At 42.1% G+C, this 144179-nt stretch overlaps 1 protein-coding gene and 3 long non-coding RNA genes across 7 annotated transcripts; 2 read left to right on the forward strand and 2 right to left on the reverse strand.

Moving 5' to 3' along the window:
• Window positions 1-11325: 11325 nt before the first annotated feature.
• ATL2 (atlastin GTPase 2) lies at window positions 11326-67627 on the reverse strand. Of its 3 annotated transcripts, XM_078444785.2 has the most exons (14): window positions 67462-67627; window positions 42519-42763; window positions 27267-27401; window positions 25853-25957; window positions 22391-22441; window positions 22040-22096; window positions 20495-20587; window positions 17846-17984; window positions 16928-17055; window positions 15830-15886; window positions 14696-14767; window positions 13645-14076; window positions 12125-12139; window positions 11326-12029 (listed from the first exon to the last, which is right to left on the reverse strand). In XM_078444785.2, exons 1-14 carry the CDS (start codon window positions 67577-67579, stop codon window positions 11922-11924), a joined length of 1755 nt encoding a protein of 584 aa, XP_078300911.1. In that variant the 5' UTR covers window positions 67580-67627; the 3' UTR covers window positions 11326-11921. The 3 variants fall into 3 exon arrangements, with proteins under 3 accessions (XP_078300911.1, XP_078300912.1, XP_078300913.1); XM_078444786.2 differs by lacking the exon at window positions 12125-12139 and having other exon boundaries at window positions 11326-11538; window positions 67462-67626; XM_078444787.1 differs by lacking the exon at window positions 42519-42763 and having other exon boundaries at window positions 67462-67574.
• A 7399-nt stretch (window positions 67628-75026) lies between these two features.
• Window positions 75027-80125, forward strand: LOC144615826 (uncharacterized). Its single transcript, XR_013554436.2, has 3 exons — window positions 75027-76109; window positions 77150-77305; window positions 79393-80125. It is a non-coding gene; the product is annotated as an uncharacterized LOC144615826 (long non-coding RNA).
• A 13391-nt stretch (window positions 80126-93516) lies between these two features.
• Window positions 93517-101775, reverse strand: LOC132677593 (uncharacterized). 2 transcript variants are annotated; one of them, XR_009609335.3, is made up of 5 exons: window positions 101496-101775; window positions 100362-100505; window positions 98485-98637; window positions 94821-95040; window positions 93517-93809 (listed from the first exon to the last, which is right to left on the reverse strand). It is a non-coding gene; the product is annotated as an uncharacterized LOC132677593 (long non-coding RNA). The 2 variants fall into 2 exon arrangements; XR_014137362.1 differs by lacking the exon at window positions 94821-95040.
• Window positions 101776-128281: 26506 nt separating this feature from the next.
• On the forward strand, window positions 128282-129028 carry LOC132691529 (uncharacterized). The gene is made up of 2 exons (XR_009615840.2): window positions 128282-128638; window positions 128729-129028. It is a non-coding gene; the product is annotated as an uncharacterized LOC132691529 (long non-coding RNA).
• The last annotated feature ends 15151 nt before the right edge of the window (window positions 129029-144179 follow it).

Below are 144179 nucleotides of genomic sequence, written 5' to 3' on the forward strand. Positions count from 1 at the left end.
TATACACGTATATATATATATATAGTTTTTTGGGTTTTTTTAAGTGTTTACAGGGCACCTCGGTGGCTCAGTCAGTTGACAGTCTGACTCTCGATTTTGGCTCAGGTCCTGATCTCGCGGTTCATGGGATCTTGTTCATGGGATTGGCCCCACATGATCTGCTTGGGATTCTCTCTCCCTCTCTCTCTGCCCCTCCCCTGCTCGCACTCTCTGTCTCTCTCTCTCAAAATAAATAAACATTTTTAAAAGACCTTTTAAAAGAAGTGTTTACAGACAGTTCAAGTAGTTAATATTGTGTTCTGACTCAACCAGGCACTCTCCGAAGAGCTAGAAACATGGCAGTTGGACAAAGAGAATCCCTAACCTTTAGAAGCTAACATACTACTATAGGAAGACCTATTAATACGCAAACAAATAAGACATCAGGTACTGAGGAGAAAATACTAGAATAGGGTCAAGCAATGGCGCTCCTGAGATAACAGTGGTTAGGAGGTGCCTCTGAGAAGGTAAGTAATATTTGGGTTGAGATCTGAAGGATGAGAAGGGAGATCTGGTGAAAGAATGTTCCTGTGGAATAAACAAGCATCGAAGCCCTGAGATGGTCTTCGTGTGATTAAGGGTAGAGTCACTTCTGTGGCGGGAGCACAGTGAAATGAGGAAAAAGATGAACTCACAGAGATATGCAAGGGCCAGCTTCTCTGCCATGGTAAGGAGCCAGAGATTTATTTCAGCAGCAAGGGGAACTCCCTGGAGAATGAAACAGCAAAGTACGATTGATTCTCTCTTTAGAGTAAGAGTGGTTCCGACCACTTTGGGGAGAACAGACGGTAAGAAGGTGAACAGACCAGTTTGAGCCAAAGAGGGAGGACAGTGTATGACTAGAGTTGGAGCAGGGGAGCTGGAGAGAAGAAATCAGATTGAAGATATGTTCTGAAACAGAACCAATGGGCCTAGGATAGGTTGAATGTGGAGATGACAGAAAGGGTAGAATCGAAGAGAACTCATACATAGATGTTGACTGAGACAGAACACTTCCGAGTGTACTAGGTTGGCGTGGGGAGAGAATCAGTAGTTCCACTCTTGGCATAAATTGACACGGACATACAAATGGAGGTGTGGTGTAGTTCAGTACAGAGTGCGGGTGGGAGATACAGATGTAACAGTCACCAGTGTAAAGATGGTGGTTATGGGATCCAGCAAAAGACACTGAATAGGAGACTGACGAGTGTGGTAAGAGGAATAATCATGAACGCGTTTCAATGAGGGTGTAGTCAACTATATCAACTATATCGACTGCTACTGAGAGACTCTGATATTAGATTGACTGTTAGCTTCAAAGATGTCTTTTGTAATGTTAATCAGAACTGTCCCCATAAACTGGTGGAGACAAGCCAGCTTGGAGTCAGTTCAGGTAAGAAAATAGAGGCAGTCTGTGTATATAAATCTTTCAGAAAATTTTGCTGTATAGAAAAAAAAAAGGGACTGTAGCTAGAAGGGAAAGGACAGGATAAGGGAAAGGTTTTGTTTGTTTGTTTGTTTTGCTTTTTTGAAGTTGGGTGATATTAAGGAGTGTCTGGAAAGCCCAAAGAAATGATGCAGTAGCAGAGAATTTGATGATACAGAGAGACGCAAAGAAAAAGGATATTTGCAGGATCAAAGTCCTCAAGAAAATGGATTCCAGAGCACATAGAAAAGAGTAGACCTCAGATATGAACAGGGACACCATCCATTGTGTAACAGAGAGAAATACAGAATCATCTGGGCACATTTAGAGTCACGCTCATAGATCATTCGTGGCAAGATAAAATTATTGTCTTCTTGTATGGCTTTTTCTCTGTGGGATGTAAGGTGAAGTCAGCAGAGCAGAAGTAGAGGAGAGAAAGGATTTTAATAATCTGAGGAGCAAGAAGGTATAAAATAGCCCCTCAATTTACCAGAGAAGTGTGGTCAGGTTGTTGGGCAGGACCGAGTACCCATTTCAGATCTGCGGTAATGCAGTTTAAGGAACATTAGCCATCAGCCTTCTGTTATCTCCTCCAGCAATATTCAGCTGCTAGAGTAGAGGTACAGGTGCCACAAAGGGGCGAAGGACGTGTATGAAGGAATGCGTGTAGTGCTGGGCCACTGCATCCATGGAGACTGAGAAGGGGGTGACACGGGATGACATGTATGGAAAGCAGGGCCAAAGGAGGAGAGAGATTTGAAAGGATCAGAGAATGTCTTGAAAGGGAATCCGAGAAAGGCTGACGAGTGATTGCTGTCAAAATTCTAGATTTGGGAGGTGGGGAATTCTACAGTGGGAGGCTATGACTTATGAACGGCTGGAGATGGAGGGGGAGGAGATATCCTGAGAACTGAAAACAATTGTGGGATGGGTGGAGTCACGTATCGGAGGTGAGGTTGCCAAGAATGCCCACAAAAGGGGACAGCGCCAGCGTAGTGGGTAGGTTGCCCATGGTACGTTGGGGTGACGAGTGGAAAATTCTGACAACTGTGAAGAAGCTGTTTCGTTTGTTGTTGTTCAACAGAGAAGATTTGAAGTCAGCCGTGGACTGCAAGGACAGGGAACTTTAGGACCTGAAGATCACAGGGTGTGGGGAACACCAGCCTCGAGCAGGCTGCGCGGCAGACATCGAGCTGGGGAGTGGAAAAGGAAACCAGGTTTCAGTTCTGGAGAGACGTGAAGAGAAAACACACACAGAGATAACGTTTTTGGCGAATTCGCTAATAACAGACCCTGGATTACACAGAGTGCGAAGAAAGAGGCAGGAAGGCAGGGAAGGGTAAGGTTGGGGTAAGAGCACGTGGTGGTTCTCCGTCCTACCTGCACAACAAAACCACCTGGGGGAGGGAACTTTTAGGACAAGGGGTCACAAGCTCCAGGGGTGTGGTGATCCTGATACACAGAGCTGAGAACCACTGGCTCAAGTGATATGTGAAGCAACGTGAAGAGAAATGACTTCATTTTCTGATGTCCAATGGGGGAGACGCGTAGTGAGGCCTGATGGGGTTGGCCCTGGAGCCACTGGCGCTGGGACCGTAGTCTCAGGTACCGCTGGGGAAGACGTAAGTTGCTACGAGACTTCTAGAGGGCAGGGATTTTCTAATTCCAGGAGTTTATGCCCATCTCCTGGTTACTAGCAGAGAGCGGGACAAGATTGCAGGTACAAGGTCATCCATGGCTGTGTTATTAACACACCGAACATGAAAATGTCAAAATATGCAATGTTACAAAACTAGATAAAGCGTAACAAAAATAAAATGTAGCCATTAAAAAAATAACTTAGAATATGATCTACTCTCATGAAAAACGACTCATGATATATTAAATGGAGAATGCAGTTTCAAAAAGGCGTTACATAGAGCACGGTACCAAATGAAACGGGACGGACTTTGACACACTAACACGGATAACAGACTGGAAGGCCTTAAAAAAGGTATCGGTGTTCATCTCTGACAAGTTCAAAGTACTTCATATTTTCAAAATCTCTTGCACACATTTTTTTACTGATGGGGAAAAAAAGATTTTTGGGGAGCGGGGGCAGATTGTTTAAAGAAATGGGTTTAGGGGCGCCTGGGTGGCTCAGTCGGTTAGGCGTCCGACTTCAGCTCAGGTCACGATCTCGCGGTCCGTGAGTTCGAGCCCCGCGTCGGGCTCTGGGCTGATGGCTCGGAGCCTGGAGCCTGCTTCCGATTCTGTGTCTCCCTCTCTCTCTGCCCCTCCCCTGCTCATGCTATGTCTCTCTCTGTCTCAAAAATAAACGTTTAAAAAAAAAAAAAAAGAAATGGGTTTACAAGCAGTTCCAATTCCTACTGTTTACAAGTGGAATTTGCTCTGTCTGGCCCAACCTGTTCCTAGTGGCAGGAACAAGACATGGGCTTCGTAGTATTAAGAAAAACTATCCCCAACTTGGAAATAAAGCGTAAGACAGTACAGCATGTCCTTGCAAATTCATACAGGGGCATTGTTTAACATACCTGCCAAGGGTATTTCTTAATGTTGGGCAGTGGTTCTCAAAATGTAATCCAAAGACCCCTGGGAGTCCCCAGCATGCACTTTGGGGATTCTAGAAGGTCCTCCTTTTCCAACTGCATAACCATGTGAGGCCAGATTTTCTTCATATACTTCAACCAAAACAACATATTGTAACATATGAATGTGGAGGCTGATATGAGAATCCAGCTGTCCTCTAAGCCAGTTAAAGTGTTCTATTTGCAAACATGTAAAAGAATGCCTATACACACACACACACACACACACACACACACACACACACATACATATATATATGGAGCTATTTTTCATATATATATATATATATATGGAGCTATTTTTATTTATTTTCATTAAAAAATGTTAACTTATGATGGGTTTAATTTATTTTTAAATTAATAAATATTTAAGCTTTTGTTTTAATTTGCAAAGTAAATATTGACAGACCATTTGGGGTCCTTTAAGCCTATAAAGGGGTCCTAAGACCACAAAGTCTGAGACTCGCTGATCTTTGCTACTTACTCTGAGGAGCTCATATCCCTCGGCATACTGGTTTCCAAACCCTTCCCGGTGGCCTACATAACTCCCGTTGCTCCAATGCTTTGAACCAGCTTCGCCACCTTAACGATTTCCTCATTAAGGAGGCATATCAATTTGACAAAAATTCATTATGTACCTGTATGAGTCATGTCTGATTTTCTGAAGATTATACTTTGATAGATGTAATCTCTCTGCTGATTTATGGACATTGGGGGATTTACCCCTGGGGCTCTTTTCCTTGCATTCAAAAGCAGATGAAAAAACAAACAACACTATGAAAAGTCTCATCAATCTCGAATATTTCCCTAATGAAATAAGAAGACCGCAATGATAGCAGTATCAAGCTTGTTACCCAAGGAAAGTATCTTAAAAGAGAGATTCAGTCCAAAGCCCGCGAGGCACAGTGGCAATGCTGAAAGAAGGGCTGAGGTAAAGAATGGGTCTGTAACTTGGGAGAGATGAGATCCACCTTCCTATGGGAGAGGAGTACACTTTCCACCTCTGGTCAACATGTCCTTCTCTACTTCTCCACCAGCCTCTCAGCTAAACAACCGAATACAAGAACATCATTTCACGTCTCTGCAGAAAGCTTTCCTAGTCAGTATAAAAACTGCAGGAGAGATCTATAATCCAACTACTCCTCTAACATGACACTGCTCTAATACCGGATCTTAAGCTTCAGTAGGCATCAGAATTATCTAAGAAGCCTATTAGAAATACAGATTTAAATTCATTACCCACTGTGTGAGGGGGGTCAGGGGTGCGTACACGAAACAGGCACTCCAGGCAATTCTGATTAAGAAAATAAATAAAACCATACTTTGAGAAACTACCTTAAGGCTATTAAAACTGCCGCTTAACTGATGTCTTCCAAGTCTCGAAGAGTGGTTCGGGCATCCTCAACATCTAACCGCCAAGTCCGCCCACGTGGGCCCTCGGCAATCTTGACCGTCTGTGTTTACAGTTCTCTCCCGGGGCCACATCCACCGTTCCCACACCCGCCTCACCTGCACTGGAGCCCGGCTGTGTTCCTCCTTGTTGATCTTTTTTCCACTTCCTTCCTCTGCCCGTGGAGGACGATGCGTGCTTCTCGTTGTGATAAGGTGGGCAAGTACTTGGCTCTCTGGACTCTAAAGCCAGGCCCGGCTTCCGATCCCGGAGCGCACCCCCTTGGTAAACACAGACAACGTCTTTGAGACTCAAGAGGACTCCTCTATCAAAACGAAGGATGGGGCGCCAGGGTGACTGTCAGTCGGGCATCCGACTCTTGATTTTGGCCCAGGTCAGGATCTCAACTCCTGAGATCGAGCCCCACGGTCTTGAGATGGAGCCCTATTTCGGCTCTGAACTGGGTGTGGGCCTACTCGGGATTCTTTCGTTCCCTCTCTCTGCCCCACCCCTGCCATGAAGGTAAAGAGGACCCACCCCAAAGTCATTACCCCAGCACTGGCGGTATTTAGATGTTAAATGTATTAGTTTGGGGGTTTTTGGATTTTTCATTTGGTTGGTTGATTTTTTGGTTTTGGGTTTTGTTGTTGCTGTTTAGCCTCTTGTAAGGGCTTCAGTCCTCCCAGGAATCCTAAGCGTTCTAAGCAACATCAACATTCTTAGAGAGACACGATAAATGTAAGAACAACTCTTAACTCCTTACTGCACAGGCTTGTGAACCAAATTTTGGAACAACTTAAAAGAGCAGATACTTAAGATGCATCAGATCAAATCAGTATAACTAAAGTTCTAAAGATAATCCAGATCTGTTAAGGGTAGACTACACTCACCCTACGCCAAAATTATTTTACCAGGTATTTTTTAGTTAATAATCATGTTCCTTAGCATTTTGAAGCCAAGAGGAGAAAACACATGGATATTTAGGAGTCCACAGTTGCCAAACGACAACCTGGTTCATTTACAGTAGATGGTACAAGTATGGGAGGTGAGCGGAGGGGATGAAGTGGACCAGTCCAACGCATGTTAAAATATTCCATGCAAGGGGCGCCTGGGTGGCTCAGTAGGTTAAGTGTCCGACTTCGGCTCAGGTCACGATCTCGCGGTCCGTGAGTTCGAGCCCTGTGTCGGGCTCTGTGCTGACCGCTCAGAGCCTGGAGCCTATTTCAGATTCTGTGTCTCCCTCTCTCTTACCCTCCCCCGTTCATGCTCTGTCTCTCTCTGTCTCAAAAATAAATAAATGTTAAAAAATAAATAAATAAATAAATAAAATAAAATATTCCGTGCATTTGCCATGCACAAGAATAGTGGATAATGTGAAAGATTAAAGAATGCATAAAGTATCGATTTATTCTTTCCAAGGAGCTTAAACTAGTTGGGGACTTACTGACACTGCATTTTTTTATAGACAAGATAGCAATGACCATCACCTTCCAAGATTTATCCTGTTTGTCTCTTCAGGAAGCAGAAGGTATAAAATTAAAAGTAGGTAGGATTGGGAAGATAGATGCATTTTTCTCGAACATCATCCCCATAAAAAGGATTCAAAATAGGTTCTCACCCCATCCTGAGAGCAACCCTGAGGGATAGGCATTCTCTCCATTTTATAGACAAAGCAGCCGAGGCGAGGCTGTTCCAAAGCGCTTACCCAAATTCACAAGTGGAAAGCAGGGGTGCTGGGGTCAAAGTTTTAACTCCAAGATCTAGCTCCTCTTCCTGGAATTGAAAGGCAAGTATTCTTCCAAGTTTTTTTGGTAGTCTTCATGTTTTGTGACTGGGAAGTATACACGAAGGCCCAAATGAGCCCTTCCCCCCCCCCCCAAAAAAAGTTAGTGATGGCCAAGCTTCAGGAAGTAGTTTATCTGACTCCTGGCCAAACGAAGGCAGCACGTGGAGCCTTAGAACAAGAAAAATTGAGAGTGCACATTTTCTATTCTTGTATGTGCTTCCCAGACACCCTTCACATGTTCTTATTGGGTTCTCTCACCAATCCTGTGGTGGGGAGAACGCGTAAAAAATAAGAAAGCCACAGCAGCAATCCAAGGTCTGATGTTCTCTCCTCAAAACCCCTTCGACCCTCAGAAGAATCAAAGCAATCATGTGAGCACTAAAGAATTACTTAGTGGCTTAGGAAAATGTGTTCTAAGGGCGCAGAAAACCATATACGGGGTCATTCTATTTTTGTGTAAAATAAAAATCAAGAGTATACTTTATGCACCTACAGATGTGTCGATAAGCATGGGGATGATTTCAATAGCACACCCAGGAAGTTACCTTTGAGGTGCACAATCAAAAGAACAGGAAAATTTCACTTCTTGCTTCGTGTCTTTTAAGAGTAATATTATAGGTGATTTCCACCTTGTTTCAATATAATAAAATCATGTTTTCTCCACCTTTTGGTGCTTCACAGAATGCCACCAAGACAGAGCTTTCTTCTTGAGTTAGGAACATTACTCTCTGGGTCTGAAACTTCTGAAGGATTGAAACCCTGGAGGCGTGTGCTAGCATCCCGGTTTGCAAGCCTGAGGTGCCCCCAGACGCTTTTGTGATAACGTGGTTTCCTAGCTTCCTCACAGGACTGTTGGATGAAAAGTGCGAACATACGTGGAAGTGCTTCACTGGGTTATACAAAGGCTGTGACCCCCTCTTCTTAACCTGCTTGCATTTATCTTTGGGCACTTTTGACCTGGCCAACTGCTAGCTTTGGCTCCAAAGAAGCCACAAAGTCACAAATCTAAAAGAACATACAGGACTTGTTCAGTTGCACTGAAGGATGTCAAGGGTAGATCAGTTCCTCAACCTAAACTCCGGCAAAAACCCCAAACTTGAAAGGGGATAAATCCCTAGGATCTAAGACTTGGGTGGAGAAAAGTAGCAATTCTCTCTCCTGCTTGGTTCAGCTCTACTTTAGCTTTGTTTGCCCAGGAGCCCACTGGAAGGCTCCCCAAAGTTCTGTGACAGAGGCTCCAGACTGAATGAATCCAAGACAGCCAGCCATTTGGTTAGCAAACCCTGCGAGACTGGTAAGCGCCGGCTGCCAGCCGCACAGCTGACAGCTCTCTAGGCTGATTTTTATCATCATCCCGCAACTGTGATGGGAATGGTAACACTTAGGCGCACAGGTTGATTCTGATCAAAGTTTGGGAATTCAGACCACGAATGAAGCCTAATAGCGTGGAGATCAGACACAAGCAACCCCCGTTAGCAGATACACGGCCGATCAAAGAGCCAGTTCCCGCAAGTGCTTTAAAAAACTTTGTGAAGGGCCATTTCGAATATCTATACAGGGCACCACTAACAGCAGCACCGCCGTGTTTTCTGACCCTTGACGGTATATATTTTTAACAGGTTTTTAACCAAGTTAAGGACAAACCTTTTCTTTTTTGATCCCATAATAATGAAACAACGTAACTGACACCAACAGCACTCCCATCTCCAGCAAGATGAAGCCCCTGGTCTGTCCCATTCCGGAAATAAAACAACTAAAGCGAGTCCAGGTCGGAGTTTGCTGAAAACACAACGCTCACCAGCGAAACACTGCTATTCAAGTTCACAGATAGAGTATGTTCAGGCAAGTGAGGATGACCGACCGGCTAGCTATCTTCAGGAGAAATGTGTAAGGCAGACTCGGTAGGTTGTAAACGACCGTCCGTTCCACAAAATTACTTGGGTCTTAACCAGGAAATCACTTGTCATTATTTTTTAAAAACCTACCTTATTACGTGGGTTACTACAAAATTGTACCACAGAAAACATACTAACACCCAAGTTATTTCAGCCAATAGCTTTGTATTTGTCTTTAATCCCTTTTATTGCTCCTTAATAGTGATTTTCACAGTCTTCCAGCTGACACCGAAGTGTTTTTTCTTGGAATCCTTTATAGAATTGTATCTTCTTTGTGGAAAACACATTCTCCAACAAGAAAAACTAACAAATCCATGGTGTAGATTTCACAACTCTTTTTGTTTTGTTTTGTTTAAGTGAATTTGTGTGCCTTTAATTTCAGAAGAATTGCTATTATACAACAAACCTTTTATTTTTTTTCATTCATAAAAACAGTCCACAGCATTCATAAAACAGGATGTTAGAAGAAATAAAAAGACTTTTCAGGTGGATTCATTATGTTTTAAGAAGAACAGATGAGTCAGTAGCAATTTAATACAGATGGAAACAAATACAAGCCATATAAAATCAGGATTTGAAAAGGGGCGGTGGGGGGAGATATATCAACCAAAGTAAATTTAGAGCTTTCAGGCATGCAACTCAACATCTGAATTTTCTTCACTTAACAACCAAAATAGGTACTTTAATAGGTGTTTATAAAGAAGGCTACAAAAGAATGGCAAAAATGTTAGCCTTACATGTAACAAGAAAGAAAAGAAAGAAAGGAAGGAAGGAAGGAAGGAAGGAAGGAAGGAAGGAAGGAAAGAAAGAAAGAAAGAAAGAAAGAAAGAAAGAAAGGAGGGAGGGAAGGGGAGGGAAGGGAAGGGAAGGGAAGGGAAGGGAGGAAGGAAGGAAGGAAGGAAGGAAGGAAGGAAGGAAGGAAAAAAAGAGAAAGGGAGAGAGAGAGAAAGAGGGAGAAAAGAAATGAACAAATCCCCAGCTACACCTAGGCTAATCACAGTTCAGTTTTCCCTAACAGAGACAGACAAAAGTGAGTTTTACAAGCTTAGCTTTGGGTACAATACCTTAGAGCTCTCACTTGGGTGTTTCCTGCTCATGCTCTTTTCAGTATAAACAAATACGGTTTATGTAATGGAATACATACTTGAAGGATTCCTTAAAAAAGAATCACAAGTTTCATTTTATATATACAACAAATTTTTAATTATGTACTGAAAATAAATTACAGGAAATAACTTTAAAATGCAACAGAGGACAAAGCCACGATAAACATTCCCATTGAATTCCCTTGGGGGGGTGGGGGGGGAGACTGCAGTGCTCAAGGAAGATAAATATCACAAATATATCAAAAACTTCAAATTGTCTATGCATTCACACACTGACATGAGCCACAAACATTCCTTCACAGGGACTGCACTTAGCCTACCACAGAACCAGATTTTGCCATAAACTACAAAACTTTTAATACAAAATCGTATTTATATATTTATAATTCATATACATGCCCTATCTGTGGTTTTAGAAAATAAAAGCTACACACTGTACAGACACTCTGAACTCATAGCTGTAGGCAACATTTTTGGATGGAATTTCTCCCCCAATAAAATTAATGGCATATTTTATGTACACGAAGGCTAAACTGAATAAAGACAGTTCAGTTTCCCAGATATGCATCTCCTTTTAGGGCAGGTTTATAAATTTAAAAAGGCAAGACAAATGTACACCTCAGAATCACTTTCTTAGCTACAAGAGTTGTCATGTAATTTCTGTGAGACTTCTGACACATGCATTTATGTAATACTGGTATTGAAGGCAGTAAAGCAATATATACTTTTAATGTAGTGGCTCAATAAAGGCTTCATTGTCATTCCGATCTGATTCTTGATACAGTGATTCATAACTTCACTAGAAATTAAAATTTCAATGGGACACTGGTGTTAAAGAGACTCTAAATAGATTTCTTAAAAGATTTCCCTGAAATATCCTTTTACATAAGACAAATTTCATTAACATTAGATTAAGTAAAAAGGAAAAAAAAAAAAAAAAAAAAGAAAAGAAGAAAGAAAGAAAGAAACATGGCACAAATGTGCATGATAAACTAATGCTCCTCAGCCAATCTCCATGTCTTAGGAGCCAAGAACAGAATGCTTAAAACCAACAAACAATTTTCACACTCTGTGGCAGCCATCTGTGAAGCCAGTTATACTAAACTACTTCTACAGTTGATTGTAAACTTTGGTTTATTTTTATTTGAGTTCTCATTGTACAGCAAGCATGAAAAAAAGGGAGAGTGGAGTCCATGAGGAGATGAACTGTCAGTCTGTCTTTAATCTGGCATGATGAGACACCTGGTCAGTCAGGCCTGCTTTGATAGAGTTTGTGACAGACTGCCTTATGTTTTCCTCCATCAAATTATCACCCAGGGGCTTCAATACCTGTGGTATGAGAGATGTGCAAAACAAATAAAAACATGAGGTAAAAAAAGAGGTACATAGAAAAATAGATATAAAAATTCAATCCAAAGCAATGAAGAAAATAACCAGGAATGTGGGAAATAAAAAAGATGCTTCTCCCCAAAAAAGCTATGAGGCTACAAATAATGCAGTTAGACATCTTATAATGCAACAAAAATTACTTTCCTCCTACTCAAACCATTTACAATTCCTATGAGATGGACGTGCGATTCCATACCCTCTATGCAGCATCAAATCTGGTAAGTATACAGCATTTATGCAGACCGGCCCAGACGGTCCTGCTTATTGTCCTACATGTTTAAGGGTGAACAACTTCAGATAGAGAAAAAAGTTAAAAATACTGTCTAATTTTTCTTCTTGTTATTGTTGGATGACAGTCTCTGTCGCTGTGCTGATGAAAGAGCACGACGGACCATTCGACGTCTAGTAACTTCAAACAGTTTGGAAAACACCTAAAACATGGAGTGACTCGTTAGGACAATGACTCAGAGCGCCTTGAAGTTAAAGCGTTTAAGACTACAAGAATCTGCGACTGTGAGTTTCTCACCTTCCTGGGACTCCTCTGAAGCAAAAGAAAAGAGAAATGCAAGAAGATTTAGGCAAGGTTTGTTGACACAGCACACATCTTCTCTGACTAGTGATCAACCTACCTCAACTACGCTGGTAATTTTACACACTTTAGACTCTTCCACTTAATTGTTTTGTAATAATGGCACCTCTAAAGTCCTAGAATCAGTGCTACCGGAGCATGATATAGGAGGATGACTGGTTTTCAAATGGAGACATCGCACAATGATTAAAATTCATGCTGCAGAAAATTAGTGATGGTCCGCAATTTTAAAGTAGAGAATTTTTTTTAAAAAGCGAGGCTGCAATAGCTTTTAATCCATCCTCTATTAGAAGATATCAAAGGAATATCAAGAGTGAAGTTTTTTTTTTTTAAAATGAAGGGTTAAATTTAACAAATATCCAAACACGAGCTTCCAAATCAGATCCAAATTTCTCTAAAGAATAAATACAAAATCCAAACTAATATGGCGGGTCACTTCATAAAATAATGACACTGTTACAAGAAAAGTCAATGCCCAATCAACCTTCATCAAAAAATGATTTACTTCTTCCGTCTTTAAATTTAAAGGCAAAACCAACACGGACCTGCATGTCCTAGACCTCCAAATAAGCCCAATACTTCTTATGCCCAGAAGTGGTATCTGAAAATGCCTATTCTGCTGTCCATCAATACTAACTGCAGCTTTCATTCTGATCCTTGACATGATGCTCAAGTATTTCACGATGATCATTTTAATGACAACATCCTTGAACGGAATTTTCTGAACCTGGGGAATTCCAGCACACAGGTGGACATTCAACATGGCTTCCCTTAGTAGATTCTTGTCAGGCCCGACTTTGAATTCTGGTTTGAGGTAAAAGATTATGATTTGAATTCTGGTTGAAGTCAAAGATTATGATTAAGAGAAGCTGGTTCTCTGTGGCGCTTTGTTTTGTTCATTAGTGTTTCCATAGTACGGACAGCAAACAAAATTCCTTTGGTAAAAGAAATCCCTATCAGGTTGTTCCATCAGTAAATCACCACTATCTTCACGGAAGGCAACAAAGACCTGAATATCAATATTTTCCCTCAAATATAGGCATGAACTGCTTCTTGCCAGGGTTAATAAGACACTTCTTTTGCTTTCTTAAAGCACTGCACTTCCAAATTTCTTTCTTACACTGATTATATTTTCTTTCCTCTAAGAAAAAAGTCCGTAGAGACTCTGGCCCTGCCCATTGTCTGGTATTATCAGGCCTATGACTAAGAATCTATCCAAAGATATTACAGATTTAAGCCAATCAAAGCACACCAAAATTATGACTTTAAGAAAAAAAAAATTACTCAGTTCACACTTTATATTCAGATTACACAACCGTAACCGAACAAAACAGAAAACATCCTTTTGACATTCCTCGTATAAAGGAAAAGGAGGTGTGCAAATACTGCAGGAGAAGGGTAGGGAAATGTCACAGGGATGAGATTAGTCACTGAAAAACCAAAAGATAGATACCAACCTGTTCCCATAGTGTTTCAGCAATCTGATCAATCATTGTTCCAATTTCTCTGAACTCCCCAGAGTATTTTACATATGCCCAAGTACAAAGAGATGTCAGTGCTAACCCCATGACAAGGTTACACAAGACGGCTATAGAGTTTAGGCCAATGAAGCCGGTCAGTCCTGAGATTATGTACATAGCAAACATGACTGCAAACAGTGTGGCCGGGGTACGAGCAGCATAGAAGATGTTTTTGCCATCATTGTGCTTTATCAAGTTTGCATAGGTTTCTTCAATTTCAGCTTCAAGCTGGTCCTGATAACGATGGCAGAATTCATCTCCGCCCATTTTTTTTACTGAACGAAACTGTTTAATCGCCACTTCCTTGAGATCCAGGTGTTTTCGTTCCAGATCTGAAGGTGCAATGTAAGGCTTGTCCCCACCACATACCTGTACAGAAGAGTACAAGACAGATTACTGGCTAGAAACAATTCACACTTAAAAAACATTCCCGGTTCACAGTTTTCAGTCTCAAAAAGTCAAGCCATCTACATGGTTCAGTTTTAAACTTGTTCATAATATCTCGTACGTAATCATAACCTATTTCTTGTATGTTTAATGGACTCGGGTAAAATAAATTCTCCAAGTATGACTAATACCAGTAAAGACAAAAAAAAAAAAAAAAATCTGTACCCGACTTCACAAGACTATGGGCAGAGAGTAGGTAAAAGAGAACACATAAAAAAGGTCCTTTAACGTTCTAGTTAACAAGTTTAGCACAGAAGTTGTCATTGGCCTTAAACTAATATTACATCAGAAGCTGCTAATAAGAGCACTCTGAATCATGCGTCAAAACTATTTTAGTACGATTTACGTAGTAACTTGCCACCTATATTGTGCACTCTAAACATGAGAATTATTTTCTTAGTTATTTCCAGCAGAGATGATGAAGGGGAATCAGTGAATGATGTATTGTGACAGTACGTAAGGAGCACAAATTATTTCAATTATTTAACTGTAAAAATCCTCTGTCTCACTTTAGTGTCAAATGTAAATGTCGCTTACAAACCTGCTCCATACTTTTGCAATAGATCTCTCTTGCTCCTGCTACCGCAGCAAGATTATTAGCTTCAGCTGTTGCCTAGAAAAATAAAACAAGATGTGCCAATTTTATGCAAAAAATACCCAGCGGCTCTATAAATTCTGACTAACACAATAAAGTCTATAGAGTGAACAAGTCTGAAAATGAACCAGAGAAAACATTATCAACTTCCAGTTTTCCTTTCCAATGGAAGGGATATAGTAATGGCTTCTAATGGGACTGCCTGTCTAATTTTGTTTTGCTTAGGTTTGTTAAAATGGGTTTGTAAAAAAAAAGAAAAAATACCACACATGCTCAGGAAATTGTAGAGAATTAGACATACCCTAAGAAGTGTCAAGTCTCCAGATGTATAGAATTAAAAATTACCCATATGCTTGCTCTCTCATATCAGTATGACACAAGAGATTTTTAAATCCACAAAACTGCTTACTACAGGAGTTTTAGAAGAAAATACTATTCAATCCACTATAAAACTGAAAAATTGTCCAAAATAGCAAATCTTAAAAAACATAAACTCGATATGTATCTGAAAGAAATAAAACCTAAATTTGGGTGAAAAATTAACAGTATGAACACAATGAAATTAGTAAAATTTAGTAAGAAGTGACGGACATGAATATTAATTATTCTTGATTTATTAAATTAAGCTGCTTTATCTTTTAAAAAAAATAAACTTAGGTTAAAATAACATTGTCCCCAAAGAACACCTTTTAAAAAAAAGAGAGAGAAAAAAGAAAAAAAAAACAAACCTGTATGTACTAGAAGCAGCTCTAAATCATTAATACCAAGATGAAATAAGCCTTACTAAAAACATTCAATGTCACAGACTCAGAGAAGAGAAGAAGTTTGGTTTAGACAGGCCCTTATTAAGCTATCTCCTGCAAGAGGAAGTTTTCTACACTTCTCTAGCAACTTTATTTTTGATGGCCTATGTGTGCAAGGTCTGCAATCATAGAAAAACTTTAGGACCCATGACCCGTATTGACTTAAATATCTGAAATTCATTTGCGTGCAAAGAAGCATAATCCCACTTCTAGCGTTATCTCTAAACCAAAGGCTCTTCACCTTCAAAAATAAATATACGTACAACACACACACTACCTGAAGCATGGACTTTGGATGTGGAAGTTCCTCTCCTTGATAAATCTTAATGTAAGCCTAAAAATATAAAAGACTCTTTACATTGGCAGGTTAAACAATTTGGCTCTAGATTTCCGAAGGGAAAAAAAAAATCCATTAAATATAAAAATAATTCATACTTTTAAACATATGTTAAATAATATCCTAGAGAGATGTTTCTAAATAGAATTCCAACGTGCATAAAAGTTATATTTAAAAGTAACATATACAATGCCACCCACTTTACGAAAAGGAATCCATAATTCTCCCCTACTGTTACTGTTTTAAATGTTAGACATTTTTACTCAATGTTTCACTTCAATCAAGTTAAATGATATTTCAGTTCAAGAAAAAAATTACCTAATTTGTGCTCTAAGAGTAAGAAGGAAAGATGACAGTTTTTAACAAGTCCATATAGAAATTGTTCATCTCAACTTTCTACTGACTGAATTACTTCACAACTAACCAAAAATGCTATGAAAGTGACCAACTGTCCAATAAATGACCAAAAATATACTCTTAGTTAACTATAGTTTCCCTTCCATCTACCCGTAACTACTATGAATAACTAGAACCCTGATAATGGTCTTGCTCTGGCAAGCAAGCTACCAAGACTAAAGAAGAGCAGAGAGAGAAAAAAAAATCTACAAGTAATTGGATTCAGAAACCAGTTTGATACTTTCAGCTGCTCCTATTAAGTCCTCAAGAACTCAGAGAGAAGGCTCTTTTATGAGAACTCGAGAGGCAGAATGCCACTCCGCATATCCACTGTCCCTCACAAATGAGAGAGTGGCATTACAATTAATTACATGGTGAATGGCTCTTCCTCTCTCCCTACCAGAGCTGGAGGAAACGGAGGATAATCCCATAAACAAAACTACCGTCTAGAACATGCAAGTTGTCTGCTATCATTTTAGATATCCTTAAAAATTGGTACAGCCAATGCAAAGAAGGGAAAATTATAAATTTCACTTTTTTGCTGTAAAATAAAGACAGGAAATTTCTTGTACATACATATGAGTTTTGAGTCAGCTATTTTTCTAACTGAGACCAAGTCATTTAATGTAGCAGTTTTCCTACCTTAAAGTATTCTACAAGATCTCTACAAGTGACTTTAGATCCACTTATCTCTTTTTCTACCAAATTCTCAGGGGCAAGCAGCAATGGAACCAGATTTCGAAGCTCTCGCTTAAAGTCTTCATCAATATCTAATGGAAAGGAAATATAAACCAACATGTTAGTCAAAAGAAGACAGAGTAAAGAAGTCCCCACTGGTAAGAGCTAATAACATTCTGTTTCATGAAATGACAGTATACACGATCTATTCCTCGAGTACATTCATTTAAAAAACCTTATCCAAACACATCGTATCTCCTAGGAAAAAATATACTCTCCCCCTCCGCCCCTGCTCCATTTCCCTCATGCCCCAGTAATTCTTTCAGGTCAAATAATAAATTGTGGACTACCGCAATAAATTCCACATTAGTATTGACTAAACTATCCTTTTCAAAAGGCAAACAATTCATGAAATTATACTAAATTTTAATACTAGATTTTGTTTTCCAGCCATTCTGTAAAAATTTCATTATTCCTCCAGCCTTTTGCCGTCATGCTCAAATCCTAGGACATACTCAAAAAATTACATCATCCCTAAAACAGAGACTTAAATCTGATTACATGAATACGATATATTGATAAAACATTTTACAGACTACAAACAGATGAAATACTGAAATGTTCTCAGCCTTCGGGATTTTTAGGACACCGGTGATGAACAACAGACCACATTATAAAATACGCTAATCCATACACTACAAGTCTACAACAGCCCAATGGAAAGCTAGACAGACCACACAGAGCATTAATATCACCTCATTAACAATGCATCAAAATGTCTTCCGGTAGAAGACAGAAAATTTAAGGAACCATGTATTTTTTTTTAAAACTCTCAGCCTCTAAAAAATAAATTCTGATTTTAGCAAGAATGGGAATTCCCACCTTTCAATCTCCCATCAAAACTAGGATTAGTTGCAACTTTAAGACCAGGATGTGGCAAAAGGAAGCAACCAAGATTTGAGAAACAATTGTGAATGTGCTTCCTTACATTCTGTAGCTCTTCATGTTGATTTTGTTTTACCTGAGGGCAGAAGGAGACAGCGTAAAGGCACAAACAAGGAAAAAAAGTTCTCAAGAAAACACACACACTCACAAGTGTGCACACTTAACTCAGATGCTACTCCAGATGGGTATTTTTTGACAATATAAAATTTTACTGAAGATGCATTTCTGACCCCTTTAGTAAGACCCCACCCACTTTTGTCTTAAAACTAGAAAAGATGTTTTTTCCCATGTTAAATATAAAAAAATACAAATACACAAATAACTAATCAGAATATCCAACACCAGACTAACAAGTAGTGGCTGTGGTGTACAAACCAGTAAATAAATGAAGGATTTGCCTTTAAAGTATTTATAACAGCAAAGAGAAAAAACAAAGTACTAATTTGCTAATAAAAAGGTTAGCCCTTGAGCAAGATAACAGCTCAAGTGAAAAAGCTCCAATAAAGTCCAAAGAACCTCTGAAACTTACTGGAATTTCAGTACTTACTCCACATGATTATTTATGATTGATGCTAGTTACCAGTGTTTTGGGAAGAAAGACTGCTATGTATTTTCTGGAAGAAAATCCTAAACTTAGACTTTTATTTAATTTATTTGTTTGTTCTTAATGTTTATTTTGAGAGAGCAAGTGCATGCAAATGGGGGGGGGGGAGGGCAGAGAGACAGACAGAGAGAGAGACAGAGAGAGAGAGAGAGAGAAAGAGAGAGAGAGAATGAGAATCCCAAGCAGCCTCCGCACTGTCAGCGCAGAGCTAAACACAGGGCTGCATCAAACCATAAGATCATGACCTGAGCAGAAATCAAGAGTCGAGCCACCCAGCCCCTCAAACTTCGATTTTTTTTAGTAGCTACTTATCCCAATATAACTCATATACTCACTCAGACTCTTCTCAAACACCGTTTAAAAAAAAAAAAAAATGCACCATTTATAACTGACAAAACCTGGAAACTACCTAAATCTCCATCAAGAGTAGAATGAAGAAACTGTTGTCTATTCATGTAATGGAATACCGCATAGCAATGAGAATAAATGAACGAAACTACATGCAACAATATCTCAGAAACATACTATTAAGCAAAAGAAGCTAGACACAAAAGAATACATGTTGTATGTGATTCCTTTCATAAAAAGTACACACAGCACCTGTCAGGTCAGGACAGTACCAGAGGGCTTGGGGGTTAGTGGATGAAAATGGGTGCTGTTACACACCTATGTTCAGTTTGTATAAATTCATCATCATCTGAGCAGTTTCCTGTATCATGTCAATGAGATTAAAAAAAAAAAAATCTTGTCTTTGAAGTACATGATTCTGAGTTGCTAACATGCCTGATGTGCTTTGTGTTAATTTCTTCTGAACAAACCAGAGAAAACTCTGACAGCTGAAATTATCTCTGACAACAGGGTCTAGAAATGCCTTCTAAAAAGCCCAAAAATGAGGAATTGGCTTAATCTCATTTTAGTGATAAGAAAATTATATTATACTCCAAGTTTTTGAATGTGGTTGAGAAACTAAATGCATCATCCTAAAAGGAAATAAAATTTTATTAACCAAAAAAAGATGACCCTTCTACTTATGAATTTATGGGATTTTCATGTATTCTTTGTGTATGTGAGTAGGTGAGTAGTATCTGACCTGAGGTTTTCCCCAAGTACTTCCAGGGGAGGGTAACTTTAGGAAGAAAGGATCATGTTGGTGAGGCTATTCTTTAGGAATGGACTTGGTGTAGCATATTGCATGGGCCAGGAGTCCGGATATTTGGGTGCTAGTCCCAGTTATCAACAATTAATTAAGCGACGAAAGGTACGTCACTGTTTTGGGTTCCAGTTAGAAGGGTGAGGGCACCTGGGTGGCTCAGTCAGTTGAGCATCTGACTTGATTTCAACTCAGGTCATGATCCCAGGGTGGTAGGACCAAGCCCCATGTCAGGCTCCGTGATGAGCATGGAGCCTGCTTAAGATTCTCTCTCTCTTCCCTTCTCCCCCTCTCCCCCTCTCCCCAGCTTGTGCACACTCTCTCAAAATAAAAAAAAATAATTTAAAAAAATTTTTAAATAGATGATGTTTAAGATCCCTCTTCTAGCTCTATATGCTGTCAATCTAGGATAGTGACATCTCTTTGGAGAGAGGGTCTCACATCATCTGTGTTCAATATATGCATACTATATTATCCAGGCTGTCCCAAATGTTCAGAAGCTCAGCTGGGCCAGAAAGAGACACACATGCAATCTAAGTAAATTCAAAAAGTTAGTCTCCTTCAAATTTTTATATTTTGAGTACTGATTTACAGTTGGTTCTAAAGAGAAATACTTGTTCCTTAATTTCTATCCAAGGGCATTGGCCTCTTTGGCAGAAATACGACCAATTTACTTTTCATCCATTCTGTATGGAGCCACCTGGGCTAACCTGGGACACACGATTTATGCCAAAGACATTGAGAGACTGGAAGTCTAAGCAGTAGTCCAGACAGCCCGCTCCTTCATCTGGCTGGGTGCTTATGCTCTCCTCACTGGGAAATGGGGGCTTACCTGCAATCTCTTTTCAAGGAATTGTTTTCCACCTTCCAAACCATATGAATGTTCATAAGGATAACTCCAATCTCGAATCAAAAACATTAATGTCTATAGAAAGAAAACAGTGGAAATCATTTCTTACAAGATTTTACAAGAAAATCACTACTTTAACAATTTAACAATCACTCCCCTAAGAATTCCTTATCAAAAGTTATAGTAACCAAATGGTTAATACTGCTCATAGTGATAGCAAGGGCTTCCCTCAGTCAACAACACTCCCAGCCCCTATACCAAGCAACTGCCTCCATCTGAGAACTTCATGGTATGTAAAGAAAGAGCCACCACAAGCAATAATACAGGGTCTTAAAAAATGAACAAAAGGCCTAACAGGGCATACAGATCATAATTTTAAATCAAGGTTGTATAACTAAAAGACCAACTAATCTAATTTTAGACTAAATTTTTTACTCACATGTGCTTAGGATTCTCAATCTCAGCCCCTAAGTATTTGGACCAGTTCTTAGTTGTGCGTGGCTGGATGCTGAACAGCATTTCTGGCCTTCACGCACTATGCCAGTAGCATTAACCTCCCTTCAAAAACTGTGACAACCAGAAATGTCTCCAGACATTAGCAAAATTATCCCAGGTCAAAAAAAACTGATATAGGCCAAATGGAGTATATGTATCCATATACACAAAAAAGCCATAAGCTGCCCAGATATTTCATAAAAGTGATCACTTGAGCCAGACAAGACTGAGGCAGAATCAATGTAAACCCACCAACACTTGAGAATCACCAGCAATGCTGTCACACAGAAAGAATTTCAGAGACTGATGAGCAAACAGGGTGGAGTCATTCCCACCTCCTATAACACAACCGACTAAATAGTACTAAACGTCAACTTATAAATTACACTTACTTCAAAAAAGAAACTATCTGAAATTAACTTTGTTTTTGTTTTTGTTTTTTTAAATCTCTGTCATGACAGGACTCCACAGAAGCAAGCATAACATATGCTTCTCAAATAACGCCACCCAGGTTAATTTCTGACTTAATACTCCGTACCTGACATTTTAAAGGAATAAAAAACATATGGAGATTGAAGAGGTGGAGGGAGGGGACAGGTCTAATAAATTCTGGAACTTTTCTACATGAAACCAAAATAAAGAATAACAGGACTAACCTCAACTTGTAATATACCACAAAAAACAAAAACCAAAAAAAAAAACAGTAATATTATTCTGTAATAGTTTACCATGTATAAAAGAAATTTACATGACTGTCTAAAGTTTAGGAATTAAATAATCTCTAAGAGAAAACACTAACCATTTAATCTAAGTATTAAGGATCAAACTATATTCATTAGTTCTATTTCCTATTCTGTGAGCCTACTGCTGATCAGGTGGTAATGACATTAGTTTCAACTCCACTGAATCTGCTGCTAAAAATGAATTTTTTGTAATATCCTCTTACCTTTTAAGTATCTTCAGACTTAAAAGACAGGTGGCTTGATAGCTATTTATAGGTAAGTTTTTACAAAGGATAAAATGCTTATTTACCTGAAATGGTTTCTGGTAGATTTCTTCCATCGCAAGTCTGCCGTACTCTGTAAATAACTATTAAAGCAAGTTATTTAAAATAACACCCCCAAAGAGATTGAAAGAAGGTATCTGTAAAGCCTTTCTGTATCAGACATCAGAGCCTTTAAAATCATTTGAAAGTTAAGCACTTAATTTTCTAACAGACTGGGCATACATTAAAATTTCTTCTAGTTAAGAAGTCATACGTCAATTTAAACTCATATAATATTCAATCTTCTTATACTAAAATGGGCTTCCAGATGGAAAGTCACGATTAAACACGAATTATATTTTCAATTCTTTGGCACACATTCTTTGAGAAATACATACTTGCAAGTGTTGAAGATCATCTTCTTGAATATTCTGAGACAAATTATATACCTGTTAAAACAAAATAATCTTTTTATTCTTTTTTTTTTTTTTAATACCCAGCTGTTTCTAACTTTACTTGCAGAAATGGAGGTTATTTTATAACCTTAGCACAAATGAATCATTTAGCCATTAGCTTAACCAGTGGCACATGAAAAGGATTTTCTCTTTTTTCCTAACAGGATAAACATTAAGGGGGAAGCAGCGGTAGGAAATTAGGTAAAAATCATGAATACACACATAAGGGACCTAGAAAGTGGCAGACATTTTTAAAAGTATGTCACGTAATAAGGTTTTTTTTCCTCCTTTTCAGTTTCTTTAATGTTATAACATAATCATTTTTTTAATAGAGTGAAGATTGCTTTCACAATTCTTTTTTTTTTTTTAATGTTTTTTATTTTTGAGAGAGAGAGAGCATGAGCAGGGGAGATGCAGAGAGGAGAGGTAGACAGAGGATCCAAAGTAGGCTCCATGCTGACAGCACAGAGCCTGACGCGGGGCTCGAACTCATGAACCGTGAGATCATGACCTGAGCCAAAATTGGCCGCCCAACTGACTGAGCCACCCAGACGCCCCCCACAATTATTTTTCTAAGTCAATGAATATGAGGGGCATAATTCTACAAAGATATTTTCCTCCCTGGTATAATCATAGTGTGAGTGAGTGAGTGTATTTTATAGTTTATATGTAGTTTATATTTGTTTATATATTTATATATTCATGTATTCATTTATATATTCACGTATTTATATATTATATTTACATATAGTTTATATATATAGTTTATAGCTTACATAAGTAGTTCATAGTTATTTGGTGGGTGTCTCAACTACCACAAACTCTAATATGGCTCTTTTTTTTTTTTTTTACTTTAAGTAAATCGTTTGTCTAAATAACTTAAAAAATGAAAATTTTACCAGCCTGTAGTAGCTGAACAAATAACAGTAGGTGGCACTCTTTCCCTTTCTAGAATTTTTTAGGAGGCTCTCCAAGGCACAGAGCCCAGAGCTGAAGGTATAAGTAGTGTCAAGGAAGGGAAACTGGAGAAAAGACTGTATTTGAAAAAAAGGTCCAATCCTTCTGAGTCAGGTTAAAAAGTGACATAGGTCATCACAGGAGAAAAGCGGGTGTCCACAGATGTCACCTCTGCTGAAAGACAACTTATGTCTAAGAAAACAGGGTTACTCCAAAGACAGAACAATTTGTTCTAAGGGCAAATGAGTGATAATCTAGCTGAATCACTCAGAGGTCAAGAATATAAACAGCCAAAATAGGCCAGCAAACCTAAAATGACATTCTCAGCTGACTAACTCCAAACATGGTACTTAAAAAGTAATTAATGACTGAGATGATTATACTGGAGCCAAACTTACAATCTAAAAACATGACCAACCTATTCTTACCCATAGGGCCTTAGCTTTTAGAAAACAGGTTGAGATACTTTCATTGTCAAGGCCAGGTTGCAAACAGCAAAGAGAAAAGAGGATCTGTTTACCTTAGATCATTAGTACTTAGCACATGGACTCTTAATAGATGCTCAATAATCATTTGTTGAAAGAATAAATGACAAGAGGATTTGTCATTTATTTATCAACCAGATAACTTATGTAAGGAAAAGAAATGTAGTCTCAAAGAGGAAGAAAACAATAATAAAAATAATTTTAACCTTTGTTATTTATTGTTTACAAAGCACTTTCTTATGCATTATCTCATTTAGATCTTATTTCTACCTCCACACAACAATCACAGCTAAGATGGATAAAATCCTCATTTTACAGATAAGAAAGTGGCTGAGTGGCTCTAAGTGGTTATCCAAAACCAGGCCTCCTACTATCATAAGGTTGAATATATAAACAAGAGAACACCAAGGTACAAGCTTCAGAACAGAGAATTCCCTTATATTATATTTTAAGGTAAGCTACAGAGCCAGCTAATTCGAGGGGCACAAAGATTGGCTTCTGCCTGCCTCAAGGAAATGGCAGTTGTGCCACCTCGTAGGATTAAAAAAGAAAAAAAAGAAAAAAAGTAGAACAAAATGGAGAAAAGATACTCTAAGGGCTCCCCCCAAAGTATCATTTAATTGGTAGTAAGAGAGCTCCCAGCCCTATAATAAACAGAAGCCAAGCTGAAAAGTACTCCTTTTTTATATCAGAATAACATCCCAAATCCCCTTCCATTCTGACAGCTATTTCAAATTGAAGAAGGAAGGAAATGGGAACTTACAGAGACCAGACATATGTTCTGAATATTACCAGAAAAGAAAACCAGAAAGCATTACAAAAATTCCAAGACACTGTGACAGAATCACTTATGATCTACCATCAGTAAGAAACCTCTGTTATCTCAGAAGGAGCACATATTTCTAATATTTGCATATACACTTCTGGATACATCATCACCAGCTAGGGCTAACCACCTTACTCAATAATTCATTTTTCAGTCAGAGAAGCATCGACCACAGATGATCTCACAAAGAGACAATAAAGATACAAAATGACATGTGGTGGTTTAATTCAGTCCATCAGTCTAAATTATACAGAAAAGAGATGGCCTAGCTTGAAGAGGCAAGAACTTGATACAATACCAAACACAATTAGAATATAGAGTAAGTGAAAACCAGAAGGGATTTTATTACCCCTTTCTAAATTAAACGGGTCCTATAAGTCCTTAGTGTATCAGAGAAACATCACATACATTTCCTAAGTTAAATATGAATTAATTCTTATGCCTCTATCACCATTAGTTCAAATAATCAAGTACTAGTTGTCATACATGTTAAGAAAAAAACTAAGTTTAATTACTTGGGTTTTTTTTTTTTAGTTGGTTAGCCAAAATATAAAAGACATGTTGTACACCTTACTGTATCTGGGAACCACATGACTGAATTCAATTAAAAATAACATGCAATAGCTTTTCCTTTAAAAAAAAAAAAAAAAGGCATAGATGCTATGATGAAAAACCAAAGGGCCTGGATCTTGGTTTATTACTTCCTACATAACCAAAGTATGAAATTTCACATTGTGAGCCAAAACAGTAAGCGTGAAATGTACATGACCAATGAGAAATGTAAATAACTCTGACTTTAACCCTTTTTTCTCGGGGGGGGGGGGGGGGGGGGGGGCCACCTGATTAAGCAGCCGACTTCGGCTCAGGTAATGATCTTATGGTTTGTGAGTTTGAGTCCCACATCGGGCTCTATGCAGACAGCTCAGAGCCTGGAGCCTGCTTCAAATTGTGTCCTCCTCCCTCTCTCCCTGCCCCTCCCCCGCTCACACTCTGTCTCTCTCTCTCAAAAACATTTTTTAATGTTTATTTAAAAAAAATTTTTTTAATCTTTTTTTCTCCAATGAAAAGGCATTTTGAGAAAAAGCAAAGGTATTAGGACTATCTGACCCAATCATAGCACAGCACTTCATGTCTCACCTGGACCGAGCTAGTCATGGTGCTCAGAGCGAATACCGTTGCGCAGTCTTTGATAGTTGACTGGCTATCAAAGGCACCCTGGGTATCCATTAGCAGCACAGCCACCTAGGAATTTAAAAGTTTAAAATACTAAGTAAAACACTCATCAGTAATGACTATTAAAACCAAATTTAAAATGATAAATGTCGTTTATAGCAGTATTATCAGCAATAGCCAAACTATAGAAAGAACCCAAATATCCATCAACTGATGAATAAAGATGTGTGTACACACTAGAATATTACTCAGCCATCAAAAAGAATGAAATCTTGCCATTTGCAATGATGTGGATGGAGCTACAGTGTATTATGCTAAGCAAAAAAAGAGAAAGACAACTAACTTATGATTTCACTCATATGTGGAACTTAAACAGAAGAAAGGAACATAGAAGAAGGGGGGAAGAAGAGAGGGAGGCAAACTATAAGAGATTCTTAACCATAGAGAACAAACTGAGGGTTGATGGAAGGGAGGTGGGCAGGGGGATGGGCTAAACGGGTGATGGGTATTGAGGGCACTTGTTGGAGTGCCTGGGTGGCTCAGTCAGTTGAGCATCTAACTTTGGCTCATGTCATAAGCCGGTTCATGAGTTTGAGCCCGACATCAGGCTCACTACTGTTAGCACAGAGCCCACTTTGGATCTTCTGTCCCCCTCCCTCTCTCCCCCTCCCCTGCTTATGTTCTCTCACAAAAATAAAAACAAACTAAAACCAAATAAAATTTAAAAAAAAAAAAGGAGGGCTGGGGCACCTGGGTGGCTCAGTTGGTTAAGCATCCAATTCTCAGTTTCAGCTCAGGTCATGATCTTACAGTTCATGAGTTTAAGCCCCACATTAGGCTCCACACTGACAGACAGAGCCTGCTTGGGATTCTCTCTCTCCCTCTCTCTCTCTGCCCCTCCCCTACTCTCTCTCTCTCTGCCCCTCCCCTACTCTCTCTCTCTCTCTCTCTCTCTCTCTCTCTCTCTCTCTCTCAAAACAAATAAATAAACTTAAAACTAAGGGAAAAAAAGGAGAGCACTTGTGATGAGCACTGGGTGTTGTATGTAAGTGAGGAATCACTGAATTCTACTCCTGAAACCAGTATTATACTATATGTTAACTAACTAGAATTTAAATAAAAATTTGAAACGAAACCAAACAAAACCCAAAGAGACAAATAAAAAAATATATAAGAAAATAAAATAATGTCAAAATCAGCAATTAAGTCAAGAAAAGTACGCTACATCTCACACATTTTGACATAATCCATATATGTTATGTTAAAGTTATCAGACATTAATAGCTCTGTGTTGTTTTGATCTTTAGTATGAGAAAACAGTTCAAAAAAGAATATGGAAGGAAAAAAAAAACAGTAAAAAATATAAACAGAATTTTACTTTTGTTCCATTAGGTCTGTCAATCACAAATACTTCATTCCAGACTTGTATGCCTGTTGTTTCTCTTTCACAACCACCTCGCCATGTAAAGCCAGTCAACGGTTCATTGTTTCCACCAATCCAACTTTGAGAATCCTGTTAAAGTCAAGCATAAATGTAAAATAAAACACAAAAAATAAAGAACTGAGAAGTGTAAGAAATCACCCATTGTTTATTTTATAGATGAGCCAAGGCAGGTAAGTAAGTCCAGCAAGATAAGATACACGGTAACATTACACAAGTAGTTACGAGAGCAATCCCAAATCCCACCTGAGGTGCTTTGTCTTAGAGATGTGGTCTCCTACAAACCCGAACCTTCTCAAATCTCAGATTTTTGCTATCTAGATTTCTATATAAGTGAGGCCACACCCACTTGTTCCCATTTTGAAAATTTCCTATGTTTAAAAAGCATAAAAAATAGATGCCAGCTATTGTGACATCTTCTTGTACAGATAAGCACAACTCAATTCCAGAGAGAATGGCTGTCAAAAAAGCACTGCTCTCTTAGAATAGCTTATACTAAAAATGCTTTTCACACTGCCTTAATTTTTCTCTTTAAAAAATATCTACTTTAAAAATAACCACAAGACTTGCTTGGACCTGATTCAAACAATTGTAAGAAAAAAAAAGTCTTTTTCAAAACCAAAAGGGAAATCTGAACTCATGCTATTTTACTAGGCGGTGCTAACTCAGAGTAAAAATGATTGTTTGGCATGATAACAGTATTGTGGGTAATACTAACAATAACATAGTTCTTATCTTTTAAAAACTCAAGTTTATGATGAAAAATACGCTTCATATTTGCTTTAAAATATTGCAGCAAAAAACTAAAAGCACAGAGAGGAATACAGATGAAAGAAGATCAGCAAAATGTTGACACATCCAGTGGGATTCATGATGTTATTCTATCTTTGGATATGTTTAAAATTTTCCCCATAATAAAATGTTTTAACTAAAATCACAGGACTAGGGGCGCCTGGGTGGCTCAGTTGGTTGTTAAGTGTCAACTCTTGATTTGGGCTCAGGTCATGCATGATCTCACAGTTTGTGGGATCAAGCCAAGCCCCAAGTTTGCTTGGGATTCTCTCTCTCTCTCTCTCTCTCCCTCTCTCTGCCCCTCCCCTGCTCACACTCGCTCGCTCTCAAACACTTAAACATAAATTAAACTAAATTAAATAAAATCACAGGGCCAAATGGTTCTAATTAAAAATTGTGAAATAATATGAAAATTAAAATACTTGTAAGATAATTTATCTGGAAAAGTATATCTTGGACATAATACATGAGTACCTTTGACAGATATCAAGACCTCTATACTTTTGCATACTTAAAGCCCATACAACCTTTACTCAAAGTACCCCATAGGAAAAGTTCCTTTGTTTCAGAAATACTTCTGATAAGCTTAGATACATAGTTCAAAACAAATAACAAAAACAACTCAAATTGGGAGTAAAGATGTTTAAGGTAGGCCCAACGAGGGATGTAGAAATTTATGAAAAACAGATAAGGTTGGGGAAAAAAAGTGTTGTCCAGGCCACCACCTAATGTGAAGATCAGCCTTAAACTTCCAACCATCTGTAATTATTCCACAAAACTCCCATCCCCAGTAGGTTACCAACTTTATCAATCACAAAATTCTCTTCTTCACCTTTCAGAACCTTCAACGTAAGGCCCTCATCTCTCTGTTGGTGACAAGGCTGCCTCATAGCACAACTCCTTCACACTATATACTAAGGACCTGTGCTTCAGAAGGGACTCTTCACGGAGATTAGAAGATTAACGGTACCCCCTAAACAAGCCCAGTGGGGGCTGTGCCCCTGGACTATATTTTGGATGCTCCAAATAGATTTTCTTACACCTCCATGCTGTATTCTCCAACGCATTCTTCCGTAGTCATTTAATTTTCCCAACAAGCGATGGAATCATGCTACTGTCCTAAAAAAAAAGCCATCTGTAGTTCTTCATTTACCTATAGAACTATCTGGAGATCTGTTGAACATAACCAACCTTTACTTTTCCTATCTCTGCTCCCAATATTCCCGATAGTCCCCCTAACACACACACATAATTCCTGTTGCTACCATACCAAAAAGGTCGCTATTCCCAAATATTTAAGTTGTTTAGTATAGCTCTATCTTTTCTACCTGTTCTCTGCTTGAACTGAGCCAGCAATTCAAGAAACTCCCAACTTTTCTGAACTCTTAAAGAATATTATAACTACAGATGGTTATCTTTACACAGCTTTACACTGCACTTCTTGTGTGAGTCTTAAGAGCACAGGTTATAAATTCCACCTGTTTACCAAACTGCTCCTACCAAAGTATCTCAGCCCATTTTTGGCTCTCACATGTGGATTCTCATTCCGCTAACAATGTTGAAGTGGCACTAAACAAACTGATTATTTTTAAAAGGTCCAACCTACGTAAATAACTTAAAAGAATCTACCCTGTTAGAGACATCTGTTTTCATTCTACATTTTACTTATATTCTCATATAGGATATAGAGAAATAAGATAAATAAGTTCCATGAAGAAGGAAGTTTTGTCTGTTTTTTTCCTCAAAACATAGAACCACATTTCCATGACAATTACTGGCTTTTAGCAGGCACTCAAAATATTTGTTCAAGGGGTTCCTGGGTAGCTCAGTTGGATGAGTGTCTGACTTTGGCTCAGATCACGATCTTGTGGTTGGTGGTTCAAACCCCGCACTGGACTCAATACTGTCAATGTGGAGCCTGCTTCAGATCCTCTGTCCCCCACTCTGCCCCTCCCCTGCTTGTATGCACACACACGCTCTCTCTCAAAAATAAATAAAATGTTAAAAAAAATTTTTTTAGGGGCACCTGGGTGGCTCAGTCAGTTAAGCGTCCGACTTCAGCTCAGGTCATGATCTCACTCGCGGTTCATGAGTTCGGGCCCCTCACTGGGCTCTGTGCTGACAGCTCAGAGCCTGGAACCTGCTTCAGATTCTGTGTCTCCCTCTCTCTCTGTCTCACCCCTGCTCATGCACTGCACTTGCTCTCTCAAAAAGAAACATTATTCAATAAATGAATACATAAGAAATTTTAGTTATTAAGCTTCAATGTGTTCCTTTTTGAGCATAAGTAAGAAATATGGAAGAAATATCCCTTTTACTATTCTTCAAAATAATTACACAGACAAGACTGTAAAAATAAACTTTAAGAAGTAGAGATGATTGAAATCATAGGCTAACACGTTTGTTAATCTGACCCTCTCTAAAACATTAAAAAGAATCGGTGTCTCAGGGGTGCCTGGGTGGCTCAGTCAGTTAAGCATCCAACTCTTGATTTCAGCTCAGGTCATGATCTCATGGTTGGTGAGTTCAAGCCCCCCCGATGGGCTCTACACTGTCGGCACAGAGCCTGCTTGGGATTCCCCGCCTCTCTCTCTCCCTTTCTTTCTGCCCCTTACCACTCACGTGTGCTCACTCTCTCTCAAACCTAAACTTAAAAAACAAAAAACAAAAAAACAAAAAAAACTGGTGTCTCAAAAAAAAAAAAATTAGTGTCTCATAAAAAAAAAATCTATTATCATCTTTTTTTAGTTTACCCTGTAACTAAACTGATCTGATCAGTCAATAAAAGGATGAAAGAAAAGGCAAATCAGAGAGCTAGCTAATCCAGACTAATAAGTTTTGCTATTTTTAAACCTGAAGTTAAGAAGTCTATCTCTGTATCATACTAAATACTGATAACTCACATAAAATGTGTTCATACATTCACTCAACAAGTATTCACTGAACACCCTACCATGTGCCAGCTACTGTTCTAGGTTCTAGGGATACAGCAGTGCATGATAACAAACATTCCTGCCCCTCCAGGAGCATTCTAGTTAATTCTAGAAGCAGACTCACTGATACTATTTGTCGTAAATTACTAAAAACAAATCTAAGAACTTGAAAAATAGTAATCTGGTACCATTTAGTACTGTGGAGGCAAAAAAAAAAAAGCCTTAAAACTCAAAATTCCAAAAATAATCAGTCCTCCAGTAAAATTAAAAGGGAAGATCTTTTAGAATAAACCTCAATGGTAAAAAGTAATCTGAAAACACCCAAACTTCAAATACCACAAATAAACATAAGCCCTTGCCAAAAAGACTTACCAATGTAATTATCAACATAAGAACCCCTACCTACTCTAAATAGTAAGACACAAATTCTTACTTCACCATAGGAAAGATAACATTCCTTGGTAACAAAGTGAAACAACAGCTAGGTAAACTTTATCCAAAGGATAAAAAAATGCTGATTGGAAGGGGTATGTGCCCCGCCCCCATGATTACAGCAGCGCTATCGACAATAGACAAATTATGGAAAGAACCCAAATGTCCATCGACTGATGAATGGATAAAGAAGATGTGGTATGATATTCAATGGCGAATATTACTCAGCGATCAAAAAGAATGAAGGGGAGCCTGGGTGGCTCAGTCAGTTGAGCATCTGTTTTCAGCTCAGAGCATGATCTTACGGTTCCTGGGTTCGAGCCCCACATTAGGCTCTGTGCTGATAGTTCAGAGTCTGGAGGCTGCTTCAGATTCTGTGTGTGTCTCTGTCTCTCTCTCTCTCTCTCTGCCCCTCCCCCTCTCGTGCTCTGTCTCTGTCTCTCAGAAATAAATACATGTTAAAAAAATTTTTTTTAAAAGAATGCAATCTTCCATTTGCAACAACATGGATGGAACTAGCGTGTATTATGCTAAGCGAAACAAGTCAGAGAAAGACAAATATATGATTTCACTCATATGTGGAATTTAAGAAACAAAACATGAATATAGGGGAAGGGAAGCATAAATGAGATAAAAACAGAGAAGGAGGCAAACCATATGAGACTCTTAAATACAGGGAACAAACTGAGTGTTGCCGGAGAGGTGTTGGGTGGAGGGATGGGTTAAATGTGGGATGGGCATTAAGGAGGGCACTTGTTGAGATAAGCACTGGGTGTTGTATGTAAGTGATGAATCACTAAATCCTACTCCAGAAACCATTACTATACTACATGTTAACTAACTTGGATTTAAATTAAAAAAAAAGAAAAAGAAAATCTTACTCTTATAAATCTACCTCATTTAGGAGGTAGGTTATTAATAACACCCAAATGAGTGGATAGAAAAATATACACATTCTGACCACCAAGCATCATTTAGTGTTTTCACTTAAAATATGTAAGAATACTCCGCAAGTTCTAGAACAAATTAAGAAGCATTAGAGTCTTAAAACAGTTTAAAACTGTCTCACATCTTACCTACCCCCATGTCCAATTCCTCCCTTTAGGGCTACACAAATAGATAACATTATGACTGACCCAAGTCACAAGCTCAGACAAAGGACAAGTCTATTAACCTAGGTACGTCCTAAGAATTTTAAAAACTTAGTTAAAAGATGTCCTTGACTTTGAAGACATTATGCTAAGTAAAGTAAGCTAGCCGCAAAATCACAAATACCTTATGATTCTACTCATATGCAGTACCTCGAGTAGCTAAACTCATGGCGACAGAAGAAAATGGTCCATGGAAGGGGAGGGGAAAAAATGGGAGTTTCATGGGTACAGAGATTCAGTTTGGGAAGGTAAAAAAGTTCTGGGACATTAAAAGAAAGGAAAACTACAGATCCATATATCCCATGAACACATATGTAAAAATATTCAACAAAACATTAGCTAGTTAAATCTAACAACATTTATTAAAGAATTATCACCACAGCTAAATGGGACTTATTCCATGGGATGCAAGATGGACTCGATATTTAAAACATTAACAATATAATCAATCATATCAAGAAGCTAAGAAAAATCACATGTTCATCAATAGATACATAAGAAGCATTTGACAAAATCCAACATCCGTTCATGATAAAAAAAAAAAAAAAACAAGAAACAAAAGCAAGCAAACAAAAAACCTCCCAACAGACTACGAATAAACAGGAACTTCAAAAAAACTCCTACAGCTGAAGTCATACATAATGGTGAGAACCTCACTGCTTCCTCCCTGAAGATTAAGAAAAGAGTAAGGATGTCTTACCACTTGTACTCAACATTGTACTGGAGGTTCTAACCAGGACAGTTAGCCAGAGGTACTTCAAAGAGAGAGTAGAGGTACTTAGATTGGAAAGGAAAAACTAAAACTGTATTTACAGGTGACATGATCTAGTATACAGAAAACTCTAAAGAATACACTAAAAAACTATCAGAACTAATGCAGGAATTGAGCAAAGTTGCAGGATACAAGATCAACATAAAAGAAATCGACTGTATTTCTCTAAGCTTGCAATGAATGATCTTGAAAATGAAATTAAGAAAACAATTCCAAATGTAAAAGCATCAAAAAAGGAATAAATTTAACAAAAGAAGTAACACATACTCTGCAAACTATAAAGATCTAAATAAAGGGAAAAACATCCCATGTTCATGAACTGGAACACTTAAGATGGCAATACTCCTCAAGTTGATCTTTCATGTTCAACCCAATCACCAACAATCCCAGCTAACCTCCCATAGAAACTGACAGGCTAAATCTAAAAATCATACGGAATTGCAAGGGACCGAGAATAGACAAGCTTACTACAAACTTACTACAGAGCAACAGTAATCAAGACAGTATGGTACTGGCATAAGAACAGACCTATATAGACCAATGAAATAAAACTGAGAGCCCAAAAATAAAATTGAGAGTCCAGAAATTAGTTTGATCAACTAATTTTCAACAAAAGTGCCAAGACCATTCAATGGAGAAAGAATAATCTTTCCAACAAATGCTGGGACAACTGGATAAGCAGATATAAGAGAACTGAAGCTAGATCCTTATCTCATTTCATTAACATGCATTATTATATACTAATGTATTATAATTAGTGAAATATTATATATTAGTATATATTCATATAATTATAGCATTGTAAGCCAAATGGTGGAAAACCCAAATATCCATTAACTGATAAAATGTGGTATATCTATACAACAGATTACCAGGTCTTAAAAAGGAATGAAACATGATAATGCTACAACACAAACCTTTAAAAGTGCTAAGTGAGGGGCGCCTGGGTGGCCTAGTCGGTTAAGCGTCCGACTTCAGCTCAGGTCACGATCTCACAGTTCGTGAGTTCAAGCCCTGCGTCGGGCTCTGTGCTGACAGCTCAGAGCCTGGAGCCTGTTTCGGATTCTGTGTCTCCCTCTCTCGGACCCTCCCCCGTTCATGCTCTGTCTCTGTCTCAAAAATAAATAAACGTTAAAAAAAAAAAAAAAAAAATTTTTTAAATAAATAAATAAAAGTGCTAAGTGAAAGAAGCCAATCACCAAAAGACCACATATTATATTTCATTTATATGTATGCACAGAATAGGCAAATCTGTAAAAACAAAAAACAGACTGGTGGTTCCTTAAGACCAAAGGTTTGGGGATGGTGGAAGGGGAAGTGATAGCTAAAGGGTACAGGTTTCATTTTTTTCACTGTGAAGGGAAAAAGGTGTTCTAAAATCGATTGTGGCGATGGTTGCACAACCCTGGGAATATACTAAAAACTCATGAAACTGTGTGGTTTAAGTGCATAGATTATACGGTATGTCAATTATATCTCAATAAAGCTGTTAAAAGAAAAAGAAAAAATCAAATATATTTAGTACACAAGCTTAAGAAAGACTCCCAGTCATACAAAATCCACCCAATAATACTACAAAAGTCTAGGAGGAAAAGGAAGGTCATTGGAGGTTCTGCTATATATCCATCTATAGTGCAATATGTCATAAACGCTATGGCTTAAGTATGCTTTTTTTTTTTTTTTAAGATTTTTTTATTTTTAAGTGATCTCTACACCCAATGCAGGACTCGAACTTACAACCCCAAGATCAAAAGTAGCATGCTCTACCAACTTAGCCAGCCAGGCACTCCTAAACTTGCTTTCTTTTTTTTTTTTTAAGTTTATTTGAGAGAGAGAGAGAGAGAGAGGGAGAGAGAGAGAGAGAGAGAGAGAAAGCAAAAGTGGGGGAAGGGGAGCAAGAGAGAATCCCAAGCAGGCTCTCTGCACTGTCAATGGAGAGCCTGGTGCAGGGCTCGAACTCACAAAACAGGAGACTGTGACCTGAGCCAAAGTCACACACTCAACTAAGCCACCCAGGCACCCCTAAACTTGCTTCTTCATGAAAGGATTATGGTGAACATTATCCAAAGTATCTATAGAAAATGCATCCTATTAGATCTTTTTTAAAAAATGTGTAAGAAAAAAAAATGTTTCAAATAGTGAGAACGAAACATTCTTGAAGTAAAACTCATGAGTTAAGTAGTAAAACTGTCTAGGAGAATAAGGGAGGGAGGCAGGGGGTTAATGACTTTAAGAAAGTATTTCTTGGGGCATCTGGGTGGCTCAGTCAGTTAAGCATCCGACTCTTGGATTTTGGCTCAGGTCACGGTCTCCCGGTTGTGAGACTGAGTCCCATGTTAGGTTCTGCTCTGGGCATGGAACCTGTCTGGGATCCTCTCTCTCTCACCCGCTGCGCTGCCCGGCCCTGGCTTGTACATGCTCGCTCGTTCTTTCTCTTTCTCTCTCTCTCTCTCTCTCTCTCTCTCAAATAAATAAATAAACGTATTTCTTCACCAGAGACCATTAATGTAAAAGAAATTTAAATTATACAAGACTGTTTAACTCCCTGAATGTCTTAAAACTGTGTTTGAGTAATCAGTGTTTATGTTAACCATCTATTACTTATGATATCTTTTAATAGATGACCTAAATAGAATCAAGTACTTTAGAAATAGTAAATTTTAACTTAAAAGGAACAAAGACTTCAGAATGGAAAAAGGTCTGTTAGAACAAATAATTTATGTTCTCTCAAGTCCACATATGTGATGACATAGTATCATATTTTTGATGAAAATACAAAACAGGCAGTACATACATTTGGGGCTTAAAGCTGGAGAGCTGTTTGGAAGACTACAAATGACACAACATTTTCAGGGAATAGATTCAGGAACGCACCCGAGAAAGCCTCTCCTAAGACAGTGCTATAAGGACTTTGAACAATATATTGTAGACTCCTCTGCTTCTGCTTCCTCCAGCTTTGGTAACACTTGTTGAAGTTTTTCTAACTGAAATTACTCACACTAATTTTAAACCTGCACATGAAAGAACAGATTAGTTTCAACGCAGAAATCAAAATCTAGGAGGAAAAGAAAGCCAGTGACCTAATGGAAAAAAGGTAGTCCACAGTCCACATAACTTCTATACTCACTCCTTAGCTTACATTCAGGGATAAAAATAAGGGAACCAATTTTTATTTTCCTTACTGACTTAAAATTCTGATCAAATTTGGCTGGCTTCTCGCATAGGCAAAAATAGTAATAATATAACACTTAAAATTTCCACAGCTTGTTACATAAGTTACATACATTGCTTCACGTATAATGAGTGAAATTCACAAACGTGAATGCAGTTAAAGTAATAATTAAATGAATAAGCTACGTTTCTACAGTAAATATGGTAACAGTTTTATAAGCATGACCCTGTATAGAGTACAATGATGACCTAAAATTAACACAATGCATACCTATCAGAATCGCTAAAGTTAAAAAGACTGACAATACTGTTCATAAGATGTATAACAAATTTAAGTCTCTTACATTGCTCAAGGAAGTGCAAATTGGTAAAACCACTTTGGAAAAAAATTGTGGCAGTCCCTAGTACAGTGAAATGGGCTTTATGAACCTAGCATTTCTACTCCTGGTTATATACCCAACAGAAATAAGTGATTATGTCACCAAGACTTGCACACAAATATTCATGGTAGGTTTATTCATAATGGACAAAAATTACAAACAACCCATATGTCTTTCAAAAGAAGGAGTAAATAAATCGGTATCTTCACCCAATAACCTACCACTCAGCACTAACAAACAACGATTACTGGATCATGCAATAACATGGATAAATCTCTTAGATTCAATGTTGAGTCAATGAAATCACACACAGGAGCGCATACTTTATGATTACATTTATGTAAAGCTCAAGGGTAGACCAAACTAATCTATAGTGATGTAGATCAGGATGGTGGTGGACTCTGAGTATTGGAGATAGTAATACTTGGCAGGGGAAATAAGAGAGCCTTCTAGAGTGCTGGTAGTATTCTCCTTCTTGATCTGAGTGGCAGTGGTTACAAAAAGTATAGGTACACACAAATTTACTGGCTATCCTAAGATTTATGCACTTTATTATTATATGCAAGTTATACCACACAAAAAAAACAGAATAAAATGACCCTAGGCAGAACCTTTTAAAAATACCGTTCATCCTCCAAATACATTTCTTTCTTAAAAAAGGAACATGAAACAAACCAAGTTTTCCTTCATGCATTCACACATTTCTCACAAGCCCCACATCTCAGACAATGTTAGCCTTAGGAAAAAAAAAGGGTGAAATCAAGTTCAATATCCCATATGGCCAATTTGGAGATATTTGTGCTTTTGGCAAATTATACGTAGCAGCACATATGATCTTTAAAAACTGTTCTTACTCCTGATCTCTGGAAGCAGCTCTTTAAATAATAATCATAATAATAATAATATCATCTACAATTTCTCTTAAAATGTCTTTAGCAATTATGTTATAAATGGAGTCAAAACTCTTTACTCATTAAGCATATAGATACCAGTGGGCAGCAAAAAAGTTACCAAGCATGCACTCCTCTCAGGCTATCTCAACTTCTGAAGTAAACAGTGAAAAGTAAACACTAACAAAAAAAAAACAAAACAAAAAAACCAAAAAAAAAAACAGTTTAGTGTAGGTAAAGGATCAAACATCATTTTACATAGTAATTTTAAGAATAAAGGCTTTAGAATCAAATTGCCTGGTTTGTATCTCAGCCTCGCCACCTCCTTTGAACCTCATTTCCTCAACTATCAGGCTGAAATACTAACACTACTGCATAGGGGGAATATGACTACTGAGGGAAATAATACCTATTTAATGTTCAGTAATCAGAATACCTAGATTCAGTAAAGATTCAAAAACTGTTATCGTCAAAGATAATCTGGGGACACCTGATTCCTGATTTCGGCTCAGGTCATGATCTCAAAATTCGTGAGATAAGTCCCACATCAGGCTCTGCACTAACTGCAAGGAGCCTGTCTGGGATTCTCTCTCTCCATCTATCTTTGCCCCTCCCTCACTTTATCAAATATAAATAAATAAGCTAAAAAAAAAAAAAGATAATCTGCACTTCCTCATGGAACAATACATCATCTTGGAAGTGTTCTTACCCAAAAGTCAAACCTGAGTCTGATCAGGTCCTTAGATTTAAGTAACAATTTACAGCAAATTCAAAGGACAAAGGAACATGTAAAAATTACACTAATGGGATAAAATCAGCAAATCCAGACTGGGAAACTCTCTAAGACCAACAGTCAGTTTCTTCAACAAATAAACTGCTAAGAAAAATAGATGGAGGGAAGCCTAAAAAAAAAAATTAGAAACACTTTAAAGACAACCAATCACAATGTGCACCTCATTTAGTTGGCTCTTGACTCTAAGCAAACTGTTAAAAATGAAAAAATTAAAATATCTGAGTCAACTGGAAAATTGATCCCATATATTAACCTTATATATACCTAACTTAAGGAACTATTTATTTTTATGTACAATATTACTGTAAGGTCCAAAAAACCCGTCATACTGAAATATTTACAAATGAGATGATATATCTGGACATATTCACAACAATATAAAAGGTATAGAATGAGTTGGCATATAGATGAAATGAGATTGAGAGTTGATAACTGTAAATACATGAGCATTCATTATACTGTTATCTACTTTTACATGTGTTAAAAATTCTTATAATGAAGTTATTTAAAAAAAAGAGAATGATATAAAAGTACAAGCAACTCTGTACACAATTCAGACTCTTTCTTTATCTAGCGCGCCTGGGTGGCTCAGTCAGCGAAGTGTCTGACTTCGCCTCAGGTCATGATCTCAAGCCCCCGATGAGGGGCTTATACTCTCACGAACCCTGAGATCATGACCTGAGCCCAAGTTGGATGCTTAACTGACTGAGCCACCCAGGCGCCCCTGCACATAAATTTTTATAATTATTTCATCTATAGCTTTTTAAGAATGACTTTTACAAGTAATAAATATTCTACTTACAAATTGTTAGGTTCACTAACAACTTGAATTTTTGTGGTATTTCTCATATACGGCATTCATAGTAAATGTCCTAAGTGATATCTTTCGAAGTTCAAAAGGTCTTCTACATTATGAATCCAGTAAATCAGCAATTTTAGTCACCTTCTGTTATATTTCACGGTTAGAGTCTAACTACAGAATTGATTAACTCCAACATACATAAGAGAATTTTATTCTAGAAAAAGGTTTAGTTCACCTCTTAAGTTTACAAAAGACTAATTTCTTTCCTCCTATACTTTAAAAACAACCTATTTTCAAAATATAAGTAGCAATTCAAAAAAAGAAAACTGTGTAGAAAGCTGTTTACTTCACAAGAGAATGAGGAGAACTAAAAGTCAGAATTTTCCCCTATAATTTAGAAATGTTTGGTAAATGTTTGGGTGGCTCAGTCAGCTAAGCATCTGGCTCTTGATTTCAGCTCAGGTCATGATCTCACAGTTTGTGGGTTGGAGCCCCACTCTGCACTCTGCGCTAGCAGCTTGGAACCTGCTTTGGATTCTCTCTCTTTCTCTCTGCCCCTCTCCTGCTCCTGCTGTCTCTCAAAAAAATTAAAATTAAAAAAAAAAGATTTGGTAAAAATCTCAGAATAGTCTTAGTTTTAAGAACTACTGAAGTTTTTGTTTGTATCCAACAGAAAAGAGCTCATGTTCATGTGCTCTTGTGTTATGATTACTAACTACTTAAAATGAAAACAGTCATCTCTTTCTAAATCATATGTAAAAAATTTGTATTTAGCTCCTTTAGTGAACTACACCCTTACCCAGGTCAATAAAAAGGACATATGAAGTCAATATAAGTCATGTTCATCTCCTACCTCCCTCAGTTAGCATCCCACCTTTGTAGGCAGATAGGTTAATGAAATAAATTCAAAACTATCTCCTTCTTTAATTTCATTCTCTTAGGAAAAGCATGACCCACCACCAAATCAGTGTAAGCTGAGGCGTGTTATCCCGAAACTCAACAATGTTTAATGCCATTTTCAATTAACAGAATAAATTATTTATAGCATAAATTCTCTATGGAAAGCATATCAATGAAAATTAATAAAGATATTTCAGCCTAGAAGCCACTAACCAGGTGTGTCACCTCACTCAGGCCCTCCTAACCTTCCCGTGGCTTCAGCGACTTCCCCAGGAAAAGAACTGCAAACGCATGACACGTGTGTGGGCTGCTACTCTCCTCTGAACAACCACTACCAATTGATCAGAGATGGATTCAGAAATGGCACCTGAGGTGAAACCTATCTGTCATTGCTAGGCAAATGATCTAAGCTTCTTTCCCCTTTGAACATTCGGTCTGTGACCTACTTGGAATCAAATACACTTGCAGGAACAGCTCAGACACACATAAATATGACATATACAAGCTTGCTTAAGGAGTCAGAACCTCAAATATCATCTTTAAAGGCACAGTCTTTAAAAAAAAATATGCCACTATTCATTTCTCTATTTCAGATGTAAAACTGTGGGAAATAATCAAGTCTAAATGGATGAAATACCGTATCTTTCTCAATTTGCTAAACATGTAAAATAGTGTCATTTAATATGAATTACATTCCTGATACTCAGGCATTCCTGATGATGCCTAAAGAGATCCCTACAAAAAGAATTTACTGAAAAGCTTCCTGGAAAATCAACTGTTACTTACCTTAAGGCAGATGCATACACACCCAGTTTCGGATTAATATAGAACTCATAAAGGTGAGCACCCTGACAAGAGCTTAGATAATTACATAACTCTGTCAAAGTGTTATTTCTAGCATCTTCACGTGGCTTCTGAATGTCAAACGCCATGTAAGGAAAGCCCTTTCTTCTAAATGCTCCACTCCAAACTTCCAATTCCTCCTTCTTCGTCCCTATCAAATTCCCATTCCCTCCGCCCAACTTTCAACTGTTAGAAAAACACTGATTTAAGTAAAATTATTTTTTGCTTTTTTTCAGAGGAAAAATTCCAAAGTCAGGAAGGGGAGGGAAATAACAATTGCCTGGTACCATCAAAAAGTATTTGGAATCAAATATAAATTTGATTTATATTTATTAAAAATAAATCAAGTATAAATTTATGGACAGAGGGAGATTCAATGATCAAAACAAAAAATAAGTGTTTACAGCAGGCTAGTTAATGTTAGGTGAGGGAGACATGATAACCAAGAGAAGACCCATTCCTGACAGGAAGACCCATTCCTGACAGAAGTTAAACTAGCCAGGAAAAATAAGTAACTAAAGTAGTTTCAATGAAACAAATGACTAGTGCCATGAGAGTTGGGAGAAGGACATAATATAGTCTTAAAAATCAGAGAAGGCCTCGGGGCACCTGGCTGGCTCAGTCGTAGAGCATGCAATTCTTGATCTCAGGGTCATGAATTCAAGCCCCACACTGGGCGTGGCCCTACTTAAAAAAAAAAAAAAAAAAATCAGGGAAGGCCTCCTATGAAAAGATCAGCCAAGGATATAGCAACATTTGAGAAGTAACATGACACAGCTGAGGAACTGCAAAAACTACAGTACACCTGACACAGAGAAGCAAGATATGAAACTCAGAGATTATCGAAGACCAGGGAAGCCACACTAAGGAACCGGACTTTATCTCAAAATGTAATAGTCACTGAAGCTGACTTATTTGAAAGGGCACAGGTGTACTTCTACAAAAGTCTCTATCAGCCTACTTCACCCATTATTGTAAAGGTGATCAAAAAAGGGGAGGCGTGAAGAAATAACCAAAAGGGAGAGAACAGCGTATCAGAGGCTTTAAAATATACTCAGACAGCTTGGGTTAGAGCTACAATGCCTGTAACATAGATGCTCAGTCATATGCATCCATATGGACTGCACGCAAAATGGAATTATGGAGATGAGGAAGAATCAAGAACTCAAACGAACTTAGATTACTGTCTTCACTGAGAAGTCTTAGCAAGAACTGGATTTTTGAAAAATGAAAGACACAGCTCTTACTGTTTTTTGTCTATTATTTTTAAACAGGGTTGGTTGGCTGTTTTTTGTTTTTAACTGGGTTCAATTTAAAAGACACTATTCACCTTGTTATACATATATCTAAGCATGAAGTCCAGTAGAAATGATTTCCCTTTACGAAAAGCTCCTGCCACGGATACCACTACTATGTTAAGATCTCGTATGTGTTCCTGTAGCAATATCTGCTCCAAAGCTTCTTCATCGAGCTCAAAGTTATGGTCATCTTCATGAGCAAGAACAATCTGTACTGGACATGGTTTCTTCATAACCTCATCAGAGTTTACTAGGTCATCATCTTCATGATTCTCACCTAAAATTAAAAAAAAGAGAAAAAGGTTACTTGAATTCCTGCATTACAAACTTCTCCTAAAGGATCACAACTAAACCAAAACTTCAAGTAACTCCCCCTTTGTTACAGATCATCTGCAAAAAGTGATATTCAAGTACATATTGGATTTCTCCCTCCCTCTATAGTAGGACGAAGAATATTGCTAAGATTTCCCACTATACACACAGATAAGCACAATACTAAGTATAGCCTCTACTATTAAGTCTAAACAGCTAATTGTGAACAGTAGCTGTTTCTTGAGCACTGCATTATTCTATAAACAATTTCTGCTACTGTATGCACACTGAAACTGGATCTATGCGAGGGGAGGATGGGGGGGGGGGGTCAATTTTACCTAATAATTCAAATTCCAATTTTCCTGGTAGGCATTTCCTGGATATTATTCCAAGTTACAAAGATTAAAACATATGAATTGTAAACATTTTTCACTATGAAACCTAAATGGCTACGCTAGGGTCCTAAGAAGTTTCTAAAACCGACACTAATGGTAAAGCTAATGAGTCCCTAATTTAGTAAGAGTAACCTAATAGTACAGCTTCCTTTATTAAAGCAAAGCACAGGATTGATGTTCTGTTGGAAAACACAAAATGAACAGTGAGGTAGAGAGTTATATCCTATAGTTTCATCTGCCTCTGGGCTCTTACAGACCACAACCACCATTTCAAATTACCTAACTCCCCAAAACAGGTATATCAACTCTTCCTTTGTTCACCCAGCACACCAAAACAAGGTAATCTTTGCAGATCTTTACTGAATAGTAATGAAGAAATAACGATAAAACACACAACAGCAGGAGATGCCTGTGTCACACTGACAGCACAGAGCCTGCCTGGGATTCTCTCCCTCCCTCCTTCCCTGCCCCTAAACCTGTCCTGAGCACACACATGGTCGTCTGTTCTCTCTCTCTCTCTCTCTCTCTCTCTCTCTCTCTCAATAAATAAACACTTAAAAAAAGATATGCAACAGCAGAGACAAGTTTCTAAAGTTTAGGTTTCTGTCCTTTTAATAAAACAAAACAAACAAAAACACCTAATAGCTGATTTCAGAGACTTCTATCCCTTGTCAGGCTTTCTTTCCTATCAATTGCTTGATCCCATGTAGCCAAATCACTGGTAGGGACCTTATCTTCCCCCACCCCAACATTTTTAAGAGACTCTCCCCTTGAGTCTGTGTACTAAATGACCTTTGCAATCTAAGGAGACATACAGTATCTACTGTGTTCAGTGCAATGACAGTCCCTTCTCTCCCAGGAGACAGCCAGTCCACTGAGGAGTGGCATATTAGTAGCCAACACGGCAAGAATACCTTATCCAACTAACCACTATTCTTAAAGATTATACATCTACATTCACGGCTCCTTTTTTCCCCTAGAAAGAAATATCTAGCTTGTTTGATTTGCAAAAACTATGAGAGCCTTTTCTTCCATCACAAGGCACCTTTAACTGAACATAGCAAAAGCAGCAACACTATTTCAAAATGTGCTACAAACAGTGACAATATAAAGAGCAAGCAATTTCAAAGGAGAATCATTGGAAGTAAAAGCAATCAATATTTAATTAAAGACAGTATTATCACTTCCAGTTTCAGTGGTATACAAATACAGAATGGTACCTAACTGGTCTCCCTTTTTGCTCCCTCCTTTAAACCAATCTAGGGGCGCCTGGGTGGCTCAGTCGGTTAAGCGGCCGACTTCGGCTCAGGTCATGATCTCGCGGTCGGTGAGTTCGAGCCCCGCATCGGGCTCTGTGCTGACAGCTCAGAGCCTGGAGCCTGTTTCAGATTCTGTGTCTCCCTCTCTCTGACTCTCCCCTGTTCATGCTCTGTCTCTCCCTGTCTCAAAAATAAATAAAATGTTAAAAAAAAAATTTTAAACCAATCTAAATTCCACAGAGTAGTGACAAAATAATATAGATAAATGTGACTGTTATTAAATTACTCTCCTTAAAATCACTGTTACAGAGCATTAACAACTAAAATCCTACACATACCTTATAAAATCCTGTACTCACTGCCAAATCTCTCCTGCCCCAAATACATTTGGTGCTACTCTTGCCTGTGTAAACTACAAATAGACAAGCTAGCCTTTTTTCAGATTCTTATGCTACTAAAGCTCCTTCTAGACTCATATTTCACTGAGGATATTCCTTTGTCTGGAATATTCTTTTCCACGTTGTTGCCCTAATCAACTCATGCTTATTCCTTAAGCCTCCGTTTAAACGTCATTTCCTAAACGTCATTTCCTCAGGAATATCTTTCCTAAGGTTCCTAATCAAGTTTAGTCCTCCTATACTCCCCTAATCTGAATCTACCCATCATTTGAATATTTATGTAAATGCTTATTTATTATAGGTCTCCCCCTCTAGACTGCCAATCCTCTGTTTAAAACCCTCAATTAGCTTCCCACTGTAACCAGAAAATATACAGAAAAAAACAAAACTCTGAAGGTCCTGACCATGACCTCCACAGTCCTATGTGATCTGGCCCTCGCAATTGGGACCTCTTTCTGTTCCTTGAACAGGTCAAACCTGTTTCCCACCTTAGAATCTTTGTCCTGTGTTCTCCCCTGTCTGGAATGTTCTGTCCCTAGAAACTCATGTGGCTTTATCTTCCATCATCTAGGTCTCAGCTCAAATGTTCTCGTAAGTGTGGCCTTCCTTGACCATTCAGTCTACAGACCCTTCCACATCACTTTAACAAAACAGGTTTTGTGGGTTTTTTTTCCATAGTCCTTTTCAATATCTAAAATAACCCTTTTTCATTTGTTTACATTTGTGCCTTATATCACTCCCTCCATAGAAAGTATATACCACAAAAATAAGAATCTCAATCATCCTGTTGGCCACTCTATCTCCCAGCACCCCGAATAGTGCTTGGCACCTAGCAGGTGCTTAATAAATATTTCTTGAATGAAAGAAATTTACACATTTTACTCAGGAGTTTTATACCTACCTGCACCTAGGTATTTTACAAGCAAATCTGACAATCACATAACTAGTTTGGGAAAATACTTCCAGCAACTCAAGAGTAGTATATTTATCACAAAATTACAGTTAGAAGTATGAAGTTCTACCAATACACTAATTAAAAAGAACCCAAAATGAGTAAGTGCTAAAATATCACAATGACCAAATTTGGAGATTGCTGATTTTGTTAAAACCAACAAACAGTCTTGTTCTTACTGTAAAGAAAGCATTAGTTTCTTAAAAATAAAACAAACAAGGGCCCTTGGGTGGCTCACTTGGTTAAGCGTCCAACTCTTGATTTCAGCTCAGGTCATCTCATGATTCGTGAGATCAAGGCCCACATTGGGCTCTGCACTGACAACACAGAGCCTGCTTGAGATTCTCATTCTCTGTCTGTCTCTCTGTCTCTCCCTCTCCCTCCCTCCCTCCCTCCCTCTCCTCTCTCTGACCCTTCCCCACTCATTGCGTTCTGCTTCTCTGTCAAAATAAACATTAAAAAATAAAGAAAAACAAACCACTTGTTTTTAACAAGTTATTAACTTGAAATTTCACCTAGATTGGTTGACTACAGTTACCATGTAGCCAATTTTCTTTTATTAGCGTGGATAAAGATAGGTACCTCAGATATACAGGCAGCAGGTGTCTACGTTTTTGTCACCATTTCTAGGCTACAGACTTCTAAAGTGAAGTGCAGCAAACATGTTTCAAAAGCATGATGGAGCACAATGACACGGTTCACTAAGTTTACTCCCCCACCATGATTTCTCTACCATTTTTGTACTAACTACAGACACAGTACTTCATTCATCAAACACTGATATAAGCAACTAAATATAAGAATTGTACATTTCATCAGACTACCTATAAACATTAACATTCAGTGATTACCTACAACTGGAAATCTTTTTAAATTTAGCATTGCTCTAAGATTTTAAATTGAAATTAAATGCTAGGCAGAGAATAGTGATTTTATTTCTTTTTCAATGCCAAAAAATGACTGAAGTAGACTTTGACCATCCAATAAATTTTCCTGATTCACTGTTTCAAGTCAGTTCTCCCCCACTCTACCACCTAATGCATCTTTCAAGGTCAAAGCTGAAAGATACCTACAGCAGATCAACTGTTCCTAAGCTATTTCCCCATACTTAACACTAAGTATACTTAACCTATTTGCCACAAGGCCTACAACAAGACACCTGTCTAAGTGAAAAAAAGATCAGTGGTTGGTAGGGGTTGGGGGGGAGGAGACACGACCAGGTGGAGCACAAGGATTTTGACAGCAGTTAAACTGTTCTCCCTGATGCTACAGAGACAGACGCAAGGCATCATACATTTGTCAAAACCCACAGAATATACAACCCCATAAATGAAGCCTAATGAAAACTGTGGACTTTGGGGAATAATGATGTGTCAGTGAAGATTCATCAGTTGTAACAAAGGTGCCACTCTGGTGTGGAGCAGGGCAGCTATTGGTGTGTGGGGACAGGGGGTACATGTGCACTCTATTTTCCACTCAATTTTGCTATGAATTGCTCTAAAAAAAGAAGTCTATATAAAAAAAAAGACATTTGTCTTTTTGATTGCTCTTTAAACACACTGATCTTAAATCTGCCAAATTCATACAGTCAGTATACATTCCAACAGCAAAATTTACACTTCAGAACTGACCTAGATCCGTCTGCAAACTTCAGGCATAATTACACACTAAGGCAATATAAAGATGCTAGAAATCTGCATTACAATAAAATGTTACTAACGTTAGATTATTTCAGCCCAAAATTAAATTTGTAGAGAGAGAACCAAGTAAGGAGTAATTCACTTCTCAAAAGCAATGAAAGTATAGTTATTCAAAAGCAATGAAAGTATAAGTTATTCACATTCCAACTAAAAACTTGAAACACATTCTTATGGAAAGTAGCCTGGATTCAGTCTACTCAGTCTATTTACAAAAATTAGCAGTTTGACAAAAGCAATGTTTTGGTGTCTGGCACCTGCCCTCAACATTTACACCGTATAACCATGTGAAAACAGTATCTAAGTATTCAGAAGTTTATTCTAGCACGTATTTTTTAAAGCCTTAAAGAGTTCATACCACGGCAAACCTATTTGTAGGAATTTGTTGTAAGAAAATAAAGATGCTAGGGGCGTCTGGGTGGCTCAGTTAAGCGTCCAACTTTTGATTTAGGCTCAGGGCATGATCTCACGGTTTGTGGGTTTGAGCCCCGCATCAGGCTCTGTGCTGATAGCTCAGTGCCTGGAGCCTGCTTCGGATTCTGTGTCTTCTTCTCTCTCTGCTCCACCCCTGCTTGCGCTCTGTCTCTCAAAAATGAATAGAGGTTTAGAAAAAAAAAAAAAAAGAGTACAAAACGATACAACCACTTTGAAAAACTTTTTGGTAATACCGTACAGAAAGTTAAACATTTTTCCCCCAAAAAATCTCTATGCCCAATGTGGGGCTTGTACTCACGACCTCAAGATCAAGAGTCGCGTGTTCCACTGACTGAGCCAGCCAGGAGCCCCAGTTAAACATATTTACCATACAACCATCAATCACACCCCTAGGTACTTAAAAGAGAAATTAAAACATTATGACAAAAAAACCTGAAAATGAATGTTCATAGTAGCTTTATTCATAATGACCATAAACTGGAAACAACCCAAATATCCATTTACCAGAGAATGCATAAATTGTGTTAAATCCATACAATGGACTATTACTTAGAAAGGAAAAGAAATGGGGGCGCCTGGGTGGCTCAGTTAAGTGTCTGACTTTGACTCAGGTCATGGTCTTGCGGTTCATGGGTTCGAGCCCCGTGTTGGGTGCTGTCCTGACAGCTCAGAGCCTGGAGCCTGCTTCTGATTCTGTATCTCCCTCTCTCTCTGTCCCTCCCCTGCTCACGCTCTGTCTCTGTCTCTCAAAGGTGAATAAATGTTTAAAAAAAAAAAAAAAGAAAGAAAAGAAAAAAAGGAAAAGAAATGAATTACTGAAATACACAATAACACTTATAAATCTAAAAAGCTATATACTAAGTAAAGGGAGCCACACACAAAATGCCATACTGTCTGAGTCTACATACATGAAATTCTAGAAAAAGTAAAACTACAGTAACAAAAAGCAGATCACTAACTACCAAGAGCTGACGGTAGGGGAAGAGAAACTGACTACTGCTACAAACTGAATGTGGGTCCCCCAAATTCATATGTTGAAGCCCTAATCCCCAATGTGATGGTATTTGGACGTGGGGCCTGTTGGGGGGGGGGGGGGTAATAAGATCCCGGGGGTAGAGCCCTCATGTACGGGATTAGTAAGAGACTTGAGAGAGAGAACCTCTTTCTCCACCTGTGAGGACACACAAGACAGCCATCTGCAAACCAGAAAAGAGGACTGAAACCAAATTTGCTGGCACCTTGATCTTGGGCTTCCCAGCCTTCATAACTGAAAAATAAATGTCTGCTTAAGCTGCCCAGTCTATGCTAATTTGTTATAGCATCCCAAGTTAAGACAACTATAATGGGGTACAAGGGAACATTTTCAGATGACGGAAATGTTCTGTATCATGATTGTGGTGGCAGTGATGGTGGTTACAAAACTATGCATTCATCGAAACTCATCAAAAGGTACTCAAAACTCAGTGAATTTTATGTAAATAATTTCAGTAGGGCAGATTTTGAAAAAAAATCACATGCAGCCTATTCCCCTTAGCACCTTCATTTATTAAATGAGAGGATAAAGCAATACAACCAACTTATTAATCATTTTCCAGAACAAAAATACTCTAATTAGTATTGTCCCCATCAAGGAATATTGCCCATGAAGGTTATACTCCAATGTGATGAAAAATTAGAGCTGTCCAGGGGTGCCTGGGTGGCTCAGTCGGTTAAGCAGCCGACTTCCACTCAGGTCATGATCTCATGGTTTGTGAGTTCGAGCCCCAGGTCAGGCTCTGTGCCAACAGCTCAGAGCCTGGAGACTACTTCGGATTCTGTGTCTCCCTCTCTCTCTGCCCCTGCCCCATTGGTTCTCTGTCTCTCCCTCTCTCTCAAAAATAAATAAATGTTAAAAAAAAAAAATTTTAATAAAAAATAAAAAAAAAATTAGAGCTGTCCAATAATTCTGACATTGCTCAAATTCAATTTAAAATTTTTTCTCTTGACCTGAATTCGGGAGCTGGAAAATATAATTTTGATTGTCTCCAATGGTGAAAAACATACTCCTCTGTAAATGAATTCCTGTGAATCCACTACCTCATCATGCCAAAATATTTTGGTTAGAAAACAAAAAGGTATATGGGTATTGAGGAGGGCACCTTTTGGGATGAGCACTGGGTGTTGTATGGAAACCAATTTGACAATAAACTTCATATATTGAAAGAAAAATAAAATAAAATTCAAAATAAAAAAAAAGAAAACAAAAAGGTATTAGGAAATTACTAATAGTTATTTTCTTAAAGAACTCAAGACAGCTGTTCATACTGGGGAGGAAGGAAGGGCTTTTTTTTTTTAATCCTACAAGTATTTTAAGCATCAACAGATTATACATATGCTTTCTAGAATACATGTCTAGAAGATACATGAGGACATTCAAGTTCTAGTACCTATGGCTAAAAATTAGCCTCACTACCTAACATTTCATCTAATATATCACTCACAGGGGTTTTAGAGATTAGGCAGCCAAATTCACTCATTTTACAGGTAAGGAAAACACAGGACTAGACTTCTGTTTGCAGGGAGAACTGGGCCAGGTCTTATTAGTGTTTTTCCTCTCCAGCAGGGCTTCTCAAACTTTAACATGCATATGAATCACTTCAGGATCTTGTTAAAATGCAAATTCTGATTCAGTAAATCTGGAGTGGAGCCTGAAACCGCATATTTCTAACTCCAAAGTGATACCAATACTGCTGGTCTCAGAACCTAATGAAATACCAAGGATCACCGTATTTTACAGGTGTTAATATGTAAACTAATTTTATTTTGTAGTTTCTACCTATGTTAAAGTTTTCACAGAAGGAGATAAATTTTCAAGCCAAACTATAATCCTGTATTCTTCCTGGGAGACTGCTATTATTCTGATGTAACTAACCTCCAGCCTAGCCACTGAGGGTTCGAGAAACAGGGAAATAAGGCAGTGAACGTAGATATCCCTACTTTAAAAATACAAGTGCAGAAAATGTTTTAATATGCTGACATGATATATAGCTGGGGTTGAAAATTATTGGTCTGGAGCCATCATCAGTCACCTGGGTGAGCTATTTATTTATTTATTTATTTATTTTATTTTTTAGAAATTTATTGTCAAATTGGTTTCCATACAACACCCACTGCTCATCCCAAAAGGTGCCCTCCTCAATACCCATCACCCACCCCCCCTCCCTTCCACCCCCCATCAGCCCTCAGTTTGTTCTCAGTTTTTAAGAGTCTCTTAAAGCTTGGGTGAGCTTTTTAAAACAGTGCTGGGCTTCCCTCCCTCTCCCCCAGACAGAGGCAGCCCAGAATAAGATTACTGACACAAACTTGGACTTCATTAATATAGTTTTTTTTTTTTAAATGTTTATTTATTTTTGAGAGATACAGAGACGGAGCGTGAGCAGGGAAGGGGCAGATAGAAAGGGAGACAGAATCCGGAACAGGCTCCACGCTCTGAGCTGTCAGCACAGAGCCCGATGCGGGGTTTGAACCCACAAACCGGAAGATCATGACCTGAGCCGAAGTCAGACACTTAGCCAACTGAGCCACCCAGGCGCCCCTAATATAGTTTTTTTGAAAAAGAGAAGCAGCTATTAACCAGTCAGGTCCTACAAGAAAACGTTTTAACTATTTGCTCCTGTAAAATAGCGTTATTAAGAACTCACAAAGTTATTAAACTTCTGTCATGTAAAATGGGAACCAGAATGCAAATTGCAAAAATAAAAACTTCAAAGATTCCAGAAGATCTATTAACAATTTCAGGTATCAGATACTTTCCCACACCAGCTCTGCCTGTTTTGCTAATCATTTTGCTAAAAATGCTTTTAAAGTGTATCTAATGTAATTCATCTCCTTCCTTAATTACTGTCAAATCAGGAGAGAAACAAAAGTTGTTTTCTTAGAAGATTCACATATTATTTTTCACTTGAAAACTACTGTTTCCACAGTAACCAGTACTGATGTCACAGAATTTTTGTTGTTCCCATTTAAAGAATACTGAGGCATAAAAATGTTTTTATGAACTCATCTAGATTAAGAAAAATGTAAAACAGACTACAAACATATAAATGTGAGGTTTTTTTCCCAAAGCTTATAACCAAATATTAAGCACTTAAATATAAGTGTATTTTGAGATCAGAAAAACACTTTTCAACTGAAGTTAATTTAAATTAGATATTTTAAATGAGGCTGCAGTTTATTAAGTCAATCTTGTTAGCTAGTTAAGACATGCTAGAATAAATAATGGCTCAGGGGACTCTCTAAGCAACAACGTAGAAATTCAGAAAAATTCTGTTTAGGTTCTGCAACCTAAAGTCCTAAGGTTTTTCTCAATTTTCTTCCAAAATTAAGTCTTGTGGAAAATCTCACCCAAGACACCCCCAACGGTCTCACATCTGTTCTTATGTACTTTTTTTTTTGGGGGGGTGGGGGGGTGGGCGATATACACTTTTGTTCTGTGGTCTCAGTTGTTAAAGAATTAGAGTACGAAATACTGAAAAAAATGTTTACCGAAGTTATTTATATGCTAGAGGAATTCTTACACATATGCACAGGAAGAGAAAAACAAGGTTTATTGTTCACTGAAGTACTGTTTGAAATTGCAAAAAAAAAAATTTTGAAACAATCTAAATATTCATAGATAAATAAACCATGAAATAGAAAACTGAAGTTAATAAGATTTAAGTGTGTATACATGGATAAACTTCAAAACCAATGTCAAATAAAAAAACAAATCAAACCACAAGTACATACTTTAAGCCACTTACTAAAAATTTTTAAATACAGCACAGTATTGTATATTGTTTATTTTAAAAATACATATATGTTATAGGACTATTAAAAAAACAGGAAACATGTATACCGACTTCTAAGTGTGTGTCTGTGGAGGGAAGGAAGAAACGAAGGAAGGCTGCTTAACAGACCAAGCCACCCAGGTGCCCCAAGCATCAAACTCTAGATCTCAGCTCAGGTCATGATCTCAGGGCCCCACATAGAGCTCTGTGCTGACAGCACGGAGCCTGCTTGGTAATTCTCTTTCTGCCCCTACTCCATTCATGCTCTTTCTCTCTCTCAAAATAAATAAACTTAAAAAAGATTTTTGTTTAAATAAAAATAAATAAAACTAAAAATGGGGGCACTTGGGTGGCTCAGTTAGGTGTCTGACTTCCGCTCAGGTCATGACCTCACAGCTCGTGGGTTCAAGCCCCGCATCAGGCTCTGTGCCGACAGCTCAGAGCCTGGAGCCTGCTCTAGATTCTGTGTCTCCCTCTTTCTCTGCCTCTCCCCCGCTCACGCTCTCTCTCAAAAATAAATTTAAAAACATTTTTAAAAACGATTCAAAACAATTAGGGCATATACAATGCATTAGATCTATGCAATGAGCACTTGGACATCTTTAATATTTTTTCTATAATTTTTAAAAACTTTACTTATTTGAAAGAGAGAAAGACAGAAAGTGGGGGGAAAGGGGCAGAGGGAGAATCTCAAGCAGGCTCCAGGCTTAGCACAGATCCCATGATGCTGGGATCATGACCTAAGCAGAAATCAAGAGTTGGACACACAACCAACTGAGCCACCCAGGCACCCGTCTATCATTTTTATAAGTTTGAAATAGGTTATAACTGTTTTCAATGAAGTATTTTGAGTTACTTCAGAATTTACTTCCACAGAAAAAGGAACTTATACTTATCGAATGACTCTATGACTTTAGGCCAGGAACTGTGACAGGAATCCTCTCAACAACCCTGAGACTTAGCAATTATCCCCATTTCAGAGAGATGAAATGTGGACAAAGAAGTTGGGGCTTGGGGGCTTTTTTTTTTTTTTTTTTGAGTAGGCTCCACGCTGGGAAGTTATTTATATGCTAGAGGAATACTTACACATGTGCACAGGAAGAGAAAAACAAGGTTTCTCATTCACTGAAGTAGTTTGAAATTGCAAAAAAAAAAAAAAAAAAAATGTTTTTGAAGCAATCTAAATATTCATAGATAAATAATCGATGAAATAGAAAAAACTGAAATTAACGAATATGATGTAAGTGTGTATACACAGATAAACTTCAAACCCAAAATGTCAAATGAACTCACAACCCTGAGATCAAGACCTGAGCTGAGATCAAGAGTTGGACAACTGAGCCACCGAGGTGGCCCCTGGACAAAGAAGTTTTTTAAAAAGAAATTCAAGATTCTACAGGTAAAAAGTAATATGCACTGAGACTTCTATTTAGGTCTTTAATTAAGCCCATGCTGTTTCCTCTATACCAAACTGCCTTTCAATGTTACAGGATAATGTTTATAAAAATCATTGTTTCCAGTGATGTATAGTCATAGAAAGGACACTGAAAAACAGCCCATATTTTTAAATAATGTTTATCACTTAAAACAAATCCTTGATATCAGTTCATCTGTTCTCATGAGTAAAAAATGACAAGTACAGATTATGTGTGGGCTTAAAGGGTTTGATTTTGTTTGGGAGAGGTGGACTTATATATATCTAATATTTGAAAGAAATTTCTAGATCCTTAAAGTTCCAGATTAAACTGGAGTTCTGGACAAAAATAATAAGAGTAACCAAAATAATCAAAACTACAGAAAAACAAGTCTCCCTTGACAGATCAACAGGGGAAAACACTGCTACAGTACAGTCAGTCCGTCCATAATTTAATTATAGCTGGGTCTGAGTTATACTGCCAATATTAGCCAAAGCTACACCATAAAACAATGAGTCCCATGTACACTGAAGCTTAAGAACCACCTGGGTGGCTTCCTTGGAATACACTCTTGGATCTCACCTCCAGAGTTGATTAAGCTGATCAGGAGCAGGGTCCAGAAATCTACATTTGTTACTAGCACCCCCACTAACAACCACCAAGGTAATTCTAATGCAGGGGGTTAAAGGATTAGAAGTGGGAGTGCATTAAGTCTTTACTCCTTCAACAAATATTCACTGAACACCTACAATATGGTTCTAAGAATTGTAAGATTCACTAGTGAACAAAATTAAAAAAAAAAAAAAAAATCCTGCCCTTAGTTTATTACATCCTAAAGATGAAGAAATAGAAAACAAATACATGACATCAGCTGGTGTCAAGTACTACCAAGAAAAATAAAGCAAGTTAAGGGAAATGGAAACAGGGGTTGCTACTTCGTACAAGAGTGGCCAGGCAATGCTTCCCTAATGAGGAAACATTTATTAGAGCAAAGAACTGAAAGAAGTAGATATCTGAGAAAAGAAGTAAAAACATTATTAATAACTTCCCCACTCTATGAAATAATTTAATGTACAAATTAAGTATTTTAGGTGTACCTTTTACTGGAGAACAGAGGAAAATACTTAAGAGCGTCTACTCTGGATTCATAAGTACATAATATCTCTTTAATCCTCAAAATCACTTTGTTGGGTAAGCTAGGAGTTTCCTTGTTTGTATAAAGGAGGACACTGAGGCTCACATTAAGCAATTTGCAAGGACACGTATTTCCTAAGTAATCAAATCTGGATACACACTCAGGTCTTCGTCAAATTCATCATCTTGCAACTATGCCAAATGAGCATGTTTGTTGAATAAACACAGAGCTGAATACTTACGTGCTCAAGATTTCTAGAAAGCTGAAAAAAAAGTTACCAAAAATGTAGTTTGTTTAAAAAAAGAAAAACGGAAGAAGGGTTTACTTCTCATCTTTATTAACAAATCTTGGCATATAGCTATTTTTCCCTTTTCCCAAAAGTTTCCTTGTCAAAATTTAATCATTTATACAGTCAGCAAATCATTTATACCATCCCCCAACATTTGGGAAACGATTTTTTTTCTTCAAAAGCTTTCTAGAAGGGCAAGTTTTAAATTGCAGATTTTTAAAAGATGAGATGCAGGGTGACCTGGGTGGCTGAGTTGGTTAAGCATCCGACTCCATTTTGACCCAGGTCATGATCTCCTGGTTCATGAGTTCAAGCACTGCATCGGGTTCCACACTGATGGTGCAGAGCCTGCTTGTGATTCTCTCTCCCTCTTTCCCTCTGTCTCTGCCCCTTCAGCACTCTCCTCTCTCTCTCTCTCAAAATAAATAAACTTTAAAAAAAATTTTTTTAGGGGTGCCTGGGTGGCTCAGTAGGTTGGGCGGCCGACTTCGGCTCGGGTCATGATCTTGCGGTCCGTGAGTTCAAGCCCCGCGTCGGGCTCTGTGCTGACAGCTCAGAGCCTGGAGCCTGTTTCAGATTCTGTGTCTCCCTCTCTCTGACCCTCCCCCGTTCATGCTCTGTCTCAAAAATAAATAAACATTAAAAAAAAAAAAATTTTTTTTAATTTTTTTAAATGAGATGCAATAAAACTATTTTCCAATTTTCAGTAAGACATGCATATACAGTTACATGTAAATAAATGTGTAATTCATGGTTTCTTATGGTACACAGTGTGTCATGAATAAGTGAGAAAGGTCCCCCACCCTACCCACTTCAAGCTAGTAGTAATTAGAGAGCAAGGCATTATACTCGATACTTGAGAAATACAATTTGCTGATAATGGTCCTCACTCTCAAGGCTCCGACAAAATAAGTGCAAAAGAACAGTATAAAGAAAGAGCCATGTTCGATTATTTAAACTAGTGTATCAATGAAGACATCCTGGAGAAGGTTGCATCTCTCTGAGCCCTGAAAAGCAGATTAAGGCTAACCTTAAAAGTTTAGGGTAAGAATACTGGGCATTATCCTGAGAGCCATGGAAAATTTGGAAGGAGAGGAGTGATAGGATCAAAGCTGTGTTGCAGAGATAAACCAAAAGTGATGAGTGAGTAAGAAGTATAATGAGAACCTAAAAAAACAGGGAAATCAGATATTAAGCAACTAGAAGAGCCAGAGTACAAGGTGAGAAGCCTGAAGTCAGAAGGTGACAGTAAAAATAGAAAGCAATGAATGCAAGAGCCAGCCAGTTCTTCAACATCCTTCTCTGAACTAGGCAACTGATAACACTAAATTATTCCATATTTTTATAAGGAACATATTCTTTTCTTATAAGTCTTTAAAAAACTATGGTGCACTAAATTTCCATTTCCAAAAGTAATTTTGAAACAATTACTCTAAGGTTTTCTAACAGGGATCAGGAATCCATCAAGACCAGAGTAGGTTTCCTTAACTCAGGCAAACAGTTTAATCTGGTCCCAAAATTAACTCAGTAGTAAGTTAAAAGATATTAAATCCATAGAAAAGCGACTGAAATTTGGGATAACCAGTTAGCAAAGGAGTCATTAAAATACATACACAGGGACCCAAGCTTAAATTTAGAATAAGGTTTTTATGACAAATCTCAAATAGGTATCTGCCAAGACTGTGGAAATAAGATGCTACATTCCATTTTGTCACAACTCTCTACCTCACATGGCTCATTATAGGAGCAGTTAAAAAAAAAAAAACCAAAAAACAAACAAAAAACAAAAACAAAAGTATACACTCAAATCCCAAACTCGGCTCAATACAGGCAAAATTCCTACTACGAGAACAGCTGTAAAAAGAAAGGAATAGTGCCAAAACAGACAAACATCCTTCTAAGTAGATAAATGTGGCTAATTTGAAAAAACAAAAGGAATAAGAAAGTCAGAGGTTCTCAATATATTCTCCTTTCATCCTTTCTCTAGTTTGGCAACTTTTAGAGTACATGTCAGAGTTTCTTGTGGTAGATAAATACACATGGCTCAAAAACAGGGATAGCAGGGTGGGGCACCTGGGTGGCTCGGTGGGTTAAGCATCTGACTCTTGATTTTGGACCAGAATCTCACAGTTCAGGAGATCGAGTCCCACACTGGGATCTCTGCTGTCAGCACAGAGCCTGCTTGGGATTCTCTCTCTCCCTCTCTCTCTCTCTCTCACTCTCGCTCTCTCTGCCTCTCCCCAGTTCATGTTCTCTTGTGCACTCTCAAAAAATAAACAAAAATAAATAATTTTTAAAAACAGGGGTAAGGGAAACATATCTCCATAGTTTTTAAGAAGTCACATTTGGGGCTATTCAGACAGTTTTTCCAGGAACTATACAGTTAGTTAATTCTTTGCTCAACTTGGCTATAAAAACAGCCCACATTCTCTCTTTTTTAATGTTTATTTATTTTTGAGAGAGACAGAGTGCAAGCAGGGGAGGGGCAGAGAGAGAGGGAGACACAGAATCTGAAGCAGGCTCCAGGCTCTGAGCTGTCAGCACAGAGCCCAGTGCAGGGCTTGAACTCATGAACTGTGAGATCATGACCTGAGCCAAAGCCAGACACTTAGCCAACGGAGCCACCCAGGTGCCCCATATTCTTTTTTTATTACACATGCTCGGACACCATTTGATCTTTCAGCTACCACTATCTAATTGCTTTTAAATACTTTTTAAACATCCCTTTTAGAAAAATTCTTAGAAATAGACAAGTGCTTAAACTATTTTGTAAAAAAAAAAAAAACTTACCAAATACTGGCTATCTTCAAACAAGTAGGATATCCTACACTCGGCCTCCTAGGACCCACTCATTCCTCAAGGCCTGACAAAGCCCACCCTCACACACAGGGGTTCCTACTTCTGAAATTATAAACTTAATGATAAACTTTACTCACAAATATGCATAAGGTCTATCTGATCTCCCAACTACATGAAAGCTTGGAACAGGGATCTGTTCTACACTTTTCCACACCGGTACTCATTACACACAACTGAAAAGCCCTTTCAAAAGGTAGGTGTTCAATATGTCAACTGATAGCATCAAGGGAAAAAAAGCTAGTTCTTTGTCTAAAAATGGTCTTCTATCAGCCTGCCCTACTCCCCCTCTTTTCTCCCAAAAGAAAACAAGTCCCAGCCCTTTCAGGCTCTCTTCATCCTGAAGGGGTGATAACTTTCTTTGTATGGTCAATACATGCCAAGTGCTTTTAAGACATTATCTTTTAATCTAAAAACTTCCAAAGTAGGTTTTTTTAGTTAAGGAAGTTGAAGCTTGGTGGTGGGACAATATGAACACAGCTCCTAAGCTAGGAACTTCTATCACACTATGGGCACCAAAGCAGATGCACATACTCTGTCATTAATGAGTCAGGAACAAACAATACCTCAGGAAGAATTCAAAACAGTTAAAAAAAAAAAAAAAAAAAAGAGAGGAAGAGAGAGAAAGAAAAGAAAACCCTCTAGCATACCTAAAGATTCAGAAGAGACGAGCATCAGTAAATTGAAAAGTTGCCGATTTATTTAAGAAAAGCACTCATATGGAGCCATTTTAACCTTTTTTTTTTTAAAAAAAAAACACTATTCGCCAACCCCCTCCCCCACAAAATTAAAAAGCAAATATGAAAAAGAATTTCTTATACACAACAGGACTTTTACAAAATAGTAACACTGAGATGGTCCAAGATTATAAAAATGCAATTAATAAAAAGTTCTGAGTTCATACTTAGTTACCATATTAAAATTTCAAGATCAACTGTAATCAAAGAAATGCAAATGCAACAGTAAGGTCCTCATTTTTACCTATGTGTTGGCATTCATTTTTAAATAACAACATCCACGTGTGAACAGAAGTATTTGTAAACAAGTACAAACCTAACCCAAATGAACACAGAATATATGGGAACAACCTTTCCAAATGATTTGCTGATGTGTCTTCAATCTTGAAAACATATAGGTAGTTTGACCCACCTACTTTTAAAACTATATCCTAAAGGTCAAAATTTATCTACAAAGATGTTTTGCCAGCATTGTTCACAAAAAAAATCCCCATTTTTAATGCCACTTTAAAAATCATGTTGTAAAGATTATTTAATCACACAAGGAAATACAATATGGAATGAAAAAGTGAATTACAGGGGCACCTGGGTGGCTCAGTCGGTTAAGCGTCCGACTTCGGCTCAGGTCATGATCTCACAGCTCATGGGTTCGAGCCCTGCTTCAGGCTCTGTGCTGACAGCTCAGAACCTGGAGCCTGCTTCAGATTCTGTGTCTCCCTCTCTCTCTGCCCCTCCCCCGCTCGTACTCTGCCTCTCTCTCTCTCTCTCAAAAGTAAATAAAACATTAAAAAAATATTTTTTTAAAGAAAAAGCAAATTACAAAATTACAGTAAGATCCCAATTTAGGAAAAATTAAATTATGCATTCAAAAAGGATATATACTAAAAGATGTACACTAAAATGTTAGCAGTACTTACTGATGTAGAAATGTTGGGGTTCAGGGCCAACGGCCAACAAAGAATCTTAAGACCTCTTCGGTGCAAAAAGGTGGTTTTATTAAAGCATGGCACCGGCTCCATGGGCAGAAAGAGCTGCACTAGGGTTGTGATGGATGACTGATTACATACCTTCAGGTTGGGAGGGGGTTTAGGGACACTGCAAGTCTCTAAGGAATTTTGGAAACAAGGTTTCCAGGACCTTAAGGGGGCTAGCTACTGTTAGGAAAAGTTCATTTATTACTGTCTAATAAAACCTTAGTCACCAGATCCTTGAGATGTATATCAGTGGGCCATATACTTGGAGGATGATTGCTGACATGTATTTGGGGGGTAGAGATAAAAGAAGTTTCCTAAGGAGTTTTTATATGTTAAAGTAGACTTACAGAATCCTCTAGGACCCTAGAGATCGGGATGTTAAGCTAATATTGCCTTTTGCCCTTAGCAAAGTGTCATCATTGAGGCAGCTGAGTTCCTAGAGGAAGGTCACTACGCCTGTCTCAAAGACTTGTCAATGGGCTATAAGTAGCAAGGAAATTTAATTTTTTCTTTTGCCTTTGTTTCCCATATCACTTACCACTAGTTGATATTATTTTTATTTCTTCTTTTTTATTTTATTTGTATTTTCCAAAGTCTATAAAGATTTACTGCTTTTGAAATTTTACAAAAATTAAAACTTTTACAAGGTATAAATTATCCACGACTTGTATTAGATTAAAAGCTCTAACCAATCACAAGTTCAGCTGTAATTTAAATGCAGTACATTTCTATCTTAATATCTAATTGTAAGACATTTGGCATCAACAACATTGTTCAACCTTTCTAAGAACTTCTAGCCTACACTTCAGAATTTGATAAATACCCAAGGCCACAGCCATTCTCCTGCAATAAAAAGTCTCTCAACTCTAAACAAAATTTCCACAGTTCATATTGACACATCTATTTTTAAAATTAAAGGGCTGATGAAAAGAAAAGAGCAATTTCTGAAGATGTGATTAACAAAGGTCTTCAAAAAAAATCTCAGAAGAAGGGTGATTTCGTGTCAAAGTTTCTCTACAACTTACTTCAAAAAAATCAACTCCCTCCCATTCTGATAAAAGTGAATTTAATCCAACTTTTAATATCTCATAAACCCATTCATTCAAATATGAAAGAGTAGCTCATTTAGCATTCCAATTTCACCCCCTTTAAAAAGTTTCTTTATAGAAGGCTTTAAAGTTTCTAAAGTGCCTTCACAGACTATTTAACAATCAAAAAAAAAAAAAAAAACAAACCCAAAACACCTGTAAATTGGCTTAAGTTTGCTAGGGCAGATATTACCTCCCAGGAAGGAAAAAATGTTATTATAGAGCTAGCATTAAAACCTCCATTCTAAATTAAAGCCTCCATTCTAAATCCATTCTGATGATCGTAAGAAGTGTATAGAATTCAAAAGTAAGTCTTTGGTTAAAATAATATGTCCTAAGCACTATCCATGACTCTACTATAAATGATTATTACATGTAGGGGGAAAAAAGCTTTTATTGGGATTCACAATTTGTATAATCAAGTCAATTATTCTTGAGGCACTCTTGGGCATAACAGACCCATTATATTCTACACATTTACTGTCTGAAAAGTCAATTCACTCCACTTGGAAACTGCCATGACCTTAACTAAGAAATTACTTCATACTGAATCCTATAATTGAAATAAACAATTTCAGGGGCACCTGGCTGGCTCTGTCGGTTGAGCCCCCGACTTCAGCTCAGGTCATGATCTCAACAGTTTGTGAGTTCGAGTCCTGCATCAGGCTCTGTGATGACAACTTAGCTCCTGGAGCCTGCTTTGAGTTCTGTGTCTCCCTCTCTCTCTGCCTCTCCCCTGCTCACACTGTCTCTACCTCTAAAAAATAAATAATCTTAAAAAAATTTAACAATTTCAGAAGACTGTTTTGCCATATGATTAACTGATTCTCTAAAGTGCAAATTTATTAAAATGAGGACGGCTGAGAAATATGCATGTATATTTTTATCTTATAAAAACTAACAAAGGTCTTTCAAGTCACCTATTGTGAAACTTAACTTTTAGTTCAGAGTCTCATCTTAAATAACTATACATTATAGTAATAACTACCATCAACAGAATGTTTGCCGGTGGGTTAAGCACATTTATCACATTTAATACTTGCAATATCCCTAATCATGAACACATTATCAGCATTTTACAGATAAAGTTAAAAATGTACCCACTACCCTTGCTCAAAATAAACCTTTGTCCACACTGCAGTGAAAAAAAATTAGAAGAGACTGACTGCAAATATACACATCTATATAACAGCATAGTCGAATTGGCACATTCTTACATGTACATTACTTTCTCTTAAACACAGACAGCTTTACAATTTACAGAACACTTGTACCTGTCATCTCATTTGTTCCCACAACAGCCCTATCATGGGATTATCATCACTGCTATATGTGCGGGGCTTCAAGGCTCAGAGAGTTTAAGTGATGTCACTCAGCTTTTGATTCCTCATTCTTTCCCAATGCACTATCTTGCTTCTCTGTAATTAAAGAAACATTACCCCCACAGAGTATTATGCAATAAAAAGATGAAATGTACTATAGATCCTTGATAAGCTCTTTCATAAGTTACATAGTTCACCAACAAGTTACTAGAGTTACTGGTTATTTTGATGCCAGTCACAGAAATATAATTTGTATGAATAATTTCTATTAAGATAGTACATTACCCAGGCATCCCCTAGATCCTACCTGTACTGGTCAGAAAACTAAACCCCAAATTAATCAAAATGTACACTATCTCCTTGGGAAAATAGAGAATGTATAAATAAGTCTTTCATGACTTAACACTTCCTTCTAATAGATATCATCTGCCCATAAAACCGCCTACCTACAGCCATTTATCCCACAGTAGATAGTGAGGGTGGCTACTTAAATACACATTTTACAAAAATCTACCTAAGTTTAGCAAATATATGTACACCTAAACAGAGAGATAGGATTACCAATGACTTGAAAACTCATTTGTAAAATAGTTATCTTGGCTTTGCACTTCTGAATATTTTGTACTTCTCAATGTACTTAATAAGCAAAGTTGTTCTACTTCGTGAATTCTACTTCTTTCTATGAATTCTTCTTTCTACCTTTTCCCTTTCTACTTTAAAATCTCCTACTCCACTTAGTGACTTGCTCTATCGTTACTCACTAACTGTCCCAATCCTTAAGCAACTGAAGTTAAAATTGTTGAAGGAAAAGGCACTTAAAATGGTTACTTTCTGTCCAGCTGTATATAAGTCCAATGTGTTAATTAATCTAGATGATGCAAAAAACAATCTCCTGGTAGAGAGAAGACATGTACAAAATTGGTGAAAAAGGTTTTGGGGTTTTTTTGTTTGTTTGTTTGTTTGTTTGTTTTCAGTAGGGTGGGGGAAGGGCAAGCTGGATTTACAAGTCACAACTGCTTTTTGTCCTGCCTATCCTTCAGGCATCCCTAAGGCTCACTATGAAGATGACAGAAACGAACACAAAATCTTCGAGTTAGAAGTTGATCTGACACTGACATGAAAGCAAGCACTGATTTCATATGAATGTTGCAGAGGTGGTGGTGAGTGGAGAAAACAGTTCCCAGATTGTAAACGTTAACTGAAGATATTAACACAATTAAAAAAAAAATCAGTAAAGGAATGTATATAATATTGCTCTTGTGTTTTACAGTAAGAGTTGTTGCTCTCAGACTGCGTAAAACAAAATTTATTCATGTTTTGTGCATATTAAAAAAATCCTATTGTATCAATTGGTAAGCTATTAAATGCCTATAAAACTAAAAAAAAAAATCATTAGTATGATTTCAGACATCATTCAACAGTTTTACCCTGGCATTTCTAATTATGCCTGTGATAATTTTCAAGGAAGAAAGACCCATACTCTCCTCCAAGTCTACAGGGGTAAGAGTGCCTCTGAGTAGTTTCTGTGACTGTAGACAAGTCAAAATCACTCCCTCCAATGGGATCTCTCAAAGGCAGATTTTAAGAAAGAAAAAAAAAAAAATCAAAGCAAGATGTTTAAAGCACTTTATAAAATATCAAGGATTATCCTATTGCCACCATATTTTCAGATTGGTGGAGTTTTTTCAACTACTCACTTTTAAAGCTATAGAGAAAGCCCTCAACCATTCTTCTGTACTAAAGGTGATAGGGAACAGTAAAGGATAGGAAGAAACTTAACATGGGTAATGAATTCATTGGGGGATCAAGTTCAGCAACTCAATACTCACATCTATCTTCCTTAAGTTAAATAATGCCCAAGAAAGTTAACATACCTGGATTTTAGAACCCTAAAATGGTTACACAGAATACCATTACATTTTTTTAAAGAAAAAAGGGGGTTTCCCTGTAGCCACCCCAGAGAAAACTTCTGTAAAGCAATAAATCACCGTTACAAAAAAGTTTGACTTCTACTCCCATTCTTTACATTTCTGTCTCTTAACTTTGAGAGCCTGCCAAAAGGCTTTGCTCACAATCATGTCAAACAAGTATTTGAAACGAGCATAAACAATTTTTTAATGCATCTTGCTAAAAAGTATCGCAATTTAAAAAAAATTTTTCTTTAATGTTTATTCATTTTTGAGAGACACAGTGCGAGCGGGAGAGGGGCAGAGGGAGAAGGAGGAGACACAGAATCCGAAGCACGCTCCAGGCTCTGAGCTGTCAGCACAGAGCCCAACGCGGTGCTCGAACCCACGAACCGTGAGATCATGACCTGAACTGAAGTGGGACGCTTAACCCACTGAGCCACCCAGGCATCCCTCTCACAATATGTCTTGAACTCCAGCATGGAACGAGGTGACAGTTTTCCAGGTACTTTTAACAACTGTTTAATACTAGACAAGTGGAAAAAGCACAATTTTGGAAAAGGTCTAACAATTTCAAGAAAGTTACTTTCACTTGTGAATATTCAAAAATTTTATCCTAAAGTTAAAACATAGTGGCAAACTAAAATCGAATCCCAAATGGACACACTTGACTTAAGGCCAGAATCTCATTTTAACTCACAGTTTATTTTCCCTATAATAATTACCTCTTAACTGTAAGGCAGATCTTTCTTCACCAAATAAAGAATTTCCAGGAATTCTGAAACACCTTACTAAGGAGATTTAATCACATCCACAGATTCCTATCACCCCACAAAGCCATTAAAATACAAGAGTACATAAGTACTTTATAAAGATCGTACATTCCTAAAGAGAGTAAGCATTTCTCTTAAGAGACACAAAGCACCTTCGTAAGATTGAACTACTGGAGTGGCACCTGACTCACCCCAACTCAGTTCTTCAACTTTACTTATTCAGAAAGCAGAGGGAGACAAAGAGTTGCTTCTACAAAGTCAAAAATAGATGAGTCCCTACTCATTCACAGCCTGTCTGCAAGGACTTTAAACACAAATCTTAAGAAGTTTTATTTGGATTTTAATGTAGTATTGAGAGACTTCAGAGCAAATTAGCAGGTTTTAGGCAGTCATTTGATAGGTATCGTTACCAAGTGAAGGGCTACCTCCAGAGTAGGGGGGAAAAAGCACACAAACACCTCTGAGTAGCAGACAGAACATTTAATAAATAGTGAGCCCTATTTATCAACTCTTAAGAATCACATCTCTTTCCAATGTACCACAAAATAAAAACAGTGTTCATCACCATGACTAAGTCATAAAGTTTTGCTTCTCCTAATAAGGCAAGTACATAAAACACTCTGAAACAACATCTAAAACGGTCACCTTAAAAATATATATATATAAAGCACAAGAGCTTACACACACACACACACACACACACACACACACACACACACACACACACACTACAGACCTCTAGGGTCCAAAAGATCTAAATTAATCAATCCATCAGCATTCCAAAACTAATTATTTGAGAATTCCAACTAGAAGAGATCTAAAGCAAAACCCCTCTTCTCTGGTTGTATTTTGGTTTTTCTATGTAAACAGTTCTGTCAAGTGCTTTCTTTGGCAGGCAATAATAAAATAAACTTTATTTCCTGTTCTTTATCCCGTATCAAAACTCTAAAGTTTATCGTCGCCTCTGACATATGGTCACCATGTCCAAGGGTTACTATGAATGATGAAATACATAGTTCACATAAACTTTTCTCTTGAAGTGTCTTCACGGATAACATCTTATCAAAATGTTTTACATCTCATCTCACTAAACCATTATCAGATTGTGGAAAGAGGAATCTGAAGAACACAAGTTCACGTTTAGTGTAGTTTATAAAATCTTCTCTATGCCCCGGCCATACTTCCCTAACCGTAAGCTTTTACTGTTTATAAGCATTTGAAAAACTTCATGCCTTTAAGTACTATCAAAATTCTCAATCAGGATTTCATGCGTTCGGTTCACACCACAGCAAAAGATCAAATGCTGAACTCCTAAAAATAGGGGTGTTAGGAGAGGGACACACAACACTCCGCTGCCAAAGCAAATGCGTCTTGGAGGGGGCAGGGGCGCTCCTGGTACACGTACAGTAGGAGCTCACATTCAGCAAAACCGGGGAGCGAAGGATCAGGTGACTTCACACCACAGACCTTTCAGTCTGATCGGGCCTCACTACCGTCTGGGTGACTAGTAAACGGCTCACCAGCCTAGTTTAACAACTAAATCTGGACTTGCATCCTAGCCACGCGCAACCGGCGGGAGTGGGTTCGGGGGCCGAGGAGCCCCGGAACGCGAGCCCCGGGGCACAGCCCTGGCCTGCGGACTGCGGTTCCCTCCTGGAAGGGTGTCTGGAGAGCTTTCCGACCTGGCAGCGAGGTGTCTGCTCCCCCCACGCGCTCCGCGTCCTCCTCCTCCGTGGAGCCCATAAAGCCCTAGCCACTCCGTCCTCCCTTTCTGAGACAGAGGGCAGCGAGTGCCCGCCGGCAGACAGATCGCCCTGCCGCGTCCGGGGCTCTCCAGCACCCAGCCGCTGCGCCGCCGACTTCCCCGCGCCCCCGGTCTGCGGCCCCGGCTCAAGGCCGCCCCCTCAGGTCGGGGCGGACGCGGCGGCAGCCACGCGGCGGGCGGGCAGGGGGCCGGGCCGCCCGGGCGCAGACGCGCGCGCCGCCCGTTCACCCGACAGCTGCGGGAGCCGCGGCCCGAGGGCCGCCCTTTCAGGCCGCGCGCCGCGGGAGCTCGGGGCGCGGCGGGGGTTAGGCCCCGCGGCCGCCAGACGCGACGGCGGGAAGAGAGCTGAGCCAGCCGCGGACGACGACCCCGCCGCCTGCGGCCGGTGCCCGCGGGTCCGAGCGGCCCGCGCCCTCTCCCCACCGGGACCCTGCGGCCTCCGCCCCGCCGGCGCGTACCTAGGAAGGTCGTGGACGAGACGTGGTTAACCCCGGTGTTTGGGTCGCTGGTCCGCCGCCGGCGCCGCAGCCCCTGGTGCGGCTGCTGCCTCCGCGCTGCCTCGTCCCCCTCCGCCATCTTGTACCGATTTAAAATTAACTCCCCACTGACGTCAAACGCCGCCGCCGCTTTATCAACCTCCCGGGAGCCGGCGGGACGCTGGCGGGTCCTAGCGCCGCCAGTAGCCAGCGCCTCCTTGTCCTCCCCACGCCCTCCCCCGTCCCGCCCATCGGCGCCTTCGCTCCGCCTCCGCCCTGCCAGCCTCCCTGCCCGACTGTCAGCCTGTCCCTAGGCTTTCCTGGCCTCCCGCTACTGGATGGGATTGGGCGGCGCCCCCACCGCGGTCACCTGGCATCCGCACCGCTGCGAGCTCAGTACCACACCCCCTTAGCGCTGGGCTGGTCTGTGTGAACGCAGAAGGGATCTCCAGAGAACCAAGTCCCTCCTTCCCAGTTCAGTAACCCAATTCTTTTTACAGCTCTTCTTCGTAATCCTTAACTCGTGCCCTGCACGTGCGGTTGCTTTCGCACGCCTTTCTTTCTCTTTTTTATCCGCCACCTTCTGTGGGGGATACCACCCTACCTGCCTTCCTCCTAAGCTATTGCTCTGCCCTGCTTTTCCTCTTGATCTTTCCTCGCCCAAGTCCCTAATGTTGCTTCCCCTCCAGAGACCATCCTATGGTTTATTTGCAATAGCTCCCATCTGCTTATGAGACCCTCCCCCCTATCTTCTTGACTGCATACCTTCTCTTGCCCCTAGTACCTTGCAGGGACAAGCCAGAAAGCACTGTCATCACAAAATGAATTGTAGTAGGTCCTTTCCTAACTATGATGAAACCTCCTTGTGAGGATCCAGTGATATCCTGAAGAAAGTGCAGGTCACTTTTTAAAATAAACACCAGTCCGTGGAAGCTTCTGTGAAACACAGTCTCTTTTCTTTTGGATTTCTACTACATCACCAATGCATTGAAAACTCCTTTTCCTTGGTAAAGACAGGCGTCCAGGTATCTGAATTGCTGTCTTGTCCATGTCTTCTCAAAAGTCTAAATATTACAGCCTTACCTCCTGCACAATCTCTTGGAAAGCACTGGTGTCATGAAAGCTTCAGGGTGCCATTTTAGAGGAGTTTTCATTGGGCTGTCTGTTTATTCATCTGTTCTCTGTCTTTATGGAAAGGGACTTGAAGCTCCTCCTGGACTTCCTAACTCCCTGCATCCTGGTTCAAGGCTCAAGCCATAAGCCTGGCCTGATGATGGATTTCCTTTCATAATCTCCCTATGCGGCATCTATCTAGTATGGCCAACAATCTGCTTTCTGCAAGGTATCATCTTGGGCATGAAAAAAGATGCAAAAGGGAGTATTTTTGCAGTCAAAGAATAAACTTTCCGTTAGAGTCAGCAGTGAACTTACTACTGGGTGCACCCCCATCAGGAACCCCCAGGGAGTTAAGGCTGCACTCCTCCTAGTCAATCGACCTAACTGGTATCCTTTCCAGGGTCAGACACTATATTAATGTCATAGACTGCTACTACAGTGCCCCGAACAGGCCCACACAGCTCCCAAGTTCAAGGAGTGTCGAGAAGCTAAATGCAAGTACAGTCAAGAGACTGAGCATTGTCCCACGGTCGCCTCATATCTGTGTGTGTTGGAAAATCCATTCTTTGTTTTCCCCAGTCAGCTATCCCTCTTCAGTTTCTCATCACAGTGAAACCTCAGTGTTACTGCAGACTTGTCCCTCCCCCACCCTCCTTCTACACCAAGCGTGTGTAAAGTCAGTCTTGACTTCTAAATCTCTGTCCAGTTCTCCTCTCCATCCCCTCAGACTCCCTCTTGATTCCGCACTCATCATTTCTTTCCCACTACACCGAGGTGGCTTGTTGCTGGGGGCCCTTCTGCTGTGGGTCCTCCACGCAGCCACTGGCTTAAGTTTTCTTCCATGCAAGTTCGGTGATGTGATTTCTCTGCTCAGGATAAAGTCCAAACTCTTCAGAATAGTTGGCAAGGCCTTTCATGATTTGGGCCCTAACTACATATCGAGCTGCGTTTTTCACTACTCAGTCATTTATTCCTCATTTTTTTCATTTAACAAATGAGTTCTAACACTGTTGTGTGTGCTGAATGACGAGTAATCAACAAGACAGACAAAATTAGTTTACTTAGGTTTTTTTTGTTTTGTTTTTTTTTTCCTTCCTACAGCCCACAGACCCCTCCAGTATAAGAAAGTGAGCTCCAGGGGCTCAAAGATCTGTCTTATTCAGGGGTGCCTGACTGGCTCCGTGGTGGAACATATGACTCTTGATTTCAATATCTTGACTTCAAGCCCTATGCTGGGTGTAGAGATTACTTTTAAAAAACTCAGGTTCTACCACTGATTCACCTAATGTTTCAAAACCTCCAGGTCCTCATTTTTTATAACTATTTAAAACAAAATTCTTATGGGCTCAGATGAGTGGGTTTCAGAGCATTTTCTTGACTGCTAAATAGCTAACATTTATGAAATGTTTACTGTTCCAGCCACCCTTCAAAGTACTTATCATGTGTTAAGTCATTTCATCCTTAATCCTGAGAGGTATATGCTCTGAATATTCTCATCTTACAGTTAGAAAAAACTAAAGTTCCAAGAGGCTTAAAATGTGCCTAAGTGTCAGGACTGGCCTTTGAAGAAGTCTAGGCAATCTGGGTCCAGAGTTTCTGCTCATATCCACTGTGATAGTGTTCATTTTACACACTGTGAATTCGTGGAGGGCAGAAACCATAGCTTATCCACAGCAGGTACTTTGGGATTCTGCCTTCCGTTAGTGTAAATTGTATTAAAAGCTATGTCTTCCAAATACACAACTTTAAAAATCTTTAAATCCGATGAATAAATGGGCAAAAGATGTCCACAATTTGCGACAAAGGCATCATAAAAATGGACCCTAAACATGCGAGAAAATGTTCAGTTTCACTCGTAATAAGAGAAACTCAAAACAACATTAAGACACCATTTCTCACCCATCAGTTTGGCAAAAATTCAAAAGCTTATGATTACATCGTGTTGGCAAGGACATGGGGGAAAACAGGCACTCACACACTGCTTTCTCACTGAAAATGCAAAATGGTACAGCCCCCATGGAGAGGAATTTGGCATTGTCCAACAAACTTCATCCGCATTTACACTTTGACCTGCCAATCACACTTCTGGGCAATAATTCTGAAGGCACAACTCCAATAATACACACACACACAAATTGCACAAGGTTATTCACTGCAGCATTATTTGCAGTTGCAAAATATTAGAAACGAGCTATCTGGGCATCGGTGATGAGTTAAATAAACTATGATAAATACTCATAATGGGGTAATTCGTTGCTGTAAATGGAGAAAAGAAAGACCTCTATGAACTGATAGGGAGTAATCCCCAAGAGATATTCTTACATGAATAAATCAAACTGCAGAAGAGCATCTGTAGTATGCTACCTTTCGAGTGACGGGGAGAAATAAGAAAACGTGCGTGTATCCACTTATGTGTCCAAAAAGAAGCTCCGAAAGGCTAAAGAGAAAACAATAGTTCCCTGAAAGGGGGGTGCGTGGGGAATAAGGCAAAAGGAATACAGAATGGAGTGATGCTTTTCTCACTATACCGTTTTATATAGTGTTGACTCTTGAAAACATGTTTCACATGATCAAAAAATTAAAGTTGGGAAGGGGTTTCTAAAACTAAAAGCAAACCAAATAAATGATTATAAAAGTATTTAAATGAATAACATAACCGCACTGAAGAGGAAAAAAGAGCCAACTAATCCAAGTACTTTACAAACATAGAATCAGACTATAAACATTTCTCAATCTTTGTCAGGGTAGGGGGAGAACAGCAAACAAATCCTGAAGCCTTTTTAGTAGGCTTGTTTTTGTAGAGGTATGGGCAAAGCAATTCTGAATCTATTTTAGATGTATTATAGATTGTATTATAGATGTATATAATATTGATATATATCATCAATCTATATATATTTCTATAGTATATAAGTGTATTTAGATATGAGTAAATATATAAACATATTTTAGCTGAATGATAGATGAGTAAATGTGTTGATATTGTTGAGAGCCAGGGTTCTCAATGTGGAAGAAGGGTCATACAAATAATGAAAGGGGGAAAGCAAGGTGAATCCTATGGGATAGACTACACTGAAGGTATTGATATGGACTGAAGCTTTATAAAAATGAATACATACATGTGTGTATGTAAGTGTAAATGTGCATATATACGTATATGCATATGTACAGATTATGTGTGTATATGTACGTGCATATATTTCCTTTTCCTATCCACAGAATATGCCTATAAGCAAAGACACCCAAGTAGCAATGATCATACCCAATGCCCAAACTTGGTCTCTAATATGATTCCCTACTGAAAGGAAGCAGGAGTCCATAGAGAAATCACTGGTTTCTGAGCTAGAACAGGGTGGGTACAAGATGATACATGAGCATCATTTTGTGACAGAATAAGGAGGTACTCAAAGAAAAAAAAAAGATAGGGCATATCAAAAAGACACAGAAGGGTCTCCCACTGGCCAAATTTGAAACAATTTAAGGACTAACACAATTAAGGACTACAATGAATTATAGAAAATAGAGAAAATAAGAATCTATGAGTCTATACCAATGACAGATTAGATAGATAAATAGATGATAGATAGATAGATAGATAGATAGGAGGTAGACAGACAGATAAAGGGAAGACTCTTGTCTACAGTAGAATGCTGAGGGTCAACTGGTAAATGTGGAGACCGTGCTAGAGTTAAAGACTCATCAATTTGCAACCATGACAGCAAAGATTAGGTCAGACAAGAATCATCAATGGATACTAAATCTTGGGGTGAAAATTTGACAAATCTAGGGTCGAATATTTGTGTGTCTTCAAGTTTCTCTTCACATCTGCTTATTAATTGCAAGAGAAAAATAGAAATGGAAATTAGACAACACTTTAACTAGGTGATTAAAATTAACATCCCCAGCGGTGCCTGACTGGCTCAGTTGATAGAGCATGTGACTCTTGATCTCGAGGTCATGAGTTCAAGCCCCATGTTGGGTGTAGAGTACTGAAAAAAATATTTAACATCACCAGTGAGGAGGCAAGTGGATATCATGTGCCTCCACATGTGATGCCCCGAGAAAAACACAGCATCGCTTATGTAGTATGCCAATCTGGCATGAACCTAACCATGAGGGAACCTAAGACAAACCTAAAACAAGAAACATTCTATTCAAAAAAAGGGGGGGGGGGATATTTTCTTCAAAAGCGTCAGTGTCATAAAAGAAAAAGGACTGGAAATGTTCTAGATTAAAGGAGGCTGAAAAGGCATAACAACCAACTACATCAGATATTGATCTGATCCTAGCCTGGATCCTGTACAGGAGGGGGAAATGCTATAAAGGACACTATGGAGTCAACTGACAAAATTGGAATACAGATGGTAGGTAAAAGTACCGTATCAGTAGTAAATTTGTGAAAGCATATTCTTATTTCTTATTTATATAAAATACATACAGGAGTATCTTAAAGAGCCAGCATGTATAAAATTTCTCCTCAAATGGTTTAGAAAATATTAGAGACAGAGAGAAAGAGAGAGGGACAGAGAAGAAGAAGAAGAAGAAGAAGAAGAAGAAGAAGAAGAAGAAGAAGAAGAAAGCAAAAACCAGAAAGGAAGAAAGGAAACAATAAAGCACATGGGGCAAAATATTTGCAATAGTGAATCTGGATATCAAACCTATAGGTGGTCAATATTTATTATTATTCTTGAAACTTTTCTGTAATTTTAAAATTATTTCCAAAATTGATTTGTTTGGGTTTTATAATTTTAAAAATGTAAAAAAAATTTTTTTAATTGTTTCTTTTAAAGGACAAAACCTATCTCTTTAATTGGATCAAAGATCGATCAAAACTTCATGTCTCACTCTTCAGTTATTAAAAATAATCACCATTAACAACTTAGTGGCAGAAGAAAATTTTTATAATGTCAAGGAGGAAAAAAGTGGATTACAACTATGTAAAGACATGTATGGACATAGAAAAACTGGTAGGAGGTATGTTAAAAACTGGTAAGATGATACAGGGATTATATTTATTCTCTATTTTACAAATCTTCTGTAGTCCTGCTGTATTGCCCAAAATATTTTAAAAAATTACTTTGCAAGTGGCTCATTTGGGCTTCTAACAAATTTCTGTGATAGAGGATAGAAGGGATCTTGATTTCAAGAGGAAGTGTTTAAGTTGGACATTCTAATGTCTATGACTTCCTTCTTGGAAGAAATCTTAGAAAATATTTGCATATGGGGCACCTGGGTGGCTCAGTCGTTTAAGCATCCAACTTAGGCTCAGGTCACGATCTCGTGGTTCATGAGTTTGAGCTCCACATCAGGCTCTCTGCTGTTAACACAGAGCTTGCTTCAGATCCTTTGTTCCCCCCACCCCCACCTCTGCCCCTCTCCCACTCACTCTCTCTCTCTCTCTCTCAAAAATAAATATCTAAAAAAATATTTGCACAAGTTAGCAATAATAGAAAAATTTTAAACAGGTTAACTAATGGCCCAACATCTCTCAAATTCCATTTCTGATATGTAGCTTGTTCCTTTTATATAGAACATAGCTAAAATACCTTGGGATATTCTTCACAGCTTATTCTATGTCCCTAGAACAGAAGGAAAACTCTCAGCATATTCTCGAACCATCCAGTCTGGATTTTCCAGCTGATTCTGATTTCGTACATAATCCCCTATTATGTATGAAATCGTGCATTCAGATGTTCAGTTGTGAATATGTCATCACTATGCTTTTGAGGAGAATTGGAGAACTTCCTTCCCCGTTTCCTCTTCTCTTAATAATTACTCACTCCCTTTTCCTTTCTTACAGGACCTCTGGAAATTGCTTGATTTCCCTGAAAAGTTGAACAGGAAGAATAAAGCTGATGTACAGAAAAGCCATGGATTCAATCTAAATATATTTAACCTGAATCAGGAGTCTGTTCCAGTTGTCACATAAAACTAAGGAAATAGCATTTCCATGGTTGGCAATATTCTTTGAGTAACTAAGGTTGTCCGAGGGTTCTAGGTCCCGTTCTGGGACCTGAACCACCACCACAATCAAAGAATAATAAACCTTTCCCTCATCTGGACATCAATGGCAGGACCTTTATCAACTTCTAAGTTGCATCCTCCTAACATCGGAGTGACATACAGTTTGAGATGCTTGTTTTGTCAGGGCATTTTCTGCTTTATTATTGGCCTGAAGAATATAGTATTTTTTTATTTTTTAAGTTTATTTGTTTATTTCGAGAGAGAGCACGTGCGCGTGCACAGGAGGAGCAAAGAGAGAGGGAGAGAGAATCCCAAGAAGCCTCCGCACTGTCAGAGAGGAGCCCAATGTGGGGCTCGAACTCACGAACTGTGAGACCATGACCTGAGCTGAAATCAAGAGTCGGATGCTTAACTGACTGAGCCACCCAAGCGCCCAAAACCGTATATTTTTTTAAAAGACCAAAGAAAGAAAAAAGCTCTAAAAGGATCATTCCACAAAGATTTATACATTGTCATTTACTCACTAAAAAATTTGCCAAGACACATAGAAATAAACAGTTTATAAGCAGGACAGCATAGATCATTTGCTAAATTAAAGCTTATATAGTCAACAGAAATGCTACTGCGGTCTTTATTGACCTGTAAGTTTACCTGAGAAGTCATTTTACTCTCTACTCTTGTGCGTAGGTGTTCTTTTGGAAGATTCAAAACGTCATGTAATAGAGACGTTATGGTTTTCCCTCACTTCAGTTTTAAGGAATCCAATTCTGTCAGTCTGGTTCCCCATGTGTTTCCCTTTCCTTTCCTCCGATATACTTTTCTCCTTTTGGTGTTCTGTGCATCTTGCCCCCCACCCCCACCCCAGTCTGTGGTTACTATGCCTGAATCAAGATGGGCCAAATCCTTATTTTAAAAAAAGAAAGAAAAAAGCCTTCTCAGAGACAAAAGGCAGTGATTCCTAAAGAAAACCTCCCACTCTCCTATCTCAGGGATTCTTGCTGAGTTTTCTATGGAAGGAAAACACAAGGTACCGAGAGTATAAGAACTGATGGAAACTGACCTTATGATCTTTTTCACCTTCATGGAAACAATGGAAGGTGGAAGGACGGTTCCTCCCAGTAAGAAGTAGAGATTTGGATATCCAGTGGCCGAAACTCTCCCCTTGGTTTAGGGGGCATCGGATGGATGGGGCAGGGTTCGTGTCAGGGAACAGGTAAACAAAGATAAAATAGTGGCTGCAATAGAACAGGTGTTGGGTACTGCTGAGGCTGACACGAGACGACTAACTCTCTGAGGGTGAAAAAGTTGTCTGCGTTAGGAGCACCCTGCATCTACAGATAGACCTTGTTATGTCATCAGCGTTGTGTCTCCTAGAAATGTAATTTAAGCTACGCCATGCTTGCGAGCTGCTGATCCTTCATGCGAAGATGTTCTCTTTCTCGCGCAAGACTCACTGACAGAAGACGAATGAGCCGTTTCCCCGCGACCACGTAGAGTTCTGCACACAGACAGAGTTGCTTCAGGGCCCAGCTGACAAACAGAAGAACAAGGTTGGGGGACTGGCCTGGGGTCTGGCAGCGTCGGGAGCACTAGGAACCACTGAGCTTGACCCAATCACTGCCATCCCTTGGTGGACCCCACAGGCTCAGCGGTAGTGGCCACTGATTAATGCCAGAAGTTGCACGGGACTGTGGCTAGAAAACTGCTTGGCCACCATGAGGATTTCTTTGGGATTAAACATTTTGAGGGAGAGGCCAGAGAGGAAATGTTTTGCAGCAGAAGAGGGAAACCAGAGTGGATGTAGATAAGAATAGGGACTCAGGGTTACTGATTGGCAGGGAGATTTTACTTAGATTCAAAGCTGATGATCCAGGGTCGTTTGGTTATATTCTACAAGGGAGATCAAACCGAGGGGTGCCTGGGTGGCTCAGTCGGTTAAGGTATGATCATGATCTTAATTTTGGCCCAGGTCATGATCTCATGGTTTGTGGGTTCGAGCCCTGCAATGGGCTTTGCACTGATAGCATGGAGCCTGCTGGGATTCTCTCACCCTCTCTCCCTAGCCAACCCACCCCCCCCCGGCTCTCTCTCTCTCTCTCCCTTAAATAAATAAATAAACTTAAGGGGCGCCTGGGTGGCGCAGTCGGTTAAGCGTCCGACTTCAGCTCAGGTCACGATCTCGCGGTCCATGAGTTCGAGCCCCGCGTCAGGCTCTGGGCTGATAGCTCAGAGCCTGGAGCTTGTTTCTGATTCTGTGTCTCCCTCTCTCTTTCTCTGCCCCTCCCCCGTTCATGCTCTGTCTCTCTCTGTCTCAAAAATAAATAAACGTTAAAAAAAAAAAAATAAATAAATAAATAAATAAACTTAAAAGAAGAAAAAGGAAAAAGGGAGAGCAAACCAAGAACATTAAAGCTTCCTTGAGACTAATACTTGCAGAAGCCTGGACGTGAGTGCATGCTTCTCCAACACAACCGTGTTTGTCTCGTATTTGTCTGCATCTTGAAAGGCAACGGCTCCATATGGAACACTGTGGGCAATTGGGTTTCCCCTGGGCTTGCTGCTTAATAGTAGCTGTCCATTTTTTCTCCAGAGCAAGAGGGAAACAATGACCTCCGCAACCCATATCGATCCCGAGAGAGAACGACTTGAACTGGGATACGTTAGCATCAGTGTGGCTTAGTGAAAAGAACACCAACTTTAGAGTTCAGACCCCAGCTCTGCAGGTTGGTTTTATAACCTTGAGAAGGTTAGTTAACCTTTCTGACCCTCAGTTTCCTCTGCTGTAAAGTAATGGTTTCTTCTTAGCATTTTTGCCATGATTACAGATAACGTAGATCAAATTTTTAGCCCAGTGGCTGGCACACGGTAATAAATGGTAGCCATCATGATTATTGCTCCAATGAAGCAGCTCTTTTGAGTCTAGGAAGAGACTGAAAAGCAAGGACACAATTAATAATAATAGTACCTATTCAGAATTTCAGTTAATCTACAAAATACCTTGATGAGGCAAGTATTATTGGCATCGCCAGCCTTTTACAGAAAAAGAAACTGGGGTTTCAAAAGGTCACATAATTGGGGCGCCTGGGTGGCGCAGTCGGTTAAGCGTCCGACTTCAGCCAGGTCACGATCTCGCGGTCCGTGAGTTCGAGCCCCGCGTCAGGCTCTGGGCTGATGGCTCGGAGCCTGGAGCCTGTTTCCGATTCTGTGTCTCCCTCTCTCTCTGCCCCTCCCCCGTTCATGCTCTGTCTCTCTCTGTCCCAAAAATAAATAAAAAACGTTGAAAAAAAAAAAAAAAAAAAAACAAAAGGTCACATAATTTGTTCAAGGCCACATAACTTGCAAATGGAAGAGCTGAAGTTCAAATGCAGTTCTGTTTGCCTCCAGGGCCTGTGTTCTTAACCATGTGTCTCCAGATTACACACTGGTCTAAAGGCTAGGAGCTGAAAACTCTATAATCAGAAGCCATTTGTACAGACCACTAAGTAGCTAGAAGCAGCTTCTGGATGTCCAGGAAACTGTTTCAGGTTGCTGGAGTGGAGGCAGACGCCACTCAAAGTCCAGGACAAGGGCGTCCCCCAGCATTCTGAGAAGCACGCTCCTAAATGCAACAGGACCATCTACTTGAACGACCAACTTCTACAGAATTCATAGGTATCTTGTAGTCCCTAAAATAGTCGAATAATAGGAGCCACAAAAATCCAAATCTGTGAACTAGACTTGCTTGAGGATATTTGGGAGAGCAGACAGAGCCCGGTTTTTAAATGAAGATCAGCATGCAAGAGAAAAGAACACGGTCCGGAACTCCTTAGGAACTATTATCATATTCTATAACATCTTTTCAAAAATAATAACAAGGAAGTGAATGAACCATCATGATACAGAAAACGTGCTTGTGGCTTGGGGGGAACCCTGCCATGTGCTTTCAATTCATCTGAGAACAGGGCAGGAAATGATACCCTCCCCAAGCAGAAGCAGCCTATCTGGGCACACCTAACATCACCACCATCACCCCCAGCCTTCAGGAATGCCTTTGAAGTCAGTGGGAAATCCAGGCCTCCCTGAAGGAATTGCATATTTCAGCTTCTTTTAAGATTAGGACATTATCTACATTGGCCTTATAACAATCAACATATTTCATTTGTAGCTGGAAAGCAGCCAAACCTTTCCTATCTCACACCCAAGCTTAATTCCAAGCTCCCAAAATCTGACTGGCCAGTTGGCAGACAGAACACTCCACCTTGACAATGTCCTTAGAATTGATTGTCCTTGTTGTAACCTATGTAATCCTTGGATTCACTGCCACCGGAGAAATTTCATCGTTATATTTTGACAGATCTGCACCTCACCTCATACAGCTCCCCAAGCCCCACGTCACTTCTCCCCTCCCTCATATTCTTGGGATCTATCTTCAAGTACAAGTGCTCAGAACATGAGCTCCTCCTTTCTATTTCCCACAACCATTCTTTCCTGGAGCTGAGATGTCAGCAAGGAATGCCACTGGCACTTGATCGGCAAATATTTATCTTTCAAGCTTGTCCTGATCGTCCTCCAGGAAGGTGAGATATCATAAGACATAATGAAATGACTGTTGTTTTAAGGCATTATGTTTGGGAGCTATTTGTTATACAATAGATAACGAGAATGCATGCACATGGTGTGATACCAATGCATAAACATATATATGTGGCAAAACAATAAGCAAATATGTAACAACAGTAAACACTGAATTCAGGGTCATGGTAATCACTCTTTGGTAAAATTACTTGCTTGCTTCTGCTGTCTAGAAGAGTGGGTTTTAATTTTTTGTTGTCGTTGTTTTGTTTTATTTGACAGGAATACAAGCGTGCAATGGCATTCATTTGCAGGACATGTTCCCATAGGCGTGCTCAAATATCCATTGGTGGCCCCTGTCAGTTAGACTACTGGCCATGAAGCACCCATCAGGAGCCGGTCCAGGATTTGTGGCGCCTAAAGCATCTACGAATTTGGGGAACCTCTTTAAGAAAACAAATTCTGAATCAAAATTAGATGTGAAAGTAAATATTTATGTTTAAAATTTTTTTAAGTTTATTTAGAGAGAGAGAGAGAGAGAACTAGAGGGGGAAGGGCAGAGACAGAGTGCAAGAGAGAATCCTACGTAGGGTCCACACTGTCAGCACAGAGCCCCATGTGGGGCTCAATCCCATGAACCATGAGATGGTGACCTGAACCAAAACCCAAGAGTCGGACATTTAACTGACTGAGCCACCCAGAAGCCCCATAAATGTTGATTTAGAATGAGAAAAGAGGGGTGCCTGGGTGGCTCAATCGGTTAAGCATCCCACTTCAGCTCAGCTCGTGATCTCACGGTTCGTGAGTTTGAGCCCTGCATCAGGCTCTGTGCTGACAGCTCAGAGCCTGGAGCCTGTTTTGGATTCTGTGTCTCCCTCTCTTTCTCTGTCCCTCCCCTACTTGCACTCTGTCTCTCTTTCTCTCTCTCAAAAATAAATAAACATTAAAAAAAAAAAGAATGCTAGAATTGAAAAAAGAAACCACAAATTTTATAAAGCTAACACATACCACAAACATACAGAAAAATAATACTTTTATTAATTAACTTCATGGCATACATTTCTAATACTTTTTTTCTAAATTTTTTTTCTAAAATTTATTAACTTTATGGCATACATTTCCAATACTTTTTTTCTAAAATTTTCTAAAATTTTCGGGGTGCCTGGGTGGCTCAGTCGGTTGAGTGACCAACTTCGGCTCAGGTCATGATCTCACAGTTTGTGAGTTCGAGCCCCACGTTGGGCTCTGTGCTGACAGCTCAGAGCCTGGAGCTTGCTTCCGATTCTCGGTCTCCCTCTCTCTCTGCCCCTCCCCCTCTCATGCTCTGTCTCTGTCTCAGAAATAAACATAAAAAAATTAAAATAAAATAAAATAAAAATACTTTTTTTCTAAAATTCAGTCTTTGATTGGCTCTTCATAATATACCAATTTAGGGATATCATTTTCTAAAGACAAAATGGAAAGACAATTTAGTTTTTCTTCTTGCATAGTTCATAAAGTTCTTATTTATTGATAGTTTTAAAAAGTCTCTGTCAGCCTTGAACATTTTATTGTTGATGTCATGTGAAGTTTTAGGATTATTGTCAAATTCGGGTAGATCTCTATCAGGTCTCTCTTGTGCAGGAGTGTCAGATTTCAGGGCATATCAAGTTTTCTTCTCAGTGACTAGTCTCAAATACTCTGAATTGAAAATGCATGTGGCATTTATAATTGCATATGCTGCATTTTGCAGCAGATTCTTGACAGGGGAGAAATTCCACTTCTCATCGTTACTGACGGGATCAAAATCTTCTTCTTATGATTTTACCCATCTCGTGATTGGAAGGATTTTCCCCCTAGACTAGGTTTCTTCCATACTTCTCAAACAATGTTTTCCCTCTACTCTCCACATACGGTTGGAGCCGGCCACTGTAGAACTCTTTTACTTCTTTTCTTTTACATGTTCCTATCACCTTTGAGTTAGAGAACGCAGGACTAGAGAGACAAAGGGTATATGTGTCCTAGTTTGCTCCTCTAGAGCTTGTATCCAGGAAGTGGAAGTTAAATAGATTGAAGGGATTACAGGAAGCAGAGGTGGGTTTTCCACCCTCCCTCATCTGGAACTCGGGAGGGACCTATGGCACAGAGTGGACTTGCTCCTTTAAGAAACACTCACAGCAGATTAAAAATAATGGTGCATGGGGGTTAGGTGGCGATGGGACCTGGATGTCACCACAGATACTATGAAGGACCAGTAATAAAGTTAGCTGAGTTGGGAACCGAAGGTCATGACTGTGAGTACAGAGTGTTCAACCTAAACCAGGAGTCAGATGAGGGTTGTAGCTGTGATTCAGACAGGCATGTCTCACCAAGGTGACCCGAATCCGCAAAAATGTGCATTGGGTCCTGGGCACACAAAGACCAAAGCACAGGCAGACCGACTGCAACGTCACAGATGAGTGCAAGGTGCCCAGTGACCCGACTGGCCAAGCCGCCTCACCGCAGAGCTCAGCAAGACCCCACACAGAGCACTGGGACACAGGCACGTCCACGTCCCCCACCCCTTGCCAGACGGCCACCTGAGTAAGCTTTCCACTCTCTCTGCAAGCCTGTTCCTTAAGCTATTATTCTAGGGGGGAGTAGAAACAATGGAGTCTAAGACACCAGAGTCAGATTTTCACATCACGGGAACATCCCTGGAATTCTCTAGTAAGACTTATTAACAACGTCTATCAGGTTCTTACATACGTCTGGTAATTCTCATTACCATAATAAGATAATATATTTATATCACTTTTTTTTCAATTGAGCTTCACGATATCTCCAAATCTGAGGTACTATTACTATCCCCATTTTTATTTGTTTTTGTTTTTGTTTTTTTAATGTTTATTTGTTTTTGAGAGAAAGAGGGACAGCCCGCGAGCTGGGGAGGGGCAGGATAACTGTGGATACTACACTAGGCCACCCTGGCAGAGGCCAAGTACATCCAAATCCCATACCCATTCTCTGCTCCATTCCAGAAGCCTCTGGAGCATCTTAAAGGTAGGCTCACTCCCAGCACAATGTGTGTTTCGTATTTTAATCCATGGAAATTCATCCTTAGAAATAACCACCCTTGCTATGGATAACCCAGAAACTGAAGCAGTAAGGGCTCTGGCTTGCAATTCTGACTTTGTGACAGGATCACCTGAAAATGTATTTAAACTTCATGTACCTTCGTTGCCATAAAACTGAAAGGGGAGGGGAGGCAACCTGCTACTATCACTTACAGACTGGTTGGTCTGTTCCCCCTTGAGCAAGTATCCGTGCTCAGCGCACCTGTTTGCCATTTCCTCCAGCACCCTGCCCTCAGCCTCCGCTTCCCTCAGAGCTCTTAAGGACAAAGCCACATCCTTGCTGGTGCTGACAGGGCCCATGGCGAGAGCTAGGATCGCTGCCAAACATGCAGACTGCTGATGCTCCTGGAGCCTCTGGTCCACTGGGCACCACAGCTGAGAAGATTCCATGCAGAGGCGGGGAGATCAAGCTCCAACCAGCCCCGCCACGCTTTGTTCCAAACAGTTCTGCTTGTGCCTAAAGATTCTCAAGACTTTGCGGTTTCTTCCTCTCACCTCTTGCCGGGAGTGCCTCGAAGTCTCAGGAAGCCAGTTCCTCGGATTCTGGCCTCTCCCCTCTAACCAGGGGTCTGCAGCACCTTCCAGATGTTGTGACTCCTCATTAATCCTACTTGTCCTCTCTGCAAGAGCAATGGATATTTGACCCACCCGGCACAAAACAATGCACGCGCTCGTGATGAAAGTGGGGGCAAAGCCGAAAGGGACTTGAAGGGGAAACATTGTCCTCGCCAGCTGTATTCTGGCCCTAGTGCAATAAGGCAAAATTGCCCTGTAACAGATGTTAAAAATACTTAAGAATTTCAGCATGGGTTAAATGTTTTCTTCCTGTTTTTATTTTAAGTATGTAGAACCAAAAATGTGCATGTCCATCTGGAAAACAGCATTTTTAGATTTTAGTCATGGGTATATTTAAATCTGAAGGTCAAGACCAACAACACCCTCTGTCCCAAATTGGAACTCTGTCCTCACACACATTCATGTTTTCTTTTATTTCTTCCTGAATGATGGCGAGCGATAGGATTTGTCAAATGCACTGAAGAAACACTAGGGGAAGTTGATCAGGACTATAGGTAGGGCACTTGTTCTTGACAAGATAAGCGGTTACTTCTCACCATAAAAGTTGCAGAGCATCCCACTCTCGATTTCAGCTCAAGTCACGATCTCACGGTTCGTGAGATAGAGCCCCGCGTCAGGCTCCGACAGTGCAGAGCCTGTTTGGGATTCTCTCTCTCTCTCTCTCTCTCTCTCTTTCTCTCTCTCTCTCTCTCTGCCCCTCCGCTGCTTGCATGCATGCTATCCCTCAAAAATAAATGAACATTAAAAAAAAAAAAAGGTTGCAGTTGCATAAAAAAAACACACAAAATCTTTCAGCCTAATATTTTAACGAAGAAAACTGTTTGCAGAGCAACTTTAACATCTTCCATAATGCCTATGTGAGAAGGGAGGCGCCGGTAGCCGCTCTGGAAGGACGTTAAACATTATGGGCAGAAGACTGATATGTGGTAACTTCCCAAAATTAAGACAGGAGAGCTCTAGGACACCACCGAAATTCCTGGTGCACACATAGACGCTCCAGGAGGGTTGGAAGGAAAATAACAGGTCTCTGGTGGAAAAAACAAAACAAAACAGAACAGGAAAAGAGATATTTGGGGATAAAGGAGCTAGATGTGAACAGTCAAGAATAAGAAGAGGAAGTTAAGAGGAAATTCAATTTAGGAAGGTAAGAAAAGGCTGAGAAGCAAAGAAGTGCCCTTTGAGAGCCAGGAAGGAGGAAAGAGAAATTCAGCAACAAAAATTCATGAACCCTGGGGCGCCTGGGTGGCTCAGGCCATTAAGCATCCGGCTCAGGTCATGATCTCACGGTTTGTGAGTTTAAACCCTGCAACAGGCTCTCTGCTCTCAGCACAGAGCTCTCTTCGGATTCTCCATCCTGCTCTCTCTCTCTCTCTCTCTCAAAAATTAAAAAATAAATTCAGGAACCCCAAATAAAGAGAATAAATGGAATGTATTAGAATCACATGATTCCAGGGAATCTGCATCTGCTCAATAAATGAGGGTATTCCCAAACCCCACAGCAAGGAAACAAAGAATAAGATGACCTTGGTTTCTATTCTATCTTCCCCAGCACCCACTAAAGCAAAATGGCCACCTATCCCCTCTTGGGTGGCAGGGAAAGGAAGAAGCATACAGACAACAAAAGTGGGAAGGGAACATAAAGGACAAAGCATCAAGTACTGCAATAGAAGAGAGACTTGGGACGTGCTGCTGGGGAAACACCCAGAGATAAGCGCAGGATCTGTAGGGGGGGGGGGGGGGGGGGAGGGATCTGGTAGACTGCGCCCCAGGGGGTCTACACTGGGCTCCTTGATAGTGATCACAACACAAAGGCAACTTCGTGAGTTCGGTAGATCCATTGAAATGTACATCATTTGCAGTTCAATGAGTATGAGTGTTTTAAATCTAAGACTGCCTTACTCCCCAGGTAGTATAGTAAGGATAGGTATTGGGCACAAACTACTAGTCCACCATGTGTTTCCAAAATAGCTCTTCTCTCCTGCCACTGAGACCTCCGATCACATCTGCAAGTCTAGCAGATTCCTCCAACATAGACTGTTGTAACTGCAGAGGCTTCTCCTACGAGCTAAAAGAGCAACATTAAAACTCACAGGTTCGGGGCGCCTGGGTGGCTCAGTCGGTTGAGCGGCCGACTTCGGCTCAGGTCGTGATCTCACGGTCCGTGAGTTCGAGGTCCGTGAGTTCGAGCCCCGCGTCGGGCTCTGTGCTGACCGCTCAGAGCCTGGAGCCTGTTTCAGATTCTGTGTCTCCCTCTCTCTCTGACCCTCCCCCGTTCATGCTCTCTCTCTGTCTCAAAAATAAATAAATGTTAAAAAAAAAAAAAAATTAAAAAAAAAAAAAACTCACAGGTTGCTTCTAGGAAATGCTTTTTTGAGGATACAGTCTAATTTTGAAGGGAAAGCTAGTCTCTTTTATTACTCCAAGCGGAATAATAATTGATAATCCATTAGGATGCTTTAAGGTGAAAATAATAGGAAACCCAACCAGGAACATTCACAACAAAAACAAGAATGTAGCATCTCACGTAATAGTTAAGTTCAAAGGTAGAGCGGTTTCAGGGTTGGTAATCTCTGTCACTGTTCAACGACATCATTAAGACATCCGGTTGCATTTTGTTTTCCAATTTTCTACGTCTGCCTTCCTCTGCTCTTCCTTCCTCCAACCAAAAGGTTGACTTTTGTCCACACATTTATCCTCCATAGTTGCAAACTGGCTGCCAGAGTTGTAAGTGCAACACAGAGCTCCATAGAGATGCAGCCGTGTGAATAAAAGAGGGTCCATTTCCTGCCTTGAAACTCTTTACTTCAGAGGGCATTTTAAGTTTTAATTTCGTTTTCCAAATTTTCATTTAAGTTTCCTTTAAACTTTCTTGCAATCTCACTGCTCAAAATTACTACCCATGCCAATTCCTACACTAATCTTTGACAAGGAAAATGGCCTTGCCATGATTGGTTCCATGTAGTCAAGATCCACCCTGCTTTGGGCTGAAATCAGCTTTCCCTGAAGCACATAAGTTGCCCGATACCTGAACAAAGCTGAGATAGTGTTAGTAAGGAAGAAGGGACAAATGGCTGATGGAGAGACAGCCATATTCGGTGTCATAGATAAGAACATGCTTTCCAAATTTACCCTGACCTACCAGCTGCTCCTCCTGCCCCAGCAATCCACTTGCCACAAGGAAAAGGACCCTTCCCCCTTCTACTCCCAAAGTTGGGCATAACTGAAGTAATGAAGGCCTTCGCAAACAGGTTAGGAACAGACTGGAAGCCTTGGGACCCAGTCAAGAATTCTACAAGTATCAGAAAAATTAATGTGAACCATAAGCAGCTTATGTTGAAACCTGCCACCGACCGAGAAGCATCAAGGGGGCACCTGGGTGGCTCAGTCGGTCAAGTGTCAGACTTTGGCTCAGGTCATGATCTCATGGTTCGTGAGTTCGAGCCCCACATCAGGTTCTGTGCTGACAGCTCAGAGCCAGGAACCTGCTTCGGATTCTGTGTCTCCCTCTCTCTCTGCCCTGCCCCCCTCCCCAAAATAAATTGACATTTAAAAAAAAGAAGAAGAAGCATAAGTTACACCATTGATGGTGATAAAGGGCCTTCCAATTCTCAGTAAGTACCAATCAGTCAAGTGTTGTTCTTGTTCGTTCCTTGATCTGGGCTGTTTAATAGAGGTCCTGGGTTTCTATGAGGCCTGAACGCATAGTTGAAAATCCGGTTTATCTTACTGTCACATATCCTTATGATATAGTCTCCCATAACTTAGAGTAACTTGAATAAGTTGGATTTTTCTCTGTAGAAAATCAATTTAACCTGGAGGCCTAGGGTTGGGAGCCAAATGAGACCTACAGATTTGTCTTATTTTATCCTTACATAGTTAGCCTATAAAGTGATTTTTTTTAATGTTAATTAATTACAAACCTTTAAAATCAGGAAATTACATTTTTAAAAATCTGGATTTCTGGATTTTCTCAAAAAAATCAAAAGGTCCGATCATGGGATCACATGACAACCATTGTCTGAAGCTGACTATGACCCTCCTTGGGAAGGGAAGTAGATTCTCCAGCTTGTTGCAGACTCCCATTTCATATTCACGCTGCCTGCTCGATCCAACCCAAACAACTGAGCTTATGGCCCCTGACCACCTGATCAAAACTATGCATGGGGTTGCCTGATGCACCTGAATTTGATAAACCCGAAAGTCATAGCCAGTTCAGCCTGAGATTGAAGAACAAATGCACATATGGAGGGAGAGACATACGTGTGCATAACACGTAACAGGAGACATATGATCTCCTAGGAAGGCTGAGACATGAGGCCCATCCCCGAGGAAAACAACATTCTGAAACTCACAGCCCTCCTCCCTCTCCCCGCAAATCTTGGGCGACTGGCCAGCCCTGATAGGAGAGAAGGAGGAAAGAATCAAACATGCTATTATGTCCTGATCTAGTCTACAACAATCACCGTGTCGGGGGAGGCCCCAGAGCAGTAGATCTGATTACCTAACGATCATGATTTTAGCTCGTAGAACAAGGCTGTTCCCATTAGTGACTGTATACAATTACTGACTGATATGCTTTTGGGATCTTACCACAATATTCTTTTCAGGGATTTCTCGTTTCTTATACCATTCCCCTCCCCCCCCCCCCCCCCCACCACACACACACACACACACACACACACACACACACGCTCTTACTTGGATAGGTCTGACAGTAGGTGGCCCAAATGGAGTCTGGGAACTGGCTCTGTTTTGTCAGCATTCTATACATGTTTCTTGAGGGCCATTTCTTTCTTTCTTTAACCCTCACTTAATGACCACATCCATTTAAACCTATCTTCCTTGCTGAAAGTCAGAGTCCAAAACTGAAAGGCCAGGGATGGGAGTGGAGGAATATTCTTACCAATTATTTTCGGCGAGTGCCTGCTTCCAAACTAAATCAGAACTGTTCAAATGTACTAACTCAAAGTCTCAGGATCTCAGTCCAGAAATAACTGATATTCAATATGAACAAAAATGTGCATAGCATGATACAAGGCTGCATGTTGAAATGGGCAATTGAGTACAGATCCTTTCGCTGATGAGATGACAGAAATAGTACTTAAAAATTAGGACAGATAAAAAAAAAAAAAAAAATCAGCCAAACAGGGAACTGAGTTTCACAGAGATTACTGTGGCCTTTGGAGAAATTTCTATCAAACTGGATGCAGCCATAGGGAAATTAGGCTAGTGTAATAAGATCAGACATTTTGAGTCCAAAGCACCCCTTTAAGCACGGAAGGGCACAAGCACAGCTTCCTCCTGATAACTCAGGGTAAGACAGTCTACTTTCTGGTGGCCTAAGGAACATGCCTCAGGAAAATCCTGTTGAAAATAGAAGGGCTCATTCTACCTAAAGAATTTTAGTGCCTGGAATGTAGGTCCTGGTAGAACATCAAGGAATTGGACATCTTCTAGAATTCCTCTCGGATCCTTGCATCACCCTACGAAGTGCCTGAAAACAGCGATTTGGCAAGGATCTGTGAACAGAGAGATATTCCATAGACTGTAGTGGGTTTGCCTCCATTATTTAGTTTAGCCCAATTTAACCAGAACTACTCTGTGCCCAGCATTGTGCTAAGGGCTATAACAAATGTGAAAGAACTTTATGACAAAGCCCTTGACCTCAGGAGACTTGCCATCTTGTTGGGTAGGCTGAACCTATATATATGAAGGAATTAGAGAACGTAAGAATATAATTGTGAAACAAAATTGATCTAATCTTTACCTAATCTTGGGTTTCTTAGGTACCATTCCGCAAATACATTCATTAAGTTATAACAAATTGGGGCGCTAGGGTGGCTCAGTTGGTTGGGTGTCTGAATCCTGGTTTTGGCTCAGGTAATGATCTGGCGTTTCATGAGTTTGAGCATCACATTGGACTCGGCACTGCCGGTGTGGAGCCTCCTTGGGATTCTCTCTCTCCTCTGTCTGTCACTCCCCCGCTCTCTCTCAAAATAAATAGATAAACTTTAATCTATATATATAATAAATTATAACAAATTAAATTAATTATAATTTTTTTATTTTTATTTAAAAAAAATTTTTTTTTTAACATTTATTTATTTTTGAGACAGAGACAGAGCATGAACGGGGGAGGGGCAGAGAGAGAGGGAGACACAGAATCGGAAGCAGGCTCCAGGCTCTGGGCCATTAGCCCAGAGCCTGACATGGGGCTCGAACTCACGGACCGCGAGATCGTGACCTGAGGTGAAGTCGGATGCTCAACCGACTGAGCCACCCAGGCGCCCCAATTATAATTTAATATATTAAAACCCACCAACAGGGCATCTGGGTGGCTCAGTTGGTCAACATCCAACTTCGGCTCAGGTCATGATCTAATGGTTCGTGAGTTCAAGCCCCACATTGGGCTCTGTGCTGACAGCTCAGAGCCTGGAGCCTGCTTCAGATTCTCTCTCTCTCTCTCTCTCTCTCTCTCTCTCTCTGTCTCTTCTGCTCCTCCCCACTCATGCTCTGTCTCTCAAAGATGAATAAACGTTAAAAAAATATATATACATATATATACACACATGATTGCATTCTGGCATAGCTACAATGAGTAGATAGATAATGTCAAGTGTTGAAAAGAATGTGGAGCAACTGGACCTCCCATACATCAATGATGGAAGAACAAATCAGTAAAACCACTTTGGGAAATCCTTCGGCAGTACGTGTAAATATAAATATATCCTATGATCCAGAAATTCTACTCCTGGATTTATACCCAGTTGAAATCCATATATATTTTCACCAAAAGACATATAAAAAATGGTCATAGCTGCCCTGTTCATAACAGCCCCCAACCGGAAGCAACTCAAATGGCCATCAATAGCAGAATAGATATGTCACATACTCAGGCAAGAAGCCACTAAAGAGCCCTGGGAATAAACAAACCATAATTATACCCAACAATATGGATGAGTCCAACATAATGTGGAGCAAAAAAAGCCAGACCAAAAAAAAAAAAAAAAAAAAGACAACTACATACAACATGATTCCATTTGTATAAAGTTCAAAAGCAGATAAAATTTATCTATTGTGGTAGAACTCAAGATAGTGGTTACCTTTGTTCAGGGAGGGTAGTTATTGGAATGACAGGCAAGAGGAGTGATAATCATGATTTATTTCTTGATCTGGGAGGTGGTCAAATGAATGTTCACTTTGTGCATATTCACTGAGCTGTAGGTGATTTGCACACTCTTTTTTTTTTTATGTTTATTCTATTTTTGAGAGAGAGAGAACAGAGCTGGAGCAGGGGAGGGACAGAGAGAGAGGGAGACAGACTCTGAAGCAGACTCCAGGCTCTGAGCTGTCAGCACAGAGCCTGATGCAGAGCTCGAACTCACAAACCATGAGATCATGACCTGAGCTGAAATCAAGAGTTGGCCGCTTACCAACTGAGCCACCCAGGTGCCCCATCTGGGTCTGTGATTTGCACACATTTCTACATAATTTGTCAATAAAGTAATCCATATAAGGGTCATGTCAAGTGTTTCAAATGCATCAACATTTTCTAAAGATCTCTACCAGTCAAGATTCAAAGCCCGAAGAGTTGTAGAAATTGACTGCCAGTCGTCTCTGACTGGGACCAGGAATTGCAGGTTTCTGAACTCCCTGTTCTGTTACTGATTCTCTAGACAACTTTAGAAAAACATTACTTGTTTTTCTAAACAAGTAGAGGTAAAAATACCTCTATTTTTAAAAATAGCAAGTTTGGCTTTCATTCTTCAATCACCATTTAATAATAGGTTTGCCTTTAAGGGTAAAATATGTGAAATTGCCCAGCAGTTGATGCTTTCAACATTAAATCAAAATGAAAATTCAAGTCCCTTTCAATTTTCATGATAGGTAACACAATTCTGCTGCACATAGGGAATGTGTCGTTATTGTCCAAAGGAGATTATTATCAGTCTCATTCTCTGCTCAGCCCACAGGTGAAGGTTAGGCTGTCTGCCATAAATCTTTATGTGCTCTCGTTTCCTTTCCTCTCGGAGAGACAGGGACAGGTGCTTTCTCAATCCCTACGTGGATGGATTCCCTTGCTCTGGGGAACAGGAGAAGAAACAAGTCTTAGCAAAATACGAGCCAGGAGGAAAAGAGAGTTCGTCTTGATGGAAGGGGACCTGGGGCCGTCACTTATCAGCTGGAAAACTGTAACAAGTCATTCCACCTCTCTAAATTTCAATTTACTCGTGTTTAAGATGTAGCCAAAACAATCCCTCTCCTACTTACACCATTGGGTTGTTTGGAGGGAAAAGTGAGCTTATGTATGTAAAAATGTTTTGGAAACTAGAAAGGGCTACGCAGATGCAAAGTATTATAATTACGTAAGAATGCTACCAGTAAACTCTGTTGTTTTAAAGCATAGCACAGTGTGCGAGACAAACGAGGTCCCAGTGTTCGAGCAACTCATGTGATGAGGAGGTATTTTTATAGATGGTAAAAAGTCAAAAAGTAAATAAATAAAACAAGACGACTTTGACAGCCAATAATATTGTAATAATGTTGTGTGGCAATAGGTGGTGATGACACTTACCATGATGAGCACTGAGTAATGTATAGAGTTGTTGAATGTTGTGCACCTGAACCCAACACAACACTGTATGTCAACTGTACTTCCATGGTAATAAATAAATAAGTGAGTTTGGTTCGTGAAAATGTGCCATGGAGAAAATAAGGCAAAGCAATGCAATAGAGTGTGCCTAGGAGTTTTCGTTAGGTTGGGTGAGCAGGGACGTCAGAGAGGGGGCCGTTGAGGCTGCGTGCTGAAAGTGAGGAGGAAGTTCTGGAAAAAAAGTGCTCCAGGCAGAGAGGGAAGGCTGAGGCCAAGGTACTAAAATAGGAAGGAGCTTGACAAGTGCGAGGACCAGACAGAGAGGCCCTGGGGCTGGAGCAGGGAGCGATAGGAGAGGTGGCTGGAAAGGCAGGTAGGGGCTCAAGTGCAGGAAACATCACGGATTGTGCCAGAAGCTGGTCAGCTAGGGAAAGGGGGTCGGTAGAAAAGAGGGCACAGGACTAAGACTTGTTTATAGAAGAGAAATAACTGGCAGCAAAAGACTTTTCTCCCAGGGGAATAGCTATGAAATCATAAAATCAGGCTTTACTTCTGACTTGCAGTATTTTATATAAACACCACTCAGTTTCCAGGGGTGGGTTCACTTTGAGGCTAATGGAAGATAAGCTTCAGAGTGCCCTGCTTGTACAAGGCTCTTCCGGGCCCGGGAAGGCACTCCAGCACTCTTGTAATCAAAGTTGGTATTCTTTTTCTTTAAAAGATCTTTCCAAACCTGCCCCTACTCCTGAATGTACCCAAACGCAATTACAAATTTCTAGAATCAGCTTCAGCAACAATCAGGACCCAGAGGCTTGTAAATATGCTTCCTTTTGACTACTTCAGGGTCCTTCTCACCAGCCCAGGAAGTCTGGGATCTACATTTCTACGGGCTGCCCTACTCCCTCCTTCTCTTTGCCTTAGGAGGCCCTGGAGCCAGGTTTTCCGCAATCCTGCCCCAGATAACCTTCCCAGCCCCAGGCCCATGGCTCCTCCAAGCCTTCTACCCTCCTGCACCTCCACTACCTTCCCGGTACCTGTAAAAACCTCCAGCAATGTGTTCCTGTTCTGGTGACACCCACATCTTCTCTTGGCCCCATATTTTTGCACCTGCTGTTCCTCATGCCTGTATGCCCTTCCGCCCGTTCTCCTGTCAAACCCCTGTTGCACCCGTATTCTATAAAGCTGAAGGCTTCTCCTCCTCCTCCTCCTCCTCCTCCTCCTCCAATTACTGCTTCCATGACACTGAGTGCATCACCCAGTTAAGGCACCAACCTCACTGTATCAGAGTTAGTCATTGACCTGTGTGTCCTCGCATGTCCCCCCCAGCCGCACACTGGACTGGTTGAGCTCCTTGAGAACAGGCCTTATTTTATTCATCTCCTTACCCCATCCCTGTACCTAGCACATCAAGTAGCTAATCAATGGATGGGAACCTCCCAAATGCTTAGCAGGACAGAACACGAGGGTTCAAGGAAACTTCTAGTTTTATCAACATACCTCCAGGCTCTTTTTTTTTTTTTTTTTTAATTTACATATACATCCATCCCAGCAAGCCCAGAGCCTCAGTAGTGGCTGTTGGGTGCATAGTCATACAACTACCCAATGCAAAGTTCCCCTGCAGGCACCGACAGACAGCTCCCCTGCAAAACTGTCTGGCTCTCTGAAGGGGCTATGGGTTTGGAAAGGAGGCCGATCTGGCTCAGTTGGGACTGGGCCCCCTGAAAACTCTTTCTGAAGCCCTGTGCTAGGAGCAAAGCTTTCCCAGAGCAGTCACAGGCCCTTTGCCAGGCAGCTGGGTTGTGGAGCCGCCTCCGTGTTTACTAAACAAACCCATGTGATTATCCTGTCAAGATCTGAAAGACAAAGACAAAAAAACTTAGCATCAATACAAGGCCACCTATTCAATTAAAGCCGCAAACCAGGGCAGCTAAAAGGCTGAATATAAAACAGTCAGGGAGAGTTTTAATAAGAGTGAGTTACATAACTTGAGACTTGCTTGAGACTCAAACAAAGGCATTCTTATCTCAAGGTTAAAGAAAGGAATTCAGACTAGCAGCAGTCTCCAAGCACTTTTCCTGTAAACTTTCTGCCAAGAAGCGAGGCTCGAGGCTGAAGGCTCGAGGCTCGGGGATGGGAACACGGGGCCTCTACAGCTAGCCTTCCCCTGGGTTAACTAGGACGTCTTCTGGGCAGGGGGTTGCTCCCCGCTGGTGGTGGAATCCCAGGCCTTTTCAAATCATCACCCTCTCACAATTGGAGAACTGTCCCATTCTGCCAGCCCCTCCTGTTAAGGATAAGAAACCCTGGAGGTCACCCTGCCAGGTCATGCAGGACAGGGACCAGGACGTCCACCATCCGGGACAGGGCCACTTTTGCTCCACCACACGGCCTGCACCTTCAGACACATCCACGGACCCTCGATCAGTAGCCAAGAGCTGTGGGGGGAAGAGGGGGCAAAACTGGGCATGTCCCCACCGCCCCCTGCACACTCTGAGACTAGCCCCAATCCCACCCCACACCAAGGGTTCACCTCTCTCCCTTTTCTTTCTCCTCCTTCCTTCTTTCTTCCCCTTTCCTTCCCAGCCTGGCTCTGTCCTCAACCCATTTACAACAGAGGGATCCTGTCGCATTATTTTGTCTTACTGGTGGCACTGGGAGGCAATGAAGTCTAGAAACAAGATATTTCTCTTTCAATCTCTTCCCATCTAAGCCTTGCCCTGTCTGGGCTCTGGGCTCCCACCCCCACCCCAGCCTTTTCCTCCCTGCTCCTGATTGTCACTTCTAGAAAACTGGTCATGTTTAGGGGCACCTCGGTGGCTCAGTTAAGCATCTGACTGTTGATTTTGGCTCCGGTCATGATCACTGCGTGCTGACAGTGCAGACCCCACTTGGGATTCTCTCTCTCCCTCTTGTTCTGCCCTTCCCCCTGCTCATGTGCTCCCTCTCTCTCTCTTTCTCCCTTCTCTCTCTCTCTCACTCTCAAATAAATAAACTCACTTTTTTTTGTTTGTTTTGTTTTTAAAGAATCCCAAGCAGGCTCCACACCATCAGCGCAGAGCCCGATTCAGGGCTCGAACTCACCAACTGTGAGATCATGACCTGAGCCAAAATCAATAGTCGGGTACTTAACCAACTGAGCCACCCAGGCGCCCCAAATAAATACACTTAAAAAAAAAAAAAAAAGTCTCTGGTCATGTTTAAGGCAGAACCTACCGTAAAGTAATTACATTTTAAAAGGGCACTCTTTGTAACGCTGGACAGCTTGTTCAACAAGAAACAGAGTCGTAACAGCGGACATATTTAAAAGATAAATTCTGTCTGAAAGACAGGAAGCTTTCCAGACTTCCTTGAGATTAGAATTTACAGGTAATACTGCTGCTCCAAGGGGAATCAGAGCTCCCCAACCTCCAGGACACCACCTCCTTCAGGGAACAGGGTTCTGTCACCTGCTCCAGCCAGAGGCTCTTCCTTCAGTGGATCCTACATTTGCCATGCTGTACTCGGAGGTCACACCCTCAGGTGCCACCCTCATTGGGGATGTGCAACAGTAGTCAGCTCACAAGTCCTGACTTCCGCAAATAAGATGAGGTTTGTCTCTGAGCCTCCTGTGCTGGTTGGTGGCTGGTTTATAGCTTTAAATCCAGCACGATGTGGTCCAAGCTGGTTCTGCAGAGGGACAATGAAGAAGTTCTTTGTTTGGGGTACCTGCTGGGCTAGATTAAAGTACCAGGCAGGCTCTTTCAGCACTGGTATGCTCCCAGGAGCGTTGGGATTACACAATCTCTTGCTGGACAGACAGGCAGAACTGGCAAACTCACTGGGACGCAACGAGGTCTTGGGAGAGAGCTTTTTCCCTTTGACTCTGCCAGCGTCCCTAATCACACTGGCTCTAGATTTGGGGACTTTAAATGACAAAATGATAAGGTCTGGAATTTATTTTGCTGCTCCAAAGAAAATTGTAAGACTCCCCGTGGGCTGGAAAATTTTGTAAGTGTTGATTTTGAATAAGTGGCTTTTCCAAAAGCCTTTGGCATCAGCAAAGCACACCAAAGAGAATGAAAACTCACATTTCTGGGGAACCAGATCCTGTGCTGCCACTTTCTCTTTACCAGCCAGGGTCTGTCTTAAATTTGCATCAAAACAAAGGACACCAGCTGCAAAATGGGCGGCTATTGCTGGGTTGTTTTGCATTTTTTCCATCATCTTATTTAGAAAGCAAATATTACTATTCCTTATTTTGTCTCCCTCCAAGCAAAATGGTCTTTTGGGTCCAGCATATTTCGGGGTTAGTAAGGGGTCAGAGAGAAGGCACAGGGTGTATGAAGGCATGTGTTTGAATTTTTAGGGCTGCTTTTAGAACAATCTAAGAGTGAAGTCTCCCCAGGGTGCCCAACTGGTCCCAGGGGGCAAAGCCCCTACAATGAATCAATCAGGGGGACTGGGATGAGTAGAAACAGAGAGAAGGCTGCCTCTTCAGTGGCATCCAAGAGGTGGGCCTGTTGACTTCTGACTGCACTTCTGGAAACTACCATCCACCTCTACTGAGTATAGCCACAGGAAAGAGCCATAGAATATCTCCATGGTGTCTCCTGCATGGATGTCATCGAAGACGTGGTATAATCACCATCTCTTTATGAGGATTCTCAGCAGAAATTTCATTCTGGCCTTAATACCACACACATACATACGTCTCTTGAACAATTACTCCACCTTATGGTGTTTTATGCATTCTTCCAAACAGTCTTCAGAACCCAGCCATATATTCTGGATGGATCCTGTCTCTGTAGTTCTATCAGGGCTGCTCTGGGGGGGTGTGGAGGGGAGGGATCTGCCTGCCCAGACCTTTCAAATCCCAGAGAATACTTCCCAGGAACAGTCAACCCAGACCCAGAGCTTCAAGAAGACTGACCTCAGCCCAAAAGCAAATCCCCATGGACATATTCTTTCACTAACAAATATTTCATATGGCAGATATGTACGGAGCACCTACTATGTGTCAGAGGATATAGGCATGAACATGGCAGGCACAGTTCCTTATTCTCATAGAGTATGCAATCTGGTAGGATTCACCTCACTGGATCTCCTTGAATTTGGAGATATGTCAATGAAATTAACAGGCAGCGTAAGGTGGAAACCTCAGAAAAAGACCAGAAGACCAAAATAACAACAACAAGAAGATGATCTGAGCCAGAGTGAATGAGGACACTTAGAAAAAGCGAAAGAACTATATTTCTGTTAGCTGTGTAATCTTAGGCAAGTGACTTAACCCCTGGGCTCCCACATCTGAAAAATGATGATACCACAAAGGCTTATAGTGAAAAATAAGTGAGATGATAAAGCTCATTGCACATACTTAATAAACACTGGCTGCAGTTACTTTTACTACTACCCAAGTAGTACTGAGAGGAGAAGGGCTGTTGTCATGGGCGTTGTGGCCACGTGACCTGTTCCAGCAGGATTAGTGTTAGAAATGGAAATGTGGGGACAATGAAGGGGTCATGTCCGTGATGTCACCTGAAGTCCTATTCGTTCCAGTAGAAGCTATTTTTTTCTCTTACACTTCAACAATTTCTAATCACAATCCTCATAACTTCCTTCTTTTCAGGTACAGTGACTCCCATCGTCCCTTCCATTTTACTGACGAGAGTGGTTTCCGTTTTATTGATCTTGGCCAAATTTAGAAAGTTAGTACAGATAGAAAGTGTAGACCTTCTACCCCATATCCCATGTTTGTGCATTTTCTGTTCCGAGGGAAAGAGGAAATCAATTTGTTTTCTTCTTTGTTCCTTTGGCGCAATAGCAAGCAGGGTCACATGATACAGACAATGGTCTAAGCAGCGTACATTCTAATTTAGGAGTTCCTTACAATTGGCTTTGGGGTTATTGCTTCTCGAAAGTAAATAGTCAAATACCTCCTTAAATGTAACATCTAAGTGCCTGCTTGTTGCAGCCCTTGACCTAGAATTCTGGGATGCAAAAAAGTTAGGGAAATTCCAAAGATGTGGTTCCCTCTTTGGCCCACATGTTAGCTTCACTGCATGGCTCACTTCTGCTTCAAGGGATTGGTCTGCAACGTACAACCTGGGCAATTAAAGTTGCATTTCAAAGCAGCAAGATTCTAAACTCCCAAGATTTTGAAAAGAGTCTCATTGTACCCGTCAGCCCCTACCCACACCCCTTCCTCCACTCTCCAGCAGAGAGGGGCTCTATAAACAAAGTGGTGACAGGGAATCCCCACAAGGCCCATCCCCAGCACCAGGGCCCCGGAAGTTGAGACACACTTAAAGGAAATGGCCTTGCCGTATGAAAACCAAGAAAGGCCAGGAGAGGATGGAGAAAGAGCATGCCACTAGTAAGTTCTACTCATGCAAGGAGCCCAGATCAGTGATTTAAAAATAGAAAAGGGCAAATTTTCAAGCCCTCATGCCTTAATTCTCTATATAGTGCAAATGACTATATGCAAATGAGCTTGGTTGGGCTCAACAGAATCCCAGTTTATTGACCCCCAGTTACCTTCAGGGGATTGGTGGGCCCTTTTGACCCATTGCTGATGAAACTTGGGTGAAGAAAAACTCACTGGGCATAAACTGGAGTATCCAAGACCTAGAGTTAGCTGTGCCCATTGGCAACAGTTTTTGGACAGAGAAAATGTTTTTAGGAAGCTACTCTATCATTCAGGAGACCACCCCCCCCCCCCTTACTTCTCTTATCTCCTCAGCCTCTTAAGAACCGTTGAGGGCTCATCAACTATTCATTCTGGCAGAGTGATAAGAAGGTATGCTCTTGTTTTCTATGATAAAGTTTTTGTGTTCTGCGTTCATGCTCAGGCAAGGAGCCACAAGCCTGGGAGATTTATCAATTTATTACTCATGACAATTTTGGGAGCTCGCAGGTTTGAATCAAGCCAGAGATACTTGCTATTGTATAAACCTAGCACACCAGTGTGGAAAACGCAGGAAGAGAGAATATATATATATTCTTTGACCAAGTTATTCATTTTGGCAACATCCTGTCTCCCAGATCAATTGCCCGTTTAATCATAATGCCTTATAGCCACATGACCCTTCAGGGAGAGCTTACAAAGCATGTTCCCGTTTGTTATCTCCTGACCTTCCTAGCAGCCTTCTGCTGTGGGCTTGACTGGTGTTATCACAGAGCAGGCTCTGGACTACGAGCCAGAAGGATAGGGCTCCAGCTCCAGCCACTTCCTTGACTGATGTCCTTGGGCAATTTTCCTTAAACTCTGATCCTCAGTCTTCTCTTCTGCAGAAAGAAGCAAAAGATGGGATGGGACTACACAGCTTTAGCTTCAGGACCTACCATCTGCACAGGCTGGGAACCTAATTTTGACATAGTTTTGTGTCCTTTTTCTTAGAGAAGGCTCCCCAAATTGTAATAAGCTTCAGGACTCACAAAACCTAGATCAGTCCCCCAATAAGACCTGCTCAGTCTAGTACCAGGAAGTCAAAATATGATAGGTATTTCTATGGCTTCAGCTCTGCCAAGTGGCCTGTGATGATCACCATTCATCCCCCTGTACCAGATGGACTTTGTTGGTCCCCCTCCTGGATAGCTGTGAAGGGCTCACTGCTGGCCTCATCTCTGGAGAATTGACTTTCACTGCATGGGAGCCCCTCGTCCTGGAGATTGCACCATCCCTTCCGTTTGGGGCAGTGGGCCAATGTCTGATTGATATGGAGTAGCCCCTTATACAAACAGTTGCAGCCCTATCGCAAGGTGGAACCAGCTCTGGGATACCATCCGTGCTCCTTTGGGATCATATCAAACAAAGCTAGACTGCAGCTGGGATGACATCCTGGCTTAGCTTCTTCCTCATTATTTCCATGCCAAAGCCCGTCCGGTCCACTTTCAAACATAGTCAAAAAGCCCCTGAGACCCACTGCACCAATGCTCAGACTACTGCACAGAAGTGCTTACTAATTCCGTGACTAGCATCACTGTCTGAGGCCCATCCTGGGCCCCTAACAAAGTCCAGAGATCCAGAGTTATAAGGACCTTTGGAACTAGGCAGTGGGAGGGTGGAGGTAGTGATGTTGAGCATTTGGTAAAACTCTAAACTGTGCCCGCCCCACCCTTAGTATCTTCTCTGAGCGCTTGCTTTAGGTGTTAAGAAGGAGACCAAACAATGAGAAAAGAATGACTGCTAACATCATGTCTCTTTTGATCATTTTCATGGCATTTTTTACTGCAGGAGATTTATAACTCGTTCTTTGTCCCAGCTGAATAGAAAAGGAATCCGGACTCTCCAGTGTTGCCTGTCATTTTGGAGAAAGACAATTTAGGAGGAAAGAGAAGATTTAGAGGCTGTTTCTGTCTCATCTCTGACTTGGTTTGTGACCTTAAACGAATTAATTGTCACCTTTCAGCACTTGCACGTGTGGCATCAACACTTACTGTCATACCCCACAAAGAGCAAAGATTCTTGGAGAGAGATCATCATAATAGCAAGACCACCGTCTATAAAAGAGGCATACTTTTTAAACCATCAAAAAGGACACACAAGACATTCCTCATGAAAGGGAATAAAATGTGGGGCAGGATGTACCCAAGTGTTTGCTTCCCCAGGCCCTTAGCCCTAAAGGATCTGGAGATAACTAGCCTACCACTTCCTTACAAGAGACAGGTATAGGCTTTGCAGGCAAATTATGAGGACCTAGGTCCAACTCCAGGGGCATCATTCAAGGGAGAGGGGAGCAGGTAAGCCCGATGAGCTTAGGCAGGTACATCTCAGAAACAGCTACTACAGGATGGAAAAGCCCAGTTAGAGGACTAAAGACCCAAGAAGCAAGGGCCCAGGGAACTCAGGTAAGGCTCCCAGTGCCCAACACGCAGCTCATCAGAATCAGATTTTCTGGGCCAGCGGCTTCCTATAGACATCCTCGGAATTTATCTCAGAATGTGGGCAGTCCTGTACTTGAGTGGGGGGGCATAATAACAGGATTCACTGTGTGACCTTGGGCACTTACTTGACTTCCATTTCCTCATATGTAGTAATTCCTCCTTGATTCATCTTTCAGGCTGGTATTAGATTCTGTCTGAGGCAGTATGTATGAAATTGCTTTGTAACCGGTAAAGTGCCAACTGTAAATGTAAGATGGTAATATCTATGGCTAGATAAGGAGGGAGAGAGAAAAGAAAGCTTTTCAGAATAGGAAGAAAGGAGCTCCAAGATCTGTAGGCTCATTTAGCCTGGTCTCTGAGCCCATGCAAAGGCAGGCTTGCAATGCAGGCTTGCAGCTTTCTCCGCTGTTGACGGGGAGCTGGAAAGAGCCCCATGCCCAGTGTCCAGTGCTCCTGGCAAGAATGAATCTGCCTTTGGGTGTCCACAGAAATGGGAGCTGCAGTCTCCCTATCCCAAGCAACCACATATGGTCCATCTGTCTGACTGTTCTCTGCCATGATTTCTGGTTCCAATTTCCTCTCCAGATCCCTGTTGGGACTAGGGCCCATTCCTGAGCTCTGGTCCAATTGGCTGGGGCCCTGCTCATTCCTGTCTCTTCCCCAGGACAGATGGACATGTTGGATAAACATGTTGGATATACATAGTACACCCAAACTCTCCTTAGATATCCTACCCTCTGCTCTACCTGCTTAACTTGGATACAATTCTCCCATGGACCAGCCCTGTCCAGATCACACTTAGTACCACTCCCCAAGCTTAGTGGTTTGAACCATGGGTTCTACTCCTGGGGGAGGGGGAGTCTGTTGCCATTCTCCTATACCCCAGCTATTTCCCCCTCACCCGTAATCAGCATCAGTTGCAATTTTTTTCTCCCTCCGCCCCATTGGGAGCCCACAGTACTGGTAATGACAAATTTTAATATCCTTCTCCAAAAATTTCAGCAAAGACAATAAAGGCACAAGATAAAAGGCTCAAAAGAGATAAGCATGTACTTCCAAAATGTTCATCCTTCAAAGGAAGAATCAAAGATAATTAAAATATTAGTGAGGGAAGCACAGGTAGATGAGTTACATTTGCAAATTCTTTAAATTATAAATTAAGGTGCTATCCCTTTAAAAAAGTTTTTTCCACTTAAACAACTTAAGTAATTGAAGTTATGAAATTTGTAGAACCCTGATTGCCTGTGAAATAAATATACCTTGTAGGTACTGCACACACCATTGATGATTGTATGTTGTATACACTGCATTGATGTTCCGGGTAATCCTCAAATAAGTGGAAAAAAGACATTAAACTATCAGGCCAAACAGAGTGAGGTTGCTTTCGTTACTTATCTAATATGACATGTGATGATTGTTCCTCTGCTGGACCAGGCAGGAGTGGACTGTGGGTGGCTGAGTGAGGGTAGAGTGTCCCTCAGTGCTGTCCCTCGAGCAGAGGAGGGTACTCCCAGTGGCTTCATCTTTAACTGCCCCCTCTCCCCCCCCCTCCCCCCCACACACACTGCTGAACCACACACACTGATTGGAACCAAGTGGCAGTTGGTGAGAAGTGACCTCGGGGGCCTGGATTGGACACTCAGAAGACGAAGTAGGAAGACAGAGATGGAAGCAGAGATATGAAATTGCCTACTTGGGAAAGAGGCTGGAGCTGCTTTTGATAAAGCCTCTGTAGCTTTGGGATGGCCAGGGAGGGAGCCATTTAGGCATCGGGTGGGTCCGGATGCTTCTCTTCCTCTAGGAGCCTGTGCGAGAAGGCTAGGTCCCTGGTTGTAGAGAAAGACTGAAGACATTTCTATTTGTTTGGGGTTTTCTTTTTTAATGTTTATTTATTTATTTTTGAGAGAGAGAGTGGGAACAGGGGAGAGGTAGAGAGAGAGGGAGAGAGAGAATCCAAAGCAGGCTCTGCACTGTCAGCACAGAGCCCCACAAGGGGCTCAAACAAATGAACTGTTGAGACCATGACCTGAGTCAAAGTCAGATGCTTAAGTGACTGAGCCACCCAGGTGCCCCAAGACATTTCTGTTTTTGATGCTACTTCACCTGCTGTTCCGCAGCTGGTCAGAAAGCAGATCATGACTTTCTCCTGAAGTCACAACTTAATCTACTCACCTCTGAAATTCACCGATCTTGCAGCACCAAAGATGGGCACAGTCTCAAGCTTAGAATATCTAAGCATCTGCAACAGGGATTCCCACTTCGTTTCGTTTAGTGGGAAGTCTCTACTTTTATCTTGATTATCAAGTAATGTGGTTGACTGTTTAGGTCAAGTCTGGTAAATAAAACAGGTATATACAATCTGGGACCCCAAATCACAGTGTGAGCAGGTGAGCCCCTGACTAAGATGGCTTTCGGGAGCTTTGCTGGAAATGCCTGCTCTCTAACTACACAGCAGAAAGGACATTTCTGCAGAGAGCAAAGGTAACCAATGAGAGAAGAGGAGGAAGGGACCTCATGAGGGTCAAAAGCCAGAATTGCCAAGTATTGTGCTCTTGGTTACTCCTCAACTTAAAACCCTTCTGCGGCTTTCCCTTGTTGAAGGGTAAACGCCAATCACCATTGTCCATGAGGGTGACACACAGGACCTGGCTGGGCCCTATCTCTTGACAAGACCTCTAGACATTCAACTTCAGGCATCTAGATTGCTAGCGACTGGGTTGATCTAGCAACTATTTGACCATGTGTCAGCTTTCCTCATGCTGGAATAATCTCTGCCCACACCGGTGCCTAGGAATTGCTTCTTCATCCTTAAGAATCAGATCCCCCCACGAAAAAAAGAATCAGATCCCCCCGCCCCCCAGCAACCTGCATTCCCCAGTTGACCATTCCCTCCTTGGGCCACTATGGTAGTCTCCTCACCACTTTATTAGACTCACTGATTTTATAAGTCTGTAAATCCCTCCAGGTGGGGGTGACCATGTCTTGTCCGCCTCCCTACTTCCAGTGCCCAGCACTCTGCATGACATACACCAGATACTTCACCAATGTTTGTTGAATCAAATTGAATTGACATTGAGTATGGCTCTGACATAACAAGCCATTTTCTTTTTCTTGTTCAACTCACAAACATTGTTCAACTCACAAACAATGTGAGAAGAAAAGATAAAGTAATAGGTGCATATCAGCTTTAAATAAATTACTTTAGAGAGCAAGTCCTATGTGAATTTTGGACACACAAATTCTATCAAAGTGTACATGGAGGTAAAACCAAATTTGTCTCCTTAGTGTACAGTCTTGCTCTCGACTCAGGATAACATTCAGTTAACTTGATTCATCAGTGGTTGCAAAGAGAAGTGGGTGTTCTGATTAATCAGGTAAAGAACCATCATAAAAGAAAACAGGAGACCTGGATCCCGGGTCCTGGCTTTTCCACTTACTACCTTCTGTGGACTCTGGGCAAGTCACTTCGTCTCAATTCCTTCCACTTTAGACTGTGGATTATAAAGTTTTCTTGTGTAAAATACTGGGTAAACGGCAAATTGGTCTGCCAACATAAGATATCATTAGGTATACCTGGCCAATTCCCCAAGAGTAAACTCCAAATATATTTAACCCCCAAAATTATTGAGCAAAAATCACATCTTTTTTTTTTTTTTTTTTTTATGATTCAGAAGGCATGCAGCAAGTGCTTTGGGCTCTTTGTTACAAACGTCATTTACCATTATATCATAACTTTGTGGCAATACCAGTTAATAGTTCCATTTGCTAGAATGGTGTATAAGCCAACCTTTAAATAATATTGTATTATTTCTGAACGGACACACCATGGAACAATATAATGAGGTTACTGCCAAAACAGCTATAAGTTTTTGTGAGTGAAATGCATAGTTAGGTCTGGAAAGGATTGTTTCAGCTCTGTAAGCTTAATCACGGTTTACTGGCCCCGAGTGGGTTTGGAGGGATGGTGTCAGGCATTTCGATGTGTGGTCAGTGACTCACACTCAAACCACTGTTTTCAGCCAGGAGAATCAAACATTTGGGCAATAAGCCTTGTAAAATTCTTATTTATAGGGAGGTTAGGCAGCCTTTGGGATTAGTCTCATCCAAAGGGAATCTTAAAGACCTTCTTTGACTGCAAGTCTGAATATGCCTATTTACCACAGTGACTAGGAGCTGCATTCTAGGGAAAACACCGGTCTTCCTGCAGACTTTCTAGAAACCATATATTGTGGTGAACATTACTTCATAAAGAAGTGAACTGGGAGCTGAACAAAAGCTGTCCACTAAGGCTACAAGTTTGGTCTACTCTAAACTCATCCACCGCTAGGAAATTCCATTTGCAATTTTGTTCTGAGATAGGACGAGAAAGAAAAGGTGGAAGGCGTTCTTGGGGCAAAGACTGTGCATGAAAATCTCTAGAGAAATAAACCCAGGTTTGGTAGAGGGAGGAGGACAGAAGAATTGAATGAGTGATTCAAGCCAAGAAAGGGCTGGATATGAGATGGAGAAATTGAAAATCATGGTGGATGGGAAAGAGAAGCTGCTGGAAAGAGGGAGAGTGAAGACAAGTCCCATTCGGCGTTGAGGCACCTTTGTAAAACATGAACACGAAAGAGCATCGTCAGTGATCAAGGAGGTAGCAGAAGTGAGAGAGAACCAGCACATAGGAATAGCGACAATGAAAGAGAGCGCCTTTGCACTGGTCCTGAAATGGTACAACCCGCATGAAGACCGAGCTTCTCAAGTGAGGGCCGCGTGGCTCCGCCAACCACACCTGGAACTTGTTAGAAATGCAGAGGCCCAGGCCCCACACAGACCTACTAAATCAGAACCTGCATTTTAACAGGATCTCCAGGGAACTGGATGCACAGGAAATTAAGCCATGGTATTTCTATGGCCCTTGCAACTTCATCCCCTCCTTGTATTTGTTCTTCTTCTTCTTCTCCCCTTCATCTTTCATCATCTTCTTCCCCCAATTCTCAAATGAGGTCATGTGTGAAAATCAATATCTGCATGTCTCGACTTGGTCTAATTCAAACACTCAAATACGTCTCTGCTTGGTCCCAACTCAAAACACAAGCAGCCTCAGTTCACGAACATATGAACGAAACCGTTTCATTGGGCCCCAGAAAAACAGCAGGCAAGAACCCTCCCCCACAAGCTCTATATTTATGTCATTTATTTATACAGAGCCTTAAGTGTACACAGGGCTTTGTTGGGGAACATGCCAACAAAAGACTACGATCCTTGCCCTTTAAAAAATATTTTCCTTTTTCTCTTATGCCCTAGGGAATAGTTAGGGTGAGAATGGAGTTATGAAATCTTTGAACCAAAATATGTGAAATGAATAGAAGGAAGCCGTAGGTATTTGTTAGGGCCTCCAGACCTCTTTAAGAAAACAAGCAAGACTTTCCCAAACAATATGCTTGAGCAGATTTTTGCTGTGCAAGGAAGCAAGTGCTCAGATGATTGCAGCAGCCTCAAATACACACACACACACACACACACACACACACACATACACACACACACACACACACACACACACACACACACAGGAAATCTTAAGGCATTTGGCCAAAGGTAGCCATTTAACACATAAATTTATTAAAGGGATTTTTTAAGTTTATTTATATATTTAAAGAGACAGAGAGAGTGTGGTGAAGGAGCAGAGAGAAAATCCCAAGCAGGCTCCACACTGTCAGTGCAGAGCCCCATGCAGGACTCGAATTCATGAACCATGAGATCATGACCTGAGGCGAAGTCGGACGCTTAACCAACTGAGCCACCCAGTTGGAAATTTAAAAGGAAATTTTAAAAGGGAAAATATGGAATGGCACTTATAAAAAAAAAAAAAACAGTTACATAAAATATGAAACAACCATTTGATAAAATATTATGTAGCCACTCAAATCAGGATTTCAACAATATTTAGTGCAAAACACTAATAATAAGTGGTAAGGTAGGGTACAATACTTTATATTCACCATTATCCCACTTTTATGTAAATAAAAAAGGGGAACTAAATATACCAAAATGTTAATGATTTATATCTCTGAAATTGATACGAGTGATTTAAATGTTATTCTTTGCACTTTGCTGTATTTTTCCAACTGGTATGGACACATACAAGTCATATGAGTACTTTTCTAAATGGTCACATTTGTTTTGGTAAAAATTATTTCTTGACTGCACAAATTCTCCTCTCTCTCTAAGGCCTTACCAAAGCCCACTTAATTTCCTGATCCAGAAAACAGTGATTCAAAGAATGGTGATTTCATCCTTTGGAAAAGTCACGCTGGTTCTAGACAATGAGAAGAGGGTGAAGCAGGGTTGGAAGGGGGTCAGAATGAGGAAATTTAACTTCCTAAATCCTCTTACATCAGGCCCTTTAGTGTGAGATTCCAGACTTCATTCAGCGTGTTTTGCATTCCCAAACACACCCATTATTGATTGATATGGAAACACCTTCTAAAGTCCAAAAGCATGGTTTGCGTACTATCCAGAAGCTCAAGAGTGGACTTTGTTCACTAGTGCTCAATTTTGATGTGTGTTGGAGTCGCCTGGAGAGCTTGAAAAAATATTAAAGCCCAGGTCCTACCCTCAGAGCCTCTGAGTTTCCTGGTCCAGGGTGTGGCCTAGGCATCTGGGTTTCCTTACTGCTCCCAGGTGATTTAACATGGAACACCGTAGCCACAACCACTCTTACCCAAACTCCCCTGCAGCCTCACTGATGTGGGTTCCCCTAGCCAGGTGTGTTCAGCATTAGTCAGTCCCATTGCCGGCTTCCAGAATCTGATCAGGTATTTGGCTCCGGGCAGAACAGCTACCTGACCATAATGAACTTCAAGGTGGCCAGCCAGGTTCTATTACTGTACAAGAGGAGGAGGACCAGTTTCAGTGGGCAAGTCCAATCCTGAGCACATAGCACATATCTGCCTTTCACGGCCAAACAGACCCAGGGTAATTTGCTTGGCCAAGAGCTCTCAGCTACTGAGTGGTCGCGTCGAGATTCTCACTCTAAAGCTTCAGTCTTTCCACTGTGCTACAGGATAAAATGTCTAACGCATTTTTTAAAATATTTTTTGGATTTCAGAATAATTCCCAACTGATAGAAAATTTGCAGAGATAGCACAAAGAGCTCCTGCGCAATCCCTCACCCAGCTTCCCCTAATGTTAACGTCTTGCCTAGCCAGGGTGCTTCTGTCCAAACCAACACATCGACATGCTACATTTTTATTATTAACTCCAGACTTTATCCAGATTTCACCAGTGATTCCATGCTGAGCACTAATGCATTTAATAATACAGGAAAAGTCACGGGATGAGTAGTTATCAAATGCAGACAATAAAAAGAGCATCCTCTCTGGATGAGAGAGGTCTAGGCACATATCTCAGAACTGGTGGGATCCCCGATGTGCCTGGATGGGATGTGTTCCAGGGGTAGGGCAGGCATCCAGCTCTCAGGAATGTTCCATAGGCCTCAGTGTGCTAAATGCCTGAGGAATTTGCAGCTCACATTGGACAGAGAGTATAAGCCTCCAACCACAGACTCTGGGACCAGAGAGGAACAAGAGGTTGAGCATTTCTATGCATGAGAGGAGAGACTTTCCCACGCCCTGATCAGTGTGACTGTTTTGTGCTGCACTCTGGCAGAGGTGCAAAGCCTCCAGATCCAGGCTTATTTCTGAATTTACTTCTCAAGTCAAAGGAACGAAAATAACAAATTAAATATTCAGGCTTGCTGCTTCTGAGGAGTCTCTTTGCTTGGCTTCTCCAGGGGCCACCTTGGCCCAGAGGCTACATAGGGCTGGTGCAGCAGGTGCTAGACTGAGCGAGCCACGGCCAGAAGGGAGCCAAGGTGGGCTTTCCTCAGCAGAACCCCAGTATCCTCGGGTGCCTCTCAGCTCCGCTTCCCTGCCTGGAGAGTCACTGATCTTTGAGCTGGACTCGGTGCCTAAGGCAGGTTAGGACTGACTGACTAGCATTCCAATTATATTTAACGTGAAATAGATTCTAGAATGAGCTCTTTGGCTAAGACAGAATTTCCCTCTTTCGTTGCCCTCACCGTTCCTGCCTCAGAGCCAGGTCTAGGGTGACGCAAATGAGGTAAATGAGGTGCGTAGGGCACACTTTTGAAGGAGGCCCTTACACAACCTTGAGAATAAACACCTCCCTCACTTTTGCCCCCTGGGCCCTTTGCTTGCCTCACCCCAGTCCCAGCCCAGTCACCACCTCCCCATCTACTACCCCACCCCTGCGGTATCGTCACAATGATTTCGCACCTACAGAGTAAAAAGGGGTCAACAAAACCCCCACATTTCGAGCTTTCCTCAAGTTACAACAACTACAGTTTTAAATGTCACAACCTCCAGCTTTGAAACAGGACTAAATATGAACAGTCCTTCCGACAGCCCCCTGGTGAGGGCTCAAGTTCCGCAGTTTCCCGAATGAGGACAGCAAATGGGACCCCGGACACAGCCACTTGCTGGGTGGTCCTGGACCAGGCAGCCTCTGCTTTAGAAAGAAGAGAGATTCTAGAACTTCTGAGATTTCTGACTTAGAAATGTAAAGTCAGTGAGGGGAAAGTAAAGGGAGAGCAGGCAAGTGGTCCAGAGAGATCTACTTGGCAGAAAAGAGCAGAACTTGCCTGATGGCTGTTTATTACTCTGACTCGTTGGCCACACTGGACATCCAAGCAGGGCTAAGAGCTCAGAATTGCCTCCCAACACCTCAGCCCTCATTTTCTCAAATGAAAAATAAAGGAATTTTAATTAGCGAATGGTTCTCAACCCTGACTACATATTAGTATCCAAGGGGGCTTTAAAAACACTGGTGCCAAAAAAAAAAAAAAAAAAAACAAAAAAAACACCAGTGCCTGAGCCCCGGTCCCTGGAGGTGCTGTTTAATTAGTCCGACCCACTCAGCCGTACTTCTTAAAACCCCTCGGGCGCTTCCAACGTGTTACCACGCTTGAGAACTTCCGTGACAGGTGAGCTCTAACTCCACCTCTGACATTCTATGATCCCGAGAAATAATAGGGAACTGTTTTTTGACCTGCTTCTCTGGACAGAACCCAACTCAGGAGCTCCCATTAAAATGACCGCAAGTTTTTCCAAAAAAGGTTAAGCGTTTTTAATTAAGTCTCTGGCTCCTGACAAAAGGAAGTCGAGGAAAAGGGGGTCATGATGACAGAGCCGGTAGGCACTTTTTCAAGTAGAAACTGCTCCAGGGGCTCACAGCCACAGTGGCGGCTGAAAATTCACAATTAAGTTGCTTCACTGGCTCTGAAGTCAGTGGGCGCAGCCCCAGGGAATGGCCTCCTTGCCCTAATGGTTACGCAATTACCCAGCTGCCCCCAAAGTGGGTGCAAGGCCGTGAGGAATCAGCTGCGACCTCAGCTCCACCTCTTGGGAGGACACCAGTGCCAATTAAGCTAGAGGTCACCTGGGTCTGACAAGGATGGTGGCCAGCCTGGGCTTCAATGGGGGGTAAGTGAACAGTGGATGCTACTGTGCTGTAACCAGTAGGGAAGGCATGCATTCGTCACACGCTAGAACACGGTGACTGAAAGATCCATGGAAGATTGGGCAACGGTTGATTGCAGGACCAAAGTCCCAGGGCAGAAGTAATGTCTGGTTACTTCTACTTCTGTCGATTTCACAGCAGATTCCCAGGATAGCTGCCCCGTGTATTACGACAGAGCTCTTATCCAGAGCATAAACATTATTTTATTCCCTTCCTGCTTTTTTGTTTACTCTCTTCTGGACTTTCCATGTGCACTGTGGATGCCGAGTGCTGTGAACACCAAGTGTTGCTTTTGAACACATTGCCACCTCAGAGAACATCACCGGGGACTTTCTGGGAGGCTGGTAGTGGAGTTTCTCAACCCCGGCTGCACGCTGCATTCGACTGGTCTGGGTTGGGGGCTGAGCATCGGAATATTTTTCTATCTCCCCAGGTGATTCTAATGTGCATCCAATGGTTGAGAACCACCAGGCTAAGCCGCACCTGGCTCAGGTGCGGGGGTGGTGGGAAGGAATGGACGGGGTCATGGTCAGGGTCTCAGGGAAGCCACAGGGAGATGAAAGGAAAAGCCCAACACATGGGGAGCTGGCAAGTTTTCAGTAATCACCTACTGATGCCTTATAGAACTAAAGCTTTTCATTCATCCGCTCACTCACCAGTTACTGACGGTGGCTGGATTCCAGGGATATAAAGATGAAAACGATGCAGAACCTAGTACACAGCCTAGTTGGGAGACAGGCACGTAAATTGTGTAACAGAAGTCGGACGTGGACTCTATATTGCATTCGATAACTAGGCCCCAGAGGGCACCCCAATCTGTGGGTGTGGGGTAGGCTCCCCCACTGTCAAGCATGCTGGGAAGAGGCAAAAGCTAAAATATTCAGTGAGAGCTTGGAAGGAGGGCCTTGAACGGGGGAGAGGCAGGAACTTTGTAGCCTTTCTGGCTTTACTGTAGACCCAGTTTCCCAAGAAGCCTGGGAAGCAGATCCACTCAGAGCTATTGGACAACTCCAGGGGGTGCCATTCATGTTGTACTTTTTACAAAAACACTGCCTGCTAGAGCTGTGGGCATAGGTAGCCTTGCCAGTGGCGATGAGGGAAGCTGGCTCACGAGGGGTGGGCTAGGAGGTGCCTCTGTCATTTGACAGGGCAAGCCCCTGGAAACGGGAACAGAAAAGGAAACCCGGGAACAGATCTGTGTCTGTGGGCTGGCTAGAAGCCAAGCAGAGGAGTCTCTATTTTCCTTCCTGTTTTCCCAGAGCTGTCAGTGGGGTAGAATTAAGGACAAGTGTGTGACCAACCTCTGGGCTGGTGTGGTACCCAGACGCCAGCATCTCCAGGAGCCAGGGTAGTTGCGGCCTCCCCCAGAACTGCGGGACCTCACCTGAGACCTCACCCAAAGATTAGATGGAAGGGGACCCAGAAAGGGGACTTGAGGTCCTGCCACCATCCTGGTAGGGATAAACAGCCAGTCAGATTTGGCTTTAAGTATTAATGCGACCTCACTTGTGCACACAACCTAGTGAGGCCTAGGGGACTGTGAAGGTGAGTTGGAGACATTCAAGTGACACTTAAGTACTGCATGAGATAATAAAGGACTGTGTGTGGGCAAGGCGAAGCCCAGAAGAGAGTGGTCTTCCTGGGCACAGGATCAGGAGGGTCAGGGAAAAGAAAGCCTCTCAGTAACAGCCTCTGAATTGGGTCTTAAAGGGTGAGTAGACATCAGTCAACTGGACTAAGAAACAATCCAGATAAGGGACAGCATGCACATAGGCATATGGGGCAAGAGCCTACTGTGATCTCAGAACCATCTATGGATGGACCAGAGATCTGAGGCTAAGAGGCAGGTAGGACTATATTCGGATGTGAGCTAAGCATACACCAGCTTGAGTGTGGACCTTGTCTAGTAGGGGATGAGGGCCCCCAAAGAATTCTACTCAAGATCGTGGTGTAATCCGACGTGTGGAAAGGTCCGCCCAGCGGCCGGGTGGCCCTGTTGCCAGGTAGGGGAAAGACTTCGAGGGAGGATCTAGAGGTGTTCCTTGATACCTGTTCCGTATCCTCCTTTTGGAGGAAAGGAAATGAGAAGCGGGTGTCTGTCGAATCATTGACCGGCCGTTACTTCTCCATAGCTGAAAGGGGAGTCGGCCATGGTCTCCGTTGCATTCTCTGCTACTCACGACTATAAAACAAAGGATGTCTTTCAACTTCTAGGCACTGCAAAAACCTTACCTTCCTTCCCTCTGATTCAAGTTATTAAATAACTATCTTGACAGCAATGGTAAAACAAAAGGAGCTAGGCTTTGAACTTCAAGGGTCTGCTTCCCACATAGGAAGTGAGGGCTCACTAAGTGAGTTCCTCACCCACCTCCCACTGGCTCACTTTGACTCTCCTTTGATGGCCACACCCATTTCTCTAGACCCCCAGAGTGACTCGCATCGCTGTTTGGGGCAACCGGCTGGCTCCTTCCCCACAAGAAAGCAGCACGGGGCCCCTAGGCTTGTTGGTTCAATAACCATTTCTGTACTTTATTTGCTCAGATCATGAAAAAAAAAACAAACAGTTCTTTGTGAGAAGACACAGGCACGCAGACATCACGCTTGATAAAGTGAGTGTCAGAGAGAGGCATTATTTATTCAACTGGCTTGATTAGTGAGTCCCAGACAGCTATTAGAACAAAAATCATGCTTTTAGGCAACTGTGTCTATTTACGTTTGGTGAGCCTCTGCAGAGAGCCCAGATAATGCTACTTATCTTCACCCACACTAGTCAAATGTTTGGATAAATAAAGATGTTTTATGAAATTCCCTGTCACTTCAACACAAGTTGACATAGAATGGAAGAGTATTTGATTGTGTTCCATTTCATGGCTGGGCATCTTCCAAAGTCAAGGAAAGGAGAAGCAGAGGGCTTCCTGGGGCTAAGGATCCTGCTTAACCTGACATTCCTCTGTGCCTCCCCTGTTCGGACACACCTAAGGTCCTCCCCTAAACCCATGGTTCTTGTACATCAGGTAACCTAATCTTTGAATGGTTGCTAGAATTGCCCATCTGTAACCAGTGTTTTCATCTAAATAGACCTACGCACACAAGTCAGAGACCAATAAATGGGAGTTGGGCACACTGGTCCCATTGGCAGCCACTTCCTTAGATTGTCTGCCTTTGTTTTCTATCTGGCTCTGACCCCTTGCTCAATTTTGGTTTCTAAACTGTTTGAGGGGCACCTGGATGGCTCAGTTGGTAGGGCCTCTGACTCTTGATTTCAGCTCAGGTCATGATCTCACAGCTCGTGGGGTAGAGACCCACATCAGCCTCTGTAATGTCAGTACCAAGAACCTGCTGGGGTTCTCTGTCTCCCTCTCTCTGCCCCTCCCCTGCTCGTGCTCTCTCTCTCCTTCTCTAAATAAAATAAACATTAAAAAATAATAATAAACAAACAAACAAACAAACAAACTGAGATCTCTTGGGTTTTGTGCCTTGTTCTTGGGCCCCTGGAGAACACGATCTAGTTTCTTCCTTGCTTTTGACTGTCTGCACTGGGCATGCACTAATCCTGAAGCTTCCCTGTACCACACCCAGCATTTGGGCACCAGTGAACCCCTCCACTGGGCAGGTTCAAGTTTCTTACATAGAGGGTTGGACAGAAATGGAAGACGAGTCAGTTATGACAACCAGAAAGAACAGTTACTGGACCTTTCCTAGAATCCCAGCTTGTTCAGATATCCAACTATAACAGAGAACCAGAAGTAGCCAACCTGTTTTACCCGTCAGGCCTCAGAGACTAAGAAGCCACGCTAAGGCAGGTCTGCCTTTTGAAAACAGCTGCAGACCTGGTATAAACATGTGCTCTGGCTAAGAGAGACTGTATGCACCTGTCTGTGACTTTATGTGTGGCTGCCTACACGGACTATTTCATTTTGCAGCTTCACCCACTGGAAGGAAGACATCCACCTCACTGCACTCTAAATCTTCAGAAGGCGCTCATTGGTCCACTTTGTGACATGGCGGCTTCCACTGCGGCCTTTTGATGCGGGTGAGGGCATGGCGCGTCACAGGAAGACATGCCGGCCCCCCAAGAAGGGAATTCTCACAGTTGGTCAGACGAAGTAGGGGTTATCACCCTGTCTTGTTCCTGAGCTCTACCAATCTCCCAGTCCCACTTAGCAAAAACAAGCATTTCCCTGGTGCATCCCAGCCGTGTCAAAAGATAGAGGCGGCAATCTGTTTTAGATCAGCCACTTGTGGAATCCTTACCAATTATTGCCTTGTGTTACAGAAGATCCCTTTTCTGTCACTGTATAATAGAGAAAAAAACAATTGAGCTGCCCTGTCTGAAGAGGCCCTGTGTCTTAGACAAAGACCTCGTTCGGTATTCTGGATGAGGCCAGTCCTCAACAAAAGGCAGTTATCATGGAGGAGTTAGGCTCACAGTTTCTGGAGTTAATTAAGGGCTGAGTTCAAACACCTGCTCCAATATTGATAGCTGTGTGACATGCAGCCTCAGGTTTACCATCTGTAAACGAGGGTAGTTGACACGAACTTCCTGGTGTTAACTTGACAATGATTTGAGACAATGCATGATGAGCACCTAGTATGGCACACAGAGTCCTTGTCATGATGCTGGCTCGACTTTGTCTTCCGTGATGTCCCTTTGCGATGCCTTCCCCGTTTTCCCCTCCTGCCTGCACCCTGGGTCATCCAGGGCTCTTTATCCAGGCTTGCTCCCCAACTCTCCCTCCTCCATATGATTTCCCAAGGGGACTTTATGAAATATACACCCCCATCTGAATTTAAAATCCTTCATGACTGATTAAAACAGTCAAGACAAAGTTGAACTCTTTATCAGGGCCCCAAGGGCACTCTCAGTTTAGACCCCACCCACCTCTCCCACCTCACCTTGTCTATGCCAAGTTCTCACCATGCTAGAACGTTTGTGTTGCCCATGCTGTTTCACTACAATGCACATCTGCACAAGCTGTCCCCTCTTCTTGTCATGCCTTTCCCCGGCTGCCTCCAACTAGGCTAGCTAACTAGTGTCCAAGATTTGTGTTGTCAGAAGATTCCTGGAAACTCTTACCAATATCAACCCCCATTCTGAATTAGAGATGCTTCACCTGTCTCTATCAAAGTCCTTATCACATTGTATTTACTTGTTTGTCTTTGCTATTAAAGTTTGAGTTTGGGGGCGCCTGGGTGGCTCAGTAGGTTAAGCATCCAACTCTTGATTTTGGCTCAGGTCATGATCTCATGGTTGTGAGATCCAGCCCTGTGTCAGGCTCTGCACTGGGTGCCCACACATGCTCTCTCTCTAAAAAAAAAGAAAGAAAGAAAGAAAAGAAGAGAAAAAAGAAAAAAAAGTCTGAGTTTCTTGAGGGCAAGACTGCATTTCTGGCACCAGGCACAGAGCTTGGCATAAAAGAGACATTCAGTAAAGTTTGATTGCCTGAAACACCTGAAACACCAATGATATATTTTTGAAACCACGTGTACTGGAAGGGATGATGAAACATATAGTCCTTTTTTCCATGTGGCTAAGTGAACCAGTTGGGCATATAGCCCATGACCTTGGCCACAGCCGTTCGCTTGGCACTTCTGGCTGCTCCACCAACAGAACCCCACACTGTGTAGAAAATATTAAAATTTAGAGCTGGAAACCTACTTGCAACGTCCACGTTTCTTGTGATCTTGGCCAAAATGCTTAACTTTATTTTCGTTGCCTACCAACAGAGTTTATAATACCTGGCTATAGAGATTCAACGAGACAATGCCTATAAAACGAAAAGGTATCATTAAAGTTGTTTCTGCATGGAATTGTGCTTACTTTAAAGAAATGGGGAATAGTGGCGCCTGGTCAGCTCAGTTGCTTAAGTGTCTGACTCTGGATTTCAGCTCAGGTCACGATCCCAGGATCGTGGAGGGTGGAGCCTGCTTAGGATTCTCCCTCTCCCTCTCTCTTTGCCCCTCCCCTGCTCGTGCGCACTCTGTCTCTCTTCCAAAATAAATAAGTAAACATTTGTTTAATGGAGAATATTCCAATTTCTAAGCAACAGTTAGTCCTTGTCACTAAATATCCAGTTATTGTCTGGTACCAGATAATGCTGGTCATCATTTGTGTTTTTCTCATGTTTGTACTGCATCTCAAGTGGAGAGGTGGGCATACATTTTACACACCTCATGACTTTTTTTTTTTAAGTTTATTTATTTTGAGAATTAAGAGAGAGAGAGAGGCAGGGAGGGGCAGAGAGAGAGGTAGAGAGAGAGAATCCCAAGTAGGCTCCATGCCCCAAGGTGAGCCCAACTCGGGGCTCGATCTCACAACCCTGGGATCGACCTGAGACGAAACCGGGAGTCGGCTGCTTAACCCACTGAGCCACCCAGCCACCCCCACCCCTCATGACTTTTAAAAGTTTACAGAATCCACTGGAGCCTGACTATAGCCCAGCACTGTCCTTAGAGGCCATGCTGTGGGACCAGGTCACAGCAAAACTCCTATAATGAGCTCTTCCCAGCCCAGCCAGCAAAAACAACCCTCAGATAAACTATAACCTGTTCTAACACAGATCTATACTTTCACAGGTCAGCCTCCAGTGAGGTGAGTAATAAAACGAAAAAGCTGAAATTCACTGTGAGAATAAGGGTTGCATTATTTATCTGTTAGGATTACGTACTGGGTTTTAACATACATATATGAAGCATTGCTAAGCTTCTCCCTGCTTATAATTATTAACAAGTTGCAGAGGGACTCGGGTTAATTCTCATCTGGGACTACCACTCAGTGCACAACTCTCAGAAGGTGAACTAATTCCTAAGGTTGGGTGATGTGGAGCAGGAGTGTCAAAGTGTGCAGGACATAGGGCAATTAATCCTGGAGCAATAAGGCCATAAATTCACCTAAGAGATCTGAATGACCCAGCCCAGGAAGGAAGACGCACAGCCCGATTAGGATCGGCGCATTTCTATACTTTGTTGTTACTGATGTGCAATTTGTGGTTAGCATTCCCTAGGTAGCCAGCACCTGGAGCCCAGAATGTAAACCTGAGGCAGAGGAGAAGTCAGAAAGCCTTTGTTCATTGTGCAAATATTTAAGAAGCACTCACTGAAGATCCGGCACAGCAGCGGGTCCATTAAGATAAGTTCCCGGCCTCAAGGAGTGGTAGGTCAGCAAGAGTGTGATAAGGATAGTTCCAAGTGTGCCCAGAGTCCCCGGAGAGTCCAGAGAAAGAAGCCACTCATTCTTCCTGGGAACACTGGAAAGCGTATCTATGCGGATGTGGCTTTGAAGCGAAGTCTTGAGAAGCTCCGCTGGCCAAGAAGTGAGGAAAGGGCATTCCAGGTGAAAAGCAAATGTGTTTGAATCCCTGCTCACCCGAGCCAAAATGGGTCCCTCCAGGGCATGGGCCAGGCAAGCTGGCCGTGAACCTAAAAGTCAAGCGAAACAAGGAGAAGGGAGAGCCAGAGAGGAGGGCCAGCCAAGCCCGTTAGAGAGCTGGGAGGTCATCACCGACAAAGGCCAGGTCAGTTGACAACAGAGTCAAAGGGTCAGAAGCTGGCAGAACAGAGGGAGAGAGGAGATGGAGAAGAGACAGAGCTTCCTGTTTATTGGAGGCAGCCGCGAGGTGGGGTGGTCTGGTTTAAAAGGGAGGGACTAGGGGTGCCTGGTTGGCTTAGTCCTTTAAGTGTCTGACTTCAGCTCAGGTCATGATCTCGTGGTTCATGAGTTCGAGCCCCGTGTCGGGCTCTTGGCTGTCAGCACAGAGCCAGCTTCAGATTCTCCGTGCCCCTCTCTCTCTCTGCCCCTGCCCTGCTCACTCTCTCTCTCTCTCTCTCCCCCCTTCTCTCTCTCTTTCAAAATAAATAAACTAAAAAAATAAATAAATAAAATAAAAGTTAAAAAAAAAAAAAAAAAGGGACTAGAACAGACAAGTTTCCAGGCACAGAGGTGAGTGTTTGGGGAACAGTGAGTACTCAGCAGAACAGAAACACAGGTTCCTGGAGACGTGAACAGGCAGAAGCACAACCCAAAAAGCGGGGCAGAGCTGATCACAACGGGTGATTCCTGTTAACTGAGGAATATGGCTCCATCTTATATTCCATGGGAGGACATTCCGGTATCTTAAACTGGGGAGTGACACAGAATTACATTTTAGAAAGATCGCTCTGCCAGCGCTATGGAAGACAAACCAGGGTAAACACCCTGCCTGTCTCAGAACACCCCGGAGGCTTATTTAGAATGAATAGCATCAGTTTAGCTACATCCTCTATCTACTAAATTCAAACTCAATGGAGATACCTAGGAATCTGCATTTTTTATCTCTCCCTGGTAATTTGGGGGCACATAGAGTCTGTAAGCACTCACTTGGGCAAAACACTGAAAAGGAGACTAGTAAAGACACATGCCAGCCAAGACCCTTTCACACAAAGTAGGCGCACAATACGTACTTATGGGACAGATAAACGAATAAATAGGATAGAAACAGGTTTTGGAGACTGATGGGCTGGAGAGAAGTCAACTCCAAAGCATAAGGTAGAACCATATGACACATAGTGTCTGCCCTCCATGGTGTAATAAGTGTTGAATCTGAAACAAAAAAGATTCGCGAGAGCGTATTCAACATCTGTGAATTATTTTTGTACAACAAGGGCAGACCAAGCTCCGCACTGCTCAGCCCAGTGGTCCTCACCGTGACTGTGCATTAGGATCACCTAGGGAACTTTTCAAAGTTATAGGAGCCCGGAGCCCACCCTAAGCAATTAAATCCAAATCTTGGAAAGATGGGGGCCGCCCTGGCATCAGGACATTCCCAAAGCTCCCCAGAAAATTAATGCACAGCCAGGGTTAGGAACTGATGACCCTTAAAAGGGGCAGATAAGTGAGAAAGGAAAAGTGATTTTATTCCTCCTCCCTAATCATCACGAAGGACACAAAATAGTCAAAATGGGAAAACCCAGCAATTTGGGGACTATACAGACCCAAGGCTGATTTCATGGTATGTAATCCGGGAGACCCAGTATAAAATCCTTTGAAGGCAGTGCGTTTTCCTCTGCACCCACAGTGCCAAGCTTTCAAGAAAGCCCTATCTTTCCGTTATCCTGAAATGGAAACCGGGACACAACAGATGGCAGGATAATGGATGGTGTCTGCTCAAGTTAGAGCTGCTTTTATTTGCAACACATCAAATTCATACTGACTGTGGGGACAGGCTGACATGATTTATTTCTAATGAAAATGGAGGCATCGTGGGCTCGGTCTTCGCTTATTACCACATGACACAGTCTCGTCTGTGATCGGGACACACCGGATTGCCGATGATAGAAATTGTTTGCAGGGGCTGCAAGAGGCCGTTCTTATGCTCAGGGACTAACTGTTGGAGAATCTCCGTACGCCCAGCAGAGAAGCCCGAGTTTCACAAGCAGTGACCTTCCCCACCCAGAGTCCCGCTCCTCCGGATCTGTCAGCTAAGTACCAGGGAAACACCATTTATATTTCTAGTTCACTGTTAATTATATCCTTGTACATGTGCTCTCCAAAGAGAAGCCTGAGATTTTGAAAAGAAAAAGTGGTGTGTGAAGCACACTTATTCCTGAAAGAAATCATCTCCGGTGATTTGAAAGTGGCCCCGGCCCATGGCTCCCAAGATCCCGCTTCAGCTCAGCGGTGTGAAATGGGCTGGGAGCCCACCTGCGGCCCCAACTGCTCCTAGCTGCTTCCTGAGGCTGGGGACCGCTGGAAAGGAAGGGGGGAAGGACACTTGGTGGAGGGAAGAACGGGAAAGGCTGAGGGATGAGCAGTCTTCCCCTCACCGGTCGGGAGAAGAGCAGAACCAAGCCAGGTGCCCAGCACGCGCCCTAACCTGGGAGGCCTAATGATGTTTCAGGAAACGTCAGTGATGTGGAATGGGTCTTAGGAAGCTTTTGCTTTGGAACTCCCAATTTACAGATGAGAAAACGAGGCCAGAGGAATAACTGACTTGCCCAAGATTGCAGGATGACTCAGTGGTGGTCTGGGCTTCCGGTCTCCTGATCCCCAGATTCCTCCTCTTTGCCTCACCAGTGGCTCTCAAGCTTGGCTTCACGGGAGCTTTAAAAAAACAGAAAACCAAATCATGCCCCCCCCCCCCCCGAGATCCTGGTTGCGGGATGGGGTGGGGCCAGGACATGGGCATTTTACAGTTCCTCAGGTGATAGGCAGTGCACCCACAGCAGAGGGCCCCTGCACCCCGGTGTAACTTGACTCAGCAATCTGTTCCATTTTGTTCCAGGATGAGCCCAGCCCTGTGCTAGGGGCCCGAGCTGGGAAAAGGCATCAGACTCAGTTCTTGCCCTAAAGATGTTCAGCGTCTGGCAGAAGATCCTACTGTGAGGGGCTCATTCCAGCCACAGAGTTGATAAGAGTAACAATATAAATAGAGATGAGTAATGGCAATGATTAAGTCTTCATGGGAAGGCTGAGGGAGGTGGTATCTGAGTCCACGTTAAAGGATGAATAGGAGTTTGCTGAGAGGACAAGATGTGGAAGGGTTTTCCAGGGAGAGGGAACAGCATGTGCAAAGGCCTGAAGGCATGAGGCGACACAGCCTATGTAGTTGGGTGTATCTAAAGCAGGGTGCCATGTGGGAGCAGTGGATTCAGAGCCAGGGAGCAGGCAGGGGCTGGATCCCAAAGGGCCTTATGATACAAGGCATTCTAAGGCTCGGGGATTACCCCAAAATGATGGTGAAACACTGAGATAGGTCTACGCAGAAGAATGGCAAAGAACAACTTGCATTTTGAGGAAAGCAACCCTAATGGGGGTGTGGATCATGGATGGGAAGGGAAAGAAGCCAGAGGCGGGGACAGCAGTTGAGAGGGAAGGCAGAGCAATGATGAGGGTCTGGGGAGGGGCAACAAGGACTGAGAGCAGAGGACAGATAAGACCTGAGTGCTCATCTCTGCCCCGACTCACTGCATTTAGAGATGGAATGGATAGGACGAGGTGGTTGACTGGCCGAGGGGTGAGAAGTTCCAATTCCAGCCCCACTCCTCCCTATGCCTTTTCTTATACTCAGAACCGAATGGCCCACTCCCCACCGCCCTTGATGCTGCTGGCACCTCAGCCTAGGACGCCCATCCCTCCCCCATGTCCAAATGTCCAAAGATCTCTCTAAGGATAGATCTCAGACTGGGTCTCAACCCGATGCTGCTCCCTTCAAAAATCTGGCTTCTGAACGAAGGAGTAAAAAGTTCAGCAACTTTCTCTGACGTGTTCCCAGAAATAGGTCTTGGCATGGTGCCTCCTGGGAAGTCTTCCTTCTCGTCTGCGTGGTAAACTACCGTTGCTTCACAAGTCTGCTGAAAGCCGGCTGCTCCGGGAAGATCTTTGGTAAGCTCTGCAGACATGGGTTGGGTCCCACAGCACTTTTGCGTTCCTCTGTCAGAATGCAGAGAACTGTAAAGAGGCTCTTTTGAAAGGCAAGGGCACTGTCTTCTTATTCTGTCTCCTGCCCTAACCCAGCACACGGAGAAACGATACCTGGGGAAAGTTGGCCGAATGAATGCGTGTCAAGGCCGAATTCATGAATCTTGGGAATGTTCTGTGATGATGATGATGACGATGCTTACAGGATGCCGGGACCCCCTCTCCCCGCTTACCCTAGGGCACCTCAGATTTGACGCCACGGCGACAGGTGACGCCCGAGGGTGGACTGTTGTACTCGGGAAGTACACGCGTGCATTTTGAACCGGTCTGCAGACCGCGCAGAAGACTTCCCGAACAAAGCTGGGAACCGCACTTTGAGAATGGCTTCTAGGGCGTTCCCTCAGAGGGGCCTGGAGCCATGGCGGGGAGTGAAAGGTAGAGACAAGAATTTGCCCTGCCCAGGAAAAGTGAGGCTTATCCTTGTCATCTGGGCAACTCCCCCTGGGGTGAGGCCCTCTCCCCACCTCCTCAGGCAACCAGTATCTTTCAGAAGCACCTCTCCCTCCAGGAATCTCTCTTAGCTAGGTGTTAGGAAGAAACTTCTGATGAATGGATACACTCTCGTGCACCAGTGGGGGGTGGGGGCTTGCTATCCTAATCCTCCCGCGGGGTTACCTTTGAAAGTGCTGGAAGATTCATAGCAGTTTCGGGGGCTGTGGCAACTTGAAGGGAAAACACGTAGGCCTCAGCGGTGTCCTCCGGCCCCCCTACTGCGAGAGAGCTGGTATATCTGAGAGTCACCCGGGCTCCCCTTAAGCCACACGGCCAGGCAAGAAGTCTGGATTTTGAGCCTGATCTGGCAGCTGAAGGAAGAGAGCTTGACTCAGCACAGCAGTCAGATCTCTGCTTGAGGGCAGCCTTGCTGAAACTAGAAGGAATAATTGTATCCGGAACAGTCTGTCTGCACGCTTGTTCCCCTGTGGCAGGTATGGTGTTCAAGTTAAGGCTCTGTATCCAGGGGCTGAGGGGGACAGAGGAGGGGGTAAGGAGAATCATGGGAAAGAGGGGGAAGGGAAAAGCCTCTCTTGGCCGCACATACGTCAGTGGGTCAGTGGGAGATTTACCGAGGTCTCTGCTGATGCCTGGACAGCAAACACCTTCCAAACAAGCTACATTCCTCCCTGGGACCCTGAGAGCGTGTAACCGCATGGCAAAATTCCCCCTGAGGCTTTGGCTCTGCGGGAAGCTCCCGGCTGTTCTCTAGAAGATGCAATTACTGTAGGAGAAGATATACAGGTTGGACAAGGGCAAGCAGGTGGGGCTGGCCCAGCCCGTCATCACTCTCAGGCAGGTTCAGTTTTGGAGGGCCTACATTCAGGACTGTCACCCTCTTGAAAATGAGGTCTGGTGGAAAGCCCCAGATAGGAAAGCCTTTCTTCCTCGGAGACCGTCAACTTGAAGTCACCCAGAGGAATTGTGGAGTGGCAGCCCGGCTTGAAACCCTGAAAGCCACGGCAGATATAGGGTGCCGTGAAATCATACTAAGGGCAGGTTAAAAAGAAGTTAGCCAAAATCAAGAACATGATGCCGGCATCCAGAGTGTTTCTATAGCACCCATTGCTCAGATGGGTGGATGTGTTCTTCAGGATGATGCTTGGAAGCCTCCAGAATTCGTTCTCCATCCGGCTGCCTGGCCTGATACTATTCTTTAAGGCCAGCTTCTTTCTGCCCTAGCCCTTAAGTTCAACCTCCAGCATTGCTGGATTGGGTCCTCGATATACACCATTTTAGTTTTCAGGGAAAAATATCAGCCATCTCTTCAGATTGTACTCCTTCCACTCTGATTTTAGAAGGAGGTTCTTACCTCCGTCCCTCCGGATCTAGCTGTAGAATTTCTCTACCTCAACATGAAGTCCTTGCAGACTCCAGCTCCGAAACATTCTGAGTCCACATTGGGCCTCCCCTGCGGCCTGACACCATGGTAGGATTTGGGATGCATCTAAGGTCCCGTCCAGCAGTTCCTCCCTTCTCTAGGACATGCTCCATCCTACACAAAGCCTCCCCCAATGCCTCCTTCTGGATGGATTTGCCATTAACTAAATTCCTCTTATGTGGCAGGCACTTTACCAGGAACTGGGAAAACACAGAGTAAGACTAGAGAGAGGAAATGGCAAGCCAGAAGGTCCTTTTCCCTGCTGAGAGCAGAAGACTGACCATAAAGTATGACATTAGCCCTATGAGACAGGATTTACTGGAAGCTCTCAAATTAATTTGTATCATCAGATTTTTCTAGGCCTCACTTGCTGCCTTTACTGCAGTTTGTCTTTTATGTGTTGCCTCAGTGACAACTAAGCCAAACTATATTGCAATTTTCCTCTTAGCACAGGACACATCTTTGAGCCTGGGAAAGAGGGTACACAACAGGAGGGCCCAGGAGGCAGGAGGGCAGGGTCACTCCATGCCTTCTGCCCATGACTGGCAGTGCCGCCATCTTGGTTGGTTCATCTGTCCAAAGCCTGCAACTGCAGTCTTCATGACCCGCCCTCTCCCAGCAGAGGGGGGTTAGGAATAACACCCATTCCAAAACCAGACTGAAGGTCTTGGCCCACTTTTGAGGGTTTCCAAACCAATGCAGCTCAAGCTATCCTGCAGCTGTGCCTTTAAGAGAATGATGCAGGTAACTGAGCTCATATTTTATGAGTTCATCATGCAGAAGGTGTGGTCTCTTCTCCTTGCTATTTTTCTTGTGCTGCCAGAGTCTGAAGACTTAGAGGAATTACTACAAAACGGCTCACCTTTGCTTTCCCCCAGGAAACACAAAAACACGGTAGTAAATATCAAAGTCTAAAGAGTCATTAATTTCAAGTGAGAGTACTGAATAGACATATTGCTCCCGTCCCTTACAGTTGTTTCTAGTCCTCAGGTCCTCAGCCCCTGGCTTAGGACACCTATTCTGGGCAGTTCCAGAGACCAACAACATTCATCAGTAGTGTTTGAACTACAGATTGTTATCCACTGCTCTTTACTGTGACTATGTTTGCAATGATGAAGAATTAGACCACCAACGGCTAATCCTCAGAACTTGGTCTTGGACCCAGTTGTAAAGATCGCTTCTGCGATACACAGTCATGTGATCCTGGGCAAATTACTTAATTTCTCTGAGTCTCGGTTTCCTCATCTGTAAAATGAAGTTAACAAAGTACTCGCTTCCTACAATCGATGTGACAATCGAATGAGAGAGCGTATATAAAGACTGTAGCACATGTGTGGCACATAGCTGGTACCCAACACATGGCCCACTAACGTGCTGTGACTCTGGGATGGGACGGGCATAATATCCCTTTGACAGCCATTATCTACTGACAAGGAAGATCAAGAAAGGAACATCTTCGCTTATTAAAATTCCCCCGGGATACCTTGGTGGCTCAGTCGGTTGAGCATCTGACTCTTGGTTTTTAGCTCAGATCATGATCTCAGTTTCATGAGTTCAAGTCCCACATCTGGTTCTGTGCTGGCAGCACAGAGCCTGCTTGGGATTCTCTCTCTGCCCTCTCTCTTTGCCCCTTCCCTGCTCATACTGTCTGCCTCTCTCAAAATAAAGAAATAAATTTTACAAAAGAAAAAAGAAAAAAATAATTAAAAGTTTCCCACACTTCTTCCTCCTCTGTTTTGCCCTTACTTCTTTCTGTCGGTTGTCTGCCTGCTGCTCCCACCAAAATGTCAAGCTCCTTGAGGACACCAATTACGAGCCAGTGGTCAGCACAGTCTTTCTACATTCTTAGATAGTCAGTAAATATTTGTGCGTGGATGCATGGATATTTTTTTCAACTTACTAGCTGAATATGACTTCTACTGCTTATGGGTATCAGTACCCAAGAAATATATGTAGTCTAAGATTGGAGAGACATGGGTTTAATACTTACTCATTTCCCATACCTGCCACCTATTGTTTTTGAGGCATTAAATCCAAATTCTTTAGATCTTGCTGCTTTGCAGGACTGGGTTAGATTGCATATAGGAATTTTGCAAAGCAAAAAAGATGCATCACACCTATTTGCATCTCAATTTTTATTCCTTTCAAAAGGCTCTCAAAAGCCACATAGTCCCCCCGGCAATAACCATGTGCAAGGCAAAGAAATTAAGAACTTTGGCAGGGAAGACATTAAATTAGTCTCTGGAATGTAGTAAAAGACATATCCAGGGGTGTATTCTTTCTTTGCAATCTTTCTGACCCCCATCACAGACTCCGAGGAGAGCGAGTACTCATGGGGAAGGTTCCTCTTGGATAATGAGAGAAAATACATTAAAATCTTGTTACAAATCACTGCTTGGTACTTTGGATTTGTTATACCATAGGTCAGACCGTGTTTGTGTGCACAGTGGTGTGTAAAAAGCATCACTCCTGACAGCAACAAAAGCCTACGATATAGAGTTTCTAAGGCACAGAATCCCTGAGTAATAAAAAGCTGCAAGGCCCCAATAACCCCGCAATTCTCTTTATTCCCTTCCATCGGCGTCCCGGGGAAATCTACTGTGCTTCTCCCTTATAGTTTCGTGGTCTCTTAGGAATCATAGTGATAATGAGAGCTTGGGGAAGAGGTTGTGGGGGTGGGGGGGGGGGGAGCGGTGGATGAATATGAGCGGGCTATTATAGCCCAGGGTTGTTGTATTAAAAAGAGGAGTCTGGTTGGAAAGTAAGTAAAAGGCCCAGCCTGGCTTGTAAGGACTCTGAGGGAATCAGAATTCCAGATAGACAATCCAGAGTGGGGCTTTGTTTGTTTGTATTTGTATTTAATTTGTTTTAATTGTTTGTTTGTTTGCTTGTTTGTTGTTTTAAGACTGGGTACATTTTCTCAGGGCCACATGTAGATTTACTGCTTGGGGCGGAAAGACTGATGCAAAGATGGGTCTTCCTCTCTCATCAGGAAGGGTATCTGCCTTCAGTAAAGCCCCAGAGCCTATCAACAGGGTTTTGCCTGCCAACTGGATGGGACTGGGTGATTGTCATTCCTATTTTCGGAAGTCATTTCCTTGGGGAAGCCCTGCCCAGCTGACCCCTCTCAGCTTGGTGGCCCAGGGCACCCAAGGAAGCTCTTAACCTCTACCCACCAGAGCATGAGGCACTCACAATGGCCTGGAATTTCCTTCCCGTGTTTCGCCTAAAGTCCCCACAATTAGGTTGTGTCTGACAGGTATTTTCGGTGGGGAGAAGGGGAGGGTTGGAATGCACAGCATCATAAACACCCCCTTAGTAATAACTGATCTCTTACCAAGTCCCTCGCTACCTTCATGGCCCCGTCTTAGGGAAGCCTTCTTGGACATGATAACCAAATGTATGCTTTCCCCAATCCCAGTCCCCCCACAGTATTCCCTAGCTCTTGTCCCTGCTTTATTTTTCCCCACAGAACACTCTACCTTTGGACATAACTTACTTTTTATTTATGTGTTTATCGTCTTCTCCCACTAGGTCGTAAGCTCCAGGAAAGCAGGATTTTCGTCCACCTTGTTCACTGTATGCCCAGTACCTAGAGCAGTGGGCGCCACATGGCAGGCACTCAATACGTATTTTTTTGAATCAGGACCTACAGATGGCCAAGTGCATTGCTTCGATTACAGCCCCAAGCCAACCCTGCAGGTGAATGTTGGTCTCTGAGGGAACATGAGTGTCCTTTTCACGGAGAGGTAGCGTCACTCTCTGCCTTCAGAGGAGTGCTGCTCTCCCAGAGGGTGTTTTATCGGCCACTGTGTTAGTCTGTTAGTGGGAAGAGCCACTCTGCCTGGTTACAAGTCTCAGAATATCAGAATAAGTGGCATTTTCTTCTGTTTCTTAAGTCCAAATTGGGAAAGAAAAAAATTTTAAAAGCCAGATCCAGCTCTCCTCCTTTTCTTACTTTCTCCTGGTTCGACTTGCTTTGGTCAAGAAGTCATTCCTGGGGGCGCCTGGGAAACTCAGTCGGTTAAACATCCAACTTCAGCTCAGGTCATGATCTTGCAGTCCGTGAGTTCAAGCCGGGCATTGGGCTCTGTGCTGACAGTTCAGAGCCTGGATCCTGCTTCTGATTCTCTCTCCCTCTCTCTCTGCCACTCCCCTGTTCACACACACACACTCTCTCTCTCTCAAAAGTAAATAAACATTAAAAAAAAAGAAGAAGAAGAAGTCAGTCTTGGCCTGAAGCTCGATCTCCTTGGAAAATGGCTGGTACCCCACTTTCTTGTTTTCACTGGGAAAGGTGACTGAAGAAGTCATGGTTCTCAGTTGAATAACAGAAATCCAAACTGGCTAATTTAAGTAGAAAAGATATTTATTGAAGAATGTTAGGTAGTTCACAGACTCTCTCAGAGGGCTAAAGAAACAAGCCTAGAAACAGCTAGAATAACACCCTAAATCACACCACAAAAGTGGTCCCAGGGAGACACCATTTTTGCCACTCCTGTGTTCAGACACTCCAGCTCACCCCCCCTCAACATCCCCAAGCTAGGGCCACGGACACTGCCCTGGGAATCTCGTCCACACCATCTAGGAAATGGGCCAATCAGCTGCCACTCTCACTTAAATGGGTTCACACAGCACCTGCTCCTTACATAATCAACTTCAGAGTCTTTGGGGAGGGTGTCCCACTAAATAAACCAGGCTCATATGCTGGCCCCCTGGCAGCAAGGGATGCTGGGAAAGCAAGTATCTGATCTTCTCCTGTGGCAAGAAGATGGGGTGTGCACTCCACAAAGGATGAAATGATCAAAAAGGTATGACATATGTCTACCTCATTGATATACTTGGTTCTCTTGGCCAAATGCCCTCTCACTGCACCTCACTGCAACATTAATATCTAAGAGTGAAATCTTATAGTCAGTCCCCTTTTCACATGAGAAGATGGACTTAGGTTAACAGACTTGTCCAAGGTCACACAACTCAATAAATATTATTAAACATTTTAATAAATAAAGATTATTCAAACTCCCATGCCACACTGACTCCACTGGACTTCACTGTCTTTGTCCATTGGTTGCCTCTGCTTTCCTAGTCTTTGTTATCTATATCCTCGTGTATATTTCCTTTTGGTCTCATCTCCCCTGTTACATGGTAAATTCCGTTCTTCTCCCCTCAACCCACTGAATTAAGCTAGGAGGGACCCCAGAGATCTGCCTCAGATGCAGCTGGTTACCCCTGCAACAGCCATTCACCTGTCTTCCCTCGCTAACAGATCGTGGGCTTTGTCCAAGAGACAATGGGCTGGGCTTTGGGAATGAATGGCGATTGGTCTAAGGATAAGCATGTGACCCAGTTCTGGCCAATGGGATGTAAGGAGTAATCGGTCTTGGAGCTTCTGGGGCTCCCGCGTCATAGAGAGGTGTGGGAAAGAATAGTGCCTTTCTGCTCCCTTTCTTCTAGCTTGAAACTGAGTCCTGGGAGGACAGGACGGCTGCCACACTAACCACCCCATTGGGAATGCTGGAGTAAGACCATTGAACCTCCGCAAGGTGTGTGTGCACATGTTTCTAGTGCTGCAGTGGGCTGCCTGTACCTTTGGCTCTCAGTTAACCTGGTCCTTCTCCCCACCTATCCATGAGTTCCAGCAGCAATTCGTCCCGGCCCCCACCTCACCAGCCTGCCGTGTGCATCTCCTTTGGGCTTCCATCACTCCAGATTCCCTGACTGCCTTATCACCCCCCTGCCTCAAGATACCATCCCTGCGCTCACCTGCTTCGTTCGACTCCTCTGGTGCCCGGCCTCATACTCCACCTTTGGCTGTCCTGAATACTCTCCTCTCAAGGAAACTTGACTTCAAAGTGGACAAAGTTCCCCTCACACCTAGAGAGAGGCGGTGGGATGCACCACACTGTAGCTGCAATAAATGCCACTGAGTTGTATGCTTTAGAATAGCTCATTGAATATATGCAAATTTCACTTTAAAAAGTGCCTTTACTCTAAACCTGTTTTGCTCACTCCATTCTTTACTGTTAAACCTGACCCTCCCTTCAAAGAATGCACCATTTCTCCAAATACACCTTATCTCTTGCTTCATTTGCCACCTCTCCCTACTCAATAGAAGTCCTCAATATCGGGGCGCCTGGGTGGCTCAGCCAGTTAAGCGGCTGACTTGGCTCAGGTCATGATCTCTCACTCCGTGAGTTCGAGCCCCACATGGGGCTCTGTGCTGACAGCGCAGAGCCTGGAGCTGCTTCAGATTCTGTGTGTCCTTCTCCCTCTGCCCCCTCTGCCTCTCATGCTCTGTCTCTCTCAAAAATAAATAAACATTAAAAAAAAAAAAAGTCCTCAATATCAAGTCCATGAAAGGACTGTGAACTCCCTAAAAGTATTTGCAAAACTTTCAACACTGTATGTGCCATTACAAATATTTTAAAGGGGACTGTGATCTCCAAAAATATTAATGTAAAACACATGTAAAAAGGGGGGGGGGGGAATTGATGTATATTTGTATATATATGCATAGAGTATATCTAGAGTAGTAGTTCACAAGCTTCAGCGTGACCAGAATCACCAAGAGGGCTTATTAAAAACACAGATTTCTGGACCTCCCCTCACAACTTTCTGAAACTTTGGGGTGGGGTCTGAGAATTTACATTTCTAACAAGTTCCCCAGTGATTATTTTGCTACTGGTCCAGGGACTAAGGCTGTTGTGAGCTCCATAAAAATTGTTAATATAATTGCCTCCAGGGAGGGGGAACGTCGTTGGCTGAGGGCACAGATGGAAGGAATTTTCACTGTGTGCCCGTCTGTATCTTTTGAATTACTATGTGAGTGTATTACCTGCTCAGAAACAAACTTGAGATTAAAAACAAAAAAAAGAAAGAAAAAAAAGAAATGAGAACATCACTAACCTCTTTAAATAACAAGAGACTCTTCTAGAAGGTCATCACCCTCTCCCTCTTTCTCCCTTTGCTTCTCATTCATATGCTGTGCATCCACTCAATGTTACTTTATTCAAATAACCCCTGCTGCTGGGTACCAGAGCACATTTCCACCTTCCAAGAGGAATCCTACTTGCGTTCAAATAGCTGAAAAGCACACTGACAAATTCAGTTGTCTGTCTAAGAAAATAAAACAATAATGAAATACTGTTTTCCACCAATGAAATGAAAAGTTATTAAATATCCGAAATATGTTGGCAAGCATTGGGGAACACAGACTTTTTGCACTCGTGGTAGGAGCAAAAATTGGATCATCTCTAGAAGGCAATCTGGCCTTTAAAAATGTGCACAGCCTTTGACCTAATTAATTCCACTTATAGAAATAAATCCTAAGGAAGCAGCGAGAGATGCATAAAAGCATTTATAATTAAGGATGTTCATCTCGGCATGAAAGACCAGAAAAAACCTCAATGTTGAACAGTCAGTGTTTATGAAATATACTGTGCCACATTTATCATGGAATCCAATATAACAATAAAAAATCATATTATAAAAAGATGCCTAATGACATGGAAATGTGTTCGTGTCGTATTATCAGGTGACAGAATATAAATCCAGTGACAAAACAGCACTGCAATATGTTTGGAAAATTATGAATACACAAAGTATTTAATAGCGGTTATCTCTGAGTACAATGATTATAGGTGGATTTTTATTTTCATTGTGCTCATCAATATTTTCAAACTTTCCACACGGACTGTATATTGCTTTTATTTAAAAAAAAAAAAATGGGGGAGGGGTCTTAAGTTGACATTAATTATACTTCCTAGTATGAGAACCATCATAACCGGTCAGATACGAGGCCTCCGAAGGAGAGTCCTCGGGAAATTCGGTCAACTGCCCGTCCTGAGACACCGCTCCCTTGGGCTGTGCAAGAGCTTTTCACTCCAGTTTCCATTTCTGCTGCTGCTGGTTATCAGGGCAGCACCCAAGGGAGGCACCACAGTGGTGCCCAGCCCATGGCCAAGGCCTCAGCAGAGCCTGCAGTATATGAGTCCACCCAAACCAGTGGCTGAGGGCAAAACATGGGTGCGGGTTCTAAGACAGGACAGTGTGTCCCGACATGCATCCTGGAATGCTGGGTGGTTTGTGGTTAACCACACGCCCTGAAGAGCCGGCAGGCTTGAGGCCAAGTGAGAATGGAGTGTGGGAGTGAGTCATGGGAGTGAGAAAAAAAGAAGTGTAGTAATTAAGACGGAGACTTAAGTCGAAACAGTGTAGGAGTCGATACAGGTGGGGATACAGACTGACTTAGGCTAACTTTGAAGAACCAGTTTTTCCACCAGGGAACTGGATTTTTATAGGTTTTGTAGCCTCCCCCCACCATGCTTACACAGAGCCATTATTTAAAAAACACCAAAAAGGAGCCCCTGGGTGGCTCAGTCGGTTAAGCATTCGGCTCAGGTCATGATCTCTCAGCCTGTGAGTTCGAGCCCCGCGTCAGGCTCTGTGTCGATTGTTCAGTGCCTGGAGCCTGTTTCAGATTCTGTGTCTCCCTCTGTCTGCCCCTCCCCTGCTCACGCTCTGTCTCTCTCTGTCTCAAAAATAAACATTAAAAAAATTTTAAGACAACACCAACAAAATTGTGATTCTGAGAAAATGCCCAATCTGAAGAACTTACATATGATTCAGGCCTCAAGGGGACTTCTTAATATTTGCAGAGCCCCTAACGTTTTTCTTCACAGCCATTGTCCAAGGTAGACTGGCCATGGCACGGGCCCTAGACTTTAAAAAAAGAAAACAGCTGAGGAATTAAAGTCAAGTTTCTACAACTCGGCCATGTTGAAAAGTGACACCACAAGATCTCTCGTGTTGGTTAGTTTACGCCTCAGGTAGTTTCCAGTTCCAACCTCTGTGAACTTCCATGTGCTGATTTTTTTTTTTTTTTTTTTTTTTTTTTTTTTGCAAAGATTAAAGCTGTGATTCAGTAGAAGGAGCACAGGACTTGGAAGAACTACTACCCACCCAACTCTGCAACCGTCCAAACACCATGCAAGTTTGAGTACTAGCCCCGCACTTGAGAGAGTCGATTAACCTGTTTGAGCGGTGGTTTCCTTGTACGTCAAGTATGTACATTTCCTCCAACAGAAATTTATTGAGCACCTACTCTACCTCAGACGCTGTGCTAGACACTGGGGACCCGGCCATGAGCCAGTTCCCACCGCCATAGGGATTAAATTGTTTTATGGCCACAGTCTGTCTCTCCACTCGGCAAGCTAAAAATGCTTTTTACATTTTTGGATTAGTGACATAATTAAAAGAAGGCTATTTTGTGACTTGTAAAAAGTTATATAAAATTCCAGTTTCAGTGCCCACCGATCAAATTTCATTAGAACAGGATCCCATTCATGAGCTGATGTAGTGTCTGCCGCTGCCTCCATGCCCCAGGGGCAGAGTTGAGCAGTAGTAACGGAGACTATATAACCCACAAATCTGCAAATATTTACTATCTGGCTCTTGACAGAAAAAAAAAAAAATGTGCTCGGGGCGCCTGGGTGGCTCAGTCGGTTGAGCGTCCAACATCGGCTCGGGTCACAATCTCACAGTCCGCGAGTTCGAGCCCTGCGTTGGGCTCTGTGCTGACAGCCAGAGCCTGGAGCCTGCCTCAGATTCTGTGTCTCCCTCTCTCTCTCTGCCCCTCCCAAGCTCGCACTCTGTCTCCCTCTCTCTCTCCCTCAAAAATAAACATGAAACAAAATTTAAAAAAATTTTTAAAAATGTGCTTACCCTTGGACCAAGGTAACTATAGACTCAGAAAACCTCTATGAAATTAAAAGAGGCGAGGAATTTGTTTAAAAGGTGGATATTGAAATGCTCCATTGCTTTACCTGGCATTTTGTAGCATCAGCTCCCAAAGCTTAATGTTCCCAGGGCTCACTGGGCTGTGGGTCCCTACCCAGCCAAAGAAGCAGGTGGCTCGGGAACTTCAGTGGCTCCTGCCTCCACCTGCACGATGCAGGCCCTCTAGCCCCTCCCAAGTCCCCCTGGCATTCCAGAGTCTTGGAGGGAGACTCCTGGGTTCTCAGACTGCCCTCTGGGAATACGTGGGTATTCTTGCCCGGGGCGCTGTTTCCATGACACCAAAGGAGCAGGGACCATCACGGAGCTCCCCTTTCTGCTATCCTCACACGCAAGAGAGATGCTTTGCTGTACCGGAGCATCAGGACAATGCCCCTCCTCCATTCAGTATCCCTGCAAGTTAACTTGAAAACCAAAGCACACAGCTACGGCTTCCACCTCCCTGAGATCCTGAGAAAATGGCCCCTTCAGCCCCTGCCTGCTGCCGGTCCCCCTGGCCTGGGAGAGGAGGCCAGAGTTCGGCACTGCCCTGCATCTGTGCAAATCTCTCCTCCTTCCCCTCCCCCAGCGTTGACTTTCCCCTCCCCTTCCCTCATGCAAACCACCTGGTGCCCTTATCGACTGCTGAAGGGGTGTGCTTTGGTTTTATAATCGGCTGAATAATCTCTATGGTATGCAGATGGCGTTTCCTAATCCACCTCCCAGTCAGCCACCCACCCCCTGGTCTTTCTCCTGCCACACCTCTGTCACACGCGAGTCGGGGAAGTCAGCCCCCGCCTCCTCGGACAGGCCCCAGGCAGGTCTGTTAACGCATCAGCGCCATGCCAGTATCTAGGCCGGGAATGCCAGTGGTGCCAACACGGCAGGAGCCTCTGGTTCCCTGTTGGGGCACGCTGGCCTCCCTAACCATCAGGTTGGAGCCCTGACCTCCTGCCTGGCTGTAGTCTGCCCCTGTGGCATGGGCTGACCCCTGTCCCTGAATTCCCGCCCACTTGGGCTCTGCCAGCGACATCCTGCTGTGAAGGCTCCGGTGTCCCCGGGTCTGTGAACCTCCTTTGGCAAAGGCCCTGCTCCACCCATCAGGACTTACGCACCATTTCTCAACCTTGCCTGAGCTCCTCGGGCCCACTGCATCTTGCATGCATGACTGGGTCCGCACCCTTAACTGTCCCCTGCCCTCCCGTGCTTGGACTTCCCATCCCCAATTCTTAAGGAGCATCTTCAGCTCCCTTCTTTATCCAGAAATTCACCAGCTTGTGTAAGATAGGGGTTCTGGCATGGAACAACCCTTCTGTTCCATTAGTTAATTCCAGCCTTTTCCAGGCTGGCTTCCTTCCCTCACCCTGAAGGACCTGTGCCATCAATGTCCCAGCATGGCTCAGGGCCCAAACCCATTTAACTATGGTGGCAGCCGGGGTCATGGCTTGCTTCCAAGCTCTAGGAGAGCAGAACAAAAGGTGGGGAGACAGGTGGAAAAGGCAACTATCAACACACATCACACCATCTCTGGGTGGGCTCAGAAACTGGGGTGGGCCCAGCTTAATGGGAAAAGGCAGCCAGCAACTCAGGAGACGAGGGGAAAGGAAGGGAGACAGAGCAGACCCGCGCCCCTCAGCAGGGGCTCTTGGAGGAAAGGCACCATCTACATTTGTTTCTGTACCTTTAAGGAGGCAAGAAAGCAGAGACAAAGGGACAGAGGAGAGTGTGCACACAGGACTCTCAAGCGATTCACCAAATCCCCCTGGCTTCCCTGCCCTATTTCCAAGTGTGTGGATAGATCCAGTTTCTCTGTTGTTCCTCAGTCTCTCCTAATCCAGGATATGATTATATGAAGCAGATTAAAGGTGTCTTTGACCAATGTAGGGCCCGCTGGACCTCTGGAACTAGTTTTGCGAGTCCGCGTTCATTTTAATTCCATTAGCAAACTTGGACTTGCTCGTGCTGACTACTGATTCTTGATGACAAAGTGAAAACGGATGCAAAGTTTTACAGCGAGTTTGTAACCTGTAAGGGGACTCTTTGTCCCTCCAGCAAGGCCCTTAAAAAGCAAGCTCTCAGAGGCTGGTGAGCAGAGAATGCTTCAGGAAAATTCTTTCATCGGGTGGGAAGTTGGATGGGGGACTTCCAGGGTCCCTTCTAACTCAAAGTCTCTATGTCTCTAAGGTTACTGGATGCCAACGTGCGGGGCCAGAAAGACCATCTAACAAAAGCGATTTAAAAGAGACTTGACAACGGTGTTTTACCCAGAGCAAAGTGTGCCCAAACATTTCAAACCAGAGCTGTCGACAAAGAATGTGTTTGCAAACCAGACAGAATTTAAAATAAACTTCAGCCGGCAAATGATAAACCTTCCCTAAAAAGGTAATCAGATAGTGAGTGAACGAACTTTGGAAGTGGTGTTAGAAAAGATTTCTACACCATCCAACATGCTCTCACACTTTCACCTCCCAATGGATCTGTGCCCTTGTTTGGGGGGCAGGGGGTCAAAAAATTGGAAAAGTTAGGATTGTTGAGTCCTACTCAGCGAGCAGCTGTGGGAAAGCGGCAAGCAATGGAATATGCCGTGACAGCTTGGGAAAGAAAAGCCAAACAGGCTAAATCCTGAGGATTGTGGTGCGGGAAGAAAGGCATAGAAGGCGGGCAAGGGGAGGTCCCAGGGCCGTGTGAGCAGGCGTGGCAGGACACATCAGTCCAGCGGCTGGTACCCAGGGCAGGTGGGCAGGGAGTCGCTTACCCTTCTCTTCTCTCACTGACGCCATGCTAGATCTTCAAGGCACCATATTTGGAAAAGTCCTCCTTCCTCTGAGGCTCATACCATTCGCCCACACTAACTTCAACCTTTTTGGCCTGGGGAGGGGAGGAAAATTTGGCTTTGACTAAATATATTATTTTAATATTTTCACTGTGAAATAGATGGTCCTTACAAAAAAGGTGTGCCTGGCATATATGTACAGTTCAAAGAATAAAAATAAAGCCGGGCACCCACACAATACCACCCAACTCAAGGAATTCGAATACGGCCGATACCTTGACGCCCTTTGTGTACTCGCCCCTTCCCAATTGGCTCTTCACCCCCACCCCCTTCCGGGCAAGCCACCAACCCCACACATGTGTTGTTCACTCCCTTGCTTTTCTTCCCAGTTTTAATCGATTTATAATGGATCCCTAACCACTATATTACTATATTACCACTATACTACTTAATGGTGCCTTAATGGTGCCTTTTGAAGTTCATACGATGAATCTATACTGATTTTTAAAAAATTAAAAAAAAATTTTTTAATGTTTATATTTATGAGAGAGAGACAGAGAGACAGAGAGCGAGGAGGGGAGGGGCAGAGAGAGAAGAAGACACAGAATCTGAAGCAGGCTCCAGGCTCTCAGCTGTCAGCTCAGAGCCCACCGCAGGGCTCGAACTCACAAACCACGAGATCATGACCTGAGCCGAAGTTGGACACTTAACCGACTGAGCCACCCATGCGCCTCTGAATACTCAGTAATTATAGTCTTTCTGCTCTTTATGTTCCGCGGTATTTTTGAAATTCGTCCATGCTGAAATATGTAGCAAGAGTTTATTCATTGTGTCTGCTACATAGGATTCCATTGTCTGATCACAGCACAGTTACTTCTCTATTCTATTGTTCATGGACATCTGGGTTGTTACCTTTTTTGGTTATTATAAACAAAGCTGTTAGGAGCATTCTTGTACATGGCTCCTATGGAACATGTGTAAGAATTCCCGAGGGCACAGCTACTCAGGGCATGATCCACAGACCCGCTGCTGGTGCCCAGACTGCCATTGCCTTACAGTGAGTTAAGGGACTTGCACCAGAACATGAAGCAACTACATTACTAAGTGCACTGTGTGGCTGGACTGGCATTTTTTCTGCAGCAGAACTTCGTTGCGAAGGAGCAGTTGAGTTACATTCTGGCACAAGCACCTCATTTCTTTTTACTTCTGGTGCCTTGCTGAGCAGGAGGTGCCCTTTCCCTTATTTCTTCACCTTCATCTACTGACCTCTGGGTCACCTCTCCCCAGCCAGTGAGGACTCTGGCTCCTCACTCAGTCTCCATGTTTTGCTCAACAAAAATCTGTTGAATGGATGGATGGATGGATGGATGGATGGATGGATGGATAGATGGATGAAAGAATGGTTTGCCCTTCTCCGCCCACACCTCTACCTCGGGAGCTTCCATGTTCTTCCACGAACCTCATCTCCCCAGTTGACTTGTCCAGGGTGGAGGAGGGGCAAGCCCTGACATGCAAGATGGGAGAATCAAAGACTTTTCTGGAATTTTTCATCCTGGAACCAGTAAAGGAAGTCGCTCTGTCTCCAATGGGAAACCTACGATCCATCAGCAACCCTCTTCACCGGCTTGGGAGGAAGCAGGTCTGCCATGACAGAGGATTGAGTCAAGGAGCAGAGAAACAGAGTAGAAACAAGAATAGGAGCTAGAACCTGGCAGCTCCTTGGTCCCTGATTCGACCATGCGGAGCCTGGCTGCGTGCCTCCTGCCCTTTCCACAAGGTTACTCGGCCTCATTCTTGGCTTCTCCATTTTGCCCGAGCAGATTGGAACTGTGTTTCCATGTCTGGAAAGAAAATAAATACTCCACACTTCAGCCCTCATAAGCCGCAGAAAGCTGGAATCAAGATGGACCTTTGGACTGCAAAGCTGGCTTTTACGGATATTTTTGAAGAATGGCTGTCCTCTGGATTTGTGTTGGTACAAACACCAGACCAGAACCGAAACCAAACCAGGCAAAAAATTACAGGCAAATGGGAGATCGGAAGTCACGTATTGTAGGAAGAGGTCACTCCAGTCTTTCTCAACACCACTCAGTGGTTTTGCGTGGGGTACGGTCATGACCTCACGTGTCTCAACATTGATCTCACACCAGGCCTGCCAGGCCCTCTTTACCAGGGGTTTTCCTCTGTGGTACAGCATTCGAATTACCACGTGACACCACCAGGAAGGCTATTTTCCCCCATCCAAATAGAATCCACACGCATGTGGAGGGGAAAACAGCTAAATAGCAAACGTCCAGGAAGCAAGTCTGACAGCAGCTCGGACAGTCGGGGATGCGTTGATAAAAGGAGACGAGAGGAAGCACTGAGCAAAGGGCTCTAAGAAATAGCAGGAGTCTCCTGAGGAACATTCGATCCAGCAATAATTGCTTTAAAAGCCAGAGGGGCTTCTAAATTATTTTACCGCAGAAATTGAAAGCTCTTTGCAGGCATTTCATCTTAGTTCAACCCGAAGGTGGACATGAAGCACAATTAAGTCACGATCGCGGTGTCAGGAGTGGATGGAACAGATCGGGCGGCCCCACCCCTCACTCCTAGATGAGCACCTCGAGTGTTCTTGGGTCACCTGGTCATGGTCGGTTCTGGGATCTGCCCAGCCTGGGCATGCCCCTGTGGTAGATGATCTTGGCGCTCCTCCAAGACTCTCTCAGGTCTCTTTTGATGGGTTCTGCACCCTCCCTTCAATGTTTTCTCTCTCTTTACAGGGCTGCTGCCAGGCTATGGAAACCCCTTTTCCCCATGACCGGAGGAGCTGAAAGTGGCTGGCCATTTAACCCCCCGATCCCATGGCCCTTAGCCAATAAATGAGGGTGGGAGAGTGTGAAAGCCCCTTTTCTTGACTCAGACTGGAACAGCTCTATCTCTTCCACTGCTTGTGGGGAGCAGGTATTTGAGAACTTAGAAAAGTAAACAGTAGCAGGTGGACAGGGTGGGGGAAGACAGGGATTCAAAATACCACTGTCCTGGTGGTGAGTTTGCCGTTATTTTTCCCTCTATAGCTCCCTGCCTGCACTCAAAGCAGCTCAAAATCCAGAAAAGGACAGTGGGTCACAGATGGTGAGTGCTCCGGGGTGGGGACAGGGGGACACTCTAGTTCTGGCTCAAAGCAGAAAAGGGAATCCTAACGGTCAGAGAGAGGGGGCCAAGTGTACTATTTCACTGTTTTCTCTCTCCTCCTTTCTGCTTCTCTATGTCCCAGCCTCCAAGCAGTCCCATGACTGCTTGGTATATAGGGCAAGGTATATAGTAACTGGTATACAGAACCAGGGCCTGGGATATAGTACCAAGGTCAAGGAGTACTAGCGATGAACACTGATGCATGAATGATATTTACCGAATGATATTTTTTGGCTCAGGATTGGCCGTCTCAGGTGTGGATGAATGATGTGGAAGCCAGACGATGGGGTTAGAAAAGAAGGCTGTACTTCTGTGAGTCTTAGTTACCTACTCCCACTTGAGAGCATCACACATCATTCTCATTCCTCCTCCTTCTCTCTCCCTTCTTTTCCTCCCTCAGTCAAAAGAAGAGATGAGTGTGTATCCGGGAGGATGTGTTTTGCAGGAGTTGAAAACGAGTAGGACTCATTACCTCCCTCTCGGCTTCAAGCCCAGACTGAGAACCCTATTAAATAAGTCAAATAATCTGTAAGTTAACAAAAGCTGTGAGTAGAAAGAACACTGACCTTGGAATCAGAAGGCCTGGATTCAAACCACTGTTATGTCTCTTGTTAATTCAATGGCAGTGAGCAAACATCTTCTACTCTGTGGCCTTCAGTCTGTTCTTAAATTGCGTCTTAATTAGGGGTAATAATACCTGCTGGAAGATTCATATGCTGACATCTGTGAAAACACCTGGTACATATTAGGTGTAAATATTGTGGGACTTGGTATTAATTTTTATCTCCTAGCGACTCAAGATTTAAGCTAGACGAAGTGAAGGAAACTCAAAACATGTCAAAAGTAGAATTTCAAAGCTGGAGCTGATGTGACCTCTCACCTGTGTGAGGATGAAACCGGGGTCCAGAGGGGTTAAGTAATTTATCTAAAGCCACCTAGTTAGTTACAAAGCTGGGGCTAGAATCTGGTCTTCACCAGCTGGTTCTCCGTGTTTTCCTGCTACCGCATGTCCCATTATGTTTGGTGAGTGAGTTAGGCCTGGCAGTCTCCTTCATGCCAGACTGGCAGTTCTCACAAAGGTGAATTAGGCTGAGAGCAACTGAGATGACAATATGTCATACAGCCCCAGCCGGCATGCCATACAAGTTAAAGGGATTTCAGGATCCAAGGGGAAAGAGAGGCCCTCTAATGAGCCCTACAGGATATTTGGCGAGGAAGGAAAGATAACAACTACCTGGTGTAATGGATTTACTATGCGACCCAGGCTCCTCAGGGTACAAGGAGAAAACAACTTTATTCTTTCTCACCATTACCTTTTAACCCCAATCCGGGGATCCCTCTCCCCAGCCCCAAATGACAGCTCAAGTGGGCCTATGCGCTTCCCAGCCACTTTCACAGTTAAGTAATTGTATCATTTTCAGATCTGGAAAAGGCATCGTCAGATCGAAACCAAGACATCTATCTCACGTCCAGTTTAAAGTACATCCCATCTCCGGGCGCCTGGGTGGCTCAGTCGGTTGAGCGTCCGACTTCGGCTCAAGACATGATCTCGCGGTTTGTGAGTTTGAGCCCCACGTCAGGCTCTGTGCTGACAGCTCGGAGCCTGGAGCCTGCTTCGGATTCTGTGTCTCCCTCTGGCTCTGCCCCTCCCCTGCTCATGCTCTGTGTCTCTCTGTCTTTCAATAATAAATAAACATTAAAAAAAATTTTTAAAGTATATCCCATCTCCAGCTCCATCCCGAACCTCCAACTGCAGACAAGAGATAGAAGTAATTCAATGGTCACTCTGCATTCTTTCTGCACTTGTCTCTCTCTCTGCTTCCCCCTGACCATATATCCAAGGTAAGGATGCCCAGGCTTATCCTGGGTAGTGGTGAGAGAGCTTGTGGTGGGAGAAACAGTAAGTGGGCCAAAAGGTCTTATTCAGCTGGTGCCGTTGTAATCTGCCCTTGGTGAGCTCTGTGTGGTCAGTGCCCAAACACGGGGTCTTCCTCAAAGAAAGGGCTTTTGTGGGTTTGCTCTCTAGTTCCTCCTCATTCCTCCAAAGTCACACTGATAGAATCCTCTTCTGCTGGGGCCACCTTCTTCTTATAGGTCATCTTCTTGGGCCAAAACTTTCAGGGCAACTCAAGCCAGATCTCCCCTTCCACTGGTGTCCGCCATATGTAGGAATTGTAAGCTGCCCCCAAGAACTTTCTCAAGGTCTCTCCAGTAGCAGCACGTGGCCACATCTCAACTGAGCTGCAGGAGAGGGACAATGGGAGATGTCAATTTCCCCTTACGGTTGCACCATCTTCCATGTTAATGTTTTTCAAACTCCCATCACTTGGCTTGAGTCACACGGGAGGGGAGAAGAAGCACATAGCACCCTGCCCACTGGGCCAACTGTTTTCATCCATTTCTCTGTCACTTTCTCCTTTTCTTGAATGTGGGCTGAAAAAGGATGATAGGCTAGGGTTTTTGAAGATATCTTTTAGTAAGCCTTAGCATGTCTCTTTAGGATACATGGTACTGCTCGTTCACCTGGGGACCTCTCTAAGACCTGGAGCATCTCTACGTTCTGGCACACCAGACTTTTACATCATGGAATACGTGTAACTTGTGGGGATGTAAAATATATCTGAAATTCTGATTCATCTGTCTCCTCTTTTGTTACTCATTGGAAAGGTAGGAATGAATCACTGTGGACCATTTTAGTTGGTTCAGTTAGCAGAAGCTTTGATGTCCTTCATGAGGCCGATCCTCTCTGATCATAAAAGTTCTGGTCATAACAGGACGAAGACCATAGGCAGCATCTATTGGAAATCTGTGCCCTTCTACCTGAGCACAGAAGTAAAGGACCTTGCCCACAGAAGGGAGGCCCGGAGGGCCCGTGTGCCACCAGTGACCCCACACTCGTTTCCTTACTCCCAGACACACGCCAGCCCGAATGCAGATGCCCTTCTTGATTTGCTTGAGTCAGGAAAGGAGGAATTAACTTTTGAAGACATGAAGACACCTTTCACAATCTGAAGACAAGAAAGAATGGAGGGAGGAGGGGGGAGGGAGAGAGGAAAGGAACCAAAGATGGAACAGGGACATAGAGAAATTGGCATCATGAGGGAAATAAACCTCAGGAAGGGTAATGGGACCCCTTTTTTCTTCTCAAATCTTTCCCCGAAAACTCCAGCTTCACTTAATTTTTCATCTGTTTCAGAAACACTTAAAATTCTCACTTAAGATCAAAAAGGGTATTATTAATAATGCATCCTATTTATATCATGCTTTCTACTTTTCAAAGTGTTTTGTGGCTTTCAATTCTTATAAGCAGCCTGTGGGGTAGATAGGGCAGGCACTCTCGTGATTGAAGTTAGCTAAGGTTCAGAGAGGTTCAGTGAATTATCCAAGGTCACACAGCCAGGTAGTAACAACCCAGGCTAGGAGTCAGAAACTCTTATGCCTCTTCCTGCTCTTTTCTCTCTACTTCCTTGGATCACCTCTCAGGAAATGCCAAAGACAGTTTCAATGGTGTAAATTAAAATGTAAAGTCAGTCAAGTGGCTATAGAGTTCCCTCAGCATTAGTGTAGAGGACAGCTGTCAAAATGACAGCCCTGGGACATCTTGGACACTTTATTACCTAGACACCCAACTCTTCAAGAGACAGGTAGAAGCCCGTAGAACTTTGAGTCTAAACTTTTCATGGGAATAATGAAATCAATTAGTGTATCAACTAACATTTTCTGAATAGAATAGAAAATGCCACACTGTATCATACGGGAAGATGAAGCCTTGTTTTGCAAAATTTTTATTACTGTGTGTGTGTGTGTGTGTGTGTGTGTGTGTGATGTGGAAGGTTTATTTTTTTTAACCATGGGTCACTGTCAAAAATGTTTGGAAATTCTGCTTTAGTGAATAAGTTCTAGCCAAACTTCTAGCTGTCACAGTTAAATGCTTTTACATTCCCCACAGATGTAAAATAACAAAAAAAAAAATACTTTGGTTTTTTTTTTTAATGCAATAAACAAAATTGGGGGCTATTTTAATAAAAATCCAATTAAGCAGAATTCTCAGGGAATTTACTGTCCTGGTTAATTGAATCTTTGAATCTCTGCATTAATGAGGACAGGTTAAAAACCCTGTCAAGATGCAGAATCACAGAACTTTGTAGGTGGATGAGCCCTTGGAAATCGGTTTTCACCAGCCCCCTCATTCCCCTGCTGGTGGCCCAGAAGGAGGGAACCACTTGCCCTGGGCCCTGCAGACGGGAGAGGGTGAAGACCAGACCCAGGCCCACGAAACACCAGCTCAAAGCTCCTGTGAGTTTGAGCTGAATCTCAGTGAAATCGTCCATAACCTTTGGGGTTCCTTCTTAATATAAAACCCCGGCTCTCAGTTTGTTGTTGCCATTGTCTCTTCTCATAGGTCAGTGCAGTTGATTTACAGAATTTAGAGCAAATACCAAAGATCTGCTGTAGCATCAAAAGGCTGGGGTGGCCGAGCCTCTCTCTTTCTCCAATTTATTAGAGTTCATTTTTCTTTGTTTGCTCTGATCTTGTTTCTTCACAGACACGATTAGTATTCCAGACACAGGATGAGAACTTTTTTTTTATACTATATTTTTTATATTGCTTGAGCCTGAAAGAGGCTGTTTGCATTCTTGAAACTCTCTAAACCACCCTATGACCCCAGTTGGCCACCGTCCCTGCATATGAACACGTGCTGTTCTCTGTGCACATATCTCTCAGTGCATATCTACCAGCACCTACTATGTGGCAGGCACTAGACCAGTCACCAGGGATGCAGTAGGGAACAAAATGGAAAAATTCTTGCCCCCACGAAGTTTATATTCCAATGGTGACAAATAGACAAACGATAAACAAATACTCAGGTAAGAGGTGTGTCAGACAGTGATAGGTATGAAGGCGGAAGGGGGAAAGCAAGATGTAGGAAAATAGGGATTGCTGGGGGTGGGTTATTACTATTCCATAGGGACTGGTCCAGGAAGGTCTTGCTAATGAAAATACAGAGATCTGAAGGAAGTAAGAGAGTGAGGCAGGTCAGAAGGGAGGTGCTGGCAAAGAAAAAAACAGTAAGGGAACAGCATTTTAAGTATCAGGCTTACAAATACTTTCCATCAAGTACCAATGTCTGACTTGGATTTTTGTTTTTAATTTTTTTTTAATGTTTATTTTTGAGAGAGAGACAGACAGACAGACAGAGCATGAGCAGGGGAGGGGCAGAGAGAGAAGGCCACACAGAATCCAAAGCAGGCTACAGGCTCTGAGCTGTCAGCACGGAGCCCGATGTGGGAGGCTTGAACTGATGGATCACAAGATTATGACCTGAGCCGAAGTCGAACATTTAACTGACTGAGCCACCCAGG

The sequence above is a fragment of the Panthera onca genome, chromosome A3, assembly GCF_046562875.1.
Source record: "Panthera onca isolate mPanOnc1 chromosome A3, mPanOnc1 haplotype 2, whole genome shotgun sequence".
Classification (NCBI taxonomy): Eukaryota; Metazoa; Chordata; class Mammalia; order Carnivora; family Felidae; genus Panthera; species Panthera onca.

What these genes read in the sequence shown, in the direction of transcription:
- ATL2 (XM_078444785.2), bottom strand. Translation starts at nt 67,579, where the DNA reads ATGGCGGAGGGGGACGAGGCAGCGCGGAGGCAGCAGCCGCACCAGGGG. An exon ending in ACAGACCTAATGGAACAAAA is followed by an intron (nt 25,958 to 27,266) that starts GTAAAATTCTGT and finishes TTAAATTCCTAG; the next exon opens with GTGGCTGTGCTGCTAATGGA. An exon ending in ATGATCTTCAACACTTGCAA is followed by an intron (nt 22,097 to 22,390) that starts GTATGTATTTCT and finishes TTGCTTTAATAG; the next exon opens with TTATTTACAGAGTACGGCAG.